Genomic DNA, 117802 nt, shown 5'->3' on the forward strand with positions numbered 1-117802 from the left:
AATAACACAAGACTGCATAGCTAAGCACATCAGTGACACAGAGGACACTCACAGATGTCACCTTCAACTCTGAGCCAAAGGTTCATCTCACCTCCAGAAAGAACCTACTCAGAAGCCCTGGGGTCCCGAAGAAAGCATCGTGCAATTGCAGACACAAATAACCTGCCAGAATCAGAGGAATCTCGCTGGCACTTGGGGGTGGGTGCCTTTGCCCAGGGGGTGACAATGATTTGTGTGTGGGCTGCTGTTTCCACGTCTAGAGGGCAGAGCTCATGTTTGGGCTTGTAGGGTGTTTTCCACTCAATAAACAACAAAAAAAAAGGAGCCACAACAGGACCCAGGCAAAGTAGCGCAGGGAGAGGGCACCGACCGAGAGGTCAGGTTCCTGGGTCTGATTCCATGGTGCCTGCTACCTAGCTCCCAGCCTGACCTTCAGCAAGACCTCTGCCCTCTTGTGTATACAATAAGGGCAGTGCAGCCAGCAGAGGTGTTTGAACTGGGCCATGCAGGAGCCATGATTTCCCTCCAGATCTCAGAGATAGAGAATGTTGATTCTTCCCTGGACGGCCAAATGATTGCTAGTAGTGTTGAAGCGTAGACAAGAGGCTGAGGGCGGAGTGATTGTGCCTGGCACAAGAAAGGAAGGAGGAGGAAGAGCTAGGAAGGAAGGAAGGAAGGAAGGAAGGAAGGAAGGAAGGAAGGAAGGAAGGAAGGAAGGAAGGAAGGAAGGGAAAAAGGAGGTCTCCACTGTTCATCTGGTAACGTTGACCTACCTGTGTTACCTCTCCAGGACTCCTTCATAAAGAGTGTGCAAAATGAAGGTGATGTAAAATGGAGGTGAGAGTTAGGTATTTTTTCCTAGGAAATCTATGGGAGACCCTGGGGATCTGGAAAGAGGAGAGCTGGCGGCTGTGGCTGAAGGTGAGGGGACAGCACAAGAGAGCCCACAGTCTCAGGCCATCTCTCACCTGTCTTCCTGACTCACTGATGCCCCTGACCTCCAGAATTTCCAGAACCCCAGGACCACCTGAAGTCCAGACAAAGCCCAAAGGAGAGACTGGCCTGTGAGTGTGTTCTTGATGATTTCTCCTGGACTGCCCCCCACCCCAACAAATGAGCAAGAGACCAGGACATTCCAGAGTAGCTGTCATATTTATTCTCCAATACTGTCTACCTAGCCCTTTGCCCAAAGTCAACATGGCATGTGATTAAGCTTTCTTCTGTTTAATTAACAGATTTCATTTTTCATAGAGAAAGCAGAGCATAAGGCATAGAAAGTTGTAGTCTCCACATTTACAGCGGCATGGTGCATTTTCTACAGTTGCTGAGACCATAAAGTCCATAGCTCACATTAAGGTTTGCTTTAAAAAAAAAAAAATACCCTTTAAGCCAGTCAGTGGTTAGGGCACACCTTTAATCCCAGCACTCAGGGAGGCAGAGGATCTCTGTGAGTGCAAGGCCAGCCTGGTCTACAGAGCTAGTTCCAGGACAGCCAGAACTGTTACACAGAGAAACTCTGTCTTGGGGTAGGGGGAGCTTTAAAAATTACACACACACACACACACACACACACACACACACACACACACACACACATTTGTTGACTTTTACATTGAGGTACAGAAATTTATCTCAACTAATTTAAGTCCAACAATAAAGATAGGGAACACTGTGGCCCCCAGACTTCTCCTTCTCTGACATGGTAGGATTTGGTTACTGTTTGATCTATAGTTTTCATTTTTCTAGGCTTTTCATTCTTTACCAATTTGTGCAGATTTTCAACATTATGTATTTTTTCAGTACTAGGGATTGAACCTGGGGCCCCATGCATGTTCGACAAATTCTCTACCATTGAGTTATATCCCCGGGTCTCTTTTTGCTTTGTATTTTGAGATAGTAGATCTCTAAGTTGTCTAGGCTGGCTTGGAACTCACAACTCAAGCAGGCCTCAAGCTCATGATCCTCTGATCTTAATGAGCCAAGTGGCTTCAACTATAGACCTGAACAGCCCTGCCTAACAAACATTAGAATTTCTAGATCTATAGGAGGAAAAAAAAAAAAACCTTACACCAACAAACATCACCAAGTCCACTTGACACTGTCCAGGAACAAAGTCCAAAATGTTAGGTGCTATGCTCATTCCAGAGACATACAGGTCATACTGTTGAAATTTTCTTCATGTATGTGATACATGTGGGTGCATCCATGTACAGGTGCATTCACCTGTGGGTGTGTACATGGAGGCTAGGGGTCAACATTGGGGTCAGGGTTTGGGTGTCTTTCTCTATCACTCTCCATCTTAAATTTTTTTATTTATTTTTTATTTTATAATTTAATTTAATTTTACATATCAGCCATGGATTCCCTTGTCCTCCCCCTCCCTCCTTCCCCCCAGCCCACCCCTCATTCCCATCTCCTCCAGGGCAAAGACTCCCCTGAGGATTGAGTTCAGCCTGGTAGATTCAGTCCAGGCAGGTCCAGTCCCCTCCTCCCAGGCTGAGCCAAGCATCCCTGTATAAGCCCCAGGTTCCAAACAGCCAGCTCATGCACTGAGGACAGGACCCGGTCCCACTGCCTGGGGGCCTCCCAAACAGTTCAAGCCAATCAACTGTCTCACTTATCCATCCATCTTAAATTTTTATTTTTATATTTATTTATTTATTTATTTATTTATTTATTTATTTATTTATTTATTTATTTATTTTGGTTTTTCGAGACAGGGTTTCTCTGTGTAGCTTTGCGCCTTTCCTGGAGCTCACTTGGTAGCCCAGGCTGGCCTCGAACTCACAGAGATCCGCCTGGCTCTGCCTCCCGAGTGCTGGGATTAAAGGCGTGCACCACCACCGCCCGCCTTAATTTTTATTTTATTATGGGGCTGGGGTGATGGCTCGGGTGTTACGAGCTCTTGCTGCTCTTGCAGAGGACCAGGGTTCAGTTCCCAGCACCCACATGGTGGCTCATAACTGTCTGTAACTCCAGTTCCAGGGTAGCCAACACCCTCTTCTGACCTCTGCAGACTCCAGGCTCACATGTGGTGCTCAGACGTTCAAGCAGGCAAATACTCATACACATAAAGTAAAATAAAGTTTTAAATTACTATCGTATGTGTATAAGTGTGCATGATGTGTTGTGGGTGGTGGTATTGCTTTCCCCAAAATATTGTGCACCCTAATAAACTTACCTGGTTCAGAGAACATGACAGCCACAATATTAAACAGAGGATAGGCAGTGGTAGCACACACCTTTAATCCCAGCATTCCAGAGGCAGAAATCCCTCTGGATCTCTGTGAGTTCAAGGTCACATTGGAAACAGCCAGGCATGGTGACACACACCTTTAATCCCAAGAAGTGAGCCTTTAATCCCAGGTAGTGATAGCAAAAACAGAAAGATATGTAAGGCGTGGAGACCAGAAACTAGAAGCATTTGGCTGTTAAGCTATTAGGTTTGAGCAGCACAGTTCAGCTGAGAGCCATTTGGATATGAGGACTCAGAGGCCTCCAGTCTGAGGAAACAAGATCAGCTGAGAAGTTGGCCAGGCGAGGTTAGCTGTGGCTTGTTCTGTCTCTCTGATCTTCCAGTGTTCACCCCAATACCTGGCTCCGGGTTTGTTTTATTAATAAGACTCTTTAAGATTCCTGCTACAGTTGTGTGTGCATTCGGGTGTGCCACAGCACATGTGTGGGGGCCAGAAGACAACTTTGCCAAGTCTCCATCCACTGTATACAGATCCTGGGGATCCAGCTCAGGTCACCAGGATGTGCAGCATACACCTTTCCTTACTGACCCAGCTCGCTGGCCCTCCACCTTCTTTTTTGAGACAAGGGTCTCTCATGGAACCCGGAGTTCACTGTTTTGGCTAGACTGGCTGGCAAGCAAGGACCAAAGGTTCTCCTGTCTCCAGTCCCCCAGCAATGGGGTTACCTATGTGTATCTCCGTGCCCAGCTTTTATGGGCTGTGGATTCGAACTTAGATCTCCAGGCTTGCACAACAGGTACTTTACCCACTGAGCCGTCTCCCCAGACCCTGTTGAAGAAATTTGCAATCGACTCTGTGTGTAAAACAAAAGCCCAAACAGTGTCTCATCCCTGTGATTTCAGACCAAGCAGATTTTATGTTGAGAAACACACACACACACACACACACACACACACACACACACACACACACATACACACACAAAATGTTTCATGTATAAATACGGAAAGAACAATTTATCTACATTGATGTAGAACGGGGATAAGAAATACAAAATTAAGTTAACTTTGCCATTCTCACAGCTTCTTAAATGCATACTATTTGCAAGTATAGCTTTAAAAAACAATTCTTTATTTATATTTATTTTATATTCTATTATTTTATTCTTTAATTTATTTGAGACTTTCATGCTTATAGCCAATGCAATACAATTATATCCCCATCTCCCCCTCCAATCCCTTTAGTATCCCAACATGACCCCTCCCAAATTCGTGCCTCTTTTCTTTTCTAGCCCACTGAGTCCAGTTAATACTGCCTGTGTGTGCGTGGGTGTGGGAACATCCACGGCAGTGTGGAAAACTGTAAGTGGCCACATCCTCAGTGAAGAATGACTCTCCCTTGTCCAGCAAATATTACTACCAAATGCTCCTCAGCATGGAGTGGGTCCTGGAGATCTCCTACCCATCTATTCCAGGACTTCAGCTGGCCTTGCCTTGTGTAGATCTTGTGCCGGCAGCCACAGCTGCCACGAGTTCATGATTCCGACAGCCGTGGCATGTCCAAAAGATGCTATTTCGCATCATTCCTCTTCATCCTCCAGCTCTTACCTTCCTTCTTTCCTCTCTTCCATGATATCCCCAGAGTCTTCCAGGGAAGAGTAATACCGACATTCAGTTGAGAGTGAAGCACCACATCTCTTTATTTTCAGCAAATTAACCAACTATTCCGCTCTCCACTTACAGGTGCCCACTGTGAAAGAAGCTTCCCTGACCAAGGTGGAGAGCAGCCCAGGTCTACAGGTATAAACATAAATATTTAGAAGACAGTTTGATGGCATCATTTAGCAAAGTAACAGCAGCAGGCTCTACCCAAGGCCTATGACCTTCCCCACCATGGGCTTTTTTGACCAAGATCACAGATGAGGCATGAAATCCCCTTCTATGGAGCTGGCCTCAAATCCAATTAGAAAGCAGCTAGTTTTTCCATAGCAATCGCTCCACTACTATACCAGTAGGTATATCTTGCCTGGCAAGTCAATAGCATGCAGTGTCCCATACTGGATAAGCATTGATGCCTTTCTTCCATAGCAGCCCACGCCCCACCCGCTGGCGCCATGAAAGCTAGCCAGCAGGGAGGAAGTTTCCTGGTCAGCTTATGATTGGTTTTCTCTGTGCTCTATAGCCAAAATGCATGGTGTCTTCAGCAATAGAATCTTACCATGGCTAGGATAGGTAACCAAGAGCAACGGTGGGAGTGGAGGAAGCCATGGGTGAATGAAGTCGTGAGCGAATGTGTATTATTGACATGGACCTCAATGCCTCAGCCCCATGAGAGTGCCAAAGCCTTCCTGGGGGGGGGGTCTAAGTGCAAATAATTAAACCAACTGAGAAGGCTTCATGAGATTTTTACAGGATGTATAGAGGCACTGGGTTGAGCCGAGCCCGAAGCTCACCAGGGAACCACGCTTCCAGGAAGAGATGTTACACGTGAAGCGCTCTCCATGGTGAAGCATCTCTTGGACAGTCCCATGTGTAACTGAACATTGCACATCTTTCACAAGGGCATCCTGGTCAAATCCTGGGAGAGTGTGAAGACTTGACACCCATGATTCACATGTGGTCATGGGCAGGAAAACCGAACATCCAGTAGTTTCTCAGCCCCTTAAAAAAAAAAAAAAAGTGAGGCTTCCTTTACTATGGAGACAAGTAAATAATCACCCACCCCAGAACAGCCACTAAAATAAATCCCTTCCTACCAGCTGCTGCCAGCGCCACTGCACACTGTTTTGAGCCCGTTTAAAGTTCAGGTTCATTCACGGGGGCAGTGGTGGCGGACGCCTTTAATCCCAGCACTTGGGAAGCAGAGGCAGGCAGATGTCTATGAGTTTGAGGCCAGCCTGGGCTACAGAGCGAGTTCCAGGAGAGCCAAGACTACACAAAGAAACCCTGTCTATAAGGAGAGGGAGGGGGTGGGGAGAGTTCAGATTTGTTACTTTAAATCTTGCTATCATTTTGGTGAAAGCGGAAATGAGTCTGTTGGGGGCAGACACATGAGGTCTCTTGTATTAGCAAGGAAAGGGTCAGTGGTTACAATGTTACGGTCACGCCGTGTAAGGGTCTGTCTTTGTGCTGGCTGGGAATAACAGTTCAGTTGGAGCCGTCTTTCCTCCTATGTTGGAGGTACTGAATTCAATTCCCAGCCATACAAAATAAGAAAGAAAAATTAAGACTCCAAATCATTAGCATTGATTTTACTATTTATATTCTACGATGCTGGTTTTAAGTGAAAACCTAAGAACAGTGACTTGCATGCAGAAGAATCCCTGAGTTGCAAAATTTGCGTTTTGTGGTATTCGGTTTTTACCAAAGAGTAGAAACACTGCCCCAAAACCAACTCAAAGTTTCTGATACATCTTTATTGTGATGACATTTGACCTTAATAAATATTGCCCTGTGCCTCCATCTCTGTCTAGGCTGTTTTCACCATAAGCTGGTGCTAATACAAGAAGAAAGAGGCATTAAGAAAACATTCTTAGTCATATCATGTCTTAGACCCCCCCTGCCTTCTGCATTTGAAACCAGTTCTGACTTGAATGGCAATGGCTTTCAGAGTGGACTTGGTCAATCATGTTGACAGAGGACATGAGGGATCCCAGTATTCTGTGAGTAATCAGTCACCAGATTCTAAAACATGTTTATATTGTGTACTCACGTGAGTGTCACCTGACTACGTAAACAGTGTGTCCACTGGACACTATCTGAAGGGAGCAGTGAGGTACAGAGGACACACATCTTTATATTTACCCACTCTGCTCACACACATATTCCATTATACCATCAGTCTTCCCTTATAAAATCACAAGTTCAAGGGTGAAATCATCGCTGGTTTTCAAGTAGCCAGCTTTGGTAGTTGATACCTAGTCAACTGGACTAGGAAGCACCTAGGAGACACACTTTGCATATGTCTGTGAGGGAGTGTCCAGCCTGGCTTCACCTGTAAGCGGCGACATTCCGTGGCCTGGGATCTTGAACTGAATGAAAAGGAGAAAGCAGCTGAGCCCCAGCCTTCCTCACCTTCTGCTTCCTGGAGAGGTCACCATGTGACCAGCTGACCCATGCTCCTGCCGCCATGGTGACAGATGGCACCCTCAAACTGTGAGTCAAGACAAACCCTTCCTCTCTTGAGTGACTTTTGTCTGTGTTCTGCCGAAGTGATGAAAACCGCGGAACATTCCGCTAAGCACAAAGTCCTCCCTGGTGGACCCTGCGACAGGGCGGACAGCCCAGGCTGCGCATCTCTCAAGCTGGCTCTTGTTTCCTGGAGCCTTCCTTGCCTGTCCTGTTCCATTGCAGGCCACAGCTCTGTCCTTACACAGGAAAAGAGAACCTTTTACCAGCCGCCTGATGCTCAAGCCACGACCCCAAACATCCTTGTGAGTTCTCTCCTTACTTCCAAGTCTACATTAAGTCACCAAGCCCTTACTTACTGTGCATCCTGCAGAAGTGTCTCCCGAGTCCTCCTGTGCCCCATGTGTACTACAGCCATGTGGGTGGGGCCTGCCCATAACTACTCAGTGTCTGCCTTGTGGACGTCCCTATCCGCTGGTTCTTTCCCGTAATAGAAGCACCCGTCTATAGCCAGAAGAAGCATTCTAAAAAGAAAAGTAAGAAGGAAAGGAAGGAAGGAAGGAGGGAGGGAGGGAGGGAGGGAGGGAGGGAGGGAGGGAGGGAGGGAGGAAGGAAAGAAAGAAAGAAAGAAAGAAAGAAAGAAAGAAAGAAAGAAAGAAAGAAAGAAAGAAAGAAAGAAAGAAAGAAAGAAAGAAAGAAAGAAAAAGAAAGAAAGAAAGGGTCCTTTCATAACATGCTTATCATAACAGGCTTTGATACCCACCCAGAGGCCCCCAGATACATGTTTATTCTGACCTTTGCTTACAGGACTATTTCTGGGTCGGCCTCTGCCTGACTTACCAGGAACCTTCTTCACTGTTCACCTCCTGCTCAGCGTACCCTTCGACCTTCGCTAATTCACTATGGTTTCTTTCCCCTTTAGCTACTTTTGCTATTTTCTTTGCTCTCTAGTCCAGTTCTTACATTTCCCCATGGCTGCGTCTGTGCTGCTTCCGTTATATAATGCCTCTAAAGCCAAGTCATAGTGATTTCTCTGTATCTCACGTTACAGTTGACATGCCAGAGAACAGGCGCCCACCCCGCAATACTTCAAGTCCCTGGCAGGCAGTCTCACGGTCACACTCAATGAAAATGAGCTGGGAGGACAGACTCTTCCCGGTGCTCCCAAGTGTGTCCTCAGTTCACAGGCCAGTAAGGAAAAAGCTTCGGGATCAATGATTGAATGAGTCTAGTGGTCCCCGGCCCAACTCAGCATTTTCCCGGGGCTAGCCTCTTCTGATTCACTCACATTCATTAGCAGGCTGTTCTTGACTCTTTATTAAAGTTTCCTGGGTAACTATTCCCCAACTTTCCATCACCACCACCAACAGCTCAGGAGACTTTTACTATTAGTAAAAATACTAAGCCACACACAAAGACAGGATTTCAGGGACTTCCCCATGACCAGACAATGGTCTTGCTGGGACCAACCTGACTAAGCAGACCGGCCGGAGCTAACAGTAATGAAGAGAGAAGAAAAAGTGGGTTCGGGTATTTCATTTCTGTTCGAAAGCGTCGCTGCTGCACGAGGGATGCTTCATCCGAAGTGAAACGAAAGCATTTCCTCAACGTTTACTCAGCACATATCTGAGCACACATCAGAGCGCTGAAAAGCCTCTGTGCCATTAGAAATAAGATTAAGAGAAAAAGAAGAAGAAGAAGCAAAACAAACTAGCAGTTTGGAATTGAGAACAAAGAGTCCCAAAATAGGTTCACTTCCACACCACAGTCACTGCAAAAGAATCCTTTGGAAAATTCCTTTTCCTTAACAAACCTATTTATTTTGTCTCATTGTAGCCTTGCAACGATTCAAGAGTTCTTGGCAGCCTTCTGCTCCCACTCTGCATCCTCCATGTGCCTTTCGGTGCCATCTACCCATAATGCCCTGTTTTGAGGTAGCATCTCACTGTGTCGCCACGGTTTGAACCTGTTCACGTTTGGTCCCTTTCTCCCAGAGCTGGGGTTACAGGCATGTGCCACCAGGCCTGGCTTTTCTGTATGCTTTGCAGCTGCTCTCTCCGTGTGCCTCCCAATCAGTCCACCGGAAGTTCCTTTATGCTGCTTCCTCTTGGGTTTCGGGTCCCAGGACTCTCAAGGGCCTCGTGGCTTCTGCCTCAGCACCCTCGGCTGACCTTGAACTCCCTCCTTCTCCCCATTCTCTGTTATAAACGTTCTTCCCCCTCCCCTTGGTGCCCTGCAGTTTCACTGTGGTCCATCTAAAAGACCGCTTTTTCTTTGTCAAGTTTGGGGGTTGCTGTGATTTCTGGGCCAAACATCTTTAGCGCATGTTCATTCAACTTTCGTCCCCTCCTCTCCAAACGCTCCACACCCAGTTGGCCCCACATTCTCCTCTGAACTTCTCTTCCATGCATGTTGGATGTTTCCATCATATGCTGTCTGTCACTATCTGTCAGTTTCCACCTAGTCTCTAGACAGATAATCTCCCAGTTTTAGCTCCAACTTCTTGAATTCTTCCTGAGCTATATCTAATATGCTATTTAGTGTGTTCATGAAGTTCTAAATCTTAATGAACTTTTCTTGACTCTAAGGAAACATACTATTCGTTTTATGTTTAAAATCTGACTGATTTTTACTTCTATTTCTAGATTCTTTGTGGTTTTCAAAAACCTTATTTTATGTTGTTAGACATTGTAACGCTCCTAGTTCATGATCTAAGGTGGCTGTACAATCTAAGGTTCTGGAAGGCCTAATCCCGCTGTTTGCTGGGCCTGCAGACTCTTGCTCACATTTTTCCCTTTGTGTCTTACGTGATTTAAGATTGCAAGCTCATCGTTAGTGGAGCTATCATCTGGAGCGATCTGGTGTAATCAGCATGTGTTTCTAAAACGGTGTAAATGGCCCAGACCAAAGTTTATGCTATGTTGTTTCTTAGCCTAGGGATTCCTAGGTCATACAAGAACTATTTATGTAAACCCTGACATTCCAGAGGGTCATGATGATGGTTTTGAATTCTTAAAGGAGATGCTTCCCTGTCCTGAGCTAGAGTTCAGTTCAAAATGAGCAAGCTTCTTTTCCATGTTCTGTGCTACAGATGGGCTTTTTATACCCTATAGTTTTTGTTTTTGTTTGTTTTGTTTTGTTGTTGTTGTTTTTTGTTTGTTTTTTTTTTTTCAGGATATTACTGTCCTTCCAGGATCCTGAATTTGTATTGGTGTTTCAGGGCCACCACATCAGCTCCCACAAGCTCCAGACTTAATTTCCCATCCCTAGAGATGAACAGCAGAACTCCTCACCCATGGGGACTTGAAGGTCAATGCAGACCTACCTTCCCAGTTTTAGGTTCTCTCTCGGGATCTAAATAACAGGCACTATCCTTCTAAGTGTTTGTCACACATGTTAACACACTTAACTCCTGTGACATCCCCCAAGGCAGGTGCCATAAGCAGCCTCATATTTGTACGAGAAAACGGAGAAACGAAGAGGTAACGTGATAGATCCAAGGTCTCCAGGCCAATAAGTGAACAAACTCAGATTTTGAAAATTGTCACACTAGCTTCAGTGCCCAGGACCTTACCAATAATTTTCATTGCTGCTTTGATTAGGGTATTTAGGAGTTTGTCGTTGTCTTGTGGTACTGAGACGAAGCTTCACGAAAGCCAGGCAAGTGCTCCATGCCATTGATTTCCAGCCTCATTTAGGTGCTTTTCTGACTATTTAGTCCTCACGTTGCAGTTTCACACAATTTCTTTCAAAAATCTGAAGTAAGAATGACTCTTAAATATGCATAGTTTTTAATCAGATATTTTCCAGTTAATGCTAACAGGTCCCATAGAGAAAAAGTCACACTGTGTAACTTGTGAGAGAAATTCCCCCATGTGAGAAGACATTCTTCAGGCTCCATGTGAGAAGACACTCTTCAGATTCTGTGTGAGAAAATGCTCTTTGGCTCATGTGAGTGGACACTCTTTTAGTCTCCATGTGAGAAGACACTCTTCATGATCCATGTGAGAAGATACTCTTAGGCTCCATGTGAGAAGACACTCTTCAGGATCCATGTGAGAAGACAATCTTAGGCTTCATGTGAGAAGACACTCTGCCAGGTAGACAGATAAATAAAGATAAAAATAAAAAACAAAAACAAAAATTCAATCAAGCCAGCTGTACATGTTGACACACACAACTTTAGTCTCAAGACTCAGGAGACAGAGGCAGGTGGATCTCGGAATTTGAGACTAGCCTATACTATATAGTAATTTCCAGGTAAGGCAGGCTTCATAATGAGCTGTCTCAATTAATTAATTCAAACCAAACCAACCAATAACAATAAAACACTTTTTTTCTAGCAGATTCCGTACGTCAGTTAAGTTCTTCAAGAAGGTAGTGAGGTAAGTGGGACTTGGATACCACTCTGGACACACACACACACACACACTCACACATACACCACATACCACACACACATATACCACACACCACACACATACACCACATACCACACACACACATCACACACCACAAACACACACACACACACACAAACACCATACACACACCACATACCACACACACATATACCACACACCACCACACATACACACCACATACAATACACACACACCACATATACATCACACACCACAAACACACACACACACCCCACACATACCACACTCACACATACTACATACCACACAGGATACACACCACATATACCACACACCACGTGTACCACACACCACACGCACACACTCACGAATGCATGATCCAGATCACACACACAAGCAGCTTTAAGCTCCAGTGAGGCCTCACTTCTGCCCTGAACAGCGTCAGCCCTTTGATGTTTTTCTACAGGTGTGCATCCTGGAAGCAAATGTTGCAATGCTGTAAGGCACCAAAGCCCCAGGACTGCCCTGCATGCTTCCGTTCTACAGAATCTCAAGCCTCCCCACGGAGCTCTGGAATCTAAAAACAGCATCAGCTTCCCTTGCCCCACTTCTTCCCTCTAGTCTGGCTCCTGCCTGTCTCTCTCTCCTGGCTCTTTGTCTCCTTCTCTTTCACCTTTGGCTCAGACCTGACTCTGAAGCTACGTTCTCACAGATATGAAAGCGTCTCACAAGACTTCTGTGGGGCTGTTACCGGCAGGAACTGACGCTCTCAGCTGTTAAGAGCCACGCTACTTCCCAACGACAGTCTCCAAGGAAATTAAGAAGCTAGAAAATCTCAGGCTACCAGGATGCCAGACACTGAGCATCCCAGCTCTATTTCTGTTGCCGTAATAAACCATTCTCAATAAAAGCAACCTAAGCAAGAAAAGGGTTTATTCATCTGATAATCCCAGGTCCTGTTTGCTAATCTCCACAGCATTACCTCTGGCCAAGGAACACACTTCACAGGAGTACAGCAAGAACCAGGGAGGATGCTGCCTGCTAGTTGGCCCACAGGCCGGCTCACACTCAGCTTCTTTTCTTATACAGTTCAGGACCACCTTCCTAGGGATGGTACTGCCCATGGTGGATTGGGCTCTCTTTCATCAAATGACAGTCAAGGCAATCTCCCACCATTACCATCACCACCAGGCGTGGCCACAAGTCAGTCTGATCCACACAATTCCTCAGTTGAGGCCTGCCTCCCAGATGACTCCAGGCTGTCAAGTCGACGGTTAAAGCTACCCATGATGACACTCTACGTGATGATTTGAATCTGAAGTAGCCAAATTGTCCCTGCATACCTGGGAACGTGTCACACACTCGTTCCTCCGCTAGAGGAGTTATTCTGGGAGACTGTGGAACCTTCGAGGGATGGAGCCTAGCTGGTGGAAATGGGTCAGCAGGAGCAGGTCTTTGAAGGTTGGAGCATGCCCTGGTTCCTGGTGTGCTCTTTGCCTCCTGGTCTGCCATGGTGTGAACAGCACAGACTGCACGGCTGTGCCATAGCTTCTCTGCTACGATGAACGGAGACATTCTAAACCAGGAACCAAGCTTTCCCTCCTTTAAGTCGTTTCTGGTAGGTATCTTATTACAGTGACACACAAAAGTAACTCCGCACTAAGTGGTTTCCTACCCGTGGAAGCTTGCGTTTGTTTGCTGAAATGCACATAATGAAGAGGAAAAAGGGATATGCTGGCTCAAGGGTAATCTGAAAATGCTAGGCTCGGATACTAATCCTTTGATCAGGTCCTGATTTCTCTCTCCTTATCACCGTGTGAACACTATTGGCTTTGTCTCGGACGTGTTCCCCTCCGTCTAGCCAGATGGGTGCAATAGTTCAGGCTCCCAACCCTGGTTCAATCCTAATGATAGTGCCAGAATTGATCTTCTAGGCTAGCATTGATCAGGAAATGTCCCTGGACCGGGAACTGTTGCCAAGGAGATGGAGTTGCTAACCAGGAAGAGGATGCTGGAGAGTGAAGTCCAGCAAAGGTCTCCGACACTACCATTTAAGGGCTGGAGTGGTAGCTCAGTGGTAGAGCACCTGCCTCGCATGCTCAAGGTTTGGATTCAGAACCCAGTACTGAGAGCAACAAGTTGTTTTTTGTTTTGTTTTGTTTTAGCATATGCATTTCACTGTATGTGCACTTCATGGATTAGCATGCACCTCATATGAAAGGTATTATCATCAATATTCCATGGCTTTTTTTTTAAAAATCACTGAAGATGGTGGTCATGAGGCGAAAATTGAAGTCTCCTTGTGAGGGCCATTCTTACTCCAATTTTGTCTTCAAGTTATCCCATTCTACAAACCTCTTAAGTTCACTTATCTGATAGTTATCTCCCATTTCTTTGTCCCATATCCCCTGCATCTGACTGTCATCATATATCCATTTCATTTCATCATAGCCACACACATCAGTCTTTATCTTCTACATAGTTGGCTGGTCCTGCCATCCTGCCTCCCCTGACCCAAGTGGCTCTTGTCCCCACTGTCCTCAGTGATGATGGTAGCTTCCTGGTGGGTGTTGGAGCCTCCATGGCAGGGATCATGTGTTGTCAGGTTCAGAGAGAACATGGCCATATGCCTACTCCATTTAACACAATGGCTTCTGGTTTTTTTGTTTTGTTTTGGTTTTGGTTTTAACTTTGAGCCACCATTTGTAAGTCAGATCCTTTTTCGAACATGGTATTTCTAGTCTCTTGAAGAATTGAAGGACCTGGCAATACGGAAGCTGGCAACATTACCCCACAGGAATAACAGATAAAACCATGTGGCTGCTCCCACCTCACCAAAGGTGCATGTGCACCTTATTTTGCTACTGTCCTCACCTCTTTAAAAGTTAAAAGTGGTGCACGCCTTTAATCCCAGCACTCGGGAGGCAGAGCCAGGTGGATCTCTGTGAGTTCGAGGCCAGCCTGGTCTACAGAGTGAGATCTAGGACAGGCTCCAAAACTACAGAGAAACCCTGTCTCGAAAAACCAAAAAAAAAAAAGAGTTTAATTAAATTTTTGAAGAAGGGCCAGTGAGATGACTCAGTGGGTAAAAGCATTTGCTTTGCAAATCTGATATCTTGAGTCCACTTCCTGGAAACCACAGCAAAAGCAAAAAAGCAGGGTCTCAAAGGTCCTCTAATCTCTGCATGCACATTATGGCATGTGTGCACCCACACATGCATGCACGCGTGCGCGCGCGCGCGCGCGCGCGCGCGCGCGCACACACACACACACACACACATACACACACAGATGCACACAAAGCATATTCTTTTTTTTTAATCCCCACCACTGTCTCTCTTCATTTTTGGTTTTGAGACAGTTTCCTGTAGCCCAGGCTGGCCTGCAACTCATGATGTAGGCAAGGATGACCCTGAATTCCTGATCTTCCTGCCTCTGCCACCGAAATGCTAGGCTTCTGGGGAAGCACCATTTTGCTGGCCTCCTTTGCTTTACGAACACAGGAACCTGCTTAACTTCCCTCCTCTTACCTTGCTCTTTTCTCCTAGCAATATCTCTTGGAGATTATTTTATGAGTCTCTATGTAAAACTAACTCATGTGTTTTATAGCTGGAAAGAATCCCATCGAGGATATACCATGGTGTTTTTAATCCAACACCGTATTGGAAGACTTAAGGGATACCTCTAGTCACTTGCTGCTGTAAGCATTATATTGACAAAGAATTTGTTATAAACAAATATTACCTCATTATATTACTATACTTGCATATATGTGCACACACATATAAGAATAAATACTAGAAATTGAATTATAGGGTCAAACAGTTTATGCTAAAAGGAAGTTTTCAATTGCAAAATGTATCTCATGGAGAGGGATTAAAGATGGCCCTGGTTATGTGTGCTATCCACCAGCCGAGTCCTGTCAGGATGCCGCATCTCTTTCTGCACACAGGAAGTGCCGTCACGAGTACCTTCTACTTACCGGTACGCTCTTAGCCTCCAGCATCATGTGATAAGAAGTAGCAGCTAAAGAAGAGAAAGGAAAGATTACCTGGAATGCAGACTAAGGCCTGGGTATTATGAACCTAGATGGCTCTTGACCACCCAAGTCTCTGACTCCGTGATCTTATAGAATAAAAAGTCACTGTGGGGGCTACAAAGATGGCTCAGTGGTTAGGAGCAATGGTTGCTCTTTCAAAGACCTGGCTTGGCTTCCCAATACCCACATGGTAGCTCATAACCATCTGTAACTCCAGTTCCATGGGACCTGATGCCTTCTTCTGGTCTCCATGGGTACTAGACAGCCATGTGGTATACAAGCATACAGGTTAGCATGTCATTCCCCCAAAACTCACATGGTAGATGGAGAAAACTCACACACCCATACACAACACACATGCACACATGCACGCACGCACGGTGGCAGTGTCTGTATCCCTCCTCTTCCCATACACAAAATAAAAAATATTAAATAAATAAAATGTAATAAAATTATTTAAAATAAAAGAATAAGAAATCATCTGGCTCTTTGAAAGTGTTCAATGTCCACACACTCCACAAGATGCTGCCCCCAGGGAGACTGTCGACACAGAGTCTGTGGGCAGGCAGGCAGACCGACCGACCGGAGAGGCCTCTCGGCTATGGTTTGCCCTGGTATGTGAAAAATCCGTCCACTTAGATAGTTGGCAAACATTTTAGAGGCAAAATGGAATTTATTAACAGAAAATATTTGTGAAGGATTGTTCCCTCCCCCACCCCTTTCTTTTTTTTCTTCCTCTTTTCTTTCATCTTCTTCCCGTGGTGGAGGACTTCATTAACAAGATTCTTTCATCCTTGCTGGCAGTTTGGGTCATTAAGCCTGGCTTGAAAGAAGTGGGAGATGGCTTTAGGGAGAATGCCGCTCCCCATGAGTCTCATTTCTAAACACGAGTGTCAACTTTCTGCTTTGAGGGGGGGGGACGGAAAAAAAATAGTTAGAAAAGGAATTGCCTTCCCAACAGAATTCATGCCTGGGTGGGTTTAGGCTCTGCCATGCAGGCCCATGAACCTAAGTCTGAATCTACAAACTTGTCAGCAACACGGCTCCCACCTTTCCCAGCTTCCTTGCCCTTAGGAGTTAGGGGTGAGGATCGGATGGGGCAATATACAGTCAGTGTCTAGTCCGGGATCTGTCCCGAACGAACCGTCAGTGAATGTCAGCTTCTCGTCCTCCCAATGTGGGACCCGCCTGGTGGTCACCCACTCATGGTCGCTCAACCAGGGATTCAGCTGTGGCTGCTTTGAGCATCAATTAGTTAGGGGGAAGGGAAACCCCAGCATCCGGGAGAACTATAGTTAACCAGAGGCAGCAGAAATAGATGACGCTCCCTGGGGGTGACTGAGTGTCAAATGTTCTGCATGTGGCACTAGGGTGAACTTATTGAACCTGCCCGACTCTCCTATGGTTATCCCTACTGTTAGGGATGAAGCTAGACTGTGGCTGTATCAGCACTGGAACCAGTGGGCATTCTGAACATTTGAGACTCCCTCATCATTCCACAATGCGGGGGACAACGGACCTGGTCATTTTAGGGACTGAGTGGGCTACAGAGACTGGCTTTTCTAAACCCCATCCCACCTTGTGGTGGAGGAAAGGCAACCCATGAAGGACACGTCAAGACATAGCACAAGAGAGTGGGTGACCCCGCGCGCGCGCCACTTATGTAACTGGGAAAAGGCCCTGGGTCACATTAAGCTTGTCCCCGACAAGTTGGAATATGACAGCTGCTAGAACAAGATTTTAGAAGCCAAGGCTGGGCTGTGTGTAGAGATGTGGAGAGAAGGGGGCCTGTGACTCTTAAGAAGTCAGAGAAGACACTTATGGTGACCCCGAGAAACCAGGAGAAACAAGCTCCAGCCGCACTTGTTTGCGCTGGTACAGACAGACCAGTTCATAACAGTGGCAAACTTCTGCCTTGGGAAGTAGTTGTTACCCTGCTCCTCTCTCCTGCCCTCGATCACCTACTCTCTCCTGGCATAGGCAGATTTCATCCCGTTCAGCACCCAAGGAGTTAATGTTTGCTGCCACAGAGGGCCTCTGGGAGACGCTCCTACAGAGCTATTTATCTGTTCAGATTAGTTGAGGACCAGGCTCACCCTTACTGTTTTAAAATACCTTAAATGTCACCCCCAGATGAAGCTACCCACGGAATGCGGCATGTAAACAGAGCTATGTGGGTCCATCTGGAGTGGCTCCCGGGGCGGGGGGGCGGGCAAATCAGGCAAAGGGAACCTGAAGGGTAGGCGCAATTTAGTGGCCAGGAGAATGGTGGTTTAGACAAACTCTGATTGAGGAGAAATCTTCCTGCATCAAGCCAGGCTTTAAATACAGGGTTTACATGGATAGGCATGTCCCCCTACCATTCACTGCCCTCTGTGGCCCTTCCCTGACACGGACTCTGAAGATGGGTCCAGCACCCACCACCAATAGTCCTTGATTCCAGTAGCCAATGGTGGCCAAACCCCCCCCCCCCCCCCCGCGCCCCCTTTGCTCATTGCTCACAGCAGGGCTTATGCTTATGTACCAGGAGAATGCAGGTCAGATCAACTCAGAACCCCTCATCCAGAAGCATTCCCAAAGACCTTCCAGACCAGCTTGAGACCTGGAAGAGGAGGCCTTCCTCGTATGCAGACTTCTGTGATAAAGATCAGTAACTTCCAGGAGGTGGTGTCCCATTTCTTGTGACCCTTGGAAAGAGGTTCCCTGTAGTCATCTCACTGACTCCTATTCAAACAGAGAAAGAGCCATTTAAGGCGAGCAAGGAGGGAAGGAAAAGGCAGGGGAAGCCTGGTCTCTCGCCATCCCTTACATCGACAGGGAAAGCCTGGGGCCAGACCAGGGGCTGATATTTCTGGCTCTGGATCTGAACAAGCCAGGTCTCACTTTGGGGCTCCATTCTTACCAGCTGTCTGCCGTGGACAGGCTACCTCACTGCTTAGGTCCCATTTTTGTTATTTATAGCATTAGACAGTCTCAACTCATAGTCCTTGTGAAAAGGAAATGTGGCCATATGTGGATGACATCTCTCCATGTGTCCACTGCTAATTCTCCTTTTCTCTCTTAGTAGGTTTGGATAATGAAACAAAAACTGTCTCCCAGGACATTGAGATACTTGTGAGCCAAGTTCAAGAGTCTTTTCTGCCATCCACATCCACATCTCTTATCTTGTCCTGATCTCGTCTTCCTTTGGACTCTCCATTCCTGGGACTAAAGCTTAGGAGATGCCCCCAGGTAACAAGCCAGCATTCTGAAGGCTAGATTCTGAACTTTTGTGCTATTCTATCAAGAATCAACATGAGGCAGTTAGGCCCAGGGGGAGCATGCCTATAACTTCAGCACTACATACACACACACACACACACACACACACACACACACACACACACACACACAAAGGAAGGCAGGTCTCATGCCCAAGGCCAGCTTGCACTACATAGCAAGAGCTTGTTTCAAAAGAACAAAGAGCAGGGCTGAGAAAGACAGCTCAGCAGGTAAGGGCATCTGCTGTACCAACCTGGTAACGCGTGTGTGAGCCCCAGGTCTCACGTGAGTAGAAGGAGGGAACTGACTGACTCCTAACAGTTGTTCTCTGATCTCCACATGTGTGTCATGGCATGTGTGGCATACCATGCAAGTATACTACCACTACTACTACTACTACTATTACTACCACTACTGCTAATACTACTACTAATAATAATAATAGTAATAATAATAATAATGTGCTTATTATTATTATTAAGTAAGCAATAAATTGAAAAAAAGTGAAAACACTAAAAATGTAAAGGTTCAAAGAAGTCTATGTATAAGGATGTGACATACACACATGTGTATATGTCTGTGTATAAAATATATATGCATATCACAATCTAAATGTCAAATAAATTCTATTAAACAAATTAAGAAAATAATTAAATAAGTTATTTAGGCTAAAACACTATAAAGAAGTCTATGTATGCTAGGGCAGTATAAAGTCATTAAAGTTGGCTTTGGGAAAATATTTATTGAAAGAGACTCCTAAAATATAAAGGACAGCGGAAAGTCAAGACTCAAGACTGTATTTATGGCAGGGTCTCAAACACACAGCAGATGTTTGAATACAGATGAAAGACTGGAAGGAAATTCGTCAGAATGTGAAATCTGGTGAACCATGAACATTAGCTTTGGAAGCTATCCAATCTCTGTCCACTGCAGAAAAAAATTAGAAAATGCAGAGGAACATACACAGAAAGAGTTAAAGAGATGAATGGCTAATTTCTAAGTGATACACAAGCGCACACACACACACACACACACACACACACACCCTGAGATTCCGCGTAGGCACGCAGTGAGGAGAAGCTTGTGGGAGACAGAGGCTAGGATGGTTTCTGCTACTAAAGGGGAAAGAGGAAAAACTAGGAGAAGGTTGGGAGGGTGAAGCAGGGTGAGAAGGGAGGGTAAGGGGGCAGCTTGATCGCTGCCACCTTCGTTCAGAGGAGCGGGCATGTTTGGTGCATTTGCTTGTCAGAGAAAGACAACTTTACAGGCTAGCTGTTTTAGGGCTGTTTTAAGGAAAATGTCAATGCCATTTACAGACCTAGAGGAACCCCGGGTTCTTCCCAGGCAGGATCCCTAGCTTTCTATTACAGGAACAAAACATCCAGAGACTTAGAGACAAAGGGGGCAACAGGCATCTACTGGGAATGTGGATCTGAAACCTGGGCTGGGCAGCTGAGTGAATGAGTTATCTCTCCTTCATGTCCTGCCAGCTGGGCCATTTGACTGGGGGTGGGGTACAGGATGGCTGCTCTCAGAGCTGGCATCCTGATGCTGGGGATGGCCAAGTGCCTGGCCAGGCCTGTGGACTTGGAGAGTCGGCCCTTCTCCACATTGGCCTTTCCTCCTCATGGGCTGCCTTGGCATTCTCTCATCGTGGTGGCTAGGTCCCAAGAGTGTCTCAAGAGACAGGAAGTGGGAGCTGCCAGTTCTGGAGGCCCGGGTCCAGAAGCTGGCAAAGCACCTCTTCTACCGTATTCATTTGTCAGGGAGTCTCAAGGCCAGGTTCAAGGGGAGAGGAGACATCTCGCATCTTGGTAAAAGAAGAGTCAAAGAACTGGGGGTTTATATTAACTACCTCCTCATTGCTGTGTCCAAATACCTGAGAAGAAGCAATGTGAGGGGATAGGTCTCTTGGAGTCACAGTTCAGTGGCAATCCAGCACATCCTAGCAGGGAAAGTATGACAGCATTATCAGCTGTCTGGTGACCCGAGGTGACTTGCTCACATCTTGCTGGGTCTGAAGGAGGACAGGGTTGAGGATGCTGGTGTTCCGATGGACTTTTCCTTTGTTCCTTTTTACTCAAGGAGAGACCTCAATTTATGATGGGATGATCCACTTTCAAAGCCAGCCTTCCCACTTCAATTAATCCCCCCTGGAAACACCCTTGCCGTCACACCCAAAGGTGTGTCGCTCCTTAATTCAATCAAGCTGACAATCAAAATCAACCATCACTGGAGCTGTATTTTCAAAGAGCCAGAAGGAGACGGGTAAGGCCTGTGCTAGGGACGTTGTTCTGGATCACACTATGCTGTGCACACTATGGTGCTCAGGAAAGGAGGGTGGGATGAAGATTTGGCTTGGGAAAGAAAAGTCCGGTTTTTCTCTTTGATCCACTTCCCCAGCCCCTGTAACATGACTTCATCCAGCCTTTTTGGCTCCTCCTTATCACTCTTCTGAGCCTAAACTCTGAGCGAGCCCCAGTTCCTGAAGATCCCCAGGCCTCAGTGAGCAAAGCAGAAACCCCTACCACTTCTTAGAACGACCTCTGGCTGGGACCCCGGGACACAGCTTTAAAGACCGGAAGATGCCAGGGCGTCCTCAGGTAACCATCTTGTTGAGTTCTCCCAACCTCCCTTGGAGGGCCCCATGTCCACTCCAAAAGGCTGTCACATCGCGCAATACCTAGAACCTATGTTGGGAAATGACCCTAGGAGTGTATGATTCTACAGGCCGTTCTGTTTTTGCTGTGTGTCATCGCCTCCTGTGGGACAGCCCACTTTATTTAAAAGAAATGAGTCACTTTCATCTAAGCAACTACTGAATGGGGCGTATTGTCTGACCATGAAAAAATGCCTACCCTTCAGCCGCCATCCTTGATAGACAGACCACAAAGGCCCACATTTGCTCACGAGCTGATTCCTCATGCTCCCCTCTTCCCAGGGCCCCAGAGAGGCTGTGAGTTCTACGGCTCACGTATCTACATCTCAGAAGAGGGAGAGACACGAGTCTTCTAGGGAAGTCCATTGCTCTAACCTCATCGGGTTTCTGTGTCCTTCACTCCTCCCTTTCATGAAACCAAAGACCCAACCACTGAAAAGACACATGAGCTTGAACCTCAGCGCCAAGAGCATGACGCCATCTTTAGCAATCCTGGCGGCTTATGTCAGTTCTGTGGTAACGCCTCCGCGGCCCTTGTTTTCTAGAGTAAGGGCTCTTGGAATCTAGGCCCTGGGTACTGAGACTACCTGGGGTGGGAGTAGTCCCCACATCATGTCTCTTCCTCTACAGTAGAGAGACCAAGAAGTGGGCCCGAGTATCACCCGGGCAGGCCAGGCAGAGCCTAGACTTTAACCTGTCAGTCAGCAAGTTCCAGCATGAGGGGTAGAAACCACTTAGCTGCAGTCACAAACGTTAGGCCTGTATCCACCTTGCTGCCCTATGAATAGCATTTGGGGAGAGTCCGTGCTTAAGACCCAAATAACCGTCCCTTCTAATTTTGAAGATCTGAGACAAATATTCCATCTATTAATGGGGACTTCTACCAACTTGCTTTCCAGCTGTTCTCCATTTCTTCTCTGTATTTTCTTTCTCTAACATCTTCCTTGCCTGTGCCTGGTCTGAGTGCCCCTTCAGCATGCAAGCTGATACGGGGGTGGGGTTAGATCCACAGTCTGAGTGGGGAGTTTTTCTTTTGAGCTCACAGAAAATTTCTCACATCTGAAAATCTAGACTCTAAGGCTTAATATCACTTATAAATGCTCAGCTGGTAGCTCAGGCTTATTACTAACTAGCTCTTACACTTAAGTTAACCAATAATTCTTATCTATGTTTAGCCATGTGGCTTGGTACCTTTTTCTCAATACAACATTCTCATCTTGCTTCCTCTCCATCTGGCTGTCGACTCCTTGACTCCCCGCTCCTTCTTCCCAGCATTCTCAGTTTTAGTTTCCTGCCTACCTTCCTGCCCAGCTACAGGCCAATCAGTATTTTATTAAGCAAATTTGAGTGACAAATCTTTACAGTGTACAAGAAGATTCTTCCACAGCACTTCTCTCCCAGAAAAATAAACAGGACATTCTCAAAGAGACACAAATATACAACTTGCCTTTTGTTCCTCTGGGGAAAAAGAAAGAGCATTACAGAACATCAGTTTGAAATGTAAGCTTTCAGGGGTAATGAAAATAAACATAGAAGATGGCTGGTCAAGACGGCTCAGTGGATGAAATCACTTGCTGTGTGAGCCTGATGACCTGAGCGTGGTCTCCAGAACCCACTTACAGAAAAAATGAGAGAACCAACTCCACCAGTTACCCTCTGACCTCCTTCCACATGAATGCCAGAGAACGTGCACTCTGTCTCTTTCTCTGACTATCTGTCTGTCTGCCTCTTTCTCTCTCTCTCTCACACACACACACACTAAATAATTTAAATAAACACCAGAATTTTATTCTAACAATGGCTCTAAACACACCTCCTCTTCATGTGTCTGATTCAATACATTTATGAAGACCCTGAACTACACCTTGAACTAGGACACAGTATGGTGAGTAACATCAAGCTGCCCCTGCTGCAAATCTTGGTTCAATCATGTAGCAATAAGAGATATATGAACACTTTTCTGGGATTTTCCCTCTTTTATCTATGAAACAGACCAAAGCATTCACCCAGGATCGCCACTTTATATTGAAAAGACACCATTTAGTGGAATATAATAAACTACCGATAGATGCTGTGTTAGAACTTAGCAACACCAACCCAGCAAGGGCATAGAGGGGACCATTCTGAGTTTAAAGGCTTCCCAGGGAAGATGGGCTACCATGGCCTGGGAAATTGCAGCAGAACTGAAGCTGACCTTTCAGGCCCAAGCCCGCAGGGAGGAAGCAGGCAGACACACTTGAAAGGAGTGCAGGAAGGCAAGACAAGATTGGCTCGAGAAGAAAAGCCATGGAACGGAACAGTCCAGAATGATGTGACGAGGAAGGGACGGGCTGGGGTGTGTGGATGTTAGGAAGCTGGGTAGAGGGTGGTGGCCATGATCTCACTAGAATGTGGCTAGTGGGAGGCCCTGGTATTGTGAAGCTGGAGCTCTATGTCTCCAGGACTTCCTCCCACAAGACAAGGCAGGCCAAAGGCATCGGTGGGAGAACCATCCACAGCAGAGGGAATAGGAAGGCTCATCTGCCGGGCGGTGGTGGCCCACGCCTTTAATCCCAGCACTCGGGAGGCAGAGCCAGGTGGATCTCTGCGAGTTCGAGGCCAACCTGGGCTACAGAGTGAGATCCAGGAAAGGCACAAAGCTACACAGAGAAACCCTGTCTCGAAAAACAAACAAACAAACAAACAAAAAAAAAAAAAAAAAAAAAAAAGGAAAGTTCGTCAATGGCTTGGGTGAATAGGGTACAGGAAACAGGAATCAAGACTGCTTCCTAGCTTTTGTCAGGAGAGCAAAGGAACCGTACTGACGGTACTGGAGAGTGAATGACAAGTTTGAAAGGGATAGCCTGAAGGACGAAGGCATTCAGGATGTTTCGAATAAAGTTCACATTAAGTTGCTGGAACCAGAGCCCTCCATGCGCACCTCGGAGATAGCCTGGCTCATGGTTAGTCTCACCCCTGCTTCTCACTATATCCCAAGGTCATGTTTCCGAAAACCTTGATGAATTCATAACTAAGTCTTCCTGGAGGTGGAGAGTCTTGCAGGCTCTCCAGATGAAGCCAGCAGTGAACTCATCACCTGCACTTCCTTAACTTAGGCCCCTGAAACCGTCAGTAGTTCCCAAATGTTGTATTTCGATTCCTCCATTCTGGTGAAGAGTTTTGTTGATAGTTGTTTTGTTGGAGATAGAATTTCACCATGAATGCAAGCTGTCCTGGAACTCTTGGTCCTCTTGCCTCAGCCTCGCAAGTGCTGGGGTTACAGTTATGAGGCACCAATACCCAGCTACCTCCCACTTTCTTACAGAGGAAGGTGAAAGTTTCTGGAGGGACTGAACTCCATAGCAGGTAGTCTTGTGACATGAGGGATATCGGTATTTCTGAGCATAAAGTCATTGTAGATGTCTTTGTGCGCTTTTGGTAATATCTTTCCTGGGTTGTGTGCATTACTATATATTCTCCTGGTCTGTGTCCTTCTACGTCCTTTTTAATGTATGTTCTGATGAACTCTCAGAGGTCACAGACCGGTCTCCTTCCTCATGAATTCTGTCTCCTAGGAAGCCTACCCTTATCCGGTGTTGCAGTTTAGCAGGAATTTGGTTGGCAAAGGCTGTGTGGGTCTCTGGGCACCAGAAGAGCAAGCAGGCTCAGAGGCAGCCAGCATCAGGAATTGAGGAAGGAAGTTCCAGATGGAAGCGGCGGAGTGTGAAGATGCTTGATTGCGGGCCAGCCCTTCGATGGGGGGGAGAGGTGTAGGAGTTTGGAATGCCCCTAAAAGGCTCCAGACCGGTGGGGAAGCCACTAGAAAAGGCTAAGCATATCGGCACGCAGACCCAAAGGAACGTCTGGCATTCAGCGCCTATGTTAATAAGATTTAGGGAATTATAGACTCCCAGGATTGAAATCATCCTTGCCCTAAAAATACCTTGTCTGCCATCCAGCTCTCGCCAAGATCACCAGGGCACTGTCCCTGAACAGAGATGGCAATCTGACACTAGTCTTGCGGGGCTTTCTCTGATTCCTTAACACACTTCTGCTTTCAAGTCAGTGCGAAAAAGGAGCAGAAGTCCAGCTTCAGACTTTTCTAGAAGATTTAAAGGAAACAGATAAACACAGAGGAAGTGGTTACATTAGCAAAAAGATAAAAATGAGGTAACCAAAAGGACTACTTTTTAGGAGGCAGAAATGGGGTGAGATGCACAGTCTGGGTATCTTAAGGAGCCTTGAGTTCTTCTCTGCAAGAGACAACATGGGGCCTCAATTTCCTGGTCTATCCAATGGAAAGATTGTTCCCTAGCTCACCTTTGTTAACGTGACAAAGAAGAAAATCCGTTAGACACCAAAACCCGCACACTGAAAGCTGTGTGGCGAACTCTAGGAGGTTGTCCTACTAAAGGATGGGGGAGTGAGGGTTCTTCACCCTTAGACCATCTGTAAGAAGCAGAACCCGCTATAATGTGCCCCCAGGGTATAGTCTGAGGTTTGTTTTATGTGGTTTCTTTCTTTTTTTCTTTTTCTTTCTTTCTTTTTTTTTTTTCCTGGAACTGATTTGGTAGCCCAGGCTGGCCTCAAACTCACAGAGATCAGCCTGGCTCTGCCTCCCGAGTGCAGGGATTAAAGGTGGGCGCCACCACTGCCCGGAGTTTTATGTGGTTTCTTTTCTTCCTTCCTTCCTTCCTTCCTTCCTTCCTTCCTTCCTCCCTCCCTCCCTCCCTCCCTCCCTTCCTTCCTTCCTTCTTCTCTCTCTCTCTCTCTTCCTTTCTTTCCCTCTCCTTTTTTTTCTGACACTCCTTCTGTTTTTTATATAGCAATCTCCTTCCTTTCCACCGAAAGAACTATGTTTCCAGCACTTGGTGATCCCAAACCCCAACACCACCTTCTGCCAGCCTCCATCAGAGGCGCACCCCCCTGCCAGAGGCACGGAGCAGCCCCACATGCAGATAGAGGTAGAAGTGACTGCCGGGGCACTGGCTTACAGCCAGGGGAGCCTACAGCACCCCCTCAAGCCTTCAGCGTTCACCGCAGCCCTGGAGGTCCCTGAAGCTCTGCTGTGCTGAGCTAGTGAGAGGCTGCAGGGAACCAGCAATGACTGGGATCGCCCAGCCCTGGCCCGGCCAAAATAGCTGGGATTTTACTGTAATGGAATATGGGTACCGTATATGCGTTTGTTTACAGAAAGAGTTCTGTGTCACTAAAAATGTTTATAAAACATTTTTTTCTGTACTAATAAATTTTATGATGGAAACAAAGCCTGGAGAGGAAAAATTAATCATATTTAAGACTTCTTTGGGAGTCGAATATCAAATCCAACAAAAGAATTCTACCGGGAAAGGTGCCCATGCTATTGACCCCAAGCTAATGAAACATGCACTGGATTTCATCTACCCTGTGTCCTTACTGTTCCTCTCCCCAGCCTCCTCCGCTCACTTAATTCCTAATGCTGCTAAGATCGGTGGGGATGCTGGTACTTAGGAAAACATCCCCCGTGTGTCCTCTGTAAGGCGCCGCAAATGTTCCTCTCGCTTCTGTTTTGTGCATCCGCCATGACCGATACCCTGCCCTGCTGGTGTAGCTAAAAGCATGAGCACCCAGGGGCCAGGTAATGTCAGTCTGTGTGATTCACCGCTATACACGGTGCCCATAATAACTCACAGAGCTCAGCAGACATTTTCATGGATGGGGATGGAGGAGAAAGAAAGAGGGAGCATGAAAGCAAGCATTCTCTGATCTCTCTTCTCTAAGCAAGTCAACATTCTTCTACATTTTTTCCCCTTCAGGTCACAAAGGGCTAATGCTGTAAATTCTCTCTCAGGGGGAAAGCTGGGCAAGATGTACTTGGGAACCTTAAAAAAAAAACTAGGTTGGCGCTGGGGAGGAAAAAGCCAATATATTTAGCCGCCCATGGCATGCCAAGGCCTTATTGAGACAGAAATAGGCAATGTAGGGGGAATCGCAATTAAATATTTTTCTACGCAGTCAGTGCTGGGCTTTGCCTGAACATGGACACAAAGCTGGGGTGAAGCTCGGGGCAGAAAACCCAGAGGATTTGAAGGTGGCTTCTAAATCCTCTCAGGACTTAGTCGATGGCTATTCAAATGTGGTGACCAGAGAATGGGGGACAGTGATAGTGTTTTACCCTCCACAGCCCAAAGGCCAGGGCATCCTTCTTGCAGGCACTTTCCAGGACCTCCCACATCAGAGAGACCGGTTTCTCCCCTCACGCATACCGTGCGTGGAGTGGTACCGTTTCTCTGAAATATTCCTCCAGAGTCTACGCAACCATTTCCATTAGGCAACCATTCGTGAGAATTCTGCCTCATCTAGAAAGTTCCCTGGAACTATTTGAGGGGAAACAATGATGCTTTGGGCATAGAACCATGTCACACATTCTGATTGTCTTTCCTCTGTTACATACACAGCATTTTGGTCCAGAGGCACTCAACAGGGGCGTGAGGATGGATTCTCACACCCGGCGGGGTAGGGATGGAAGGGTACCCGGTAGTGGTGCAGGTGGTCTAGTCTGGTTGTCGGACAACATCTGCATGCGTGAAGGATTGCAGATGCCCTCCTTTCCACATCTGGGCTCACACTGTTCTGGAAACAGTTTTTCCCACTTAGAAATGTGTCACTTGCATCCACGTGGAACTGAGCACTCATTTACAAGATGCGCTTTAACATCTATATCGTGCGGCCTCGTTTGGAAGCCACTTTTCTCTTGAGCCGCTCTCCAGGTGTTAAGCGTGTGGATTGTTTCTTCTTGTCCTATTAAAATGAACACCCTCGGGGTGAGGGTTGTGTTCTCTTCCCATCATTTCAAGAGGCAGTATTGTCTGGTGGGTAAGAACGAAGGCTTGCCACTGTCCTCACATCTCAAGTTCCAATGTCAGGATTCCTTCTTAGACTTGGCCCAGACGGCTTAGCTCACTGCCTTTTTGAAGAAAGGATGCTTATCTTCTCGGGTTGTTTTCTTTTGTTGTTGTTGGTTTCAAAATAGGGTTTCTTTCCATGTAGCCCTGGCTGTCCCGGAACTCACTCTGTAGACCAGGCTAGCCTCGAACTCAGAGATCCACCTACCTCTGCCTTCTGAGTGCTGGGATTAAAGGCGTGTGCTACCACCACCCTACCCATATGGAGTTGTTTTAAAAATTAAATAAGATAATCAATGTAAAGTTCTTAAAACAAGGCCATTAACATAGCATCCTTAACGTTGGCCATTGGTTGAGAATGGACTTTCTAAACTTCGGTGGTTGTATTTTCTGAGTAATATTCTCCTTGAAGAATTTCTGGACCAACAAATTTGGACTTCTTAAACCCTTTGAACCATATTGAAATTGCCCTTCAGAAGAGTCATCTGTATCCTGAAAGCAATTTATAAAGACATTGGTTTTCTCATGGTCTCCTAAAGCCCCCTTTGAAGTACTCAAAGTGTTTGCGTTTTCTAGACTTCTGTGAAACAGTAAGCTTAACCCCATTAGTAAGTTGACCCCATTTTCTGGAATCTCTTTGCCCCTGGTTTCTCTCTCCCTGCCTCCTGGATTCTTGTTGTATGCCTCTGCTGTCTCCTGCCCTTTCTTTTAATGGCTGTTTTCCTCAGAGCAGGAGATACTGAGGCTACTGAGTCCAGACACCAGCAATCTTCTCTTTCTCTCGGTGTCATGGGATCCATCCAAAGCCCCCTTGGCTTTCTAATGGACACCGCTGGCTCTGGCTTGCCACTGATGTTTTCGCCATGTATGCATTCATTCCGTGTGGGTAGCCTGTCTCATCAGGTCTCTGGCTCTAAAACCAAATGGATCTGTCCTACTTGGCTGAGGCTACCCCAATTGCAGAGTTCTCCAGAACAGAGTGGCCTATGGCCACGCCTGGAGATTATCTTGATTAGTGTCCACTGTGAGCAGCACCGTCCCTGAGCAGGTGGGCCTGGGCTGTATAAGGAAGCTAGCAGAGAACGGAAGCCAGACAGCAGGCCAGTAAGCAATTCTCCTCCATGGTATCAAGGTTCCTACCATGCCTGAATTCCTGCCCTGACTTCCCTCAAGAATGGACTGTAAACCGTAAAGTGAAATAAGCTCTTTCCTCTCCATGTTGCTTTTGGTCATGGTGTTCATACACCAACAGAAAGCCAACTGGGACACTACCCTATGCTGGTTCCTCTCCTCAACCCCTAGGCAAGTGTTCAGTTTCCATTTTCCCAAAGTCAGGGTGTGAAACTTCAAAGTAACTCTGGACAACTTCTCCAGGATCTCAGCAGTCATTGGATCCGATGGTATTCTTGCTCATGTCTCCTGAGCTTTCTCTTGCCTGCCAGCTGCCTTCTCTCAAGCCCATTCCTCCAACACAGCCTCGCCATGGGTCCACCAAGTCCCACTTTCCATAGCCAGGATGATTTCAGATTTGTTGAAATCGTTTTGCCTCTGCCTCCCCAAATGCTGGGATGGGTCTGATTCTGTAACATTTCCTCGCCTGTCAAGTGGCAGAGTGAGCTCTGAGCTCTAGCTTTGTGCTAAACATCCACAGGCTTCCCGGGCTTCCTCTGACAGGGCTTCCATGCTCTCCTCCTATCTCTGGTTTTCAGAAGTGGCTCTTGGGGCCTGTCCACCTTCTGTCACTTGCTCCCGGGGGTCCTTGCCATCCTTGGGTCCAGGAGGTCTAGCCACGGCACCTCCGTTCAGATGCAGCCGCTCCTCCTTCGTCTTCCTCAGGGGCTGCTCCTCAGTTTCCAGGAACTCGCCGCTTCCCCCAGGTCCCCTCTTTTGTCTTACTCAAATTCCTGGTTCCGCGGGCCAGGTAGGAGAGCAGTGTAGTTGGACCCAAGCTGGCAGTTCCTCAGAACCTCCCCTGCCTCTGGCACATTCCTTGCGTTTGGGCAGGACCCAGGGAGCTGGAGAATTCCTCTCCCTCCTTAGCGTGGGTCCTTGTGTTGGCATGCCAACAGCCCCAAATATTTAAAGCAATCATGAAAATGAGCTCAGAGTCCCATGCCAGAGCCTTGAAAGGAATTAGGCTAAAAAACGGGACAAAAGAAGAGGTGAGGCCAAACGGAAAATGCCATGAAAGGCAGTGCCCAGCATGGCCAGGGCCCAGGACTCTCCTCACTGGCTCCATTCATCTGCAGCCAGGCACTGTGCTGGGCACTGCGGAGGCAAAGTTGAATGAATCACTCTCCCAGCACTTGAGGAGCTCCTGATCCAGCCAAGGAAGCCACGGACAACCACAGTACAGTGCGGTAAGTATAGACGAGAAGCCACCAAAGGCACAAAGGAGCCATCACAGCGGTGCACCTCCCAGAGTCTGGCCCCAGGGCTTCCTTCCTTAGGGCAGGTGTCGTCCCCCGCTCGGGACAAGAGAAACGATGTGCTGCTTGCAGACAGAAGGGCCCGGGCAGATGTGGAGGTATACAGAAGCACACAGCAGCTGGGAAGGAAGAGGGTGCTCAGGCATGGCTGCTTTGTAAACTGCAAAGACCCAACCGCTTGCTCCACATGTAACACACAGAACGGAGCATGGAATTCGACAGACTCAGCTTACCATTTAAAATCTTTAAAAATGCTGGCAGAAATGCATACTTGAAGACAGAAGCCAGGTTTGGGGCAGAAAGCCTTTCTCAGAAGATGCCTCCCGGCCAATAGGGAGGACGGGGCAGTGCAGAGGAACGGCAGCATGGTCCTGTGAGCAATCCAGGCAGCCGCCCTGCTGGAAGGGACATGGGTTTACTATGTCACAGGAGTGAAGGAAGAGGGTAGTTGGCAGGCTGGGCAAATTGGCAGCATCCCAGGCAGCCAGCACAACACCCAGGAAGGCGTCAAGGTCGGAGGCAGACGCCTGAGCGACCGTTGTAAGGAAGCCTCGGGGTACCTGGTTACCTGGAGGAGGTGGAGATAGGGGGTCCAGTGCCTCATTCTGCTGGAGCACATCATAGTCCTCACGACAGGGGTAGAGTATGGCACTGACCTGAGTCTGGGGTGCTGGGCTGCCACAGTGAAGCCTCCTGGAGAGGAATGAGCCCAGGGGGTGATCGCTCAAGCTGATGGTCACCAGGTGCTGTAGAAGCCCATTATGGTGAAGTCACCCCGTGCTAACTGGTGTTCACCATCGTATCACTGACATTTATTTTTATTATTATTTCTTCAAATGCTTCTGGCCTTTACCGGGCACTAAGGAGGCAGGCTATGCTAAACCAGACACGTGCTCACCCCTCACAACAACCTGACGAGATCAGAATTCTTGTTCATCCCATTTTACAGAGCAACTGAATCTCAGATAATCAAGATATGGGCCATGTGTATTTAACAACAGGAGAATGCTGAACTCGTGTGTTAAAGTTCTAACCACCAGAGAGACTTAATAAAGAACCATTAAGTTAGAAGGCTGTCCTTAGAAGAAAAAGATATTTATAACAGAGACAGGTACAGAGAAATCATGTGAGAACCATGGTGTGACGTTGGCATCTACAAGCCAAGGAGACAGGCCCCAGGAGGCGCCATCTTGCTGGCACTCTAATCTCATACTTGCAGCCTTCAGAACTGTAGAATTGATTTCTGATGCTTAACCCCTGGCTGGGTGCTCTATTACAACTGTCTTTGCAGGTTATCATGGAAAGCAATAACCAGGAGTACCATAGAGTGCCATAGAGATGGGGGAACAGGTCTGCCGGTGTTGCACCAGTTGCTTAGGTATGCACATAATGTACTTCCTTATGAGCCAACCTGGAGGCCTAGCAACAGGTGCTGTCAGAGCTCCTGATCACGCCCAGCCAATGAGGGACGACCACACAATGCCACCAGATTGGGACACAGCTTGGGTGCTGAGAGGAGGGTACATAAGACCTTCTCCGTTATTAAATAAAGGAGTTTGTTGTTTGCCTTCAACTGACTCCCGGTGTCTGTGACGTTGATGCTGCGCCTTCTCACCCCCTCCCCAAAGGGAGCCGTTAGGATCCAGCAACATTCAGGGAGTGGGGTACCCACATAGGACTGTCTACCAGTGCCTTAGTCTCAGCCGTCAGGAGCCAGAGGACCCTTACCATCTTCAACTGGGTTCTGAGAGAGGAAGGCCAAACATGGCTTAGAGCTGGACAGCAAGAGTTTCGTGTTGTCTTCTTTGACATGATCAGGGCTTGAAAGCAGCAGCTTTAGAACTGGGGTTTCAAGAGATTAAAACTGGAAGCCTAATGCAAGGCACAGCCATCATCACCTTTCCATACAAGTCTTTGCACATTCAACCACCGTGAGAAGTGATGTCAGGGGCAGGCTAAGGTTTCCACCTGGCTTGAGAAGTAAGACGACTGATGCCCCGTGAGAAACCAGCCCTTTTCTCACACAAAGCGGACCCTTTTCCAGAGGATGAACCCTCATGGGAGACATCACTAGAATGGGTCGGTCCTCCAGTCAGCAGCCACTGCATCTAGTCTCTTGGGCTCCTCTAAGCCAGACACACATTAAAAGGAGGAGGCAGAAATCTCATCTTGAGGCTTGGCCAAACTAAAACTGGTCTAGTCAGAGTGGGGTGAGGGAAGAAGACTTCAAGGACTCTGACCTGCCCTCGCTTCAATACCATGGAGTGCCAGGTTGCCTTGAGCTCTTCGGTCAGTGTGGAAATCACCACAAGTACAGAGTGGTGGAGGTTCCAGGCCTGAAGATGGGGCTTGGGGGAGGCGGGGACCCAATGACAAAGGCCTCCTGCAGCTTTCAGGGATTTGAATTTCTGTGATGAGAACAGACTTCAAACAGGCACAGGCCACTAGGATAGACACAGTAGCTAAGGAAGCAAGTACTTCCGGAGGAGGGGGCACTGAGGCTCAAGGGAGAAGGATATGAATCGCAGAGGACAAAGGAGGGTTTGTCCTGTGGAAAGTACGGGAGAGGAAGGAGGTCCTCTCTGGGAAGTATAGAGCTAGCTGGGTGTCTGGGCAGCATCTGAAAGGTGTATGTGTGTATGAACATGCATGGCATGATACATATGATGTGTTCACATGATGTGCCATGCATGCATGTATGCGTCTGGTGCATGAAGGGGACATGCATGCATGTGATATCTGACATGGGTGTGGATGTGGTGTGCATACACTGTGTGTGTGTGTGTGTGTGTGTGTGTGTGTGTGTGTATACAAATGCACTGGCATTTTAACGGTGTGGATAACTTGGAGAAACATTCCTGTTGAGAAGTCAGGCTTCTTCATCAGAAGTCAGAGCCAGAAACAGCAGTGGGGTTGGAGCAAGCTGGGGAGGGGGCACATTCAGCAGAGCCTTCCATAGGGAACAGGGCGTGCAGGGTGGGGTGGGGTGTAGGGTTAAGAGTCAGGACAAAGACCTGCTGGATTTCCCATCAGAACTGTGGTACTGAGATGCAGTTCAATTGATACCCAAATGTCCTGTGTCTCTATTTCATCATTTCCATGCTTCCAGTAAGCAGGGCTTACCATCTGCATAATGTCCAGCCAAAGGAATATGAACCAAGAGGAAATTGCACTCCAGTGCTGCATAATCTGTCTGATCCTCCGGGATATTAGTGGAGACATGTGAGTCTTCACTCATCTGAGCAGTAATGTCCTGATTGTTTCTCAGCAGGAAGTTTCCCATCTCATCTGGCTGCGAGGCAGCTGTACAATGAGGACAGAGTGATGGTTTTCCGGTCTCACGGCGCTCCCTCGCTGCTCCTAAATCCCACCACTGCCTCGGCTGCGGCAAATGACTCTCATGTGCTGACAGGCCAGACATTTCGAGACGAGACACCGGCAGGAGTTCGGGGCTGTAGTGGTGGGCCGGTGAAGTGAGAAGGATGTTAAGTGACAGGGTCAGGAGCCTACCTGCCCGCTCTCCCCTCCCCCTCCCCCTCCCTTCTGCCCTGCTGGCCTGTCCTCTGCAGCCCTGGAGGGCAGCGGCACATCTTAGGCAAGTCACACAAGCTATGCAGACCCAAGCTTCTTCGAAGGAAACCCAGCAGGCCCAGAACTGCCTATCTTACGGGACTATGGGGAAGAATGACGGTGTCACAAAGGAAGGCTCTTCATGTAGTGCTAGAGACATAAAGCACCCTGAATGGCAAAACAAAACAAAACAAAAACAAAAACAAAAAAACAGTGGTTGCTGATGGGTGCTCACTACAAACCACGAGAGCGATGAGGTATTGTAGGTATGGTCACTAACTGAATATTCACAGTCCTATAGATCCAGCCTCCATCACCACTGACATCTTACTGAGGAGGAACCCAAGATACTGAGCACCCTGGTAGCTTGCCTGTGCTCACAGAGCTGAGCTTCTAACAAAGGCAATATGGCCTCAGAAACTGAGTAAATAGCTGAAGGCTGAGTGAGGTATTGGTAGATGGATGGACCAAGGTCATGGACTCCTAGGAACTTCTGCAACCCAAAGGCTGGAAATGTTCGTACCAGCACCACGATATCCAGAAAACCCAGCTAAACATTGAATGCGGCTATTACATAGTGGCCTTGCCCACCTGAGTTGGAAGTGAAGTGGCCTCTCTTATTCATCAGGCTTAGTGTGTCATAGTTTGAAAGGACAGACCTGAAAGATCTAGAAGTTACCTAAGTCCTAATTATACACCTAAAGGAACTGAAATAAGAGAAAGGACCAGAGAACGGTCACACATGTCTGGTGGGGCCAGAGCCTCTGCCCAGCTCTGTTTCCAGTCTCCTACCGTTCTGCCTTTACTTCATACTGTGGAAGTTGTATCCAGATGTAGGGAAGGAATTAAGAACATAAATGCAGTTGGGGATTTAGCTCAGTGGTAGAGCGCTTGCCTAGCAAGCACAAGGCCCTGGGTTCAGTCCTCAGCTCTGGAAAACAAAACAAAACAAAAAAAACCACAACATTGTTCTCTAGCCAGGCAGTGGTGGCGCATGCCTTTAATCCCAGCACTCGGGAGGTAGAGGCAGGTGGATCTCTGTGAGTTCGAGGCCAGCCTGGTCTACAAAGCAAGTTCCAGGAAAGGTGTAAAGCTACACAGAGAAACCCTGTCTCGAAGAAAAAAAAAAATTCTGGCTCCTATGTTAGCCAGGCCAGGACTCTGTCTTCTGTTCATGAAGGTATGCTTGCTGATCGCCTTCCTAGTTCCCCATCCCCATTTCCAACTTACCAAATGGGAATCACAACAGTCCCCTCATGCCAAGTTCAGAAGAGTAAAACTGGAAATTCACATTCTTGAACAAACACTGAGTTCTAGGTACAGGCTGGTTACAGGTGTGACATGCTCCCGACGCCTTCATCACCATGCTTATCTTCAAGCCACAAAGCAGCCCTGTGCTCCAGACACAGCATCTCTACAGACAAGGGTTCTGTGTGCCCAGAAATACTTCAGCACAGCGCTGGCTCTATAACCTGGGTGTCATAATTGCCTCCCCTGGTGATCTTATCCCACATGCCGTTTTGATTGATGGTGGTTTGGATTTCCTCTTATCTCCCTTCCTAAGGAGATACTCATCTGTTGGCAAGGACTAGGTCAAGTTCACCTTTCATCCGCTGCACTGGAGCACATGTTCAAAGCCACAGAACGAAGTCAAGGTAGGTGTGTTAAACTGAGATAATCAGGAATTAAAAAGAGAGAGAGAGAGAAGTGTGGTGGCACACATCTTTAATCCCAGCACTTGGGGAAGGGAGGAGGGGGAGATGCTAAAGCAGGTGGATCTCTGAGTTTGAGGCCAGCCTAGTCTACAGAGTGAGCTCCAGGACAGTCAGGGCTACACAAACCCAGTCTCGAAATAAATCAAATAAAAAAATGAAAGGTGAATTGCTTGTAGCAAAGAGCAGGAGACACAGATTTCGTTAAAAGCCTGTGGTGACTGTCTCTATAAACTTCAAATAGCCCGTGCCAAGGGCATTGTACTCTCCATTACGGCATAGTAAATCCTGTAAAGTAGACAGAGTTATCCCTGTGCTTACAGGAGAAGGGAGGTGAACGCGCTCGTCAAAGTTCAGATGCCAGTTTGTATCAGAGCTGAAGTTTGAGCCCGGGCCCGTCTGACTCCCAACTTTAAGCTGGGGGCAGACGCGCCATCTCCTGCGGTCTGGCCAAGGCCCATGTTTGGTATGGTCTTAAACTGAAACGGATTTGCATTTTAAATAGTTGGGAAAAAAATTCCATATCACATAAAATTAGAAGAGATCGTTTTAGAGTTCGTAAACTTATATTGGGCCACAGCCGCATTTGCTCATTGATGTCGTGTCTATGGATCGGTCTTCACGCTCTGGGAGACGAGCTGGGACGTCTGCGGAAGGGAAGCCTTGCCCCCTCCGAGCTTGGAACCTGAGTTCTTGACAGAAGAGTTTCTACCATCCGCTGTACGTCACATTGACCCTCGCAGACAGACAAACAGAAGGTCTTCACAAGCTTCTCTTCTTCAAGGAAAACGTCCGATTCCACAAAAAAATGCACCATTCTAGAAGGGCTCACACCACCACTGCGGTAATGCGGACTCTGACTTTTTGTATGCGCGCTGAACCATCTCTGATTTTTTTTGCCGTCACGGGCTCCCAAGCGGATTCCGAAGGCATTGCTGGGGGAAGCCCCCGGCCTCTGGGGAAGGAGGTATGACAGGCCAGAGCAAGCCTAGAAGCAACAGCAGAGGGATTCCGAGCCAGAAGCCAGCTTAGCTTCATGAATTCCTTTGCCCCTGGATTCACGGTTTCCTGCCACATCTTGCTCAGCGGTGGACATGCCTGGGCCCCGGGCAGGGACAGGCAAGCTGCAGATGATGAAAGCGTAGGACCTCCGGGCCCTGGATCCTGAATCCTGCCTCCACCCTGACCGTTGGCAGAGCCCTGCCTCAGCAGATCCCTCCCGACTGTAACCTCAACCTCCTCATGTGGAAAGTGAGAGGTTGGCTCAGGTGTTCCGACACGCACCCCCCCCCCCCCCAGAGCTGGCCTTCTTCGGGTGAATATGCGCTGTATTGATTGTGTAACACACCAGTACTCCTGGTGCCTTGATTCCCATGCTTGTACTAAAGCCACACAGCACACCTGTGGCCCAAGCATCCTAGGCCCATTTTACAGGTTAGAAAATGGAGACTCAGAAAAGTTACGTGGAGCCCAAATGGCTGTTAAGAGTGGCACAAGGCTTTCGAGGCTGGTTTCACTGGCTCCAAAATGTGAAGACTGGTGAGCTGGGTCTTCTAGCATAATGCCACGGGGTGCCTGTGTGGGTACAGGGTAAACATGCTACAATAAAATTTGCAAAAGAAAAGGAGAATGTATTTTCTTCATGTTTCTTCCACAGCAGAAGAAAGACGACTGAACCGGCATAAAAACATTCTTCTAGAACCAACACTCTCTATGAGGCATATATTTCCGGGTGGCTTTTCTTTTCTTCCCTGAGTCCCAGTTTCCCTATTGTAAAACCACAGCGAGGGGCTGGGCAGCAGGATGATGGAGCATCACCAGTGTTCACTGGTCCTCTACGTACTCATGAGTGCTAGGCTTGGGTGCAGGAGTCGGGTTCGGCTCCAGCCCTGAATCACAAAGCTCAACACAGAAGACATTATCACCAGAACCATAAAAATACAGAGAAGCCCTGAGAGAACCCAATAGTTGGTCCATGTGGGTCCAAAGCACTAAGCTAGGTTTGAAGGGAAAGATGGAGAAAGATTCGTATAGCTGTGGGGGTCCCATTCTCACCCCACCCTACTTCTCATTTGTCAGATTCTGACACTCTGGGTTCTGTTTAGGCTTTGATGACATCTGAGGGCCATCAAGGGCCATCAAAGCTTGGGAATGGCTGTGGCAGGAAGGCCAGACCCAGGTCTTAAGGATAGGAAGGATTCAGACAATGTTACTGGCAAAGATTTGAAGAAAAACTAGGAGACCTTTTAGAGACCCAGCGAGGCCAACAGTTGGTTTAGTGGCAACTAGCGAGAAGTTAAGGGGAGCCGGGGAAACATGGCCATCCTGAGTGCTGGCGGGAAATCTAAAATGTAATTGACCAAACAAGGCAGCACACCTGGAACCCCAGCACCTGGGAGAGATAAAAGAGGATCAGGATTTCAGTGCCAGCCTCAGCTACGTAGTTAGTTCAAGGCCATCTAGGGTTACATGAGATTCTGCTTTTTGGTTTTGTGGGACTTTTTTGTTTTGTTTTTTGTTTCTTTGAGACAGGGTTTCTCTGTGTAGTCCTGGCTGTCCTAGAACTCGCTCTGTAGACCAGGCTGGCCTCAGACTCACAGAGATCCACCTGCCTCTGCCTCCCGAGTGCTGGGATTAAAAGCATGCATCACCACCACCTGGTGAGATTCTGGTTTTGTTTTTTTTTTTGTTTTGTTTTTGTTTTTTATTTTTTATTTTACTTTCCGGAGCTGAGGATCGAACCCAGGGCCTTGTGCTTGCTAGGCAAGCGCTCTACCACTGAGCTAAATCCCCAACCCCGAGATTCTGCTTTTTTTTTTAAAACCAAGATAAATAAAATAAAATGTAATTTGACATCCTAGTAGCCGCTCAGATCTCTATTTTGAATACTACTAACAAAACGTGGGTTTCTTGTAGAGGTATTTGACTAGTAGGAATGTTAGTATACAGATGACCTGGAACATCTGTAATGCCAGAAAATAGGAAAGTAACTCTTAAAATCCTCAAAATTATCAAGACATTGTGACATTACGGTATATATTTTATTCTACGGTTCTTAGCTCATGACTCCCTCTCTAAAGAGAGCTATGGAAACTAGGATTTTTCTTGCCCAGCAGTTTTACATGAAAACCCTAATTTCCAGCACCTACCTTTTTGGTTTTTTGTTTTGTGTTGGTTTGGTTTGGTTTTTCAAGACAGGGTTTCTCTGTGTAGCTTTGGTGCCTGTCCTGGATCTCTCTCTCTCTGTAGACCAGGCTGGCCTCGAACTCACAGCGATCCACCTGGCTCTGCCTCCCGGGTGCTGGGATTAAAGGCATGGGCCACCGCCGCCCAGCTCAGCGCCTATCTTAAAGGTGTCTACAAAGAACTGATCTGGCCCACTGTGTTTGACGGTAGACCAGAAGACCCTGCCTGCGTCAGAAAGTCTAGCTGCATGGGACAAACGCAGCGTGGGGCCAAGGGGACTCTGGCCAGGCTGTGCTGCCAGGCCCCCTTCTATCCAATCCTGTTCCTCCAGGTTTGGCTCTGCCTCGATCACACTTACCAGTTGACAGCTCCTCCAAAACTCCGAGGATGGGGTTTAGAACACGTGGTGGAAAGTGGAGGGTTGTACACCCCACAAATGCAAGTCCCCTGCCCTGTCCCTTACACCTCTCCCAAAACACCTCTCCAGCTGTTCCCCGTGTAAGTGAGGGTGTCTCTCTGAGTTCTGTCAGCTGTTTGAGTCCTTAACCCACAGGGGCTGACTGGCTCCAGGAGGGCCGGTTATGATTTAACTGGGCTGTGGGATGCGGTTGATGTCTGCCGTGGGCTTCATTGCTTACGCGCTGGCGGGGAGACGCTTCACACACGGGGCGTGCGGGGGGGGGGGGGGGGGGGGGCGCGCCCAAGTGATCTGTGCTGTGAGCAAATGGCAGGCGACACTGGCTAGGTTTTTCCTCTGTGTCCCCCGTTGCTGTCAACACAAGGGAAGCCCAAGACACCGTCGCGTCTGAGCAGAGCCTGAGGAGGCCCGGCAAGCCGTGTACCATGGCTTCCTGGATGGGAGAGTCGTGTAAAAAGACAAACTTGGATGCCAGAAAAATAACATGGAGCTCTTTGATCGTTTAACACCGGCCTTTGCTGGAAGACATACATTTTACAGCCTTTTTCCAGGGCAGGCGTCCAGTTATTTATGCTTTGCTTTCAACTGCGTGTATGTGACAATTACTAACAGATGGAGCCCGTGAGCAGAAAGGGACATTGGGAAAAGCTAAGGAAATCTGAGTAAACTATGGATTTTTATCACACAGTGATGTATCAACACTGATTCATTCGTTTTGACAAATACAGCATATTAATGTAAGAGGTAAGTAATGGAACACTGTGCAGAGGAGGGACACAGAACTTGGTGTCCTATCCGCTTCAAATCTCTTTTGATCTAAAGTTGCTCTAAAATGCAAAGCCAACCGAAGCAAAAGTAAACTTGAAAAAAAAAAAATTATCTGTGGCAAACGTTAGCAGACAGTTTGTTGGAAATTCAGGGTGAGGCTCCTGCCTCAGACTCTGCCTCCCTCCAGCCAGAGATAGTGTTTGCTTAAAGGATCAAAGCCAGTTGGCATGGGCCTTGGGGACTTGCTCGCAGTGAGGCTATGGGCGGGCGGGATCACTCTGTCCTTGTGCCCATCCAGACAGCCTGGCGTGGGGCTACCTAACCGTTGGCTCCATCTGCCTTACTTACGTTTCCCCGATCCAAACACCCCGAATCTGCAATCCTCCAAGGTCTGCAAGGTTTTGAGCGCTGCAATGATAGCACCTGGTGGGAAAGTTCCACACCTGACCTCACATGCCTGGGTTGCCGTTAAAAAGAGTGTACACGATTCCCTTTGAGTTGTGGATACAAGGTATAGGTGACACGTTGTAGATCAATGTTGTGATTGATTGTGGGCCCCATTCCCAAGAGAGCTCCTCGTATACTACTATCTGTAAGTACACACAAAATATACGGACCCCAAAGGAGGTAGGGTGGGGAGGGGAGGGCAGATGAGGATAAACTATGCACAGTAGAGAAGAAGTGGTGTTTGTAGCTTGGGACTCTCACAGAGGAGGAAGCTCATGGGCTGCTGGCAGGGCTGGTGAAACCTTTGTCGGCTTCCGTAGTCATCTCGCTCAGGCTCTACATTACAAGCACATCTAAATGCAGCCGTGTTCGGGGCTTTGAGGTAGATCAGTGGTTAAGAGCACACACTGCTCTTTGTTGTTGTTATTGTTTGATTTTTTTTCGAGACAGGGTTTCTCTGCAGTTTTGGTACCTGTCCTGGATCTTACTCTGTAGACCAGGCTGGCCTTGAACTCACAGAGATCTGCCTGGCTCTGCCTCCTGAGTGCTGGAACTAAAGGCGGGCGCCGCCGCTGCCGCCGCCGCTGCTGCCACCCGGCGCGTACTACTCTTGCAACGGATGAAGTCTGGTTCTCAGTACCCATGTCAGGTAACTCAGAACCAATTCCAGGGGATCCAGCACCTCTGGCTTTCATGGGTACCTGCACTCACCCGCACACATCCACAGACAGGCACAAACACAAGTTTTGTCCACATGGTCTCTCCAGGATAGTGCTGATTGCTCTATGGTTGCTGTCCAGGTGTGGCTGTCTATGCCTATGACCGACTAAAGATGAGCAGGAAGACTATGAGGTCCAGGCCAGCCTGTATTACAAGCAAGACCCTATCTCAAACAAACAAACAAACAAACAAACAAAAAACCCTGAATTTATAGTTGCTTAAAATTCTTGGATGGTTATTTGTTCTTTGTGATTCCTGAAAAGTCTGAAAACCTCAGCTAAAAGATTTAGAGAAACAAACAAACAAACATTATGTTAAATGTAATGATTAATGGAGAAGTTTCAGCTCAGCATGTATCCATTTTGGTCTCATGGTTTCCCTCTGGTGTCTTCTTTCTTCAGGACTTGGCTTTCTGGATCTGGGAAAGGCTCCTAAGAAGCACGTATTGTGGCCAGTGACAGCAGAGGCACAAGCTATGTGCTTCATGTCCCCGAACAAGGCACTGCAGAGAACATCAGGGAACAGAGACATATGTCTCCCTGTCACACACACACACACACACACACACACACACACACACACACACGCACACATGCCCACACACACACACACACACGTGCACACACATGCACACACACACACACACACACACACACACACACACACACACACCCTCGCACTGTCAAAGAACAGTGTCTACCCACATGACAAATGCTGGCGATGCTGGAGATGACAGGAAACATGAGTCTCCCCTCCTCCGCCTCAGGTCCTGAGATAACTCAGTAGGAAAGGCTGCCCTGACCTCCTTCAGCACCTCCTAGCAGCCTTCCTGCAGCTCGATAAATCACCAAGGCTCTATACAAACCCTGTTCAAGGGCTCCACAGAGAACCGCTATCAAGTAAAATAAATGTGTGCGTGGGTGCGTGGAGGGTGGATGCTCCCTAGAAGCTACCCCAGGTGTGATTCAAAAGAAGACTCTAAACTGGAGCGTGCTGGCTGATGCCAACGCAGACTTTGCTTTTAAGAGCATGGCACGGTAGCTTCCCTGCGGCTACGATCCTGTTGCCTGTGAAGTTGACCAGGGAGGACAGGTAGACGTGGGTTGAAGTTGGGATTGTACAAATGGATGAAGGCGAGGCTGAGGCTTGAAGCAGTCAGATGGCCAGTATGTAAACTCATGATCATGGTCGCGTTTTCTCTTCCCCTCTAGGGACCCAAGAGAGGGCTGCAAATTGCAAAAGAGTCTATTTTACAGGACAAGGAAGAGCAGTGACTGCTGTGTGACCACCCCCACCCTCCCACCCCAGAGAGCACAGAGGGAGCCGAACCACCCAATCAGATGTGCACCTACCTGTCCATGGAATGTCTGCAGGCCAACAGATTATTCATTGACGGCATCTGTTTAGGCACTTAATTCGTTCCTGTCATGCTCAATGCCTTGTGTGTACACTTGTGTGTGTGTGTGTGTGTCTGTGTGTGTGTGTGTGCACTTGCACTCATGTCTGTGAGTATGACACGTATATGGAGGTGAGAAGACAGCCTCCGGGGTCAGTCCTCACCTCCCTCCTTGTTGGAGACAGGGTCTGTTCTTTTTTTTTTTTTTTCTACTGTCCATACAGTCAGGGTAGCAGGGCTGCGAGCTTCCCGAGGTTCTCCCGTAGGTTCAGACACTTGAACATTTCCTCTAGTCAATGGCGCTGTTTGAGTGGTTATGGGGAGGGCCAGGCTTGCTGGACCAAGTACATCACTGCAGGTGGCCTTTGAGAGTAAAGCCTCAATTCCAGTTCCAGGGATCCCAAAGAATCATATATACATATATATGTATATATGTATTATTTGACAATTGCATACATGTATATGTATGCAGTGTATCTTCATATATATATATATATATATATATATATATATATACCCCCAATCATTGTACTCCATCCTGAACCCCCAACATATCTCCCTCCCCACTTCATGTTTCCATCTCCTTTTAAATAACCCACCGAGTCCAGTTAATACTTCTTACACACCTGGCTTCTTAGGTAGGTTCTTGGGATTTGAACTCGGGTCCTCACACTTTCTCAGCCCTTCTACCCACTAAGCCATCAGCCCGGCCCCCTGCGTTGTCTTCCGATTGTTGTGAACAGGTAGATTGAGTGAGGTAGTGCCCCTTACTCACGCTCACCACAGAATGAGACGGAAGTCTTAAAGTGAACTCAGGTTGTCCTTGAGCTCTCTCGTGCCTCCATTATGACTCTGCACACTCCTGTGGGACTTTCCCACGGAGCAGCCAGCACTGACTCAGCAGAACACGCTCCTAATGTCTCACAGCAACCCTGTGGTGTGGAGGGTGGGGACAGGCTTCCCATCCCCATTCAGCCAGTGAGGCAGCTGGATAGGATTGAAGGAGGTTCTCAGTGCTCACTACAAGGATTTAGCGAAGGCTGGAGCGCACGCCCTGACTTGCCAACACCAAGCAGAGAGTGAACGGGAGGTCGGGCAAGGCTTTACACTTGCAAAGCCCAGCCCCAGTGACGTACTTCCTGAAGCAAGGCTGCCCCTTCCAAACAGTGCCACCAACAGGGACCAAGTGTTCGAGGGCGTGAGCCTGTGAGGGACATTTCTCATTCAAACCACCGCGGTCTCAAAAGCGGATTTTTGCCGCGGCACGTCATTTCTCAGCAGTGGTTTATGATCTATCTACCTTCCATGACCTTGGCCAGATTGTCTATTCTCACTCCACTCTCTCCCCTAGCTGCAAACCGAGGCTAACCTGTAAGAAGATCTGTCCCCACAGATCTTATCTTCTCCCCACAGCGTTAGGTGGAAATCAAATGAAACAATCTGGATTCTTTGTAAACACTAAGGCCACAGAGAGATGTCATTATCATTCACCCACTAATCGTCTTTATCCCTAATTGGCTGTTCTTCATAAAGTAGGTACCAGATTCTGCCATTTAATTATTTTATTGGATGAGATGAAAGGGATAAAAGGCAACACATGCACATGTTTGCACACACACACACACACACACACACACACTGTTGGCATTAGAATGTAGGCTTGGCGCAATGGTCCTGAAGTCAACACCAGCCGTGAAAGGGAAAAGTCAAGTTCTTCAACCTTTGCGCCATACTACAGAAGGGCATTGGCCCTGACTCACAGGGAACACAAATATTTTTTACTCCAATGTGTTTCTTTGTTCAATACACTCTTCCTGTTTCCTCTGAATCCTCTTCCCACGCACCAATCTGATAGCTACTTTGGAGTACTGACATTCAAACTTGGAATGTGATTTTAAAAAACACTTCATAGGCGTTTTTTTAAAAACTTCTGCGTCCCACATCTAGAGATTTTTGATCTCACAAATCTGCACCACAAACAAGCTTTCTGTGAGACTCGTGTGTTCATTGGGATGACTTTTGGTCTTAAAGAGAAACCCATCCCTTGAAAACTTCTGCTTTTTAGCCTAGTTGAGGACGTACATTATCAGCAGCCAAGGCCCAGCAAAGCCAGCACTTACAGGCAAGAACTATGAGAAAGACCGGGAGCAACTTCTCACTGCAGCAGTGGTTCCCAGCACCGTTTTATAATTCCAATAAGATGCACAATTTACACCTCTTCTTACGAATCAAATTCTAGAAGCATTGTCTTTCCCAGATCTCTTTTCCGGACCCACTAGACTAGACTAAGTGACCGATCTTCAGTGAGGAGGAATTTTCACTTTGCTTTAGGGTATTTGAGAAATCATTACAAGGGGTGGGCATCAGAGATGTTCTTTCAATGCTGTAGAAGGGACGTTTGGTTCTTTATACCGATGTTGACGTCTTGAGCTTGTGTCTCGAGCTAAGTTATCTTTGCTGGTGCAGCAGGTTGTTATACGTTATATTTCTCTTCACCAATATCTGGCTACCTCCTGGTAAGAAAACCATGCTCAGGCACATTGTGGAACTCACAGCCATGTTTGAAGGGTGAGCAGCAGTGATCTGGGTCACTCCCTAAGGGTCAGTTGTGTGTGGCATCTGCTGACATCATGAACTGGAGACAATGATAACAGTAGAGCCCACATCTAACCCTAGGGACCTAGCATGTGGGCAACAGACATTTGGGAAGTGTTACTAAGATGTAATCCGGCCTTCTGCGGTTTATGTTCAGATGCCCACATGGCCACTTATTGTAGATGTAACCAACCGTCTTATTAAATAAGAAACACAGAAACAATGTAAAAGAGAAAGCCGAGAAGTCAGAGCTCAGAGCTAAAATCTCACCCTTCCTCCTGCTGTCCCAGCTTCGCGAAAAGAGACCTACTTCCTGTCGGTTCGTTTTTTTATAGTATGTTGTTCTGCCTTCTCATTGGTTGTAAACCCAAACACATGACTGCCTTGTCACTGTCTGAATGTACAGCCCCCTAGGTCTTAAAGGCATATGTCTCCAATGCTGACTGTATCCCTGATCTGTGTAGAGATCTTATGGGATTAAAGGCGTGTGCCACCACCGCCACACTCTTGCTATGGCTCTAATAGCTCTGACCCCCAGACAACTTTATTTATTAACATACAATCAAAATAATAATTCAGTACAATTAGATTACCACCACAACTTATGTTTGATCAATGGGGAAAAAAAAAGACTACTTATATTTAACTATATTGGCCGTGTGTGTGTGTGTGTGTGTGTGTGTGTGTGTGTGTGTGTGTGTGTGTGTGTTCTTTGGGACTCAGTTTGATGCCTATGAAGTGAATGAAAGAATAATATAATGATGATAAAAATGTCAAATAGTAATGAATATTTATGAATCAAGCTCAGTACTTTTAAAAATCATCTCGCTGGGTGGTGGTGGTGGTGGTGGTGGTGGTGGTGGTGGTGGTGGTGCACACCTTTAATCCCAGCACTCAGGAGGCAGAAGCAGGCAGATCTCTGTGAGTTCAAGGCCAGCCTGGTCTACAGAGCTAGATTCAGAACAGGCACCAAACTACACAGAGAAACTGTCTCGAAAACAACAACCACCACAACAACAAAAACCTCACTTATCCTTATAAAACCAACTAAGATGAGGATTATTATTAAGCTCATCCTATAATCAAAAGATAGTCATGAATAGGTAAGGACACTTGCCCAAGGATACCACAGATACTTTGATACTGAAAATGACTTAAAAGGCTGAGAATTATTGGTGGAAGAGGGGTGATTGTTGACATGGGAGTCCAGCCTTTTGACATCTGTGACCCACCAGGGATCTCTAAGACCTTGTCTACCTAGAGTATGCCACGATTCTGTGACACTGCCACGTGGTCAGTGGCCTCTCTTGTCTTCAGTTTTGAAAGTAAGACCCATTTTTACCACTGCCCTGGTCTTGCAGGGTGAAGAAAACCACATATGCTGTGTTCTGAAGGCCTCAGAGGAAGGCCCTAGGAAATGGAGGGGCTGCCTAGTCCACGGTGGCGCCTGGGCCTCCCTGCTGAGACAGAGGCCCACTCCGGGCGACATTCCTCTCCAGAGTCACATCTCCCTGGGTAAGAAATGTGCGGCCAAAGCACAAAGCCTTCCCACTCTTGCTGGGAGGCTCCTCTAAGAGGATGAAAATCACCTAGCCGAGAATTTGGGCAGGCCAGGGCTGGGAGTAGTTGTGATGGGTTTCTTTCGTCCCGGGTGTACAGGCCCAAGGCATTTCACCTCAGTCTATCCCCTTAACCCTCACAGCAGGTACCGAGGAAGGAGCAGGGGACAAGAATGGCCCGGATGGACGTCTGCTACTTTCACAGTGTTGCACAAGCTGGGCACAGACTTCTCATGTCCTGGGCCGAGTCACGCCCTTCCACGCTAGCTCCCTCTCCTGCCAGGCAGGAGTCTGTGAGCCTCCATTTCTGCTTCCTCTGGAGCTCTACGTTCCCCTCCCACCAATCTTTCGGGAATGAAATAGATTCAAGTTTTACTGACCGGAGAAGGTACTAACTAGGTCCTCAAGAGGAACAGAAATCTCAAACTAAGGAAGGTTCCCAGGACCTTTCCGCTCTGGGCACTAATTGGCCCTCATCCCCAATTCTGCCCGTAGCAGCCCCAAACTCCCCTGACCCTGAGTCCAGATGTGGATCTGGTCCTGCATTTAGTCAGGAAGAAACCTCAGGACGGAAGCCCCGTCATCACTGCCACTTCCCAGCATGGGACATCTCCACTTTAAAAGAAGAGATGTGATGGCACATGGCTTTAGTCCCAGCACTCGGGAGACAGAGGCAGGCAAACCACTATGTGTGTGAGGCCAGCCTGGGCTACAGAGCAAGATCCAGGCCAGCCATAGCTACACTGAGCCTATCTCAGAATAATAAATAAATAAATAAATAAATAAATAAATAAATAAATAAATAAATAAATAAGAAGTTAGAGCTGAGGCTGGCAAGACAGCTTAGGCGTAAAGCGCTTACTATGTGCCTGGTGATCTGAGTTCAATGCTCACATAAGAGAAAGAAAGAACTGACCCAAGACTTATCCTCTGACCTCCAGATGCATGCGATGGCGTGGATACACACACACACACACACACACACACACACACACACACACACACACACACACACACACCAGAGCTAGATGAGACCAGCAATCTGACTCCAGGGGCCAGGTGGGGACGGCAATGGTCGATCTGTCTTGCCTGGCTGTTGGGAAGAGCTGTATCCCACCTGCTCTCATCCCACGTGTTGTTGGGTGGTCCCTCTGTCTACCTTCCAGCCACACACAATTCTCTCCCTTGTCTCACTACTCAAGTGTACCATGGGTAAGGAAGTGAAGACGAGGCTGTGAATGTGACCGTCCACTGTGTTTTGATTTCCAGGAGTCCTGGAAAAGTGGCGCGTCTGGCCTGTGTCTGCAGGTGTGTGAAAACTGTGCTCACATGCCTTCTCTGTGTCTCCCATGGCAGAGTTCATCGAGATCTGGTTCCATTTTGTCATCTTTAACAGAGTGGAGGTGAACCATGGGACACGACTGAGAATTTTTAGGACCTTTAACAATATGATTTGAATAAACTTCCGAGTTTTCCTACAAGAAAGGGTTTTCTTGACACCACAGGTCAGAGGTCCTGAGATCACTGCAGCGCTTTGCCCATGCTCTGACTATACACACTCCAGCACCCTCCACTCACAGCTCACTACCCTTGCCTTCCTTGGAGCCACAAAGTTCTTACGCCCTCCCCAGTCTCCCCAGAGTCTCCCATCCCCTCCCTCCCTCCCTCCCGACCCAGCTCTCAGCTGATCTTGGCCTTGACTCATTGGTGCTGACTCAACAAAGAACAGCAGACCCCCGGGCAGCTGGACAGTGGAGCCGGGCCAGAGCCGGCAGGAGTGGGCAAGAAGGCGGGCCAGGGGCGGGGAATCCATCAATCAGCTTGTCACCAAGTCTTTGCTGAGCCCCCCTGAAGACTTGGTCCCATGCCGAGCTGCACAATGGGGGGCCAGAGAAAGAAGACAGGAGCCTCCATTTTGTTCTGGATCAGCTCAGGATTTTGAGTCGGAGCTCCTTGTATCTGGGGACCACCAAGCACAGTATTGCCTTGCCCACGGTCACACAGAGGTGGAGGTCACACGTTGGAAGGAAAAGCCAGCTCTGGTGTGTGTGCCGTGTGCGTAGGAAAGGTGAGACGGTATCACCCAAGGAGGGTCTTGAAGCTGCATTTGCAAAGCTTTGGACATAAGGTCAAGTCAGCTGTTTATAAATATTAAGAGAGATGAATGGAATCTCTGGAGATTTTAAAGCTCCAAATCACTATTAGCCTCCACATTCTTCCCCTCACAAGACTGCCTTTGAGTCAAAGCATTGTGTTTTTACAGTGTTCCTTGCCAAAATATTAGTCCAAGAAAGTCGTTTTTAAAGTTTTCTTTTTAATTTCCAGTACACTACCTGTGTGCAAAGCCCGTGGAGGCCAGAAAAGAGCGTTGGGTCACCTATTAGAGTCATAGCCCGTTTTGAACCACCATGTGAATCTCAGGTGGTTACCACCTGAGAATCGAACCCAGGTCCTTTGGAAGAGCAGACAGTGCTCTTAATCTCCAAGCTATCTTTCCAGCCCAAGAAAGTTTTTGAGACAAGGTTTCTCTGTGTAGTTTTGGTACCTGTCCTGGAACTCACTGTGTAGACCAGGGTAGCCTCGAAGTCACAGAGATCCCCCTGGCTCTGCCTCCCGAGTGCTGGGATTAAAGGCGTGTGCCGCCGCCGCCGCCGCCGCCGCCGCCGCCGCCGCCGCCGCCGCCGGACCAAGAGTGTAGTTTGTTGTTGTTGTTGTTTCTTGTTTTTTTTGTTTTGTTTTGTTTTGTGTTTTTTTTTTTTTTGTTTTGTGGTTTGGTTTTTTTTTTTTTTTGGTTTTTTGAGACAGGGTTTCTCTGTGTAGCTTTAAAAAGTAGTTTTTAAAGCCCACTTGCACATGCAGAGCAGGTTAAAGGGCCATAAGGAATACAAGGATGTAGCGAGGACCGGCATGAGAAGGCAGGCTGCATTTGGAATCCTCACACCTCTTCTTCCCACCTGCACAGCTGACTTATAAGCTCAGTCACTCGGTTCCTGGGCTTTGCTAGAGCCTCGGGTCATGAGGAGAAAGGGCAGCAATCTCCCCGGCCTTTGGGAGGCAGCAGGGCTGTTGGTGTACTGTGGTGACTTTAGTCAGGGAAGCAATACGTGTGCACTGAGCAGTTAAGAGGGAGAGAAAAAGGCTGGCGGTCATGGATCCCAGGGGAAAGAACGCGCATGCTTGCACATCTCCTAAGGCTTAGCAAGGGCTCCCCCTGCTGTCCACCACCTGTACTCCCTCCCTGTGGTCTTAGCTTGAGGTACAGGATGTGCTTGGCCCTGGGTTAACAGAAGAATCCTATTGAATGCAGTTCATTCACAGCATCTCATGGTAGCGGCCCTTTCTCTCCATCCTATTGGAATCTTTTAATGTTATATCCTCATCACTTGCTTAGATTGGCCTCCATCAATATCCCTCACCAGATGCCGTTCTGTACCTTGGTCTCTTCATCTATAAGAACAGAATGTTTTTCTGATGCCCACGCTGGTGAACAGGGAGATGAAGTTGAAGGACATAACCCATGGGTGAAGTTCATTCTTTCCCCCTTCAGTGACCCCCTTTTGGAGTGGAAAACCTTAGAACAGCGAAGCCCTCTATGAGGTTTTTGTCATTTATAAAATGGGAAAGGAATCGCCTCAGGTTCGGGAGTTTAGAGTAAGGCAGAGAGGAGAGAGTGCGGGAGACAAGGAAACTAAAGACAGAAGGGTACTATGACGCTATCTACAATACCCCGGAGCACAGAGCACGTGGCTCCCCCGTGGTCGATGCTTAGGGAGTAAATAGGACGTGACAGCAGGCGGGGTGTTCTAGATACACAGGACTCATGTCACGAGGAACCCTGTAAAGTGTGCTGGGGAGCTGTGGGTGTTAAACAGGTGTGTCTGGCTCAAGCCCTTAGACTACAGCCTGGGTGATGCAAGGTGGATGTGTTAGGTACTTCTAAGCCCTGCCCTCAAGCTCGTCGGGACCTAGAGAACAAAACATGACGGTATACGAGCAGAACAGAATAGAGTTGTGAGTTGAAAGCATGGTTGCTTGGTGGGAGGAGAAGAGGTGTAAAAGACTCACAGGAGCAAGGTGCAGTGGAGTGTGCCTGTAGCTCAACACTCAAGAGGGCTGGGAGTCAGGAAGATCAAAAGTCCCAGGCCCGCCCGCAATACATAGAGACCCCACGCAGCCACCACCGTCGTCCAAAAAGCAAGCATACAAACACCACCACCTAGTTAAATGACAGCAAACCACCCCAAAGGAACTCAGAAGATCATCAAAACAGAAAAGACACACATGTAATGCCAACACATCGGTTAAGTACTGGCCTTAACGAGCGGACAGTCTCCTGTGTGCACATGGGTGTGCAAACTCCGAGTATAAACGGTCCTTCTCCCACTGGCCCCTCCACGCTACACTCCCACAGAGCCGACCACCGGCTCCACCAGAAACAGGGATCTCCCGGGATCTCTGACCTCTCGGTGCCCTTTGGGGCAGAGGAGATGGGGGCAGGGTTTTGCGTAGTTTTCCCATTCTGTCTTTACCACTCTAGTTACATAATTTCAAATTCCAGCGTATGATAACGTAGTTAAAAACTTCCCTCCTGTACTGATGTTTTCAAAGGGAAAAAATTCTAATGATCCTAACAACGTGGTCAGAGACCCCCGACACCTTGGTTTGAGAAACTATTGACAAAATCTTGTTTCATGGTATGTACTTATTTTATGGTGCATTTTCACTGCAAAAGGAGTTTTTTTTATAATTTTTAAATTCTTAAAACGAAGACTAGCTTTTTTCTAACTAGCAGCTCTAGAAAACACTCAAGTTCATCTTAATTGAATGTTGGTGGGCCATTTGTCCCAGAAGGCCTAACTCTTTTGAGTGTATTTCTTTACCTTTGTTGACTTGGTTACATTCTGACATTGTGGAAATCTGAAACGGACTTAGCACCTACTGGCCTGTAACTCTACACATGCTAACTGTTTTGAACGTGAACTTATGCTCCTCTAATCTTTATTCTGATTCTAAAGTGTTGCGCCCTTTTCCTCTACTCTGTAGCACCCCCTGGCGTTCTATATGGCGCTTGCAGTTAATACATGGCACATTTTCTTGCTTTGCTGAAGGAGTACCATCTGTAGGTGTGATTTACAGATAGGTTCTCAAAAGAATTTGTGTGAAATGTCTAGGTTCCAAGGTCAAAGTGCACCACATAAACCTTCAAAACCTAGAGGAATTGCCCATGTTAGGAGGGTAATTTCCAAAGCCAGTAAACAAATTGTGGACAGACTGATACACATACAGCAATTACTGTCTTTCCCTGTTCAATTTTTTAGGCATGTTTGAATGTTTAATAGAAACACAGGAAACAAAATAAAGTGGAAACTCACAAAGCTGAAGGTAGCTCTAGCCCAGCATGGACGTTTCCATGGTGAACCCCCACGACGCCCACTTCTCAAGTGTTGAAACATCTTGATATTTTGCTTTTGTGTGGCAGAGATAGCTACGTTTAGAAATTAGCTCCCCAAATGGGTGGTGGTGGTGCACGCCTTTAATCCCAGCACTTAGAGGAGGCAGAGGCAGGCGGATCTCTGAGTTTGAGACCAGCCTGTTCCACAGAGCTGATACAACGGACCGTCGTCATCATCACCTATGGGCGAATGCTGACTCAGGAGTGACTACTGATACGGAAGACAGCTCCTGGTGTCTAAGTCTCCTCAGAGCAGCTCCTCGGGAGACAGGAAGTAAAGACAGCTCCTCTGCTCTGCTCCAGCTTCTGCTTCCACCTCCCAATAACTGAACCTCCTGAGAAGCCAGAAGACAAAGGGACCTATTGGTACAGTCTGCCCAAGGCAGAGAATCTCCTGGAACACACAGCAGACTGCAAAAGGTGATACCCCTAGAAAGACCCCTTTCTGCCTGTTAGGTTGATGGTACAATGAGCCCCAAATAATCAGACTCAGTATTTCAGTTTAAGTATAGCTAGAGTAATGTTCCCTAGAACATTATCAGTTCAACAGATCAGCTCCTTAGGTGCTGGATTTGAAGCTGGGGACACAAAAATACCTTCAGTGCATTGGTTGATATCATTCTCCATGGGCTGGCTCCCACTCCATCATTTGATTTCTCATGTGTCCTGGTTTGTGGGTAGACAGCACCATATGCTGGTAGATTTTTAAAATATTTGCTGCATCGTGTAGAACAGTTATCTTAAACTCAGCAATTTAAGTCCCAGCTGGTACTATCACTGAGCCTCCAGAAAACCAGTAAATCCCCTAAGCAAGTTATCTGGATAGAGGACAAACAATAAAGGAATCCCTGCCCCCCACCCCCATGAGTGTGAACCTATTGCAATTTTTTGTTTGTTTGGTTTTTGTTTTGTTTTGTTTTTTCCAGATAGGGTTTCTCCATGTAGTTTTGGTGCCTGTCCTAGATCTCGCTCAGTAGACTAGGCTGGCCTTGAACTCACAGAGATCTGCCTGGCTCTACCTCCTGAGAGCTGGGATTAAAGGCGAGCGCCACCACTGTCCAGCCCTATTGCAGTTTTAAAGACTGTATACTATCACAGTGATAAGCCCTTAAGTAGACATAATGCAATTAGAAAGGCAAATGCAAGCCAGGCAGTGGAGGCACACACCTTTAATTCCAGCACTCGGGAGGCAGAGCCAGGCGGATCTCTGTGACTTCGAGGCCAGCCTGGTCTACAGAGTGAGATCCAGGACAGATACCAAAATGATAGAGAAACACTGTCTCAAAAAAAAAAGAAAGAAAGAAAGAAGAGAGAGAGAGAGAGAGAGAGAGAGAGAGAGAGAGAGAGAGAGAGAGAAAGAAAGAAAGAAAGAAAGAAAGAAAGAAAGAAAGAAAGAAAGAAAGAAAGAAAGAAAGAAAGAAAGAAAGAAAGAAAGAAAGAAAGAAAGGAAGAAAAAGGCAAACCCAAGCTGGGCAGTGGTGGTGCTCATCTTTGATCCCAGACTAGTCTACAGATTGAGTTCCAGGATAGCCAGAGCCTCAACAGAGAAATCCTGTCTCAAAATAAAAACAAAAGGTAAATCCATACCTGCAACACAGATCAAACACAGCATACTTTTTTGGGGAAGGGGTCAGTGCTAAGGAAAGAACCTCGGGCCTTGTACACTTAAACACTAAATTACACACCTGCCTCCACATCTACCAGTAAGATGGCATACTGCTGTCTTTGCATAATAAAAGACATCCGATACAATCACTTGGCCAGACGATAACCCCAGAAATGTTTGCCACGCTGGAGGCTCAATCTATGCTATCCTGATTGTTTTGTTCCCAGGTCCTTAGAACGAGCATCAAGGTGGTGGTGGGGACAACAGCTGACATCCTCAGTCCTTTAATGAAAGCAATGGCCTTGCAGCAACTTACTGTTGGGCATGCCTGCACCCCTTCAATAGCCTTGCCTCGTTCCTAAATCCAGTCTCCCATTCTTCTCAGCAGCCACTGTCAATATACAGCTCTACTTCAAGGCGTCCCTTTACATGCACTGGACACGACCTGAAATCGTGCCCCAGCCCACTGGAGGACTTTGTTTCTCCTCTTTCAGCGCTATCTGTCCACTTTCAGCTGATGCCAACAATGCATAGATTACAGAGTGCTTTTCTCTTCCGTTAGCTGTCAAAGAACTCCCTAAATGAAAACATACCAAAGGGAGAAACAGGCAGGCTGAGCAGACTTACATCTACATTCCATAGGAATCTAAGCATGCCCTGGTAGTTGACTTGCAGTTCCTAGACTCCACACAAGAGACATGCTTTCTTGGTTTTGTGCCTTACCTGTCCATTTTTTTAGCATATCAGATGGTCTGCTTATAGTCCAGTGACCTCACAAAAGGTCCCTGGTGCAATTCTGTGTAATATGTCTACTTGACAGTGGAATGCTGCTATATTCATCATCTGATTTGACAACTTTATAGGTCAAGGAGCAGCATTTACACTGCATTTTTGATGCACAGACACTTAATGCTGTGTTCATTATATGAAGGACCAGGAGCAATCAACTTTTCAAATGCTTAGTAGGTGTTCAGATCCCTGTGTTGGCTGTGCATAGAATGTCATTTCCTTCAACTCTGCTAAGTTGAACTTGCCATGTGACAGTACTGAGGTGGAATATGAAGGGGTGCTTAACTTGGAAGCCCCCACCTTTAGACTACTAAGTGATCATTTACCCCTGCACCAAAAGATGTGCTTGCGAATCCGACTTCCTCACCTCCAGGCTTTTTCCCTGACATAATCCACTGCTATCTCCCCCCCCCCTTTTGCCCAGACCACTATTCCCCTCCCACCAACACAGCACCAGTGTTTCTCATTTGTATGTGTGCAGGCCGGAGGACAACTTGCAGGTGTCTCTCCTTCCACAACAGTCACACTTGGGGACGAGGAAGTGCCTTCCCTGTTGGGCCATTTTGTCATTCCCGCCAATGCTAATGCTGTTTGTCCCAATGTCCGTCTGTGAACCTCATGTGCCTAGAGACCAAGAGGGCACTGGCCCCTGAAATTAGAATTACAGAAGGTAGTGTGCTGGGGACTGAAAAGGTCCTCTGAAAGACTAGACTGCGCTCTCAGCCATCTGAGGCATCTCTCCAGCCCCTCAGTGGGTATTACAGAGTATTACTTCTTTCCCAAAAGCCAGACTCTCTAGACCTTACCATGAGTCAATGTTCTAGATCCAAATTTAAGGTTTCCTGTTCGGAAGGGCAACTATCCACATTCTTATAGGTGAGAAAAGTGAACTCCAGAAAAGGACTAACTTATCAAAGGACAGCTCACATAGCCAGTAATTTATCAATAATTAATCTCACAGAGGAGATTAATCCCAACCCCTACCTAGAGAAATCCTGCCTACTATGATATACTTACTTAGACTCCGATTTTGTTCCCAAATTATATTGAAAAGCACTTTTGCAGTTCAGGGGGAAAAGCAAATTTTGGTTGGAATTCGTCTTACCCACTAACAGACCTGTAGGTCTCTATCATCTACCACACATGTAACTCTGACTCACTCTCAGGGGCCCTCACCTACAAGGTTAGCTGTGGGACTAACATCATGACCTTTGACTTAACTTTTACTTCCGGTCCACAAATTTGGGGCTGAAATGCTGCAAGTTACAAAATGACTGTTTCCCAGGAGACAATTACAGCAAAAAAACTACTTAACTTTGGTTCCAACCCATGTCAAAATAGCTGTTATATATTATTCCCCATCTTAATTTGGTTCAAAATCCCTTCTCAACACTTACAATCCTTTAAACAAAAGCTCAGTACAAATCCCTGACTACACTATTCAACCCGAGAAGTGCTTTGTAAGGGTAGATGGTCTGCAAGCTTACCCCACATAGCCTTTCAGAACTGAACAGGGGGGCCGTGAAAAGTTCACAAGTCTTGAGAGGTAAAATCACGGAACCTGAAATCTTAAAGTCAATGCTTAGCTCCCAACACATCCTCTACACTGATGGGATTCGCCACACACACACACAGCTGTTAACTGTACACCTCAGATTCAAGGCTTTCACAGAAAGATGTCTTAGCCACAGAAAATAAGGGCTTTATTAATTTTCTAACATTCCTTAACACCTATCAAACTAACCTATCTTCGGATTCATTATACATACTAGAATGTTTGAATTTAAAAACTGTTGAGTAGTTGGCTTAAGTTTCATTTAAAATGAAATGAACTTTGGGTTGTGTTTAGGGCAATTTCCCAAATGGGCCTACTGTCATTCTGACATTCCCAGCACTGCCAATCATAAAGTCAAACACCACTTCTGAACGGTGTTCTACATCTATATGGATACATCAAACACCCAACCATTTTTTTGTTTGTTTTTCAAGACTGGGCTTCTCTGTGTAGCTTTGCACCTTTCCTGGAACTCACTCCGTAGCCCAGGCTAGCCTCCAACTCAGAGATCCACCTGCCTCTGACTCCCGAGTGCTGGGATTCAAGACATGCACCACCACCGCCCGACTCCAACCAAGTTCTTATACTTACGTGTTCGTGCGTGCAGGTATGTACATGGAAGGAAGTATAACTTCTACACGAGGTCAATTCTCTAACCTACCATGTAGGTCTCAGGGATCAAACTCAAGATTGCAGGCTTCACAGCAAGCCCTCCCACCCACTGTCTGAACCAAGATTTAACTCTTTATGTGAAACAAACATCTCATTTGCTTCTACTTTGTAAATGGTAAAACTACAATCATCAGTAACTGTTTCACACCCAGAGCCACATAAAATTTCCCTGCAAGGCCAGGCAGGGGTGGCACCCGACTTTAATCTCCGCACTCAGGAGGTAGAGGTAGGCAGATCTCTGAGTTTAAGGCCAGCCTGGTTTACAGAGTCAGTCACAGGACACCTAGGGCCGTCACACACAGAACCATTTCCCCCCAAAAAAATTAAAGAAAAAGAGTGGAAAGTAAGCAAGCTCTGGTAATGCTCAGTTAAATGAGCTCAGTTAAAGGCTCAGAAAACCTAGTAAAGTGGAAATCCTGAGCACAGGAAGGGGCAGGGTAAAAGGCAACCTAAGAGAACTGAGAAAGCAGGGATCTAACTTCAGCTTTACCTCCACCACTTACTAACTCGCGGCTTCCATTTCCTTAGCCACCAAACACTATGCTCCAACCTTTAACTGGTATCACCAGCCATTGTATGCTATACGCTCAACTGCCACAAAAGCAATTAAAATATGAATCCTGGCTCTGGGGCCAAGACCCAAATTCAAACCCAGCCTCCTCACTGACAAATTAGATTTCTTGGGGGCTAGAGAAATGGCTTGGCTGTTAGGAGCACTGGGTATTCTTCCAGAGGACCCAGGTTTGATTCCCAGCACCCACATGGCAGCACACACCTTGTTCTAGGGGATCTGGTGTTCTCTTCAGGAACCAGGTACACAGTGGTGGCACAGATACACATGCACAGAAATAGTAAGTCTTAAAAGCCATGTAATTTCTCATGCATAATACACACGCATCCATATAAAGAGAATGTTTGTCACAGGTGAACTGCTGAGGCTCAAGCTCAGTGAAAAATTGCTCATTCCTGAAGTGGAGGCAATTATCCTAACTGGGGACACTCCAGTGAGTGGAGTGACTCGAAATTCGAAGCTGTTACAGCTATAAGTCTGTAAAAGCTGAACCCACCTGAGAAGGCCGAGGCTGTGCCTGGGCAGGACTAGAGCACAGGCAGCAGGAGTCTGCAGAAACCTTAGATCAATAGTTCCCGGTGCTACAGCCCTTTACTAGTTTCTTTTATAGTGGTGACCCCCAACCACACGTTATGTTGTTGCTACATCGTAACTATAATTCCCTTTTGTTACTTACCTATGTCCTATCACTTGTTTCCTCTAAGTATGTACATCACAATCAATTCAATCCTATGAATCCTTTGCATGAACCGAAAACCTGCCAAATCCTTGTTGTTTCAGTTTGCTGCTGACGTGTAGTCCAATCAGACTCCCAAAGGAGCGGGCTATGCGCTAAACTGTCTAGTGCGTGTTACAACTTCAACAACATCTTGAGCCAGGTCTAACCGCATAAACTCGCACTTAGGAGACGGAAAGAGGAGGACCAGGCATTCAAAGCCAGCCAGGGTCACACAGTGTCTCCAAACAGCAAAAATCTCCTTTTAAACTGAAAAGAAAAAACAAAAAAACGTAGCATATGCCAAAATGTTATAATTAACCACAAACAAGGAAAAGGCGTTACGTAAATTAACCCATTTATTGGAGCACAGGCAGGTCTCTGACGGGGTGCTTCTACTGGTCTTTCAGCTCCTTCAGTCTTCTGATGGCCGACTTCACTGTGACGGCAGAAGTCGTGCTGTTAACAAAGTTTCCAACACAATTAAGGATGGTAACACGGGAAACCTAAGCCAACCTGCCTCTCAGGGTTCCCCTGCCACCCTCAAGTCTGACCTTCTCCTGGTAAGAATTCTATGATGGTCTCCTCCCCCAATACAATACCATGCTGCACAAATCCCAAGACCTATAAGACCACTAAAGACCACTGCTCAGGAAGTCACACTGGCATGATGGCACTCGCAGAATTCTAAGGTTCTTCTGATTTCTCTACCATTTAAAAAGAAGCTGACCCAGACTCCATGAGAGAAATAAAAAATATCTGAAGGTACTTTCCATAGCAAAGGCGGATGATAAAAGTTTCAGGACGCATGCCCCAAAGTCAAACAGCTGTGTATGAATATTCACCTGTCAGGAGAGCACCCTGGCTTTCATTCTTCCTTCTGCTATCCTAAAACTCAAGATGCTTAAACACATCCACACTATCATTTCTCTTTTTTTTCTTTTTTTGGTTTTTTTCAAGACAGGGTTTCTCTGTAGCTTTGCACCTTTCCTGGAACTCGCTCTGTAGACCAGGCTGGCCTCGAACTCACAGGGATCCTCCTGGCTCTGCCTCCCAAGTGCTGGGCCACCAAAGCCCAGCCACACTATCATTTTCAACACCAAGACTTCAGTAAAAACTGAAACCATACAACTCAACAACTAGCCACACACCACAGGCACAGTGTGCAGGGAACACAGGACCACACTACTCGGACCCTAAGGACCTCAGGGCCAGCCAACAGCTCCAGGCCCCCAAGGTGCCTTTAATTCTCAGATGCCAAGCTCTAAGGACAAAGCAAATGATGACAGAAAGGAGAGTTCACCTTAGCAACACCATCCAACCCTGTCACAACACTAAAGCTTGTTTAAAAGGACAAGGGCGTAGAAGCCCAAATAGTCTCACAAATTTTTCTACACAATCCCAAACCAACTAACCTCATTTAAAAACTATTTTATAGAAATAACTTGTCGCCTTCAATCCCAGCACTTGGGAGGCAGAGACCAGCCTGGTCTACAGATTAAGTTCCAGGACAGCCAGGGCTACACAGAGAGACCATAATTTTCAAAGACCCCAGTAACTGTATAAATCAAAGTAATAGAAGAATCAAATCCCAATTTTTAATTTCAAACAGCTTTCTACCTCAATTTTAACCGAAAGAAAACCCTGGCTTTTAAGAACTCCTAAAGCACATTTACTTTTCCAGTCATAAAGATTAAAACTAGCCCAGTATGTGCCAGACCTGGAACATGGGCTGTGCGCTCCATAAACTTCCCCACAGCACAAAAAATTGCACTCACTTGTAGGTCCAGGCTCCACCAGCCACCGTTTTCATGCAGGAACCACAGTGCCAGATGCCAACCGCTCGTCTCTTCATCTTGGTCTACAAATATTTTTTTTTAAAGGTTTTGATATGAAATATGTAAAAACATAAATCTCTCAAGATTTCAGAGCCTAGACCAGGTTAAAAAGGCAGCTTATCTATCTGGTAAGCAGTCACATTATAATCATCCGAGCAGGATATTAGATGCAGACCAACTCTTGGAGGGTGGGGGGGTTGGTATAGAAGCATTAACGGTACAATCATTTCCCACAAACAGAGTCGTTCAGGGTTCCAACCTTTCCCTCTCCAAAACCAGTTAGTTATCCTTCACGTCCTCAGGGATCTCACACAAACGAGGAATGCTTCGCAACCATGAACCCCAAATCCTCGTTATCTTAACACTGGCCCAGCGCTTTACAAAGCACCCTAGATCCCCTCCCGCGCGGCCAACTAACTCACCTTGCCACAGAAGGAGCAGGTGTACTTGGCGTGCTGGCTGATTTCAATTTTCTTCACCATTTTCCGGAGGGAGGCACCATAGCGGGTCCCGTATTTCCCGACGATCCCGACCTTCTTGGTGCGTTTCGCCTGCGGGCAGAGGGCATGACAGCGACCTTTAGGGATGGGAAGCGAGTCCGTGCACGCACACACGCGCGCACACACACACACATCGCTGCGCACCAATTCGGCTGGCTGGGGCCTAGTGCGTCCCGAGCTCAACCCGCAAGGCCAGCGTCCGCGGGGCGAGCGGGGCGAGCGGGGCTCCGGAGCGGAGCATTAACCGCGGAGCTGGGCCAAGCCCCGCCGGGCCGCCACCGGCCACCTCCGGGGCTCCAGACGCGGCGAGGACCCCGGCAGCCGGCAGGACACGGGACAGCACGGGCGGCCCGAAGCGGGTGAGGGCGGGAGGCCGGACGGCCCCGCAGATGCCGACGGATAGAGGCTTCCAAAGCGGGAACGCCGACACTCACCATGTCGCCGGAACCGAAGCCCAAGCCGGAGAGGAAGAGACGCCGTGCGCGGGGGCGGTTTTTAGACCGTGAGCGGAAGTGACGCCGGCGACCCCTCTAGGCACTGAACTCGGTGTTCTGGAGGTTTGCTCGCTCTCTCCCTGGCTGGTGTGGTGCCTTAGGGAGGGTCTAGACGGGCTGGCGTCCCATGTCATGTTCACAAGCTGGAGGAGCACCCTTCTTAGCTTGCACGTACACCAACGTTATACAAAACCGGTGTGATTTATTTTCTTCCGTTCTGGTTCGCGAGGAAACGGGGTTTTAGGTGACTTACTTTTTAAGTGTTTCCATCACCACGTTGTGGCTGAGTCCCATTGCTTACCCCACCGTGACACTTTCCGAAAATCGCCAGCCCCTGAGCCAGATGCTAACCATAGTAAAAGCCTAGGATCCGCTCCCAGGCCAAGTTGCAGTTCAGCTGGGAGACAGTCGTACTCGTCACAATCAGGAGTTATGAAATGTTGCTGCTCAGAGCTCTGGGGGTAAGGTAAGGAAGAGGGTCCATTTGAACGCAAGACCTTAGAGCAGCGGTTCTCAACCTGTGGGTCGAGATCCCGTTGGAGCGGGTCGACCAATTCTTTCACTGGAGTCGCCCGCCTAAGACCATTGGAAAACACAGATATTTACGACTCATAACAGTAGCAAAATTAGTTATGAAGCAGCAACAAAAATAATTTTATGATTGGGGTCATCACAACATGAGAAACTGTATTAAAGGGCTGCTGCATGAAGAAGGTTGAGAATCAATGCCCTAGAGTCTGGAATTCTCCCAAGAAAAATGGGGTTGGGTTGGAGACATGGCTCAGCGGTTAGGAGCACTGGCTGGCCTCCCAGAGCGCCAGGGTTGGATTCTCAAGCCCTACATGGCAGCTCACAATCGTCTGTAACTTCAGTACCAGAGGATCCGACGCCCTCTTCTGGCCTTTCTGGGCACCAGACACGAACTGGTACACACAGTCGTTACATGCAGGCAGCTCATTACACATAAAATATAATAGAAAATGTTTAAAAGAAAGAAAAGTGTAATTGCAAGACTGGGACTAATTAACAGTCACTCCAGTTTTGCCTCCGGTTTGGTCCCTTGGTTCCACCTGGGACTTTCTTCCTATTCATTTCAGAAACCATTCGCCTGAAACCTTAAATCTGAACATCTTCCTCCCTAGCAAGGGTCTGCTTTCTCATTCAGGACAGGAAGGAAGTAAACAAATGGTATTACTTCTTCATGTAGAACACATTTTAAAATTTTTGGCTGCCTTTTTTGAAGGGATGGACAGGAGAAACAAAGCCCAGGTAACTATTAGAATATAAGAGTACAAGGCAGAATTCACAAGAATGCTGCTAGGCAGTGTAGCATTTCCTGACCATACTCCCAGTCAGAACTCTGGTAATAAGTAGCTTTGGGGTTGGGGGTTTAGCTCAGTGGTAGAGCGCTTGCTAGGTTCGGTCCTCAGCTCTGAAAAAAAAGAAAAAAAGTAACTAGCTTCATTTCATACAACTAAATATTAACTACCTCAAGTGATTTCTTGTGTGTTTTCATTTCTTCACAACAGCCTGCAGGCACACATTTCATTACTTTCTTGGAGAAGTAGCTGAATCAAACATTCCACGTCCTTCAGGATCTGAGTTCTGTGCTGAGAGGGTCACAGGAACTCAAGAGCAGCAGATAGAGCAATAATACCAGACGGCACTATTTGAAAGGTGATGTGTCGTGGGAACCGTCTAAGTGTATGTTCCATTTCATTTTCACTGTGATCAGTGACAGTTGAAACTATTTTAATCTGCATTGTTAAGATAACAAATTTCAGCTGAGCAGAGGTGGCGCACGCCTTTAATCCCAGCACTCCGGAGGCAGAGACAGGCGGATCTCTGTGAGTTTGAGGCCAGCCTGGTCTACAGAGTGAGTTCCAGGACAGCCAAGGCTACACAGAGAAACCCTGTCTCAAAAAAACAAAACAAAACAAAACAAAATTTCATGTGTTGTTTATGAACACAGAGTCTGTAATTGGAGAATCGGGCTTTTCTGCTTACCAGTTACAGGGCTGTTGACAAGTTCTTTCCTCTTTCTGTATGTTGGTTTCTCAACTACAAAATCTGCATAAGTATAATACCTGCTTCATAAAGTTGTGAAAAGTCCATGAGCTGGACGCATACAAAGTGTTCATCACAGTGTCTGGCGCATAGCAAACACCGTACAGCTGTAAATATCACTGTCTGGATGAAGAATTGAAGGCCCAGAAGGTCAGAACCTCACCCAGTATCTCACAGCAGTGTAGTAGTGGAACTAGAACACAGTCTTGGGCTCACCGATCCCAAGGCTGTTTCTCTTCACTGTTAGCAGGCACTAACCCACATCCATAGTAACACTGAAAACACAACATAAATCAGGCAGGGTACAGGCCAGATTCTGTAACTACCTTATGGTATGACCTTGGGTCAGCCACAGTCCCTTATATAAAGTACCACCTCCCAACTTCCCAGCAGCCAATGTATCTACAGTGAGGGGCTGAGCCAGATCCCCCTTAAGGTCCCATGTACTTCCTAGCTTTTGTGGTTCCAGGGAGAGCTTCCGTTGGGACAATGGCTGACTTTGTCTTATGGAACAAAAGCAGTTCTGTTTTTATCCTCTCTGTGCATTACCTGAGCTCTGGTTGTGTAAATCCAAGAAGGAGAAAAAGCAAAGAGTCTACTGTTAGGATAGTTACTGTTAGGATGCACTTCTTTCATAATCTGAAGAAATTACCACTTAAAAATAGTCCCAGCAGGGGTTGGGGATTTAGTTCAATGGTAGAGCGCTTGCCTAGCAAGCGCAAGGCCCTGGGTTCAATCCTCAGCTCAAAAAAAAAAAAAGTCCCAGCAAAGGTGGATGGGGTGGCACATACCTGCCATTCCAGCCCTTGAGAAGTAGAGGCAGGAGAAGCGATAGTTCAAGGTCATCTTCAGCTATGTAGTGGGTTCAAGACCAGCCTGGGTTACTTCAGACCCTGTCTCAACATTTTTCAAAATTAACTCTAGCAACCCCAGTGGCAATAAGGACACCAACCACTCAGATCTTGGTTTCTAATATCATCCCCCAACAGGAAAAAAAAAAAAAGCAAAACCAGAGTTCCCTGGAGAAGCAACTGACCCTAGCACTGTGGCAGGAACTGTGTAAGATGAGCCTGGAGCCAGAGAAGAAGGAAACATCTTCAAACCCAGAAAATCCTGTACCAACGGAGGGAAGTCAGAAAGGAGCCGACTGAAAGAGCCGCCGGTAGACGTGGTTACAGGATTTCATAAAACAGTGTTGATTTACAACCCAAAGAATAAAATTAATATCCATGAATGCCTAGAAATAATTGAATAAGTCCATGATAAGAAGAGAAACATCTCTTTTAGAGCAGTTTTTAAGTTATTTATATGTACACTCTGTCTCCCATTAAACAGGAGCATAACTGCCGGTCTTTGAGTATGAGGTGTACAGAACTCTCTTCCAAAGACGATGGTAAGTCTGAAAGAAGGACTTTACAGCAGAGAGGCCTCACAAGCACCACCTTGGACCAGATGATCAAGGTCAACATTAGTAGTGATGTCATACTGGTGGTATGTGTTCTTGCTATGATGCGATACTTTACCTTTGTGATAGCCATGTCTAGCACAGCTTGGTTCTGGAAACCTAACTTGGGTGACAAGAAAATAAAGGACGAACACACAGATGCACATATGGAGAAGCTGGGATCAAGTGGGCCATGCTTACTCTGATAGGGCAGGACCAATTATGCAACAACCCAGCACCTCAGACTATGTACAGCCATGGAAGGAAAGGTTAGCTAGTCGGTGTGAGGGGTCTCTGCAGGGAAGCAGTCTCAGCCGTAGACATCCAGGAGGGAGAAGCTGTAGTGAATGCCTTCTTTACACTTTGTCAATATTCCCACAGAGACCAGACAAAGGCTTTGCGGGCTCTCTGATCCTGACCTGAGGAAGGCTTTGTCAGTTCCCATGGGTCTGGGGCAATGGTTCCTGTCAATAGTACACACCCACTCAGGAATTATCCACTCCTTACACATTCACTCAAGGCTTCCTCCGCTGGCCATATGTGATGGTCTTCCAAACCCTCAAATTCATAACCCGTCATACTTCTGGAGATGCATACAGGGGTATGGTGTGCATGTTCACATGTGTGTGAACATGCATGTGACTATCATTCTCCACTTGATTCTTTAGGATAGGGTCTCCCCGTTGACCACAGAGCTTGTAAACCCAGGTATTCTGGTAGCCTGTTCATCTCAGGGATCTCTCGTCTTCACCTGCCTACTTCTGGAATTACAGGTGGTCTACCGTGTCCACCCTGCATTTATGTGGGTTCTGGAGACCCCAGCTCGTGTCATCAGACTCGAAAGTGCTTTATCTACTGAATTATCTCTACAGCCCAATAGTTCCGTTCTAACCGTGAGAAAAACATCAGACATTCTAATAGAGAGGCTCCTAAAATGTTTCACTGACACTTTCTCAAAATTGTCAAGAACATCAAAAACTCAGAAATCTTGAGAATCTGTCAATGCCAAGAGAAGTCTGAGGTGACATAGTAACTGAGTAAACCATGGAATTAAATTAATTCAACTATCAGTATAGGTTCACTGATATATTGGGTGAAAAGATATACAGAAGTATCTGGACTCCTTCTCAGTTTTCTATAAATCCCAAACAAAGTATTGAAACCACCATAACTAAGGAGGGCAGAGCAGTGTTGGTCTTTGCATCCCAGTGCCCTAACAAGGCCTGGCACACCAAGGGTAAGAATATTTGCTGATTGGGACTTGTTCTTTTACATATCATGTGATAAGGTTTGTAAAGAGTTTTGCAAGTTTGGATTTCCTTGCTTTCCAAGGTCGATCCACTCACTTTAGAACTGGGGGGTGGGGTGGGCACAGTGGGGTGTTCTAGAGGTTTAGAGAGATCACATGATGTGTCTGAAGTTATGAAGCCAGTAAGCGACATCTGAACCTCCTACTGTCCTGCTGCCTTTGAAAACTCAAGTCATTGGTTTGCTTTCTCTGCAGTACAGAATACCGCACACTCTGTAAGGGGGAAGATAAAGTCAGCCTCCAGTGTCCAGTAGCCATTGGCTCTCTGTGGTGATGATTATACTATGGAGATGCTGCTGCCTGGGTCTCAGATCTCTCAGTGCCTTTCAATCCTGTCTTCTCTCTGCCTTGCTTCAGGATCTGCCTTCTAGTCTCCTTAATTTCTTTAGCCTGGGCACAATAAGACAACCAGAGTCACAGTGACTGGATCTGAAGCCTATACAGGGGTAGGAATGTGCTCACCGCATCTCTCTTCCATGACAGGCTCAAGGTCCCTTCTGCCCCCTTCGGATGGAAGAATAGCCGAGGCCACAGGAGCAGCCACTTCTTTCCAGGAGGGGACCAAGGTAACTCTGGGAAATTCTCCATGTGAACTGGCTGCTTGCAAAAGCCACACAACCAAACCTATTTGTGTTAGTGCAAACAAACGGGATTGATGTTGGCTGGTTTCAGTGTGCAGAAACAAGAATTTGTAATGACCTTCCTGTCCAGTCTGGGCTTCCTAACCAGGCATAACTGGAGCCCAATGGTGGTTGGGTGGGTGGGTCCTGAGGTGGTCTAGGCCATGGTGAGCGAACTGTTTACCCTGTCTCTATTCTAACCTGGATCACCATTCAGCAGACTCACTGCTGGATGGGGTCAGGGAGGGGATCAGAAGAGACAGAGCATGAGGAAGAATGCGACAGAGAAGCTGAAAACAAGACACTTCATAATAGGAGGGGATTGTTCATGCTCGGAGCGATTTCATCAAACCGAACAATTCTCTCTAAATAGCAAGCTCGAGGATATACATACAAATAGCTCTCCCATAAAGTCAGCTCTAAGTGGCTGCAGAAAATTGTGCCTCTCATAAAGTCTCAATTTGTCTTATTTATGGGCAAATTCCCATCCCATTAGAGGACCATGAGTTATAGACGTTCACCACATCGTGCTCCCATCCAAGTCTCAGTAAAGATCTTTTCTGAATCAATCACATCATTCTTCGGAAGCACTCCAAGCACACCTTTCACCTCTAAAATAATGAACTCAAAGTCGCTTCCAGAGAGGGATCCTTTCAGCTGCTGAGCCAAACGGTTCTCTTGGGGCACATGCAACATTTTATTCTTTCTTTATAAGAAATCTGAAGCATAAGTTCATCTCATGCCAGAGCTATAAAGGGCTTATCCCAGAGTCACGGGACTGTCCAGGGTCCTTTTTCCCCCCCCCAGCTGAGGACCGAACCCAGGGCCTTGCACTTGCTAGGCAAGGGCTCTACCACTGAGCTAAATCCCCAACTCTGTCCAGGGTCCTATAAGGCCTCCACTGCTAATTCTGGACACTGAGAATCAACGTGTCCAAAATAGATTCACACACATTCCTTTTGTATGTAGCTCCTTAAATTCATTTAAAAATCACCCAGTTTTTGTTAAAGGGCCAAGGCTTCTGGCAGGATCACAGGTCACTCCTAAAGACAGATAGGGTAGACCAACCTGTAACAGTGGACAAGTGCATCATAGGAAATGGACCACTTCTGTATGACAAATTTGGTGCAGTTTTTAAAAGCAAGTTTTAGGTATATACGAAATAAATAAATGCCCCCATCTCAAATTATATTAGTTATTACCTCTAAGAAGCAATATCATGGGGTGAGAGGGGGAATTTAGGACTTTCATTTTTTACTTAAAGTGTATATTTCTACAGTAATTTTATATCAAATATATAGTAGTGAATGAGTGTCCCCCCAGAGTCACAGCTGAATGGGCAGTCTTTCAATATGTGGTGCTGAGAGTAACTGTCATCCAGGAAAAATTAACCTTGATCTGTCTCACCCCAGGTGGATGAAGCTGAACATTGAAAGTAACAATGCTTCTGGATAGTGTAACATTAGACTTATGTCTGCATAAGTGCTTATCTCAATTAAGCTCCAACTTGTTTTAAAAACTTTTTCTATATTTCACCCTCAGAATGAAAGGGTTGAAAAGTGGCTGATATGTTATGGGGTTAGGGAGGAACCTGGTGGCTAGGGAAAGCCCCCAGGAACCCACAATGGTGTCCCCAGCTAAGACTCCTAGCAATGGTGGAGAGGGTGCCTGAACTGTAGTCAGATTGGTGACTACCCTAATTGTCATCATAGAAGCTTCATCCAGTGACTGGTGGAAGCAGAGGCAGAGACCCACAGCCAAGCACTGGGCCAAGCTCCTGAAGTTCATTTGAAGAGAGGGAGGAGGATAGGAGCAAGGGATCAAGACCATGATGGGGAAAATCACAGAGACAGCTGACCCGAGCTAGTGGGAGCTCACTGAGAACACAGGACCAACAGCTGGGGAGCCTGCATGGGACCAAACTAGGCCCTCTGAATGTGGGTGACAGTTGTGTGGGCTGACCTGTTTGTGGGCCCCCTGGCAATGGGACCAGGACTTATCCTGGGTACATGAACTGGCTTTTTAGAGCCCATGCCCTGTGGTGGGATGCCTTACTCAGCTTGGATGCAGGCGGGAGGGGCTTGGTCCTGCCCCAACTTGGTATGCCAGCCTGTGTTGACTGCCTAAGGGAGGTCTTAACCTCTGTGAGGAGTAAATGGGGGTGGGTGGGGAGGTGGGTGGGGGGGCAGCAGGAGAAGCAGGGGGAGGGGAACAGTGGTTGGTATGTAAAATGGAAAAAAATGTCTTAAATTAAAAAAAAAAGTGGCTGATAATAAAATCCATTGAATGGGAGCAGAAGGGAAACATGGGCAGAGAACGCTGCAAAACCAAGTGATTGCCGGCTGCCCCATGCTCTGTGCCCCACTGCCCCACAGTGCCCCAGTGCCCGACTCATAGGCTTCATTGTGCCTTTCGCTGAGGTTAGTTCCCTCACTGAGACGCTGAGATCTGAAAACAAAATGGAAATAGATATTTTAGACTGTTCCAGTTAACCCCCTCCAAGCCACTTAATGGTGATATTCCTGGACTGACTTGGTGGGAAGTGGAAGGAAGGGTAAATGGATGATCAGACTTGATGGATCCAGTTTGCAAAATAAGAAGCGGTCTCAACCTGTGTTTTTTATTTTTCCTATGGGGTCTCAAGCCCCTGGAGACAGCCTCGGGTCACGGGGCAGGGATCCCTGAGGTTTCTTAAAGCACGTGAGACCAAACACACACAGCACAGACTGCAGATGGGTACAGAAGTGGGTGACAAAGAAACGTTCCTTTCCCAGTTTTCTCAAAACCAACCAAACCAACCAACCTTTCATGTCCTGGTCCTTAACTCATTCCAGACTTTTCCCTGAGAGAGTGATTGCTGTCTCCATTAATGAGCTGGGTGGGTAGGGAGGGGGCCCACTACCAGCATCACGGAGGTGGAAACAGAAGGATCAGAAGTTTAAGGTTATCCTTGGCTACATAGCAAGTTTGAGACAGACCTGGGGTACACAAAACCCGGTCTCAAAAACTGCAAGTTCTTATGTTAATATGTCGACTGTATTAGGAGAAATACATTGACCTTGCTTCTAAATCTAAATCTGCTGGAAAAGTTAAAATCATGGTATGTGGTTTGTATTGTATTACTATTGGATTCTGTTGTTCAACCAGAGGCCGGCAAAGTACAGCGCATGCTCAGTATCTACACCACCCATTTCTGTATGTTAGTGACCTCAGAATGTCTTTCACTTTTTTTTTTTTTTTTTTTTTTTTTGGTTTTTCGAGACAGGGTTTCTCTGCGTAGCTTTGCGCCTTTCCTGGAGCTCACTTGGTAGTCCAGGCTGGCCTCGAACTCACAGAGATCCGCCTGGCTCTGCCTCCCGAGTGCTGGGATTAAAGGCGTGTGCCACCACTGCCCGGCTTCACATTTAACGATGGTTTTAAAAATCAAAATAAGTTTATGACAGGAAAATCAAAATTTGCATTTCAGTGTCTATAAATGGAATGTATTAGGAAAGATGACTCACTATGGCTGCCATTTTTGTTCTTCGGTTTAGCAAGTTTCTATCCTGGACAGTGCCTGGTACTATGAAGTGCTTAATAAATATTTGTAGTTGTTGAAATTTTTAAAAAATTTTATTCATATTTTATGTATGAGTGCTGGGCATGTATATCTACATGCCAGAAGGAGAACAAATCCTATTACAGATGGTTGTGAGTCACCATGTGGTTGATGGGAATTGAACTCAGGACTTCTGGAAGAGCAGCCAGTGCTCTTCTTAAATCCCTGAGCCACCTCTCCAGCCCCAATTGTTGAAATTTTAACTAGATAAAGGGGGTTGTAATAGGAAGCACTTCATTATTCAAGACTGTAAATTACGACAGACCTTAGGCCCTCAGACCTTAGCACAACTGACTCCATGATGGAAATGCCATTCAGGCTGTAAAACACAGCATGTAGATAATACCACCTGCCAAAACTAAGACCAAGGCCTAATCCATCCGTCCACAGAGTTCTGGGAAAGCCTCTAAATGTACCAATCTTGGTTTTTAGCTTCTATAGTTCCACTTCTGGCTAACTGTTCTTGTTAACTGAAGTGCATCAACCCAGAACATGGCTTTTTGTGCTCAAAAGCTCATCCTCAGAAAGGCTCGGTCCACACTGAGAACACCCACTGTAGTGGCAGCCTGGCTAATAAGGACTTTCTACTGGCCATGTCCAAGCATCTTCTCTGGTGAATACCTCACAACACTCTAAGCCACTGTCTCCTAGTTCAGAAAAGCTAAAGGTAACTAAGCCTCCAAGCAGGCCGTCTAGGAACACAGGAAGGGAAATGCTGGTACTTACTGTCCCTGGCTCTTCCACTGCCCGACGAAAGGCATACAGGTTTTTAAACAAAATACTTTATTTCAATGAATAACATGATTTTTGAATGCTTCATCTTTTTTTCTTTGACCCTTTTAAAAGGTAAAGCTATCCCAATTATCAAAAAATTCAAATCTCTTTTTCTTTGGTGGACTGTCTGTCAAGGAGTTTTCATCCAAGAAGTCTCCCAGATCCTGGGAACTACTTCCAGAGGTTCCTGAAGTACTTCCTGGGTCAAAGGACTCGGCTGCCTCCAGAAGCTCCATGTCATTTCCGTCTTCTTCAAAGGACTGCTGGAACACGTCATAGATGGTCTTCTGCTTCGGGTCCTTTATTAGAAAACATAAAACGTAAAAGGAAGAAGGTAATCCTAAGGCTGACCCTCACGGCCACGCTGAGGTGAAAGGTGGTGCATTCTGTTTAACCAGGGAACTACTGGTGCTCATCCAACTGCGGCAGGAAGCCAGTGACCTGAAGAGATGTCCACCTCCCCTGTGTCTTCTCTGCTGCCCTCCAGTCGGACATAAACGAGAAGGTGGGTGCTGAGAAGAAGCTGCTCTCGCAGTAAGATTTATGTTGGGAATGTTTTTTCCTTTCCGTTCTAATTTTCCATATCCACACTTCAATATTACAGTAGCTCCAGGAATCTTACTTCTTCCTAAGCCCTGGTCTTTCTCAAAGGAAGTGAATTAAACTGTAATTTGTCTCCCATGACACATCATACCTCATTTTCAGAGGGGAGACCTGCCCTTGTCTGACATTAAAGCTACAGATGATCAAAATGCAGGCCACCTGTGTCTGTCCACTGTTGGCAATGCTGAAGCCAGGCCCAGCAGTGACAACCATGACATGTGACAGGCTGACCATCACCCCTCCAGTCAGCTCTCCTGAGCCTAAACTCTTCACGCTGACCATCTCATGGTCCAGGAGCACATTTTTAACATCACTGTGGAAATCCACAGAGCCATGAAACTGTTTAAAATCAAATGCTGAGCCAGGGGGATGCCTCAGTGTGTAAACTGCTGGTGGCTAGGCCTGCTGACAGCAACCGCATGACGGAAGGCGAGAGCCAACTCCTGGGAATTGTCTCTGACCTCCATATGTGTGCCATGGCCCGTGGACAGGGACAGACAGACGGACAGAGTGATGAATAAATGTAATAATATACTCTCGGCTAATCCCTATATCCCCAATATTGCTTCTCTCTCCACTTCACAAATCTACCAACATTTCATAACCCCTCTGCTTGAAATCGCCAGCATGCCTCAAGTCTCTGGCTCCAAAGGCTCATTCCTTTTTCTTATCAAATCACTTAAAAAATATTTATGTGCATGTGTATGCATGTGCCACGTCTGTGGGTACCTAAGGAGGCCAAAGGAAGGCATCAGATCTCCTGAAGCTGGAGTTATAGGCAGTTGTGATGCTGGGAACCGAACTCTGGTCCTCTGGAAGTGCAGTAAGCACTCTTAACCACTGAACCCTCTCTCCAGCCCCTCCAGTTACCCATCACTTGAGCCACAGCTCTTGGTATACGCAGACTTCAAGAGCTCAACTGCATTTCTGCCTCAGGTTCTTGCCGTCTGTATCAACCCGATGGTATTCCCCTGCAATCCTTTAACAAGACTCCCTTTGTTACGGCATGGGCTCTCCTATGTCCTCCTCAAGTCTAAAGTTACGTCCCTGGCTTTCTGGCTCTCTATAATCAGGTCACTATTTCTCTTTTTTTTTGTTGTTTTTGTTTTGAGACAGGGTTTCTCTGTGTAGCTTTGCACCTTTCCTGGAACTCACTCTGTAGACCAGGCTGGCCTCAAACTCACAGAGATCCGCCTGGCTCTGCCTCCCAAGTGCTGTGATTAAAGGCGTGCGCAACCATTAGGTCACTATTTCTTAACAGAATTCCTCAGCACTGATGAGCTTCCTTGAAAACTGATCAGGGGAGCATGACATGTAAGAACTCTAGACTATTCCATTAACCTGTGCCCTAGGGTCCCAGACTTTCAGAACAGGAAGTAATAGTAAAGACCATTAGGGCTGATGTTAGCATGCACTACACGTCCTCCCAAAGGATATGCTCATCGGCCCCTATGAGAAGAAGTGCAAGGCAAGGAAACCGTGCAAGGTTTCCAGGCCAGAGCAGCAGAAATACCTGCTCACGCCCATTTCATTATGAGGCTGACAACTCTGTTCACAAACGGGAGCACACGGAATTAACTGGAAACAGGTTCCAAGATGAGACTATTCTATCATCCCCTCTGGGGAGGAAGGAAGGCCGGCATACTGACATAAGCTCCTTTTGCTTCTTCTGTCTCCATGAAGGAGGCAGTGCTTTCTTTTTCCAATTGTTAGTGAAATTCTTAGCCCCATCCTAGTAAAAATAGGTAAGCTGATAAAGTTTTAATCAAAAGAAATACTGAGCCGGGCGGTGGTGGCGCACGCCTTTAATCCCAGCACTCGGGAGGCAGAGCCAGGTGGATCTCGGTGAGTTCGAGGCCAGCCTGGGCTACCAAGTGAGCTCCAGGAAAGGCGCAAAGCTACACAGAGAAACCCTGTCTCAAAAAAACCAAAAAAAAAAAAAGAAATACTGATAAATCTCATTTCCATCACTCTGCACTTGTACTTTGGGCAGAGTTTTTAAGGGATTCAACGTTTCTGAGGGAAAGGCCAGGATGAAGAAAAGATTTGCTGAGAATCCTTTAGAAGTAGCCTCTTTTAGTCGGGCGGTGGTGGTGTGCACCTTTAATCCCAGCACTTGGGAGGCAGAGGCGGGCGGATCTCTTGAGTTTAAGGACAGCCTGGGCTACAGAGTGAGATCTAGGATAACCAGAGTTGCACAGGAAGACCCTGTCATGAAAGATCCCTCCAAAAGCCTCTTTCTTTTCAGAAGTCATTATTAACTTAGTACAATCACCACCAGATGAATCAGTGCTTTCACAGCTTAAAGGCAAGGCTGTGTTACTGGTGTCTTAGTTGCTGTTTTTATCTAAAAGGCTAAGTTATCATCAACATTCAAAAATACGGTCTGTTGAATGTGCCATCTCAGGCCTATAACCCGCTAGCTCTCAGAATGCGGAGACAGGAGGAGCTTGAGTTCGAGATCTGCCTGGGAGACAGAGAGCCTATCTCAAAAGCCAGTTACTCCAATAGTAACGCACACAGGTGGATTTTTTTTTTTTAAAGAATAAATGAGTGATCAGAACCTCTGACTTTTAAGACTTAGCCACCTGCTCTACAGTATCTCCTTCACACAGAGTGGAGGAAGCATTGAGTGAATGAAAAGTGGCAGATGAAGTCCGGGTGAATGCGTGCTGTTGACATGGACATGGCTACGTCAGGGACCCCCCGGAAACGGCAATGCCTCCTCCGGACAGCATGTGCAAGTTCGAGTACTTACAGACGAATGACCAGTGTGTGCAGAAACTACCAGCTGCACTTCCTCCTCCAGGATGAGTGTAATCTGGGACTGCTCCTCACATAAGCCCCTACCGATACTAGCTAACCCCGGTTCTCAGGCTGTACGCAATAAACACCGTGAGGTTCTGGCACGGCCCACCTGATCCAGCTATTCTGTATGTGGTCTGTGTATCTGTCCTTTCTCCATTTCCTAGTTATCCCAGTTAGGTTTCCAGGACCAAGCCATGTAGGACGCAGCAAGGCATGATGGCTTCACCCTCTCCAGGGCCAAGCAGCTTCCTTTGGGCACCTCTGACAGAGTACACCAGTCACGGGAGGATGCTCTCTGGCCTCTTACACTCTTTAGGAGCGCTGATGCTACAGAAGGACCAGTGGGCTGAGGTGGAAAGACTTCTATCGTGGGCTGATTTCACATGCCATATGACTATGCTGGGACAGTTTGTGGAGGCCCTGCTGTGCGGCTGGTATTGTTGTCGTACTTAGGAGACAACCTAACAGTTGCCATGAGGAGTGTTGCCTATTTTTCTTATGGCCTGATGAACGAACGGCAGCTCAGCCTTGGATGTGGAGTCTTTAGGCAAGTGAGAAGCAGCAGGAGATACCTCCAGCACTTCCTCATAAGCCAGGCACACAGATGAACAGAATGACTACAAGCCCGCCCTTCCTTTCCAGCTCCAGGGATGAAGGACACCCCAGAAGTATGGGAACCCACAGAGATCCCAACTTGTGGTCTGACTCAAGGTCAGAGAGTCAGAGTTAACGTTGTTCTCCAAGGCTGTATAATAGGGTGCAAAGGCATGGCTACCAGTGTCTTACACTTCAAGGCCTGATAACAAGATGCTTAACCACGGGGTGTGGTTACCAGGTGTTTTGAAGGGTCTACACTTGGTTGTATGCTGTGCTCTGATCTTGAAAGGGGGAGGTCTTTTGCCTCTCCCCTTGCTAGTATAAAAAATCCCATTAGAAATAAACTCAAGGCTGATGGGTATTGACCCAGGGCCTCCGGAAGCTATCCTGTGTGTCTGTCTTTCTCTCCGTTTACATCTATATTTCTTCCTATTATTTCTCAATTCCTCACTCCGCCCTTCCAGGGACCCTTCGATAGGTTGGGGCTGGACCCCAACCCTGGGCCCCGACACAGACGTGATTGACACCTCCCCCATCGGACCCGAGAGCTCAGCAGCTAGCCCACTGCCTCGCTTTATATAGCGATGAGGAGTCATGTGCTGTCGTTACCTTGTAGAGGTAATCAGTGGCTTCTGTCATTTCTGAGAAATTGGTCTCGGAAAGCCCGGCTTCCCCCAGAACTTTAATCTTCTCTTGAATCAGAGGCCTGTGGGGGAGAAATGAGATGTAGTGAAAACAACTACCCAGAATCTGAAGACTGATGAAATGAGCCCCCTCCATCCTTACAGGACCGTGATGTAACTATAACACATTTTTTGCATCTCTCAGCCCTTCATGAAATACCTGCCCTGTCTCAACTGGAAGCAGTCCAATGTGTGTTCATAATACCAGGTTCAACATTCTCTCTAGCACAAGATGTCTAGGAAATAAATCCTGCCTCATTACAGTAATAATTTGAGTTTGCTCTTAGGAGCTGCCCAGTGACCAAATCCACGTTCAGACTGATATAGTGCACTGTAGAGGTCAGGCCCCACAGTCACAGGGCTGAACACAGACACGGAGAGTGGGCACCAATGGAATCACTGAGGAACTTCACATCAGGAAGAGGGGAAGGGACTGAGAAACCTGGGGAGTTTTTACTTAGATGACAGACACAAACTCCAAGGACTGATATGTGACCTATGAAGCCACAAGAATCTGAGTCCTAGCACTCAGGAGGCAGAACCAGGCAGATCTCTCTGAGTTCCAGACCAGCCAGGCCAGTTACACAGAGAAACCCTGTCTTGAAAAACTGAAAAAACAAAAAACAAAAAAAACCCCAAAACCAAAGTCTGAGACTTAAAGATCAAAGTTCAAGACTTTCCTGGGCTATAGAGGGACTTCAAGGTCAGCTTGGTCAACTTACTGAGACCCGGTCTCAAAATGAAAAATAAAAAAGGACTGGGTGCTAAAGCTCTTGCTTAGTCTATGTGAGGCCCTGCGCTCAATCCTCCACACCACAAACAACAAACAAACAAAAACAAACAAACAAACAAACAAACAAACAAACGGCAGCCCTGCCACGTTCTTCACGTCTAGCCTTGAAAGAGGTGACCATCATATCACATATCACAAAAGAGAAAAAAAAAAAAAACACTGTCCTCATCCTAAGAAGTCGGATGTCTTAGCTGGGAACAGAGTGTTTCCTAAATTAAATTCCACCTAAAGCCGGGAGGTGGTGGCACCCGCCTTTAATCCCAGCACTCGGGAGGCAGAGGCAGGCAGATCTCTGTGAGTTCGAGGCCAGCCTGGGCTACCAAGTGAGTTCCAGGAAAGGCACAAAGCTACACAGGGAAACCCTGTCTCGAAAAACCAAAGGGGGAAAAAAAAAGTCCACCTAAAGTCTAGGTTCCTCTCCCTCTTGCACCAGCGAGAAGATCTACCTCCCTTTACTCTTAATGTGTTTTTCTATACCTTGCACATCTCCAAGAATGCCAGTGGTGAAGGGAAACATGGTCATGGAAGCAGGCCGCATCCCTAGTTGGTCTCAGCAAAAGTCTAAGCACTGAGGGAGTCAAGACAGCACACCCCGAGTCACTCAGTTCAGCCCCTCCCCCAGGTCCCCCAGGCATACCAAAGGTAGTCATCCGCTGTGCCTTTTGCCACCAGGTAGTGAATGCCCACAGAGCTTGTCTGCCCGATGCGGTGCACGCGGTCCTCGGCCTGGATCAGCACCTGTGTGCCCAGGGAACGAAGCAGTTGAGGAAAGGCCTGGGGAAGCCATCCTTCCACGGTGAGGGGCACCAAGCCGCCAGGCTCCGCTCAGCTTCCTCTATGAAGCATTTTCCCATCTCTTGAAAAACTGAGAGGAACTCAAACCTCAGGACCTGGTGTCTATGTGCTGAGGGGCTAAGGACAGAAACGTGGACCGCTCCATTTCTTATCACTGGAAAATTATCTTTCGGGGACTGCAGAGGTGGCTCATAGCCATCTACAACTCAGTTCCAGGGGGATGTAATGCCCTCTTCCGACCTCCAAGGGCACCAGGCATGCACATGGTACAGTGACATCCGTGTAAGCAAAATAATCATGTACATAAAAATATATCTAAATTTTTAAAGCTACCTTCCAAATATCTAGATATGTCACCTTCAGAAAAGGGTCCTGCATGATGCTCAGGGGTGGATGTGTTCATATGCTGGTAAGCCCCATAATAACTAACACCAGGACACTGACTGATGGATGGCCTCAACCTTGGAGTCTACTCATCATTAAAGCAGTGGCTGATATACAGCCAGTAAAAGCAACATGTCAGAAAGTTAGAGGGGAAATAACTTTAATAACTTTTTTTCTGAGACAGAAGTCATTTTATGAGTCTGAGATCTGCCATGGCAGCCATCAGTGATCAGTCACGTCAAGGACACAATGACATTACATGAACACCTGGTATTGCCACTCTGTCTGAGGCCCCCATCGGCAAACAGCTCCCAGGGACGGTTAACAAAGGCGGCCTGGGTGAGTGCTTCTAAAGGTTTAGTGCTACATTCCTGGATCTCCACTTGGGCTTTCTCACAGGAGAGATGAAGGCTAGGACTTTCCGAGTCCTCTGCCAGGACTTCCTCATCAGTAAGACGGAGTCAATGGTCCCACAGGCTGCTGTGAAGACCTGAAACCTGGCCCGCAGAGTTGCGGTGATTGAAAGGAGTAAACAAGTACAGCATGAGAGAGAACAGAGACAGACAGGACTCAGTGCCAGGAACACTTGCAGAGCATGTCATCTTTTTAAAAATGTATGTATCTTTATGTGCATGAATGTTTTGCCTGCATGTATGTGCACTGCATGTATACCTGGTACACATGGAGGCCAGAATAGACACCCTGGGACTGGAGTTACAGATGGCTGTGAGCCACCATTTGGGTGTTGGGATTTGAACCCAGGTCCTTTAAAAGAGCAGCTAGTGTTCTTAACCACTGAGCTATGCTCCCCAGGCCCAAGAGCATATCTTCTACCATTCATTTATGGACCTTGTATTTCTCAGCCCCGAGCACACCCAGGAGGATTCCAGTTGCGTAAGGTCCCCTTACCCCGGGGTTCCAAAACAGCTCAGCAAACACCACCAGATCAGCCGAGGAGAAGGTGAGGCCCATGTTGGCGGCGGTGATGGACAGCACGGCCACGGCGTGCCCTTTGGACAGCTGGAACCGCTGGCACAGATCCTCGCGGTCTGCTGAAGAAGTGGAGCCGTCGATTCGGATGTTCTGAACCCGCTGTGTGACAACGGGGGAGACTAAGGTCAGCCGCAGAGGTATTGGGGGCTGCAGAGCCAGCTCGTCTAGGTAGGGCCCCCACACAGAAGCATTCCACTGCTCAACCCTCTGCCTTCAGGGCTGTGTCTCCTTTTATAAAATGGAAGGCTGGACTGATACAATTGTATAATCACACACTGTCATAAGAAACAATACAGACAGAACTTCTGTACATGGTACCGAGTTTCTCATGCCTTTTGCAAAAGTATAGAATAGTATTTACCACCAGGATGCTGACTTTTTTTTTTTTTTTTTTGGAGACAGGGTTTAGCTCTGTAGACCAGGCTGACTTCGAACTCACAGAACTATATAGCAAGAGCTTGTCTCAAGAAAATAAAGTATACATCCTCTGTTTTATTAACTCAGTTACTAGTGGAACTGAATTTTCTTAAACAGCCATTGCTGTGACCTCTTTTACCTTTCCGCTAGGCACCAGTGTTGTTTTTGAAGGTAGCTACCATTTTTATACGTCATACAGTGTGCTACTAGTCTCCCTAGCACAGTCTCATATCGGTTTTCTTTTATTTTGTATTTAGAGGTATCTTAGTTTTCCTGATTAGATGGTTCAGTGGGTAAAGTCGCTTGCTGCCAAGTCTGACAGGCTGAGTTTGATCCCAGGACCACACATGGAAGGGGAGACCCAACACCCACAATTTAATACTATAAACAGTAAGGTCAAGATTCATCTAATTCCTCTCCTTGCTTCAGTTTCACAGGCAGCTACCCACAAGTTATTTACTGAATAAACTAAATGATTCCTTGGTTATATGCTTTCCAACTGTCGGACTACATGATTCAGTGTTAATGATGTGTACATTATATATTGTGACAGACGATGTCTAGGGTCAAGTCTTCCAATGCTGCTGTCCTTGTTCAGAGTTGCCTTCCATACTCCTGCTTATTCTCTGAGATGTCCTTTGGGATAACGGCTAAGGTTCCCTTTAAAAACAAAATTCGATCGAGTTGTGCCCAGTAGTGGGGGTCTGAAACCCAGCTGTCTGGAAAGCTGAGACAGATGGATCACAGGGTCGAGACTGTCTGGTCAACTCAGTGAGACAATGCACAGATTTTTAAAAAGTGAAAAGGGGGACTAGAGCTGGGAATGCAGCTCAGGGGTAGAGCGCTTTCAACAGCTGAGTTAGCTCTGCTGCCCTAGCCAGTGCATTTTAAAAAGTAACTTATTTTAGGATACTTACTTGAAATCCAAGTACTGCACTACACCGTTATGCATTCTAATAGTTTTGGAATTAATTGTCTTGGGTTTCCTGAAAACTCAAGAGGCTCCTTCAGAGATTACAGATTCAGCTATTTCAGCCTGCTCCTAAACAGTTTTGTATGCAAGGATCAAACCCAAGAGGGTTAAAGATCCAGATAAAAACTCCAAGAGAAAAATATTTACAGCCTTATTTAGTGAAAAAGTTCTTAAATTAATCACAAAAAAAGCATAAGCCATAGCCAGGCAGTGGTGGTGCACGCCTTTGATCCCAGCCCTTAGGAGGCAAAGGCAGGTGGATCTCTCTGAGTTCAAGGCCAGCCTGGTCTACAGAACAGTTCCAGGACAGCCAGGGCTGCACAGAGAAACCCTGTCTTGAAAAACCAAAAACCAAAAAAACAAACAAAACAACAACAGCAAAAAAAACACACAAAACAAAACATGGATAAACTCAACATATAACTAAAAGATAAAAGGTTAAATCTTTTGTTAAAAATAAAGTTAATAAAGTAAAAAAAAAAAAAAGACAATTGATAGATGACTAATATGCCAGAATTTATAAGGAATTCTCTCAGTCAACAAGAAAAGACACTCCAACAGAAAAGCAGCCCCAAATGAGTGCAGACAGAGTCCTCACAGACTGAGCCCCACTGGCCCTCCACACCTGGAAGGAGACTATTTTCCTGGTAGTCAGGGGAACACAGATAGCATCAAGAACAAAAGCAGGGTTCATTTACTGGACTGGCAAAAGTAAAATGTAAGCATCTGATGTGTGAGTGTGTACGAAGCATGTATGAGAACACGAGACAGCAAGGGTTCCTCAGCGGGATTATACATCTGAGCAGTGTCTATCCAGTTAAACTGAAGATGAGCCTATCCTATGACTGTGGAAGATCATACTCGGCCACACACAGGCGCATGCAGACACACTGTACACACACTGTACACACAGAGACACATGTTCAAAGCCCGGTGGGCATCAGCAGAAGGCGGAGGGAGAGCCATGCAGTCCCACACGACTCTGCAGCAGCGCATGCGCTACACACCTAACTAGTGTCACCCATATGGAGAAATCTCAGAAGCAATGCTGAGCGACACAGGGATGGTCGATACTCAGCTGTGCTACTGCTGATGCAAATTCTTTAAACATAAAGAGACCAGATTTAGGAGGGGAAGGACATTGTGGCAGCTATTCTTGGTTGTCAACTTGACTACATCTGGTATTAACAAAAACCCAAATGGCTGGGCACACCTGTGAGGGAATTTTTCTTAATTAAATCATTTAAGGAGGGAAGACCCACTTCTAATCTGGCTCTTTGAGGTGGGAAGACACACCTTTAATCCAGATCTGGGGTGGGAAGATCTACTTTTAACCTGGGCCATACCTTCTGCTGGCAGCCTATAAAGGGCCTGGAAAAGGGAAGCTCTCTCTTTGCCTGCTTGTCTTCACTCTCCATAGCAAGCCTCACTCCTTCACCGGCATCAGAGCCTACCTCTTTGGGATTCCGGCATCTACTGAAGATCAGCTGAGACATGCAGCCTCATGGACTGAACAACTACTGGATTCCTGGACCTTCCATTCATAGGCAGCCATTGTTGGATTAGCTGGACCCCTAATCAAACAATGGCTCTCTCTCGCTCTCGCTCGCTCTCTCTCTCTCTCTCTCTCTCTCTCTCTCTCTCTCTCTCTCTCTCTCTCTCTGAATATATATTCATTCTCTAAATTCTGTTATTCCAGAGAACCCTGATGAATACAGACATGCATTAAATTCGAGCCAGGGCCTATGGGGAGGGGGGGGAGGAACAAAATCAGATTTCTTGCTGGGGCCCAAGTATTTTATTAGAAATAAATACTTAGAAACAAGGGACTGGGAGGATGGCATAATGGTTAAGAACAAGCTACTACTCTTGCAGAGGAGCAAAGTTCAGTTCCCAGCTCCCACACTGGGGGGCTCCAGGGACGCCTTTAGCCTCCACAGGCACCCCCACACATATATGTGATTAAAAATTAAACAAATCTTAAAAATAAAGCAACCCCCCCAAGTGTTGAAACATAGTGAAGCTTCTTCAGTCTGAGTCAGATCCACGGTGTTGTGTTTTACGCTCTATCCCTTAAACCTTGTGCAAGTGCAGGAAATGAAGGAAGACAAAGAAAACGGACGGTCCTAAACCACAGCAAGGTGAAGAGGGCTGAAAACGCGGGGGGGGGGGGGGGGGGGGGGGGGGGGGGGGAGTGGGGGTTTCGTTTTAATGAGCATCTCTGGAACTCCCTCCAGACAGCTTTGCTCACTTTATCAAGATCCATCAAATGGATCTGAGAAGGCTGACACTGCCAGGTGCCACCAATGAAGGCCCCTGGATGACAGGGAGGAGGACAGTCACGTAGACGCTCGGCCGCTTCCTCGCAGGTTAGCTGTCTTATGAACGCAGAGAAAGGGAGAGCTTATAGCAGGAGGATGTCAGAACGCCGCCTGTGGGAATCTGTGGTTCCCCGGGTGACGACTCCTCAAAAGGCCTCACTCCTCAGCCTAGTCCTGACCCGATGCTGTGCGGAACAAACAGTAGACATGAAGACCCCCCTGGACTTCAGAGAGGGCTTACCTTCCTCTCGAGCTCCTTAACAACTGCATCCAGGACCACCTTATGGTGTGCAAACACTAGAAACTTCTCTCGTCCACTCTCCAAAAGGTCCAGGATATATTCACTAGAGTTGACAATGATAACAAAGTAGATTAAACGCAGAATTGCAGTTGGTTACCCAAAAGGGACTTCAAGAACCTACGAGGCACCTGCCCGCTCCTGCCCATTCTCTCCTTTTCTGAGAGCCAACCTCCCCCTTTACTCACACCATGTCATATGAACAGCACAAAGGAGGAAAACCATCCTCCGACACATGGAGAAAGAGTTTGTACTGTCATCCTACACACACAATCTGAATTCTCTGTAAGCAAGAGCTCTACGTGTCTCTGGTATGTTACTATGTGGGATTCGCGTCCTGTAGATTACTAACATAATCATCAGCTTTCACGTTAGCTGCTACTACCAATTAATCTCTTTTCAGTATAAACCGAAGCAGGTTAGAGGATTCTTGACACAAATCCCTGTAAGGTCACCGTTGAGAAATCAGTGACGATACAGAAAAGACACGTAAGGGGGACTCTCCACTTCCCTTCTACTGAGACCACAGATGACAGAGCCCATAGTTAATCAGCGCTAATGGAGGTCTTTTCTCATTAATTTACTTTTCTATTCAGTGTGTGGTTTTTTAATTGTTTATTTAATGTGCCTGAGTGTTTGCCTACATGTATGTATGTTCACCATGTGTGTGTAGGGCCCACACAGGCCAGAAGAGGGAGTCAGATCCCCTGAACAGAAAGTTATAGACAACTGTGAGGAGTTCCATACGTGCTAGGAACCAAATCTAGGTCCTCTACAAGAGCAGTCAGTGCTCTTAATCACTACGCCATCTCTCCAGCCTGCACTGTGTTTTTTCTTAACTTCATATTTTTACCTACAAGCCTTGGGTCTTAAAGGCAGGGGTGATCTGTACAGGTAACTATTGCTTTCCTTTTGGGGCACAAGAGCCCTCCCCCAGCCCGTGTACAAATCTCCTGTGAGTCTCCAGACCTCCCAGTCACACATGTCTAATGAGTAGGAATGAGATTGTCAATCTAATGTGCATCTTTCAGTGAAACAGACAGCAAACAGTATTGCAGAAGGCGAATGTGGAGGCTTGTCTAGGCAGAGTAATCACGGCCTTCTTTGGGAAGGACAGATCGGGGCAGCTTCCTATGACACAGGCCTGTCTGGAAAGGTAAATGACTGTCCTGTGAACATCTAAGACTTATTTTCAAACAAAAATACAACTGACCAAAGTACCAAATTAGACTTCAATTTGTAAGGACTGTATTAACAGAATCGAATTATTCTGAGAGACATAAAATTTGCCATGAGATAAGTGGAAGTTGATTGCCATAGCACTGAAATGCCCCAGGGTCACAAAATCAACTTGGTCAGCTCATAAAAACCTCTGGCCCCAGTTTTTCTAATGGCCCTTTCTCTCCACAGCTGACACAGCTCTGCTCCCTTCGAGTTTCTCTTTCATCCCCAGAACGGACACACTCACCTACTACGATACTCCTGTCTGTCTCACTGATGAAAGATGCCCATTAAAAAGAAAATGAACAGCAGCAAAAGGGGGAAGAGAAGCAGCTAGCAGAGGAAATTGGGTTTTTACAATTTACAATCTAATTTCTACTCATTAGATGTGTGTGACTGGAAGATCTAGAGACACATGAGATTTGCTCAGTACCTACACTTTAAAAACTGGGCCAGTAGTCACCCTCCAGATTCAACAAAGAGGCTCTAAGTGTGAGACACACTGAGGTAAAAATTGTTTAGAAACAATAAAGCACCATACATTTTAGACAGAATTTTGACAAGGCATGGCCCAAGTTTATGAGGTAACAAGATGGCTGGACTTGAGCTTGGGATGCGTTTCCATGTAGTGTGCTTGCCTACTTTGTACAGGGCTCTGGGTTTGAGCTCTGGCATTGCAAAAAGCAAACAAAACCAATACCAAACAACCAACCAATGAGGATTTGTTTCAAATTCTAGGGGAAACGAGTGGTTGGGGCTGAAGAAATGCACCCTGGATTTGTGGGAAATGAAGCAGACAACTTTCCCCTTGCCATCTGTCACTCAGCAGCATGTAAGAAATGGGTCAGCAGGGGCACTTCAGGACCAGGTGGTTGGCCAGGGGGTCTGGGGATGAGTGAACGGACCAAGCCGGTTCCTTTCTCTCTTTATACACAGGTCTCAGTCTCACAGATAGTGTGGCACTACTTGGCTCACAGAAAATTCGCTTTCCTCGTGAATGAGTCACTTTGGCCATCATCCCACCAACAGCACATGATGTCAGGCAATGAAAAAAATCAGGCAAAGTGCACATTGTTAGGATTGCCTCAAGTCCCAACTGCAGTGATGCACATGTGTGTGTCTGTGTGTACAGAGGCCAGAGAGCAACATCAGGCATCCTCCTTAATCTTCCCAGTGACCTCAGTCAAAAGGTCTCTTACTGAACCTGGAGATCGGCTAGGCTGGCTGACCAGCAAGCTGCAAGCATCTGTCCATCTTTGTCTCCCCACAGCTGGGATTACAGATGTGGGCCGTGGCCCCAGGCTTTGTTTTTTTTTTTTTTTTTTTTTTTTTTTTTTTTTTTTTTTTTGGTTTTTCGAGACAGGGTTTCTCTGTGTAGTTTTGGAGCCTTTCCTAGATCTCACTCTGTAGACCAGGCTGACCTCGAACTCACAGAGATCCGGTTGGCTCTGCCTCCCGAGTGCTGGGATTAAAGGCGTGCGACACCACCGCCGGCGGCCTCAGGCTTTCTGTGTGTGACAATTATTTCCTATTTTACACCCTAATTGGATCTATCCCACTACTCATTGCCCTTATTTATATCCCAAACTCAAGGCAAGCACTACACTCACTGGGCCATCTTCCTGTCCCATCCCGCAATCACTGCTTTTCAACATGAGAGCTCACAAAAGGTGACCAGTGGGGATCACTTACATGACACAGGGGATTTTAGCTTCTGCTGTTCTGTTGAAGAAGACGATGAGCGCTTCTTTCTGCTGCTGTTTCTGTGGGAAGAGAGGATGAGAATTTAAAAACCTACTCTCGGTGCTCTGGAATTAGCTGACCCAACTGGAAATACTCTGAGCTTTCTCCATCTTAGCAACTACTCTATCCTAGCACATTTCAAAACTATTACCCAGTGTTTGTATGACTCCAGCTCTGCTTGCTTTATTTATTTATTTATTTTGGTTTTTCAAGACAGGGTTTCTCTGTGTAGCTTTGGTGCCTGTCCTGGATCTTGCTCTGTAGACCAGGCTGGCCTTGAACTCACAGAGCTTCGCCTGCCTCTGCCTCCCGGAGTTCAGGGATTAAAGGCGTGAGCCACCGCTGCCAGCTTTCCAATTCTTCTTCTTCTTCCTCCTCCTCCTCCTCCTTCTTCTTCTTCTTCTTCTTCCTCTTCTTCTTCCTCCTCCTCTTCCTCCTTCTTCTTCTTCTTCTTTTTTTTGGTTTTTCGAGACAGGGTTTCTCTGTGTAGCTTTGCGCCTTTCCTGGAACTCACTTGGTAGCCCAGGCTGGCCTCGAACTCACAGAGATCCGCCTGCCTCTGCCTCCCGGAGTGCAGGGATTAAAGGCGTGAGCCACCGCTGCCCGGCTTTCCAATTCTTCTTTTAAAATACATATATCAGGCTGGAGAGATGGCTCAGGAGTTAAGAGCACTGGCTTCTCTTTCATATAGCCCGGGTTCAATTCCCAGCTCTCGCATGGTGGCTCACAGGAATCTGACACCCTCTCCTAGCCGCACGACAGGCACCAGGCTCACATGCAGTATAAAAGCATAATGTAGACAAATACATAGAAAATAAAACAATAAGGGGTGGCAGCAAGGGTGGAGCACTGGCTCAGCAGTTCAGAGGACCCCACTTTGACTCCCAGCACCCACATGGTGGCTCACAACCATCCGTAACTCCAGATGCAGTGTATCCAATGTTCTGATCCCTCCAGGCATCAAGTACGCACACACGGTACATAGGCAAAACATTCATGCATAAAAAATAGGAATAAGTCTGATAAAATTTTAAAAAATAAAACATATTGCTCATTACATATATATTTATATTTAATTATACAAAAATATATTTTATATATACAGGTTATATGTAGACATATAAAATGCCCATGTATAGGCATATAGAAATATATATATTTAAAAGTGTATATATGTGTGTGTGTGTATATATATATATATATATATATATATATATATATATATATATATATATATATTTAATATTCTACCAAATAGCAGAAGTAGAAATTGTAGTGTTTCTAGGGAGCTCAAATATCTGGGCTTGGAACCTGATGGTAAGAGTTCATAGCCAATACACATAGAGCAACATACCTATAAAGTCACAAGTACTCAATAAATGCCACTTATTCTAAGTGTTTGCCTTTATTCTACACGGCAGACATCTACTACTGACGTCTACTGTATTTTTCTTTTTCTCTCTTTGCAACACTGGGGATCGAACCCCGGGACCTGCACATGCTAAGCAAGTATTCCACCACTGACCTACATCCCCATCCTTGTGCACTTTAATGGGGGGAGAAATCAATAATTTTATCTTTAAAAAGAAAGGAAAAACTTTCCCAAACCAAGCAGACATCATACTATCCATGAATGGTCACATTTCTTTTCTAGCTGTGGGCAAGGGGTTTTTAAACAACTTGTGCCCTTTGTTCCTTGACTCCTCGATTCTTATTAAAATAGATGCACTGGGGTTCCCCGATTTCTTTTCTAACTGGAAATCTGAACGGCCTGCCAACTGACAAGGGGGAAGGGATGCTGTCACCGAGACTCTGCATGGACCTGCTTCATTTTCTTCTTCGCTGATCGGAAACCAGCTTTAGACAAAGGCCATTATAGCCAGCTTTCCTCAGCCTTTGAGGAAACAGTTCCAGCTGAAAAATGAGAAAAGCTTTCATGATAACAGGTTTTATAAATTGGCTGCTTGGCCTTCACTTTTATATACAAAGGTTATAATAATGTCTTGTAGACAGAGAGGTGTCAAAGAACAAAGAACCAGCCCTTGACAGACAAGCCAGCAGAGCCTGACGGAGCGACCATGATGTAGGCTGAGAGGTACTTGGGCTAAAAGTAAGGATAACAAGGGTCCTTCTGCTGAGCCGCGAGTCTCCTTATTTGGCTAACACCATGAAAACATGGTTCTGTTTAACCTCATCGACTCGAGGTTTTACAGCTGTGGGGCTCTGTCTGTGGGCATCCTATGCACTGGCCAGCCACTGCTCCTGCTTCCTGGATGAAGTTAAACATTGGATTTGCAGCAGATGGCAGGGGTGGGCTGAAAAGGCCTCTGGGCTCTAGCCTGGATGTTGGAAGAACTTACTGAGCTCAGACTTTACTTCCATAATCTCCAAAAGAGGATGAGAACTCTACAGTATCTAAGACAAGGGTGACAGTCACCAGCAGGCAGTATGGACCTCCAGCCTTATGGACCTCCAGCACCCTGTCCTACTTATGGAAGCATTAAGATACACCCCCTCAAAGGAAAGGGGTGTGTACGGCTGCTTAAAGTTAGGAAATACCCAACATTCCTAATTGTCATGACTTATCTTTAATTTTACTAATAAAATATTGTTTTGTTGGTTTGATGGGAAGTCAAACTATCAGGCTACATGTGAAATAATATGTGGCATTATGCAGCACACTCAAAGAGCTGGACACACTGGTGCAGGTTAAAAGTTGCTCACTCGACTGCTGAACTAACCATAGCGCACACACGCACACACACACACACACACACTGCTTTGTTTTAGTTTTAGAAACACTAATGGCCTTATTCCATTCACTCATACAACAAAACACCACCATACTAGCAAAACCCAAACCAAAACTGTATCTTTGAATCTAAAAATAATGCATGCCTGTCTCCCCATTAACATTATATTTGCTGCCCTTGTTCACTGGTCAGGCAGTAAGGGCACACCTAGGAAGTACCAGCAGGTGGATCTCCGTGAGTTCCAGGCTAGCCAGGTCTACATAGTAAGACTCTGTCTCGAATGCAAGTAATGGGCTGGGGTGAGCGCAGTGGTAAAGCACACATTCAGCGTGAGCAAGGCTCTGGGTTTAATCCACAGCACAGCACCCCCGCAACCCCTTGCGAGAGGGGGAGGGGGAGAGGGAGAGAGGGAGAGGGAACACTTAAAATTTATAAATAAAGTTTCTATTCACTATTTATTGTAGAGATCAGCAAAAGATCACCAAGATTGATTTTTAGGACAGCGCCTTCTGTGCTACCAAAATATAACTACACATGGTGGCAAACAGTTACAATCTCAGTCAGCAGGAGTCAGAGGAAAAAGGATTGTGAGTTGGAAACTAGCCTGGGCTACGAGCAAGACCCTGTCTCTAAAGACAAACCAAAGCACGAGCCACCACAAGAAGAAGAAACATGATCTGTCATGTCCACATCAGGAACTACCACAGGGACTACACCTCCTTTTCCCGGGGGTATGCAGGTCATCACACGTAATTGAGCAGACAGTAAATATGCTATGACAACTCACCAGGGCTTCCTCTATCCCACCCAATTTCTTTCTTTTTTTTTAAAAGATTTATTTATTTATTATGTATACACTGTTCTAGCCTGCATGTATACCTACATGCCAAAAGAGGGCACCAGATCTCATTTTAGATGGTTGTGAGCCACCATGTGGGTGCTGGGAATTGAACTCAGGACCTCTGGAGGAGCAGCCAGTGCTCTTAACCTCTGAGCCATCTCTCCAGGCCCCCACCCAATTTCTTACAAGTCACTGGCCAGCCTTGCTTCTCCCGCCACAACACTGAAACATTGCACATTTCATCTCTTGTTGTTCTGTGTATTTTGTCACTTCTCAGAGGCTGACATCGCAGCGGTGGCTGACTGGTTTTGTCTGGGGACTATCGGGGTCCAGACGAAGCTCTGTGATGTGACAAAAATTAGCAGGGGTTGTTTATTTTCTTGCTAATGAAAAGCATAAGGCTTTCTCCCAAAAGACAGACAGAGCTGGTGTAGAGTTCTCTATAGCACTTCCTACAGCACAGCACTGAAGAAGAGTATGAAGAAAGAGCCGAGCAGCAGGGCATCTTGTATGCTGTATCTAACCTCAGCTCTGTGAGCCTCATTTCACTCTCTGTAAACACGAACTGCAACTCCTGACAACCCAAATGCATGGCCCAGCCCCACATCGGCATACTTGCATGCATGCTCTCTACACACACACACACACACACACACACACACACACACACACACACACACACACACACAAACACATGCACGCACACACGCACATGCAGGTCAGGCGAGGAGTGAAATGGGTTGGCTCTTCTTGCTCAGGCAGGGTGAAAAGACAATGAAAAGCCACATTCGGAGAACTCGGACCACGCGCACAGAGCAGCTTTCAGGACCCCCATGGAGGCACCCGTTCCACAGCCCCACTCACCGTTTTGATCTCCATCATTTCTTTGGCCGCTGCATCCAGGGCCGCCTTGGCCCTGGTGCTGATCCGACCAGGGTTGACCACCACCATCTTGCGCTGCTTGGCTGGAAGCTGGGAAAGAACGTCAGACTTGAGCCGCCTCAGCATGACTGCCTCCTCCAGCAGCAGCTTCAGCTCGCCCAGGTTGGAGGAGCCCGAGTAGTCCCAGCCCCAAGGGAGCTGAGGAGAAAGAGAGGGTGTCTGTTAGCCTCAGAACTCCAGGCAGCACTCTGTTTTCCTATCGCCCCACTGTGTTCGGACCACTTCAAGAGGCTTCACAAGACTGGATGGACCCCAACTGAGACAGATGAGGGTAGAAAGGATGTGGGAAAAGCCAGGCATGAGATAAACTAAAAACCCATGTCACGGCAGCCCACAATCTGAAACTAACATTTCTATCAGCTTAAATGATTGGTGTTTGGGTTCGAAGAGCCCAGAAGATAGGTTTGTGCTGGTCTCTGGCTGAAATCAGATCACAATTTTGGAATTCAGGGTTCCCTTGCGCAGCGGGTAGGCTGAGAGTTCAGATTCTACTCGCTCTCCTTATAGCTATAGGAGGTGTGAGAAACTAACGTAAAAACCCTGGCTGGGTGTAATGGCTGACGGTAGAGCATTTGCCTGGCATATGCCAGGCCTTGGGTTTGAACGCGTCCCAGCAATCAATTGATCAGACACCAATCAACCGAGCATCAGTTATATCCTATCCTTCCCCAGTACTCCCACTAGAAACAGGACTGTTTTCTTAGCGGAACACCAGAGGGCACGGGGCCTCTGCTGCTCTGCACACTCACAACTCAGTTGCTTTCCTGCCTCGCCTTCCCCGGACCATGAGCTACCTGAGGTGAGGAGCTGGGCTTGCTCACTTTTGAGGAGTCAAACTACCTAGCACAATGCTGGAGACAGGGTAAGTGTCTGCTAAACCGGGAGAAGAAAGAGATGGCCAAAGATGGAGAGAGAGATTGGTCTAGTGCTGTTTTTTTTTAATTAAAAAAAAAAGGGGGGGGGGTGCAAATTGCAAATTCAGGGGAGTTCTTAGTAAATGCTCCTAGACAGTCACTGGGTATCAGATGAGCTTGGTACAGGGTGCTTTCTCTAGTGAGGTCTCTCTCTGTCTGTCTCTGTCTCTGTCTCTGTCTCTCTCTCTCTCTCTCTCTCTCTCTCTCTCTTTCTCTCTCAAAGAGATTTATTTATTTATTATATATACAATATTCCACCTGCATATATGCCTGTAGGCCAGAAGAAGGCGCCAGATCTCATTACAGGTGGTTGTGAGCCACCATGTGGTTGCTGGGGATTGAACTCAGGACCTCTGGAAGAGCAGTCAGTGCTCTTAACCTCTGATCCATCTCTCCAGCCCCTCTAGTGAGGTCTCTTAGTGAATGAACCTAGGGGGAGGAGAAACAGCTTGCCCTCTAAGATATACTCTGGAAAAATCTTGGAAAGATGTGAATATCATAATTAATTTGGATATCTTGCCCCCAGGTTTAATGCTCCTATCCCTTAACCTTGTAGGTTAAAACTGAATAATGCCGGCCGGGCGGCGGTGGCGCAAACCTTTAATCCCAGCACTCGGGAGGCAGAGGCAGGCGGATCTCTGTGAGTTCGAGGCCAGCCTGGGCTACCAAGTGAGATCCAGGAAAAGGCGCAAAGCTACACAGAGAAACCCTGTCTCGAAAAACCAAAAACCAAAAAACCAAACAAAAAACCTGAATAATGCCAAAGATTTTAAATCACATTCTAACAAGGTCCCATGCACTGGGCTGGGAGGAACAAAGGACATGAGGAAGACCCAGACACTGTCTACACCTATGGTTTGTTGAGGTGAGGAAAGTGGGTGGGAAGGAGTTGAGGATGGAGCCACACAGTGTCAGAGACTGGGGAGGGGTGGCCGGACACTGGGAACAGAGGAAGGAACAATGGAGTCCGAAGGACGACTCCACCTTTAGTGCTTCCAGTGGGTGTTACCTACAGACTCAGCTAGTTGAGGGAGGGATCCTATTCAGAAAGCAGATCATTTGCAAATAGGACCAAAGTAAAAACACACAGGAAACGGATCAACAGTCTACTCTGGAAACAATCATGGAGAAGGTGGGTTGCAGACTGTGTTAATGAAATACAAGGCTTTTAAACACATTCAACAACTGAGAAGCCACCTTCACAACCATCTAACCAAAGTCTGCCATTAACTCTGCAAAGCACTGTAATTTGCATTACACGTACTTTGTGAGTAAATGGAAATGTTTTAAAATATCTTTTTTAAAGGAGTTTTAAAATATGGGAATCAATCATGAATTCACATGGCAGGGATTTTCACTCATAGATTGTCTGTGAGTAACTGCAGCCATTTCTCCCAAGTATCAGCGGCTTTGATGCAAATAGAGGCTCGCTGTATTTGTGATTTGATCATAAGACAAATGACTAAGGTCGGACTGGGTGAGGATTTACAAACAGTGATACTGATTGCATTACATTTCTGTTTGTGGTACTCTCTCTCTTCTATCCTTGGAGAACTGGAGCTGTGCAGGCAGCGGGTTTGGAGTCATCTTCAGAGGGGTGATTTGTGGGTCAGGGGCAACTATCCCCTCAGAATACACTAGGAAACCACTCAGGACACAGGCTCACAGAGAAGCCCTCCCAAGTCGGCTTGAAATCCTGCCCCATTTCATCTGCTCCAAGAGTCTCTATGTAGAGATGACTTCCTCCCAGGCCAAAAACCCTATTACTTCACCCGCTTTCTTGGCTCTGCTTGGGCTCTTCCCCCTAACTTGCTCAGTGCCTTTTCTGGGTCTGCTTCTGGTGTGGACTTTCCCTCTGCAGCCCCAGCTCCAAGCCTTGCACAGGAGCTGTAAGGTGGACCCAGACAGCACCGCTCAGAGTCCTACACATCCGTGCAGTAACTACTGGACCCTCTCCTAGAGAACACTACCTGCAATCACCACATATGTTAAAACTTAGGACAGATTTCATCTTGCCTTTGAAAGCACTCTAAGGTCAAAACCAGAGGCGAACTCTAATGAAATGTTTGTCTGGGTTTCTGGCCCGTTTCTTGGTTCACACATTGGAAAGACAGGTGTGGACACAAAGGTAAAAGACTAGGGGCTAGGGAGACGAGGATGAATACCCGCTTGGCATCACAGTAGCGAAGTCCAAAGGCATGAAACTGAGGGAAGAATGTCGGCTTGACGGCAATGATCTGTGTGTAGAGCTCTGCAGGCCGGGACATGGCTGGCGTGCCCGACAGGAGGATCACTCTCTTGGCAACCTAGAGACAACACAGCCAGAGATGCTCTCAACACAGTGAGGAGGAAATGATGGAGACTCCTGCCCCATGAGAGATTCCTTAATACAAAAGAGCAAAAATGCCACACTGAGCTAGCAGCTGGATGCCCCACATCCTACCCCAGGAACAAAATCCCCCAGGCCACAGCAGCTTCATCTTTCACTTCCTGGGCTCTCTCACTGCTGGCTCTCAACTTTAAGCATATACATATTAATTGGTGTGTGTGCGTGCGTGCGTGTGTGCGTGAAGGTCATCGGATTCCTTGCAGCTGGAGCCAGAGGTGATTGTAAACAGCACAATTCTGGAAGAGCAGCAAGTGCTTCACTGTGGGAGCCCGTTCTGGGGTTCCTCGTGGCTTTACCCAGCAGGTCTGAATAGAGGATGATCAGGACCACGGGCCTGAGTGCAGGTGTCTGAGATGGTCTGCACTTGGCTGTGCTGGGGGAGGAGGTCTTTTGCTCCACCCCTTGGCGTCTCTATAAAAACCCTGGACCAGAGACAGTCGGGGCCCCGTTGGAATAGGTTCCAGGCCCTCTCGAGACTATCCTTTATTTTCTATCTGTTTATCTCCGCAACATTCTCCGCTATAAATCCTTCTATCTAATATTTCCTGCTGATCACACTCAAGAAAACTCTGGGAAGCTGTGGGGGTGGTGGGTAAACGCCCCACACTTCACCCCCGCGCCTTCTCTCCAGCCAGTTCTCAACTTTTAAACATCTCAGATCTTTCCTTTATCAAAGATGCCAAAGACAAGCCCACTCCAGAACTGTGTGGTCTCTAAGTCAGGGCGGGCGCTCTACCCAGAGAAAAAGACCACACGTGTTGCAAAACCCAAAGAGCACTGCTGACGTGAGCACCAGATGTCCTTCCTTCAGTCCCTCCTAGCTGCTGTCACACACAGCACACACACCTCCCGAACCATCTGGACTGGGGCCCTTGTTCGACCGCAAGGCTCTTGGGGGTGTGGTGGCTATTCTTGGTTGTCAATGTGACTACATCTGGAATTAACTAAAACCCCAGTGATCAGGCACACCTGTGAGGGATTTTATCTTAATTAAATCATTTGACGTGGGAAGACCCACTTCTAATCCAGATCTTTGAGGTGGGAAGAGCCACCTTTAATCTGGGCCACACCTTCTGCTGGTAGCCTTAATATAAAGGACACGGATGATGGAAGCTTGCTCTCTCTTTGCCTGCTTGTTCTCACTCTCTAGCAAGTCCATTCCTTCACTGGCATTAGAGCCTACTTTTTCGGGATTCTGGTGTATACTGAAGACCAGCTCAGACATCCAGCGTCATGGACAGAACCACTGGATTCCTAGAACTTCCATTGGTTCCAGCCAACCAGTGTTGGAATAGCTGGACCACAGCCTGTAATCCGTTCTAATAAATCAATCTCTCTCTCTCTCTCTCTCTCTCTCTCTCTCTCTCTCTCTCTGTCTCTCTCTCTGTCTCTCTGTCTCTCTCTGTCTCTCTCTCTCTGTCTCTGTCTCTCTCTCTCTCTCTCTGTAAGTTCTGTTCCCCTAGAGAACCCTGAGATTAGGACTGGGCTGCTCCTACTTACTTTCTGTAGCACTTTGTGCTTGGCACAAAGTAGGTAATCAATCAGTGTACACTACATGCTGAGAAAAACTCAGGGAACGTGAGGTAAGCACAAGGGACCCAGTGCTGGAACAAAGAGATCAATAGGCCTGAATTTCCTGCAGAACACATTTCTGATATTCATGTTAAATTTACCATAATGACCCTGCTAACATCAAGAGTAATGACAGAGAAAGCCTGTGTAGAAGCCTCCAGTTCAGTGGTTCTCCACCTTCCCGACGCTGCGACCTTTAATACAGTTCCTCACGTTGTGGTGACTCCCCCCACACACCATAAAATTATTTTTGTTGCTACTTTATAACTGTTATTTTGCTGCTGGATGAATCATAATGTAAATATCTGAAATGCAGGATATCTGATGTGCGACCCCTGTGAAAGGGTCGTTTGCCTCCCACAAAGGGATTTCGACCCACAGGTTGAGAACCACTGCTCTAGCTGATGTTTTTTGTATATAGTGTATGTACATATTCATGTAGGTGTGTGCAAGTGTCGTGGAGGTGCACATGGGTGACGTGTTCACAGAGGCCAATGGTCCACGCCATGTGTCTTCTTCAATCACTGTTTACCTTATTTTCTGACAGAGGGTTTCTTATTCATTCAGCTAAGCCAGCGGGCCAATGAGCTCTAAGGATCTGACTCTGCTCAAAACCCAGCACTAGGGATTTGAACTCAGATCTCCATGCTTATGCAGCAGGCAATTACTCACTAATTTTTTTTTTTTAAAGGAAAAATGTCTGTTCTAACTTTACTGTATTTTAAGACTCAAGCTCATTGTGTAATTACTAAGAACTTTTTAAATGGTGGACCCAGACCAAGCTCCACTGACCAAGCTCAGCCTGGGTCTGCAGCAGTGGCCAGGAGGGAAACACAGAGCCGGTTGATCCAGCTCCAGGGGAGTCCAGGTTCTTCACTTCCCTGACTCCGACTTGACCCAGGCAGATCACTCCCAAATCATACCTTAGTGAGATGGGAAAGAGTGAGACCGAGAGGAGACCGTGCCACAACAACCATCAAGTCGCCACACGGTGAGAGGTGAAATCCCCTCAGCTTTGGGGGAGACCCCACTGCGGGGCTCAGTGCCTAGAAACTGCTTGCCAACCACAGTAACCTCGTGCTAACGACAGAAACACAGGGCAGTCACAAGAAGTACGTGTCCAAAGGGAGGAAATCAGGTTTCCAAATGGATACGCTGCTCATGAAAATAAAGGTGTAACATGAAGAAAGAGGATTCCTCCAAATATACAATAGGCACAATTCTCAAAATGTGTTTCTTCCTTCTCAGCCACGGCCAGTGCCTAATCCCATTCTGATGGCAGAGCCAGGAGTTCCTCTGGCTATGATTTCCTGCGCAGTTTAACTCGGGCCCATTAAGATAACACTGGGTACATGGTATCTCTGTGGCGTTAGCCTATTTTAAGGAAAGTGGCAAAAGCCCCCCCCCTCACGCGTCTCCCCCGCTCCCCCCCCCAAAAAAATAGTGGAAACAGAAAGTTTCAATAGGAGACATCTGCCCACCATCTACAATGTGTTCCCAACGCCTCTGTGTTTGCCTGGACAGAGCCTGGGCTAAACCAGCTCCCAGGTCAGGCGGCAGATTCACCCTGGGACGAGTCAGTCGTTAGTTCCCTCATACCCTTCCCAGATGGAAGCAATAGGGGAAGGACTAAGGGAAGGGTGTGGGGGCTGAAAAACAGAGGGTGTACTGCAGGAAAGAGAAAGGCTGGCTTTGAGAAGAAACCAGAACAGCATCTCATCTGCCATGGAATGACGTAACCTGCTCCCTGTTCAGACCCAAAACTGTGATCAGTCATCTATAAGGCCTTGGATCTGTGCCCAGCTGGAAATAGTTGCTATGCTTGGTCTATCTCTGAGAAACCCACACCTAGGAAAAGAAAATGTATAAAAATGACATAAACCCCTAATGCTAAGTTAAACACTGTATCGTCAACTCCCCAGGCTGAGGGAAGACAGTGGCATCTGAGAAAAACCCAGTGAACAACATAAAAGAACTCTGGTGTCAGGAAGACAGCAGTTCCTAAGCAGACACTGTGAGGGCAGCTGGCCATCTGAGCCGTTTCCTCGGAGCTGAGCGGCAGAAGTCCTGCAGGACTCTGCAATGCAGGACAAGTTAGAGCATCTAATGCACCAAGGAGAATGCCCTGCAGTTAGCCAAAGCAGATAAGCCACGCACAGAGGGGAAGTGTGAGCCCAGCGATGCTTGAGGCAAAGAACCGGGGTTATTTCGAGTCCATACAACAAATCCAAAGAGAACAAAAGGGTACATACACATTTTGGTGGACTTATACAGCACATACATATGCTGTATGTAAGGGTGAGGCAGTCATTTGGAATGACATGGAATGATTTTCAGGACACACAATCCAGGGGAAAATAATAGGGATAAAGCAGTGGTTGTTATAAAACTAGGTGTGGGGAATGGATGAAGTCCTGAGCGAATGTGTTTTGTTGACATGAGCATGGCCATGTCAGGACCCCAGTGCCACACACCATGGAAATGGAAAAGCCTTCCCTGGTTTAGGTCAGGGAAATGACAAAGCCAGCCCCTTGTCCAAGTACTGATTTTATTGTTTTTTGTTTTTTGTTTTTTTGAGACAGGGTTTCTCTGTGTAGTTTTGGTGCCTGTCCTGGATCTCGCTCTGTAGCCCAGGCTGGCCTCGGAACTCACAGAGATCTGCCTGTCTCTGCTTCCGGAGTGCTGGGATTAAAGACATGCGCCACCACCGCCCGGCATCCAAGTACTGATGTTAAGAGGATTGACCGTTAGCTAAAATCAGTGTATGCAGAAACTATTAACCATAGCTGCCTCCTCCAGATGACTGCAATCTGAGAATGCTCCCTACAGAAACTTCCCACTGAGATGAGCTAGCCACTCTCCTCCTCCAGCTGCATAAGAAACCTGCTTCCTCATTCAGTGGTATAGAATAAATACACGGAGTTTTCCGGCTGCTAGTGTGCCTCTGTCAGAGTGCACAGCCCACCCAATCCCAGCTTTTCAGTAGGTATGTCTATTGCCTGCTCTCTCATCACCCCAGGCAGGCCAGCTCCAAAGCTGGTTGGAGCAGCTAGGTATGGTGGCACACACCTGTGATCTCCACAAGAGAGAGGCAGAGGCAGAAAGATCAGGAGTTCAAGACCAGCCTGGGCTATACAATGCCCTGTCTCCAAAAGGAAGAAAAAGGAAACAATGAAAATCCAGGGGCTGGAGAATACTCCGCAGGACAGAAGAAAACACACATTTAGAATCAGGCTCCTACAGAAGTAAACCATGAATCTGATCGCTAAGGCTATCTCTGAGGGACAGCAAAGGCCAGGGGTCCAAAGACGGGAGGAGAAGACAAGTTTTTTTTGTTTATTTGTTTTACTGTACTGTAATCTTTGTAAACTTAATCATCTATTTATTTTAAAAGTAAAACATAAACAAAAATCTCAGAGTTTTAGCTGGCATCTCATTTAGCCGATTATCAGAACTAGGGACTCCAGAACTAAGCATGGTGTCATGGACCTGAGGAGTGGGGTCCAGGACACAGAACAGACAAGGGTCGGACTTCATCAGAATGTGTACAGAGAAAGGCTTGACCCTGCTCTACAGGCTCACTGTTGCCCACCCTGAAGCCAGAACACACGCCAGCCCACGGGCTCAGGGACAGGTGCAGATCTGAGAACACGTGGGAAAAAAAAGACGTACACAGTGGACCATCTAGTTAACCACAGGCCTCAGACAATGTGAAACGGATTAATCAGCTTACCTAGACCAACCAGGTAAGCCTCAGCCTTGCCAGAGGTTCTGATGCCCACAGCCCTGGCCTGGTTCTATGCTTAGATAACATATCACACCCTGGCAGCTTTGCCAATACAAGTGATGTAGTTTCTCCTGAGCTGTTTAGTGACATGCTGTTACAGGTCCTCTTGTACTGGCAGGAAGCCAAAGGAAGACTCAGTCTCTTCTCATCTGAGTCTGTGGCCCTCAACAGGACTTCATGTGGACGGGGTTCTTGGCAGGATGTAAACTAGCACATAGCCCAGGAAGAGATGTCCAATACCAGCACTGAGTCCCACCCCTAGCTCATCGGCCTGGGCTGCCAACTGTTTGGCCAGGACGCCCTGCATGCCTGAGCAAAGAACATTGTATCAAGGCCCCAAGTCTCTCTCGGCCACACTTACCTTTAGGATGGGCACAGCTGCTCGGCAGCGGGCAGTCTTAATGTTTTTGAGGAAGTGTGATTCATCCTGAAAGAAAGAGCCACATGAGTAAAGAGAGACAGTCCTTGATACACAGGCAGTCCACATGACCTTTGGAGACCGTTCTGTTGAAAACATGGCATTTGATAGATTTATAGTTGTACATTCTGTATATAAGCAAACATAAAAGTTTCTATATTTTCTAAAAACAAAGGTGTTGTGAACATATTGGCATATTCCAGTTGCTTGCCAAATAGCTCTGAGCTATGGTACCCAGCTTCTCTACCCCTAGATATAATGGATATAATGGTAGCTCCTAGAATATCAGATTGCTATGCGTGAAATAAGCTAATGCAGGGACAGCCCGCAAAGTAGTCCTACTACCCAATGAGTATTCCCTGTGTCAGGGGCTACTGCGATCCTCCCTCTGTCCCTGAATCTGTTAAGTTCCCCCAGATTGCCCCATTTCAGCTATGATAGACAAAAGGGGCCTCAAAAGCACAATGGGCAGTGTGAGACTTCTCAAATGTCCGGAAAGCATCCCCCACATGCCTGGGCTACTACATTCATGATCCTGATTCAGGATAAGTCCTCATAAAAGTCACGAGAAAGCCATTTACAGAGAGAAGTTGCAGAAAACGTACCAGGCATGAAAGGGAACTGGCCCTTTCAAGCATGGGTAAAAAGGTACCACTGCCAGGGCAAGCCACACACAGCGGCTCAAGATAAGAAGCCTCATCCGCCGGGCGGTGGTGGCACACACCTTTAATCCCAGCACTCGGGAGGCAGAGGTAGGCAGATCTCTGTGAGTTCGAGGCCAGCCTGGTCTACTGAGTGAGTCCCAGGACAGGCTCCAAAGCTACACAGAGAAACCCTGTCTCGAAAAACCAAAAAAAAAGAAGCCTCATCTACAAAGTGTGTGTAGAGAGCCACCACTTCATCCCTTACTACAGTGAAGCCAGAAAATGGCAGGCTGTATGCTGCATCTGAGGACAGACCAACCCAAGTGGCTAGCAATTTGTCCAGAATCTCAAGGCTGCGTGAGTGATGAGCCAGGAACAGAAACACATGAATTCGGAAGCCACATGCCACAAAGCTCCAGTCAACGGTTCTCCCACATGCTAGCTCTGCAACTAAGGAAAAGGATGGATCTGCCTGCACTGTCAGCTCAAGTGAATTAAAGGCAGTACCATTTGCAAACACAGGGGAGAGTAGTGGTTATATATGAAACAGCTACTACGAGGTCACGGTCAGGAAAAGCAGCCATCACTGGCCCTACGTCCTAGAGCCACCGAGACCATCCCGGAATATTTCTGTTAATACTTCATTTCACCAGAATGCTGCAATCCTTTTAAAGCCACACCTGAATTTGTGCCAAGACCAACATGACGCCCCCGAAGACTCCTTACTCAAATAGCGTTGATAAAATATGTGTTCTTGTTTGCACACACTAAGAACATTGGGGGGTTCTCATTTCCAGACCACACTGACTATCCCCTGGGGTCCGCAACCATCTCCTCTCTTTCCCTGCTCTGGGTTCCAGCCGTGTTTGTATTTGGGAACCATGCCCACATACTCTATGCTCACAGCTGGCTGGGCACCAAGTTTGCCCAGGTGTTCACGATATGTGTGAGGAGCGAACAGGGAAGCCAGTTGCTGAAAGCAACACTGTCTGTCCGACTTGGAAGCAGGTGCAGATGTCTTTAAAAACAACTCAAGTAAAAACGGCTTTTCTTCTAGCAGGGAGGGCGACGTGTCTTCCAACCAGGTGAAAGAACGTGACTGACTGCCGAACCCCATGTCTGAACCACGACATTAACAAGGTGGTACCAATGCACGCACGCACCCTTGCAGGCAAGGCTTCAGGCCTTGGGACCCAGAGTGGCCTGGTGCACACATGCTGGCCCCCATCCCTGGTCTCACAGGAGGAGGCCAGGAGGGATGGACTGTTTTAAATGCTCCTCAGGAAAGTCTGGTACACAGTTAGGCATAAGAGCTGCTTCAGGAAAGGAATAGATCATTCCCTACCAAAGGAAGGCAGTGATTTCTATTGCCAGAGAGGATCAGTGAGGTCAAATTTCCAGGTCTGAGGAGCCCTTCAGAGTGTCTAAGAGATCAAATACTTCAGAACTCTGCCAAGTCACTTACGATAATGACGACTTTGAAGGGGGTTTTTAGCTGCCTTTCCAACTTGCTAAGAAGATCAAAACTAACAATGTTGACCAAGCCAGCTGTTAGGCGGCCCTTCCCGGTCACCACCACGTTGATGTTCTCTGGGCTCAGAGACGGCAGCCACCGAAGAAAGGCCTGCAGGGGACAGGGGACAGCGAAACAAAGTGACGACTCCAGCCAATGCATCGACAGCGTTCTCAGTGGGGACCAAGTTTCACACTCCTTGAAGACACACTCCCTCTCCACATTCTCCTGCATCTGCCAAACCTGGCCATCTCTCCCTGCCTCCAGTCCACTCCTCCCCCTTCACTATGTACTGACAGGACTCTCTCCTGTGAGCAGGCCTCTCACATGCCTCTGATATCTTCTCTGTGTTCTCTACATGGTCAGCACAGCAGTTCCTGCTTGGAAGAATATGATTCGAAGAATTTTATGAAGGCCCCACAAGAGCCTCGGACACTAAAGGCAAACTGTGCTTACTGAGGAGGATGAAAACATTTATGCTAGTTTTCTTCAAACCACCTGCTGTTCCCCCAAAGCCCATCTGGATAAATCAGGCAACTTGGGGTTGCAGGAAGGCCACTGGGTGTCCCCATATTGGAGCCTGAGCATGTAGGTGCCCCTGGCCTTGCTTGGGCCACCTATGTCCTGACATCAATTCTCTAGTCTTGGTCCTGTTTATAAGCAGCTACCTCACTCTTTCTGGACGTTCTGAGGGAAATCTAACACACACAGATACATATTGGGAACTCTCTACAGGTAGTGGCAGGATCCAAACCTCACCAGCAGCAGCAGCCTCTGCACTCTGACGCCTTAGAAAGAGGTCACCCGTGAGGAAACTGATACCCTACATCAGCAGCATAAAGCCATGAAGCTTGGGAAATAAGCTAGGCCTTCCTTCACTGAATTTGCTTAAATTAAAAAAAAAAATTCATTATTCAATGTTTACATCAGGCCTCCATCATTGGGGTGTCTGGGGAACACAAACATGCTATGGACTCCACCCTACAGCAAGGCAAACGCTGAGCAGAGAAGTCGGGAAGATGCCCCCTTAGGAGGTAGGTGCACAGCTCTTGACCTCCTGGAGACCTAGTTTATCTGTAGAGTGGGTCACTGAGTGCTGTGTCACAGAATTAGAGAGACAAAGGAAGTAAAGACAGTCCAGAAATTGGGTGCAGTGCAGAAAGAAGGTCTTGTTTACAAGGGCACAGAGGTACAGCACCTGCTGAGGGACTGGCAATAGGTCCCTAAGCTAGTGACTGCTTGGCTTGCCTCCCTCTGGGGATAACAGGACTCCCCATTCTCAGGGACCAACTCGCCTTCCTGCTGGTCTCTGACCCACATCTAGACCTTTAAAGACCCCGGGCCTTGCCTCGACACTGTAATTGTGATGTTCGAGCCCTGAGGAAGCCCTTCCCAATGATTCCAACACAAAGAAATCTAACCTGCTCCCAGGTGAAGCGCACAGAGGAAGGCACGACCACCAGGAGCGGCCATTCCTTCCGGTAAAAGGCGGCTATACAGATGGCTTGGATGGTCTTCCCCAGGCCCATGTCATCAGCAAGCAGCAGGCGGCCTCTTTTTGATATGGCAAAGCTGCAAACACACAGGGTAGGTGAGCATCATGGTGCAGGGGCCACTCTGTCCATCCTAATCAACGCGCCAGCACAGAGCCGAGGGCCCTCTGTGCAGGCTGCAACCCCGACAAGAACGCGCTGCGCTCTCAGCGAGGCTCTCTCCAGAAAGGACAGGGCAGGAGCCATGTAGGAGACAGAATAGGAGGACAAGAGAGAACCAGACAGTGCAAACGCAGAATGGTAAGAACGCTGGAGGAGGATGCAGGAGACCACCGGCCACAACCGGAGGAGGTAGGAGTCAGGAGTGAAGCCACAGTGAGAAAACTCCACCTGAACCAAGCACGGGGGACCACGAGAGGTCATGATGCAACATCCACATCCAGGGGTTTGATCTCCCTTGAGAAATGTGCCCGGGAAGGACAGGAAGAAATGAGAGTCAGTGGAGTTAGCAGTGCGGCATCCTGAGACTCACAGCTCACGCCACATGCTCCGGAGCAGAGTGGAGCCAGCAGTGACGAAAACCACGGGCAAAAGGGACAGAGAGGAGAGAGGATGAGAACTTGGCTCTAGCAGAGGGTTTTTTCACAGGCTGGCAGTGCCCAGGCACTTACGTGCCCTGGGCCTTGCTGACAGTCTATAGACAAGGGTAGAGCCAGACGGGCCTGGACTGGAATCTCAACTCTATTACTCAGCCACTGTGCTTCCTGATGTACCTCCAAGTGCACCAGTGAGGCCGGAGGAAGCAGTGCCTGAGCCACAGTTGGGAGAAAGAGTGAAAAAAGCACTTGGGATTGGTGCCTGGCACCTTGCTCAACCCTGAGGAACAGTCTCGGTTATAACCATCACCCCACAGAAGGGAGGGAGGTAGTGAGAGCAGAACAGTGAATGACTTGCTCGCGTTGCAGATGAGTCCCCGAGAAACTACAAAGAGTCTGCGCATCAGACGTCTGGTCCCCAGCTCCCAACTCCAGTCCTCTCTCATCAGATCTGTGAAAAATTGATTGCTGGCTCAGAAACCTAGTGGACAGCTTCTTCTCTTTCCCTCTTACGCCGTGAAAACAGAGCGTAATCTCTTCTCATCGGCTTGTGGGCACCACAAGACTTTTCAGCTGCCCTTGGCCTTCTGGTAAGTTCCCCGAGGTGCAAGGACTGAGCAGCTCTCTGGAGACCAGAGGCCAGCACACCAAGGCCTGGCAGCACGTGGGCCAATGGGTATCCCTCCCGGGTACCTCCTCGTCCTCTCCGCAGCCTCAGGAAGCAGTCTCCCTTTCCGCAGCACAGAAACAGCCTTAGTCTACGCTGCCAAACTGGAGCACCAGCCACAAGCCCCTGAAAACAGCACCTGGCTGAGCAGTGTGCCAGCTAAGGAGAAAGCAGTGCTAAAGCAGAGAATTCTGGGGAGAAATCTCTTCCTCCGGCTGACGAGCACTGGGCTTCTGAGCACCTGCAATCCAAAGCCCTGGTTAACTCAGGGAACTGGGAGCCAATGCTAGCAATAAGCTTTGGAAACAGCACACCTGGCTGTTTAATGTTTAATCTAGATGCTTCCAGACATGTATGCGATGAATACATGTAAGGATTCATAAAAGGGGCATTTGACCCCCACCTGAGCTAAATGATGAAATTCAAGCGAGAGAGAGCAAGAGGAAGACCAGGAATCTACCTAACTCCCTCTCTCTGGAAGGGCATGAGGTTATCCACAAGCTTGGCATCCACTCCAGAAAGGTCAGCTTCAGGCACGTCTGCTTGGGCATTGAGAGATGTCTTCTCCAGCTGAGATGCAAATGCCAGGGTCACTGTCTTGGGCAGAGGGTCCAGCCGAACTTGCTTGAGATCACGTGACTTTGTAACTGGAAAGATAAAAGAGGCGTGTGAACCAGAATGCACAGGTCCAAAAGACCTGGACAAAGAGGAAGGGCTTTAGTACACAGAATTCAGCAAGAGGCATTCTGCTACATGCTGTTTTCTTACGAGGGCTAACTGCAGAACATGTCGCTGGCTGAGCACCAGGCCAGACAAACGCCAGTGTTCTCTCTCTAGTCCTTATACCTACAGGTAAGAGGGTACTCAGTAACGCAAAAGTGGTTTGGCTGACGATACCATACTAGAAAGAACTATCAGAGGTTTGTGATTTTTTTCAACCTAATTGATTTTCTTTCTTTATAGCTCCATTCAAATACAGAAAGGCTCATACCTATTAAAATAGCCATTCAAAATCATCCCAGAAAGATCCTAAAAAAGCCAGTCTTCAGTAGAAAGAAGCCTTGTTCTGATGGCTTCAGTGTTTTGGGGGAAGAGAGGGCCCTTAAGTGGCCTTCTGTCAACAGCAGAAGAAACACGGTGCTCTTCAGAGAGAAGCCACTAGGGTTCCCAAGTGAGACTGGCAGGACCACAGTCTGCTAACAAACAATAGCAAGAGGCAGCGTGCACGCTCAGGCCGCAACCAAGACAGACAGACACTTTCAATCTCGTTTCGTACGAAAATAACAATCTCCTCTGGAGAGCGTCTTAAAGTTGTCATCTCTACAGTGAAACAGCTGAAGTACCTGTCACCAGGAGTGTGTGTGCACGCGCACGAGAGAGAGAGAGAGAGAGAGAGAGAGAGAGAGAGAGAGAGAGAGAGAGAGACAGAGACAGAGACAGAGACACAGAGAGACAGACAGAGAGACAGAGACAGAGAGAGACTCAGTGAGTAAAAGAGCTTGCTGGACAAACGTAAGAACCAGTTTGGATAGCCAGGACCATGTAAAAGCCAGATGCACAGCATGAGTCTAGAATCCCAGGTTCCTCCAGGGAGACAGCAGGCAAACACAGGAGGATCTCCCCGAGTTCCGGGGCCAGCTACCTCCAAGTATGCAGCAGAAAAGCAACGAAGAGACCCTGTATCAAAGCTAGAAAATGAGGCTCCAGAGGTCTCCTTCAGATTTCCACACACAGGCCACGGCTCTGTAGACCAGGCTGGGATCAAACTCACATCTGCCTGCCTCTGCCTCGAGTGTTGGGATTAAAGGCATGCACCACCACCACCTGGATAAAACTTTTTTTTTTTTCTGGTAAAATTATGGTTCTCGCAAGGCGGTGGTGGCACATGCCTTTAATCCCAACACTCGAGGCAGAGGCAGGCGGATCTCTGTGTGTTCAAGGCCAGCCTGGGCTACAGAGTGAGTTCTAGGAAAGGCGCAAAGCTACACAGAGAAACCCTGTCTCAAAAAACCAAAAATAAATAAATAAAAAATTATGGTTCTCTTGAACATAGAAGCGATCCTGATCACCTCTGTTCAAGATACTGTTTCTTAATACTTCAAGGGTATTCCCAAAGTTCTGGGCTTCAACCACCAGTGGATTACTAGGGCTAACACAGATGTGAACGTGGACAGCTGGGCCATCTGCTGCTAGCTTCAGTTGCTTAGTATTTTTGGTTTGTTTTGTTTTTAATTCAATCTTTGTCCTTTACTAAATATAATTATCAGGTGCCAGTGAGATGGCCCAGCAGGTAAAGGTGCATGCCACCAAAGCTAGAAACCTATAGTCAATCCCAGGAACCCACATGGTAGAAGAGACTGGCTCATACAATTTGTTCTCTGATCACGTGTGCCACAGGCTATGACACATGGAGATATATATCCCTTCCCAATCAAACACAATACATACATACATACATACATGTATATATATATATATATATATATATATATATATATATATATGTGTGTGTGTGTGTGTGTGTGTGTGTGTGTGTGTGTGTGTGTGTGCCACAGGCTATGACACATGGAGATATATATCCCTCCCCACTCAAACACAATACATACATATATATATATTTGTGTATACACACACACAAACACATACCCCAGTTGTTTCTGGAAAGTTTCCATGAATAGAATTAACAACAGAAATTAAGTAAGGCTGATGGCTTTAATATAAAGTAGGCTGTTCCACACTGGTGTAGAACTCTACTTTTTATCTCTTAGATTAGATTGGAATGTGCTAATTTATACAAACTTCGGGAGATGGAGCACTCAATGTACTTGGCCGAGGCCGTTCTCATCATAATTCTAGCAATCTTCAGAACTCAAGTACCTGGGGAAGGAAAGCGAGGCGCTGCTGAGAGCCTGGCTTGCAAGGTCTCTGTTAGCACCTGTTCTTTCAACCACTCAGCGAGGAAGCGCCGGACGCCACTGTCTCATACAGCTCTATTTCCAAAGTCCTGTGCTGCCAGCTCCCCTCACGGGGTGCTTCTGAGCACCCCGCCCTCCCCAGTCAGCGCTGCCTATTGTCCTTTCACGGTGCTGGTGAATGACAGGCATGTGCTGTCTGGCTTCATGAGTCACACAGAAGTTATTTCTACACAAAGCTCCCTGGCAGAATGTGCTAGCCACACAGCTGAGAGATGCGCGTGTTTCCAAACAGCAGCTGACAAGACGGGATCATGGAGAACCCTTCTGGACTGTGACAGGCAGAGAGAAACAAACGGCCTCATGCCAATTTCACTGTGGGCAGAAGGCGTCCAGTCACGTGGAAAGAAGAGAAACCTCTGAGAGTCCCTTTCCTAGAGGAAATGACTCTCGCCACGTCTTTGATGACACACTCAGGCCTCACGGCCATTTGTTAATTAGCATCTCATGCGTGTGCGCAACTAGCGTGGCGTCAATAATCTGATTTCACACACGAGGAGGAGGATGTGCAGGGAGAAGGAAGGTGCAGATTCCCCAGGACCAGCACAGATGGAAACTGAACCAGGCTCTCTCCGGAGTGCCCACTCGGGCCTCTCAGAGCTCAGAGTCGGCTTCAGAACTTCTTAACGGTTACAAATGCAGGAGGAGTTTAACTCTTATTCCCGCCACCACTGAGGCCACTGTGACCCCAAAATGTCCCCAGTGAGGCAAGCGAAGGTTTCCTTACTGAGACAATGTAACCAAGAAATAACAAATAAAAATTAGAAATCTCCGGGCCTAGAGAATTACTAATGTCTAATACAAATTCTAGAAGTGCGCTCATGATGGGCCTTTTTCTGCACGAGGAACTGAGTTCATTAGACAGTTTAAATTCTGTAGCCTGCAAAACACTAGAAGCCACTGTGGGAGGCTGACCCTCGATTCACGGCTTCCCAGCACTGCATTCACGCGCTAATGCCAAGCATCCTGCGCCGTCGGCCCATAAAAGGCAGAGCATTTTATTGCTCACAGATTTGTCTTTCTTGGTCAAGAAAGGCAATGAAGGGACAGGAGAGAACTAATTCCTGTCTCTCATCAAAAATTCAGGCTAGGCCAACAGTTCTCTTTGAATCAGAAGCTCCAAACAGCAGTCAGAGAACTTCCGATCTGCCCTGCCCGCCCTTCCTGCTTCGACCAGTTTTTATGGATACTAAAATAGCACCACCTCATATTCAACTTAACCTTGCCGTTTACAGCAAGGCCTTCCTCAAAGAACAAAAAGTTTTTCTTTTGTATTTTTCTGCCAGTGAGACAGATACGGATTTTAAAAAATTTAAAAAAAAATTTTTTTTCAGAGCCATTTTAAAGCTAAGGCCACAACGAAAGGTTAACAGCGTGATAAACAGCAGAGAGGTGGCTTTCTCACTCAGTTTATTGTGCTCCTCCAGGAGAAAGCTCCACTTCCTGGTCTTGGCATCTGCAAGGGAGAGAGAGAAAGAGGCACACACTCACTCATTCGCTTTCAACTTCATGAACCTCTAGCAGCTCTCATGATGGGCGTGGTGGTCCTGAGGTTGGTTCCACAGCCACCACCAGGGAACTTCTTAGAAAGACATCCACCCCCCACTCCCCACCCCCCCATCCCATAGCTACAGTGTTAGCAACCAGCGTTTCCTGCGCATGCCCAAGTCTGACCCCACTGTCTTAGGGCACAGCTGTAGGGCAACTACTGTTTTTCTGTTCTTCTAAGGCTAAAATAGAAACAAGCGGGCTTTAAAAAAATGTTTTAATTATTTATTTTTATTTTATGTACACTGGTGTTTTGCCTGCACCTATCTGTATAAGGGCATCAGATCCCCTGGAACTGGAGTTACAGACAGTTGTGAGCCGCCATGTGGGTACTGGGAACTGAACCCGGGTCCTCTGGAAGAGCAGCGGCGCTCTTAAGCACTGAGCCATCTCTCCAGCCCCAATAAATGGGTTTTAAAGTCGAGGCAGCAAAGCACCTACACTTGTCAAGACAACCCTGGCCAGGCAATTAAGAAAACAGTAGAATGTTCTCTTTGGGAAGCTCAGCGATAAAGCAGCTGCCATTACGTGCTGACTCTCTGTGACAAGTGAGATGTCACTGTCCTGAAGATACAGTGACACCTCTATCAGGAAAGTCAGTGTGACAGTCAAAGACAGAGACAAACAGTGCCATCACAGATCTCTCGGAGACCAACCACTTGCCGTAATTCCTGGAATCCATCTGTTTAAACAGTGCGATCAGCTCCTCCGAATAGCCGATGTCAACCTCGAAGCGCGCCCGGGAGATGAGCACGCACCTCCCTGTGACAAAGGCCAGGGATGGAGCTGAGGGAAGGCTGCTCTGTCCCCTGACACTGCCATCAACCTCTTCCAGAGGCTGGAGGGAGACCGTGGAGAGTCGCTCGGCTGCCTTCACTGTGAAGAGGGGGAAAGGATGGAAGTAATTAGGTGGGTGACACCGGATGACTTTCCCCTGACCCATGGCACTCAGAAAGGCAAGACAGGGAGCAGGGCAGGGCAGCAAGTCTTCTGTTCCCTAAAACTGTGAACTTAAAAACAAAAGACAAAAGAAATAGATATCAGAGATTAACAGAAGGGTGTAGCCTGTGACGACATTAAATGTTGTAAGTGATCTCTGTTGTGCCTGAGACTCTGCTGGAGTTAACACACCACAAAGCACCCATGGGACCCTATACACAACTCCTCTACCAACTGCTTAGACAACAAAGGGAGGAGACACAGGACTGAGGCCACCAGGACACGGCTTTCCATATTACTGCATCACCTATCACTGATGCGCTTTTCAGTCTGTCAAAAAAAACAACGATGCTTATTTGAAAGGCAAAGCTGCTAAGACAAGACATTTGCAGAAAACTTAAAAGCAGCAAGAGCACAACACGAAAGCTTGGAGGCGCAGCCAATTAGAAAGCAGGAGGGAAAGTGACTAGAAAACAGAAATGTTCAACTTTCCAAACAACGGAAGGAATGGAAAACCATTTTTTACTGTCAACATTGCAAATTAAAACAAACAAACAACAAAAACCACAGAAAGACATTGACATGACTAGGTGAGAAAAAAACCTTTTGGGAAAATTGGTGAGACAGGCATGAGTTTAAGAGGTGATCCCCATGACTCTACTTCTGGGAACTGAAAATATAGATATAAACTTGTGCACACAGGGCTGGCTGCCTTACAGATGCAAAACCAGGAGACAGGAAGCAAATTAAACAGCAAGAAAAGGACGTGGGCAACGCTGCCATATTCATACGACAAAACGTTATGCAGTCATTAACTTTTTCTGTCAGTAAGAAGTTTTGGAAAAGACAAAGTTTTGGAAAAGACAAAGTACAAAATTCACTATGTTCAATAATGCAAAATATTTTGAGGTTCACAGTGGTCCATTATAATGATGACACCCATATATTCATCACACTGAACTAACTGTCAGCTTTCATTAAAATGAAAATGTTTATGAGAAAGGCAGGGTACAAATTATATACAAAGGTAACATTGTTTCACTTAACCACAAAAAAAGTGGGAAATGAACAGAATCTAAGTGTCAGTAGTGGCTGAGTCCAGAGACCATGGGCCTAGTTAATTCTTCTTTGGGCGTTAATATGCTGTGTTTGTGTGGTGAGTGTGGGTAGGGCTGAAAGAGCAAAATCCAGGTTAGGACTATAGCTCAGTACCCCAGTGCTGACCTAGCTCGTCTGAGGTCCTGGATACAATTCCCAGCATTATAGTAAGAGGGAAAAAAGGTGTGTGTGTGTGTGTGTGTGTGTGTGTGTGTGTGTGTGTGTGTGTGTGTGTGTTTGCAGAATCCACAGACACATTTAAATCGGTAACTGCCGGGGACACTATTTATTGATATGTGAGAATATTAACAAGAATAACTTGGCCAAGGATGCACGTCAGTGGTTGAGTAGTTGCTTACGATGCACAAGGCTTTGAGTTTAATCCTCAGTACTTAAAAAAGAAAATAAAAGCTAGGGGTGGTGGTGCACACCTTGAATCCCAGCACCTGGGAGGCAGAAGCAGGCGGATCTCCAAGTTTGAGGCCAGCCTGGTCTACAGAGTGAGTTTCAGGACAGCCAGGGCTACACAGAGAAAGCATGTCTTGAAAAACAAAAAAAAAAAAAAAAAAGTATAATCTGAAATAAAAATTATAAAAAGACACAAAAATGATAAACCTATGTGAAACTTAAAAATGGAAATACAATTTATAATTCCAAAGCTGCTGCAGGGGATGTCAGGACATCCAGAGGGTCCACATTCTCCAGTCAACTTCATCTAAAAAGCCACATGGAGACTTTTGTGCCTAATACTCTTATTAAGAAAAAAAAAAAATAGGTAGAACAGTACAAAAAAGTAATCATACCACACAAAGAGTCAAGGAGAAAGGCCTCAGGAGGGACCAAGCCTGCCCACACCCTGACCTCAGATTCCTTCAGAACTGAGCAAACACGTTTTTGTTAAGGCCCAGTCCACAGCAGCCCTACCAAAGACCAGGACACCACCTAGCCACGTGTTTTACAAAGACAAGACCAAGGAAACAAAGAGAAAAGTCTGTAGAAATGTCAGGGACAAGGACAGAATCTCTAGTTAGTGGGAAAATACAGACACCTGCCCCCCCCCCCATAAGACAGGGAACTAGATCAGCTTACAGTCAGGTTGCCTAGCAACAGGACACTGAGTCAGAGCCCTTGACCCTCTCACCCTGTAAACATCCCATACAAACATCCTGTTAGCTTGCCCCACCTTATGCAGATGACAGCTTCTTGTTCCCCCCACCCTGCAGGAACTATATAAACCCTTCTGGAAAAAATAAAGTGGCACCTTGATCAGAATCTAGACTTGGTGTGTTTTCCTTTGTATCTCCTGTCCCTACCTTCCCTCCTTAGGGTGGTCGAGAACCCGTGGTAGCCCTGCAGGCGGGGCATGGAAATTGGCCCATCACTCAACAGAAAATGTCCTGGTGAAGCCCAAGCATTCTACCTCACAGGCCAGCTCCTCAGAGAACTGATCTGAGCATGCGTCCTCAGCTTCTGCGATGGGCCGAGGAGAACGGGTGCTGAGAATGAGGAGAGAATGGGGGACAAGAAGAGTCCCAGCGACTTCTGTGACTGAGGCAGCAGGGCAAGGGGACAGTGTAGCTTAGGGCTCCCAAATCATGACACGAAGACTTACTATTATGAAGGCTCAGCATTGCCTTAGCTCTTGTTTTAATCTGTTTCTCTTCATCTCCGATTTATCCCAGGGCTTTTTACCTTTCTTTCCTTCTGTGTATCTTTCTTTTTCCTTCCTCCATGTCTGCCTGGCTTCTGACCCTGGGGGTCTCCCTCTCTTTCTCCCTTGTTCTTGCCTCTCTTCTCTCTCATTCTCTACTTTTCTCTGCCCGCCAGCCCCACCCATCCCTCTTCTGCCCAGCTATTGGCCGTTCAGGTGCCTTAGGCGGGCAAGGTGAAACAGCAACACTCTTTACATAGTTAAACAAATGCAACACACCTTTACATTGTTAACAAAGGCAGCAGACACAAATGTCACACACCTTCACACGGTTAAAGAGATACTCTGCAACACAAGCAAACGTAACACATCTTTGCCTGGTTAAACCAATAGTCCACAACAGGACAGAAACACTGGCGTAAGACAGGCTAAGAAGACAGTGGTGTTGCCGGCGCACACCTTTAATCCCAGCACTCGGGAGGCAGAGCCAGGCGGATCTCTGTGAGTTCGAGGCCAGCCTGGTCTCCAAAGCGAGTTCCAGGAAAGGCGCAAAGCTACACAGAGAAACCCTGTCTTGAAAAACCAAAAAAAAAAAAAAAAACAACAACAAAAGAAGAAGACAGTGGTGCACCCAGGGCTGACGGTGACCGGACCCATCACGATGGACCTGCCTGAGCTCCTGCACTTTGGGGTTCACTAACCAGTGTCAGAGGCTAAACAATCTTCTCCCCAGGAGCAAGGCCTGACACAGTCGCCGGTCACCGCTGGTGCTGGCGCTGGCGCAGCCCTGGGGGAGCAGGCACCCTGGTTTGAATTCCAGTTGAAGAACGAATTAGCTGTGTGTCTCTGCGTTAGTGACTCATTAGAGACTTCATTTCCCCATTTGTAAAGTGGTTGTTATAAGGGATAACAGAGATCATGTAACGTAGGACTGAGAAGACCCAGTGCACAGAACCCTTAGGTGCTAGCCCCGGCTAACTTTGCACAGAACCCTTAGGTGCCAGCCCCGGCTAACTTCTCACAGAACCCTTAGGTGCCAGCCCCAGCTAACTTCCCACAGAACCCTTAGGTGCTAGCCCCAGCTAACTTTGCACAGAACCCTTAGGTGCCAGCCCCGGCTAACTTCCCACAGAACCCTTAGGTGCCAGCCCTGGCTAACTTCCCACAGAACCCTTAGGTGCCAGGCCCAGCTAACTTTGCACAGAACCCTTAGGTGCCAGGCCCAGCTAACTTCCCACAGAACTCTTAGGTGCCAGCCCCGGCTAACTTCCCACTTACTCAAGGCGCTGTAGTCGCTCATGCTGAAGTCCCACGTCTTTGTAACAGGATCTGAAATAAACAGAAGGCTGATCACTTTGCGTCTTCATTTATTCTCTGACACTCTATGAGAGTTTACTTCCTGAACAGATCGAGGCCAGATTCAAAGCGGTTGACTGGCAGGCTCTCCCAGGTTTAAAGAAATCTCTACATGAGACAAACAGCACACAGGTAATTCCGTTCCGTGTAGTCAGCAGCTCAGGCCCAGGGAAGGCATTTAACGAAGTGGGCTGAGGCGGTGAGGACGAGAACCGAACTCCTCTGAACTGCCATGTAGTTGGGCACCGATATGGGCAGTAGTTCTGAGGAACAGCAGAGCGAGGCACACCCCAGCTCTCCCATCGGGTCAACTAACCCAAGCACAAGCACCTTACTCAGCATCGCTGAGGTAGTTCATCACTTTCAAAGCTGAAAGGGAAAAAAAAAAAAAAAAAATCTATGGATTTCAAACTACTGTTTTTAGGCTTCAATGCTGCCACACACATGCCACACCGGGCAGAGGAGCCGGCTCCTCAGCAAAGCAAGTTCTCACCATGACCATGCACTAGCTAAGTTTGACAGATGCTCGAGACAGTGTCTATTACAAAGGGAAACGCTAGCTAAAATAGAAAAATGTAATGTGCCAACGTGCCCTCTTAATATTTATGAGAAACTGTTAGAAGAGAGTCCAAAAATAGAAAAAAGAAAAAGCCTCATTACCATAGCGTCTGCTGGGCAGGGACTTAAATACGGCAATGAGCTCTTCTTTGTAGCCAATCTTCACCTGGAAACGATCTCCCATCCTTGTGCACGTCCCCTGCAGACAGCTTGTTTTTTGGGATGAGGTTTGCAGTTTCTTTGGGGGTCTGCCTTCTGTTCTAGGTGTTTTTCCCCCTAAGGCATAAAAGGTGTCCGAACCACCCTGGCCAGAGGTGGAGGGCTTCACTGTCTTGGCCTCTAACTCAAGATCTCTGGGAAATGGTCCAGAGAAGGCCGCTGTGTCCTGGGCACTGTGTGCTTTAGCCAAGGGCTCCTGGGGTGTGGTAGCAATGGGCGTCGACTTGATCTGATGTGAAGCCTGGGGATGACCCTGATCTGACTTATAACCCAAAAGCTGCTGGTTACAGATGTTTGGAGGACTCGGGGCAGGGCTTGAGCAAGCTGTGGACCTCCCTTCTTGGATCTTCCATATCCCCTTTGCCGGCTCTGGTGTGCTGGGCTGAACATGGTTGGAATTGTGAGGTCTCTGATCAGTAGGAAATGAATTGTTGAGATTCTGTTGCTTGAAAAGGACACCATGGCCCACTGGCTTAGAAGGCCCCGCTGGAAGATTCAAGAAAGGACCCTGCTGGGATTGGGAAGGGCCAGAAACAGCGGGGCCGGAAGCTGTGCTCTGAGGCTGTTCTGATAATTTCTCAGCTCGACGGGCCAGAGCCTTTTGTCGATTCTCTTCAATCTTTTTCTTCTGCTCCTCTGTGAGTGGCAAGGACATTTTAACACCAATAGGCTTACGCAGGAATGTCGTCTTTTAACTGGGAAGCTGGCAAAAGCTGTGAAAGGTAAAAAGACTGAAATAAAAATTATGTTCACTATGTTCCTACTTTGATTTAACAAGCTTTTGTCCCAGGAAATGTATTAGAAAATGCTGTGGAATAATCCTCTTGCACACCATAAAGATTTGTCACTAAAATTGGTTTAACAAAATGCTGATTGGCCAGTAGCCAGGCAGGAAGTATAGGCAGGGCAACCAAACTAAGGATGATGGGAAGGAGAAGGGAGGAGTCAGGAGTTGCTAGTCAGATGCAGAGGGAGCAGGAGATAAATGTGCCATGCAAATAAAGGTACTGCCATGTGGCAGATCATAAATAGGGAATATGGGTTAACTTAAAATGTAAGAGCTAGTTAGTAATAAGCCTGAGCTATTGGCTGAGCATTTATAATTCATATAAGCCTCTGTGTATTTATTTGAGACTAGATGGTTAGACAGGAAATGTCTGTCTATAAGAAAAAGCTAAAGGACAAACTGAGTTTCCTTTTATAATTAAAATGAAAGCACACACACACACACACACACACACACACACACACACAACATATGCTAAAATAGTGACCTTGATGAAAAAGCAAACTAAATCCAAAACCGATTGTATTTCAGCTGGCGTATTTTTCTCCTTCCCATTCCCTGGTCAAAGAGAGTTAGCAGATCCCAAGAAAGTTTTACAGTGAAACCTAACTTCATTAGAAAGGACAAAGACTACTACATTTTACACTAGAAAAGATAATGGATGAGACAGAATAGACCAACCAACTACATACCATGGCGTGACACTTGCTAAAATAGCCTGTTTCCAACCTGGAAGAAGGAAAAAGAACATTAGTCTCACAGAGACTAAACACTAAATTCTTCCCTTGTATTTAATCCTCGCTGCATTTCTGTTAATCAATCTGCAGGTGGCCTTAGAGCCTGATTTCCAAAGTGCAACACCAAAGTGACTCTTGGAAAAATAAAGAGGAGAAGGGGGCAATGATCACTGTACCAAATCTGGATACAAAGATGTAAAAGGTCGAGTTGAACTGCCACACATTACCATGTTAATTCAGAGCAGAGTTCTGAATGTTTCTTGCCACATACTTGGAAAACACAGATATTGATTACAAAGTAGGGCCATCCTATACATGTTATTTTGTACTGTGATTTAATTTACCCTAGCCATTTTCCTATAGGCTGGACCAGTTTTACAATACTCTAGAAGCAGGGGCCAGGTCACCAAATTCTCTGGCCGGGTTCTGTCCAGGCCTTATATAAATGGCATGCCTTATAATGCTTATAACACAGAAAATACTCCGGTAGCACTGTCGGTCGTCAAAGGAGGGTCTAGACGCTAAACTTCAGAGGGTTTAAGATTTTCTTCCCTGCTGATACTCCCTTGAAACAAAACACCCGAAACATCCCATCTCACGGATGTCACACTCCAGCCAGCCAGCAGCAGGTAAAACTCTCAAGTCTGGTGCTCAAGCAGAGTGATCAACCTGACTGCCAAGGCCTGGTATGCTGACCGACCACCCCAGTCGGGGAGGTGAGACCACCGGATGAGAGGTCCCACCAATAAAGCCACAAGCCACAAATGCACCCCACCCCACAGACGTCCCTCTTTGCTGGGACCTGGGCTTCACTTTCTTTCTGGGACACCTCCCGGGCCCCTGATGAGAGGGGACGCCCCGCCCTACTTGGCGTTCCACTTGGATCCTTCCTTCCCCGCCGCTCCCACCTCTAGTCGCAATTTGGTCTCGTCCGCCGCCAACGCCGGCTGCCTCCTTCCCAGCCCACTTTCTTACCTAGCGAGGCCCGTAAAGCGAGGCACCTTCGCAGAAGAGCCCTCGCCCAGGAGCGTCTCCACAACTTTGCCTAGGCAGTTTACGCTGCTAGCCGGACTGTTAGAGGAACTAAAACTTAGAGCGGCGCGAGTTCACCCATCTTGGGGGCGGACCAACTTGGCCCGCGAGTGGCTCGGCCACCGTCGAACTACATTTCCCAGCAGCCAATACGGCCGCAGATCCCGGTCATAAACTGAGGGGGTGCGAACACATTTAACGTAGGGCCTTCTGGGGTTTGTAGTTTGAGTCCGAAAGCCTGCCCATGGGGGGGGGGGTGTTGGTGAACTGGAGAAGGTGTGACATTATGGGCGGGGCAAAGTATGGTGCACCCTGGGAGTTGTAGGTCTCCGGCTCTCGAAATGTTTAGCCAGGAGTAAAGGCGGCCAGTGATGCTGAGCATTCAGTGTGAGTTGGTGTCTCCCGTGGACCT

General features: G+C 47.2%; 2 protein-coding genes, 1 long non-coding RNA gene and 1 other non-coding gene across 11 annotated transcripts; 1 reads left to right on the forward strand and 3 right to left on the reverse strand.

The window, feature by feature from the left end:
• Positions 1 to 38963: 38963 nt before the first annotated feature.
• On the reverse strand, positions 38964 to 39045 carry Trnaa-agc (transfer RNA alanine (anticodon AGC)). The gene has a single exon. It is a non-coding gene; the product is annotated as a tRNA-Ala (tRNA).
• Positions 39046 to 59032: 19987 nt separating this feature from the next.
• On the reverse strand, positions 59033 to 61888 carry Rpl37a (ribosomal protein L37a). The gene is made up of 4 exons (XM_006972225.4): positions 61464 to 61888; positions 60952 to 61080; positions 60470 to 60552; positions 59033 to 59150 (listed from the first exon to the last, which is right to left on the reverse strand). The coding sequence occupies exons 1-4, from the start codon at positions 61464 to 61466 to the stop codon at positions 59087 to 59089; spliced, it is 279 nt and encodes a 92-aa protein (XP_006972287.1). The 5' UTR covers positions 61467 to 61888; the 3' UTR covers positions 59033 to 59086.
• Positions 61889 to 63063: 1175 nt separating this feature from the next.
• On the forward strand, positions 63064 to 72091 carry LOC107399417 (uncharacterized). Of its 6 annotated transcripts, XR_013044099.1 has the most exons (4): positions 64629 to 64752; positions 64926 to 64983; positions 66827 to 66909; positions 71471 to 72091. It is a non-coding gene; the product is annotated as an uncharacterized LOC107399417 (long non-coding RNA). The 6 variants fall into 6 exon arrangements; XR_013044095.1 differs by lacking the exons at positions 64629 to 64752; positions 64926 to 64983 and adding an exon at positions 63064 to 63200; XR_013044098.1 differs by lacking the exon at positions 64926 to 64983 and having other exon boundaries at positions 64618 to 64752.
• Smarcal1 (SNF2 related chromatin remodeling annealing helicase 1) lies at positions 71328 to 117534 on the reverse strand. Of its 3 annotated transcripts, none has more exons than XM_006972226.4 (18): positions 117334 to 117534; positions 116314 to 116350; positions 114718 to 115547; positions 113980 to 114030; positions 109677 to 109889; positions 108871 to 108921; positions 104954 to 105140; positions 103159 to 103309; positions 101690 to 101848; positions 99524 to 99589; positions 93580 to 93720; positions 90423 to 90638; positions 85914 to 85984; positions 82944 to 83046; positions 78908 to 79090; positions 77457 to 77557; positions 75953 to 76049; positions 71328 to 71634 (listed from the first exon to the last, which is right to left on the reverse strand). In XM_006972226.4, exons 3-18 carry the CDS (start codon positions 115487 to 115489, stop codon positions 71401 to 71403), a joined length of 2796 nt encoding a protein of 931 aa, XP_006972288.1. In that variant the 5' UTR covers positions 115490 to 115547; positions 116314 to 116350; positions 117334 to 117534; the 3' UTR covers positions 71328 to 71400. The 3 variants fall into 3 exon arrangements, with proteins under 3 accessions (XP_006972288.1, XP_076406281.1, XP_042116093.1); XM_076550166.1 differs by having other exon boundaries at positions 114718 to 115537; positions 117334 to 117471; XM_042260159.2 differs by lacking the exon at positions 117334 to 117534 and adding an exon at positions 117161 to 117238.
• Positions 117535 to 117802: the final 268 nt, after the last annotated feature.

The sequence above is a fragment of the Peromyscus maniculatus genome, chromosome 13 (genome assembly GCF_049852395.1).
Source record: "Peromyscus maniculatus bairdii isolate BWxNUB_F1_BW_parent chromosome 13, HU_Pman_BW_mat_3.1, whole genome shotgun sequence".
Taxonomy (NCBI): Eukaryota; Metazoa; Chordata; class Mammalia; order Rodentia; family Cricetidae; genus Peromyscus; species Peromyscus maniculatus.

Bases quoted from the DNA above. Each gene is read 5' to 3' on its own strand.
- Smarcal1 (XM_006972226.4), bottom strand. From the start codon at position 115,489: ATGTCCTTGCCACTCACAGAGGAGCAGAAGAAAAAGATTGAAGAGAAT. The intron at 90,639-93,579 runs GTATTCATCCTC...CTTTCTCCTCAG, and splicing joins GCTACTGTGATGCCAAGCGG to CTCCCTTGGGGCTGGGACTA. The intron at 79,091-82,943 runs GTAAGCCCTCTC...GTTGTCACACAG, and splicing joins TTAAGGAGCTCGAGAGGAAG to CGGGTTCAGAACATCCGAAT.
- Rpl37a (XM_006972225.4), bottom strand. The intron at 60,553-60,951 runs GTGAGTTAGTTG...AAATATTTGTAG, and splicing joins CCTGCTCCTTCTGTGGCAAG to ACCAAGATGAAGAGACGAGC. The intron at 59,151-60,469 runs GTGAGTGCAATT...CTTTGTTAACAG, and splicing joins GGTGGAGCCTGGACCTACAA to CACGACTTCTGCCGTCACAG.